The following is a 143,027-nucleotide window of genomic DNA, read 5'->3' as shown; positions in this document are numbered from 1 at the left end:
TGTGCATATGCATGTATGAGACACATTGACACACACACACACATGATGCATACGAAATGCTCATACATGACCCCCACACACAGTATAATGCTCTTTCAGACATATGAGGCACATTCACATACAGGCACACAAACAACACAGCACAACGTGTTACAAATACGTCGTTTACAGCAGCCATGTTTCAGTCATCAGTCACCTGCAGTGACTTCAGAGCCTGTTTAACCTCCTCCACCTCCTTCTCCCTCTGCTGGATCTGACTGGGGATATCTCCCTTCAACTTCACCAGCTGCTTCTGTGGACGCATGCACATCCCATACCTTTAGAGAACATTTACGCAAAGTACAAAGACAACCATACGCAAAATATTGATCAAAGCCTTTAGATTCATCGCTATTCTCAATCTGTTCAATTCAATAAACCAAATAAGGTACCACATTTAAAGGGACACCAGGCAAGCCTGATGCTTTTTCTCTACGAAACTCCCCCTCGCTCGGTCTGAAGCTCTTTTCCTTTTCTTTGCATCTTCCGTCAAGGGTTTTCGCTGCTTCTTCGCCGTCTCTGCCATTATACACACGTTTGCAACAATCGCTAGCGTTTCGTTAGCCTCCCTCTGTGCTGTGGATGCAGGATGGAAACTGAAACTGCTTCGGTCGTCGGGTACGATACACTGAACTTGCAAGCGGGATATTCTTCCTACAGGAAGTAGGGGCGGGCGAGAGAGTCTTCATTCGCCCTGTAATGAGTCATTTAACCATATACCGACTTACGAAGATGAGTAATTAACACGAAAACGTTGCCTGGTGTCCCTTTAATGATTGGCATAGTCTGAATGCACAACAAATTTGCTTGTTGACTAACTTTGTCCACCATTAGGTCCCAAAGTATGTGTGTGGTCGTATGTAAGAGAGACTGACCCAACCTGTTTCTCAGTCCGTTCGGCAGCAGCTGAGACAGTCTTATGCCCGTTGTGGTCGTCCATGGAACAGAGCATACAGATTAACTGCTGGTCTGTGCGACAAAACAACTCAATAATCCTGTCGTGCTGAGTGCAGATCCTGTCTTGTAGCTGCGAGGTGGCATTCACCAGCTTGTGCTTGCTTAGACGAGGCACTTCATAGTGAGGCTGGATGTGAACTTCACAATAGGAAAGCAGACATGAAAGACACGACTTGATGGCTTTATGTTTTATCCCAGTGCAGAAATCACACTCCACATCGCCTGGTTTGGCGTCAGAAGAAACTGTGACATTAGATCGGAGTTCTGTCTTCTTTAGTTTCTCTAACATATCAACCATCATTGTGTTTTTATAAAGAACAGGCCTTGGAGTGAAAGTCTCTCTGCACTGGGGGCAGCTGTAAACACCCTTCTGGTCTTCTTGATCCCAGCAGCCTGTAATGCAGTTCAGACAGAAACTGTGTCCACAAGGAATAGTCACCGGGTCCTTTAGTAGATCCAGACATATAGAACAGTTGAACTCATCCTGAAACATTGAAGCAGTCGCCATTTCTCCTTATAAACAAACACTTGCGATGGCTGCAAGCAAAGCTAAATAGGTTTCGTTTCATCAGAAGTGGGAGTTGGTTAGTGTTTGTTTCTTCCTGGTTCTGTGTGGACACAAACCTTAAAGGCACAGAGCAAGATGGCAGAATTCTACAGAAAAAAGTTCTACAAGATGGCAGAATTCTACAGAGAAGAGACATTTCAGATATGCAACACAGTCAAATAATCTGTTTGATTATAACAACAACAAGAATATAGACTCCTATATGATTTAATATAAATAATAATTACACACTTTTTGGAATATAACAACAGCAAGCAGTAAAATAGTCACATACTTCATTTTTTGAATACTTAATTTTCTAAGTTTTTTCCTTTTAATCAGATAATGTTTTGTTGCTATTATGGTGCTTGTGAGGGACAGAGGCGACCACCCCACGTTTAGGGAGGTGCACCACTGGATTAGGTGGTGTTGAGGTAAGGCAGGAGACAGCAGTTCCGTTCAAAAATATAATCATTTATTGTCCATAAACAAACAGGCAAATCCAGGAGCACAATTGGAGTCCAAACATGAAATGCAGGGTTCTTCAGTCTACAAACATATACCGTGCCATAAAACTAGATCTTAGACCGTGCGTACTCTCAAATCCATGCCAACGCTCAGATTTATAAAAACCGTCTTTGACGTGGAAAAGTGCTTATCTCCACGTCAGGTTCAAACTTGACGTACGACCATTTCCTTGTGGTAATGCCTGTGTACTGCAAGTAATCTGAGGTCTAACGGTGTGTTTCCGCACAACGAAATTTCGCGTCGCTCTCATTGAGGTTGAATGGAGACGAAATTCGCCCTAGTTGGCAGGCAGCCTGGAGACCATGGAGCAAATTTTCGCCTGAGATAGGGGACCAATCACAGAACAAGGGGGAAAGCAAGACGATGGTGAGCTATGCACAGACGCATTTGATAGACATCCGTGGCACCCAATAAACTGGGCATTCTGGGCATTTTTTTCAAATACGAGAAAATTAACGTTTGGTTCCCAGACCACATTTCATTGAGAAGTGGTGGCGCTAGCCAGGCTAGGCACTTGTATCAACACGAATTGTGGTTTATATGCCACACGAACTTAGTCAGAGCACATACACCACTAAATAGACCACTATATATGTTAGTTTAAGCACTCGATCTTTTTAGCTAGCTGACAGGCGAAATGCTAGTATTTTAGGACATTGGATTGCATTGTAAACCTAGCTAGACAGCTAGGCTACATGCTGCAACACAGGTATGAAATATATTATGTCTTATTGACCTTGTTGTTTCTATGAACATGAATTGTTGTTTATAGGCAACATAGTCTTAGTCGAGTCATAAAGACCCCTGGATATCTTCATTAAGTACTTAAACGTTTGAATTAGCTGATTAGCCTAATTAGCTCGCTTGCCACCACTGGCTAGACACTGCAGTCAAAAGGTTAGCGGTTTCGCCGTCACGCCCCCGAGGCGAAATTTCGCTGGCCGAAAATCGCGAGGTGTTTCGCTGTGTGGAAACACACCGTAAGTGCGATCAAAATTCCAAGACCAATGATCTCATGTCTTTCTTTGCCATATGCATGATCAATATCAGAAGATTTTTAAAGCGGAGTGTCTATTCGTACCCCTGGTACGAATAGCCTTGGCCACAAAACTGGGCTATTCACACCCTGTTACATAACAACAAAAACATGTTGCTCGCGTGCCCAAAAAACATGGCCGACATTCGTTTTTTCGTCAGCAGAAAGTGAAGAATTCTGAACGGTTTCAGTACTAATATCTGTTCAAATTAAAATTGAGATGGAAAAGTTGTGTTTTATTTTCATAATCTTTGTTCAGTGAACACATACAACCGTCAGTTTGTTAGCTAACAGAAATTTTGTGAATATGACGTTCCGGCCTATAAACTATAAGTTCACCTGCAAACCTCATCATTGTGTGGAAGCAGATAGTGCAGTGGTAACAGGCAAGGGCCGGCACGTGGGAGACCGAGGTTCGATTCCGATTGTGCGATGCGTTTTGACAAAGTGAGTGTGCTTTGTGTACTGTGTAGGGCAGTTACATGAGTGGCATCAGCTAGGCCTATACAATGTTTTCAATATATAATTTTACATAGGCTACAGCTTTTTTTTTTTTTTTTTGTGGGCAGCCGTGGCCCACTGGTTAGCACTCTGGAATTGTAACCAGAGGGTTGCCGGTTCGAGCCCCGACCAGTTGGCCGTGGCTGAAGTGCCCTTGAGCAAGGCACCTAACCCCTCACTGCTCCCCGAGCGCCGCCGTTGTAGCAGGTAGCTCACTGCGCTGGGATTAGTGTGTGCTTCACCTCACTGTGTGTTCACTGTGTGCTGAGTGTGTTTCACTAATTCACTGATTGGGTTAAATGCAGAGACCAAATTTCCCTCACGGGATCAAAAAAGTAAATATACTTATACTTTTAGGCCATTGATTTCATTAAAACATATGCTAATGATATTGATGAGGGGGTGTTTACAAGGCGGAGACCTAAAACCATCCGGCTGCGCACAAGTTGACGTTCATTTGTGATTTATAATGGGCACATCTGGAAGGGTGACGTACGCACGTTTTTTTGTGCGTACGTTCGTGTTCTCTGAATCACACGTACGATCATTTCAGAAATGATCTAAGGGCCCGTCCACACGGAGACGCTTTTTAGATTAAACGCAGAGGTTTTGCTTCGTCTTGGCCGAGCGTCCAAACGAATCCTGTAAACGCACTGCCCGAAACCGCACTTTTCTGAAACCTGGTCCCAGAGTGGAGAAATCTGAAACCGTAGCCCGTTTGAATTCATTTAGACAGCGAAACCGCACATCCTGCTTGCGTATCGATGATGTCATCGCCACACCTCAGCTGCCCTGGACTTGCACTTATAGTATTGCCTAACAATACTAGTTTTCATACATGACATTACCTACGATTACACTCCGTAAGATAAATATCACAACTGGTGCTGCGCAGCGCCGATAGCTTATGACTTGGTGGACTGAACACTTTTTTCCCGGTGTTTTTTTAATGCATTCTAGCTACTGTCAGTGACGCGAGAGAACTTAAGTTATTAGGAAAGTGCGGTGTAAGTTTAGGCTACATTAATTTGTGCGTAGTGCCAGTGTCATTCATTTATTTTACATGTCTTACAACATATATACATGCATTCAGTTGAGTGAAATCAGATATAAGCACACAAAGACGCTTAGAACTCACGTTAAGCCGATGGTAGCACACTGAATGCAAATGCGCGATTTGATGCAGGCAAACGTATTGACTGTTACTAACGAAGGTTTTATAGCAATATTATAAATGTGGCGACAGAATAGCCTAGAACTTGGGTAAGCCTTGCGTTTAGTAGCCTAATTGTGGTGATAGCCTAAACTAATGTGAATCACGGACTATCCTACAACCAAAGAAAGTAAAGGTGATTAGTAGGCCTACCTGCGTTAGCCAAATAAAGGACGGGACTGCACCCTTCACAAACCGTAAAATAAAGTTTATTAGTTTTACAGTTGACTACAGTTGACAGTTCCCCATCAGTCCACACAAACAATTCTGGTTTCCTTACACTAGCCATTTCGTCATAGCCTATTCTGTCTGTTTGTAAAGCACAAACTTTGGTCAATTTCTGTAAAGAAACAGTGCCACCTATAGGCCTGGGGTATGAAGTAACGTGTTGAGTCATGTTGAGATGGATCCGTTTGGACGCAAATATTCTTGATGCGGTTTCAGGGAAGACGGAGGGAAAAAAGATCGGTTTCGTATGTGTGGACTAGCCCTAAGATCAAATGAAGGATGGTTTCTACGCAACACTTTTATAAATGAGGCCCCAGGAACCTACTCTTTCTAGGCTCCCTGTTCAAACAAGGCGACCTTGTAACTTTGGACCTCACTTAATCCTTGCCTTGCAAGGTTAACTTTACACTTAAACAAACATTACACTCTACGACTTCCCTGATTTCTGGACCTCAAGCTCTTCTGTGTGTCTTCCTGGTTCTGCTGTTTCCTGTCTATCGTGTCTCTCTTGTGTGAAATAAGCCTGCCTTTTAAATAGACTAGGCAATTACCCCAATCAGTATGTTGGGCTAAACCATTGTAGAGGGATGAAGGTCTTATGCCCACACAGCTAAAATCTCCCAGTATAGACACATACATACACAGCAATAAAACAAACTGAGTGCAGGTGAGTGTGTTTCACTGCAGTCCACGTATGGCACAAGGCAGTTTTTCAAACGTTTGTCATAGGGGAAAAGGAGAGGACTACTTTTTCACAGTGCTATAATGTACTACATGTTGAATTATATTTGTAATCCTTCCTGGTTCTATGTGGTTAAGTTTAATACACTCTATCTAAGTCAGTTTCAGAAAACTATCGTGTCATAAAAAGAAAGAAAATGTGTCCACTGCCAGACCATAAAAAAAAAAACTTCCAAAGTAAGAAGCCATGGTTAGTTATGCAAAGCACTACCAAGACCACTAATTGACTGGAGAAGTATTCTGTTAGTGGGCCTCTACCTCAGTATGTGCTGTAAGTCATGTGATGACTGATCCCTAACCACCACACTACATCCTGTTTAGGGTTGGATGGATGAGTTGACTAAAATGGCTGCTGGGGCTAACAGGATGAGCCAACAGTATGGAATCTATTGTCACAATTACTCCTCAGTGTGATCAGATACATTAAATCACTATAGTGCATATTAAGAATTTGGGATTTTATTATTGTAAATGTAAATGCAAAATCACCATTACAAGGGACTGTTTTGCATTCAATAATTTTATTAGGAATGTTTCATAAAGCAAGTAGCCTGGAAAATCCAGACCCTGATAATCTAGAAAGATTAAGGGTCTGGCAAAAAGCAATGTAATGGCCCAACTCGAGGGGCGGCAACAAGCATGCATTTAAAAATCTCACTGCACGCAATTGGATAACACTAGACCATGTTTACTCTGAATGATTTCGGACTTCGATGCAACCGGATAACACTACGACCAATGTGTACTGTCCTCCAACGTTGCAGCGCTGTCTTTATCAGTTTAGCTGGTTCCCCGGAATGTTGGGGAAAAAGTAACGTGCATCATTGCTCTTTGCCAGAGTGTCTCGCAGAGACAATTCCATTGTGCTCTCGCGAGAACTCTGGATTTCCAGGGTATAAAGCAAGAGCAATAATATGGAAAGCCTATGCTTATTTGACTGATAAACACCAAGAATAGCAAATGGTTACATATACAGTAAAATGCATTCTTTTTTACCTTCCCTTGCAATACACATCACATGAAAATAAATTCAAGAGCAACTTAAACAAAATCAACTAAAAAAGACTAGAGATTTCTACAACTGTTTCACATTACATTAATAAATGAGGATGGTTTGTAACAAAAGGTACATAAAGTACTAGTAAAGCATTTGCCCAGGGATGCTGTGGTTTTGTCAAAAATAAATGTCATTGTAGAACACATGCAACTATACTGTAAGTGATTCTGATTTTTAATGTATTGCTAATACCAGTTCCAGCTCAGATGAACTTCCCTTCCAGCCAGAGTGGTCAGGGAAGTTAACAGTCATCGAATCTGTCCCTGTCAAATCTGAAAGGATCAATGAGTCATTGGAATTGCACATTATCTACTTCCTCTGCATTAAGATAACATATGGAATGTTAAAACGGAAGCCTTGTGGGGCCAACTATGATGCTGATAATGGAACTCTCTTGAAAGGGTCCATAAGGGCCTTACCTGATACCACACCCACACCACCAACACGCAACACCCATGTGACAACTGTGGCTGTACCCACATGTGCTTGTGAAAGAGCCGACATATGAACAATTCTTCATAATAGTCTCAGGAGTCTTCAGTTTGACCATGTCTCCCTTTATGAAGCCTGTGACTAAAAAAGGAACAGAGACATTCATGTGTGAATAAGGTCTGATTAACAGAGACCTTCTCTGCTGCTGTCTCCTGCTACTGGGACGTTGCTAATCCGCATGTCAAACAAGTTCCTCATCACCTGCAGTTACCTACAGTTACAAGCCATACCATGCTAAGCCATCCTGACCATACTATCTCTTCAGATACCTACAACTGAAGACACAAATTAATTTCAAGTGTAAACAGCCCCTGAGGGGCTAAACTGGATTGTTTTTGCTCATATCCTCCTCCTGCCAATACGTCAACCAACCATGGATTACTTGCTCGTCTTTTTTTATAGTGCCTCTTGGGACCAGGAGGGCCTTGCCCACACCTACCTTTAAGTACTTCCTGGTGGAACTCTTTTCTTTTCTCCCTTAGAGATGGGATAACTGCTTTCATTATTTCACTGAAGGAGAACCCTGATTCAAAAGTGACCTCAGGAAAATCCTCAGATGTAGAAGCGAGATGTAATTTGAAACTGCAGGAAAACAAAGGGACAGAAATTAGACCATAAGGATCACACTCCCAGGCCAAATCTGATGTTTTTGACTTGATTTTTTGACTTGATCGAATGGTGTTAAAATAGTGTGAACAGTGAAAGTCACATGAAATCTGCCATTTTCAATTCTGATTTAGGCCACTTTCATATGTGGTTTGATGTTGGCAATACAACATGCAAACTGAACAATTATTGGAATTCATGCAACTTTAATTTTCTCGATTGACATTCATCAGAATTTTGCGCTGGTAGAATTCCAAACATTTCACTGGAGCACCAAAGAAGTTTGGAGCTCGCTCTATGATGCATGTTATCACTCTGTCAGTCAGTCATTTTTGGGGCAGCCGTGGCCTACTGGTTAGCGCTTCGGACTTGTAACCGGAGGGTTGCCGATTCGAACCCCGACCAGTAGGCACGGCTGAAGTGCCCTTGAGCAAGGCACCTAACCCCTCACTGCTCTCCGAGCGCCGCTGTTGTTGCAGGCAGCTCGCTGCGCCGGGACAAGTGTGTGCTTCACCTCACTGTGTGCTGTGTGTTTCACTAATTCACGGATTGGAATAAATGCAGAGACCAAATTTCCCTAATGGGATCAAAAGAGTATATATACTTATACTTAGTTGGGTTGGGTGCATGTTGTATGTGTGTTAGTTTGTTATTGCTTTGCACATACGGATCAGTTCAGGATCTATCACCAGTCCTCACTGGGGTAGGAATCTGACATTCGCTAAATTTAATTAAAAAAATGTGAACCACAGAAAAAAATGGATTTGAGCAACAAAAAAATAAAAAACAGAATTGAGCGGTGTGAACCTAGCCTTGTTGAGGACAGGGGGCGGTGGTAGCGTAGTGGTTAAGGAGCTGGGCTAGCCTATAGTAGCCTGTAGGGTGGTGGTAGCGTAGTGGTTAAGGAGCTGGGCTAGCCTATAGTAGCCTAAAAAGTTGTGGGTTCAATTCCCAGATCTCACCTGGGAAATCCTTGAGCGAGGCACTTTAACCCCAAGTTGCTCTGGGGACAATGGCTTTTGTAATATAATTGACAAATGTAAGTCCAGAAGAGAAGTGTCTGCTAAATTAATGAAATGTAAATGTAAAAAGGTGCCGTCAACATCTGGGACTTCCGACCAGTGGTCCATCCATTGCAGCTACCTGTAGGAAATCAACGGGGTCCTCTATTGGCTGAAGTTTCTCCATCTCAGCATCTCTGCTCTTCAGTTTGCTCCAGCTGCAGCTCCTGCAGCTGCTCCAGGAGTCCTTCAGCTCGACTCACCTCTGCCCTCTCCTGAGCTCTGATCGACTTCATCACCTCAGAGTGCTTTTGCTCCATGAAGCTGATCAGCTCAATGAACATCCTCTCAGTGTTCTTAACAGCTTCCTGTGCAGAGGCCTGATGGGGGATACAGAGACTTGTGTCAGCTAATTTCCAGTTATTTTCAAGGGGGGATGGGAGAATGCCTGCTTGAGGATGAATGTTTGTTCATCCACTCCTCCCGCACAGTTCGGGACTACTTCAAGAATCTCCATAGAGTGCTGCTGTTCACTGAGTGTTTGACTAGGATCCTTATCACTGAATTACACATTTTTGAAACTGGGAAAGTCTTTCAGCTAAAACTCTTATCTTTTTTCTGACCCATGGGTTATATGTAAGTGTGTCATGTCATCCTGGATGAGATTTTGAACTGCTTTGCAATTGTCTATTAAAGGCAATCTTTGTAAACATGTCTGAGTGCAGTTTGTGGAAAGATCCTCATTACTCTAGCCTGACGAGCCAGACCCACATTAAAATGTAGGGTCTGGGCACTCACCGTTCGCAGTGCTCAGTCCGAGGGGCGGGATAATCGGTTGTCTTTCAAATTCCCTCTGCACGCAATAGGACAGCGCTATGAGTCCCATGCATTTCCCACCAGCCGAGCTAGATGACTAGTTCAAACTTTTGCCAACTTAATAAAAGCTTAACTCGTGTCACACTGTTCGCCAACAGCAACATCCATCTTATTTGTTTTCAAGTAGCAGGGAATTCAAGCCAAACCGTTGCAACTCTGCCATCAATCATTATGTTAAGTCCACCTAACGACTCTATACACGATTTGATTGGCCTGATAGAAGTTTAATTTTTCGAGCTCACAAGCCAACGGAGAGTTGCTAGACTAGCCCTGGCAGCAAATGTAATTTGCTGCCGCTAGGGTGCGTCTAGATTTCTAGGCTATCATTACTCAGTTCACAGAGCACTCCTTGGGGTAAGTGCTATTGTTCCTCGTAATACTATTGCTGTCCTTAGTTGGGCAAAGGGGGATTCTGTGAAGTAGTTGTCCTGTCATTCTGACAGAATAGACAGATCAGGCATAGTCAGAGTGTAACAGCTTGTTCTTTACGACTCGAGAGTTATATCTCTAGTGGGTTTCTCTGAAAAGGTGAATGTTAACTATATTTGGGTGTTAAATCGAGGGGGACTATCGAGCCCTGTGGTCAGGCATTTTGGCCCGGAAAGGAAATAAATGTGTGCGTGCAAAGTTTAGGACGAGGACAAGAATCTCCGCCATAGAGTGCTGCTGTTCACTGGGCGCTTGACTAGTATAATCATTCTACCTTAATTTCCCGACTAAGCCACCGCTTATACATTGATTTTGCAAAATTTCTTCAGCTACATGTATGAGGTTAATACACAGGGGCAGTTAATATGGCATTAATATGGTTTTGTTTCTTTGTGTTTTAATGTGTTAGACTATTACCTTTTTTATGTGTTTTTATTGTTATTTTTTAAACACTTTTGCCCTTTTATGCTTTTATGTAATACAATACAAATCCATTTTTTTCTTGTGTGTTTTACGTTTTCTCTTTTTTAAACTTCACTTTGACTATCATCTATGCTTTTATTTGCTATTCCTGTTTCCTTGTGTTTATGTAATGCCCATTGAATGACCTTTGTGTATGAAATGCGCTATATAAATAGTTATTTTGACTTGACTTGACTCCTAATTTTCTTTACCATAGTATAATGATTAAACAGCTCTGGCAAACAAATAAACACACTGCTAAACATTTAGCCATGTTGAACAATAAACAGTTAATGAGCCATGTTGAAAAGTAAATAAACAAACTGCAAATAAGTGGTTGAACAGTAATGACCTTTAGAGTTAGCAGGGCCTGATGGACCTCTTGCAGCTCCTTCATTCTCTGCTGAATCTGTGTTTGGTTCTCCACCTTCATCCCTATAGCAACTCTGTCTATGGATAGAGGCACACAGACCAACACAATGTACTGTAGGTTATTGTGTTCTGCATTCATCATTTGGGTTATGGTCAATACAACTATCCAGAGGCATCAACCCTAAACTTTAATATTACTTTTCATTTATTCTCTGAATAAAGGTGTGTGTGTGGGGGGGGACTTACCTGCTTCTCGGTCCGTTCTGCGGTAGCTGGGACAGTTTTATGTCCACTGTGGTCGTCCATGGAACACATCATACAGATTAACTGCTGGTCTGTACGACAAAACACCTCAATGATCCTGTTGTGCTGAGAGCAGATCTTCTCCTGTAGCTGTGAGGTGGTATTCACCAGTTTGTGCTTGCTAAAACGAGGCACTTCATAGTGAGGCTGAATATGAACCTCACAATAGAAACCAGACATGTTAGACAGGACTTGATGGCTTTATGTTTTCTCCCAGTGCAGAAATCACACTCCACATCGCCTGGTCCGGCATAGGTAGGAGCCTTAGCCTCAGACTGCAGTTCCGACTTCTTCAGCTTCTCTATAACTTCAGTCAGCATTGTGTTTCTGCGCAGAACAGGCCTTGGAGTGAAGGTCTCCCTGCACTGGGGGCAGCTGTAAACACCCTTCTGGTCTTCTTGATCCCAGCAGCCTGTAATGCAGTTCAAACAGAAACTGTGTCCACAGGGAACAGTTACCGGGTCCTTCAGTAGATCCAGGCATATAGAACAACTGAACTCATCCTGAGACACTGAAGCACTCGCCATTTCTCCTTAGAAACACACACTTGTGCTGGCTACAAGCAAAGCTAAATAGGTTTCGTTTCACCAGAAGTGGGAGTTAGTGTTTCATCCTTGCTCTGTGTGGGCACAAACCTTAAAGGTACAGAGCTAAATAGCAGAAGTCTACAGAGAAAAGATACATTTTTGAAATGAATCACAGTAAAAACAAAAATCAGCATACATCAGTAGAAACATTTTGGAATTCCTTTGAATATAACAACAAAAATAATACAGTGTTTCCATTTAATCATCTAGTGTTTTGTTGCTATTATGGTGCAAATTATTATTTAGCAAATGATGTCTGTGATTTTCCCTAGTTCTATGTAGTTGTTTGTTTTATCCAAGACCATTTCAGAAAGCTATTGTGTCATAAAAAGAAAAAAAATCCCTTGCCAGACCTTCAAAGCAACTGAATTAAAACAAGTATAAGCAAACATCCAAATAATAATTCAAGTAGAATTCTGATAACTTGCCTTCAAGCACCCGTATAGCCGGGTATAAGAACTACGACAAGATTTTTAGGCTAAGCTCTGATGAATATGCTTCTTCTTCTGATATGCCTTTGGGTAGTCATGAGTAGAATGGAAAATCTTTTTTTTTTTTTTCAAAAAAACTTCCCAAGTAAGAAGCCATGGTTAGTCCTGTAAGTCATGTGATGACTGATCCCTAATCACCACACTACATCCAGTTTAGAGTTGAAAGGATGAGTTCACTCAAATGACACAGGATGCGCCAACAGTATGGAATCTATTGTCACGATTACTCCTCCATGTGATCTGACACAATAAAATCACTATAAATGTAAATGTAAAATCACCATTACAAGGGAAAATTTAGTGTTCAATAATTTATTAGGAATGTTTCATAAAGCAAGGAGATGTCCGTTTAGAGTTATATTGAAAGCTTTTGCTTACTTGACTGGTAAACACCAACAATAGCACTTAATAAACACTGGAACTAATAAATCTGTTACATATAAATGTATTATTTTTTACCTTCCCTTACAATACACATCACATAAAAATAAATTCCAGAGTCTTACTGATTTAGAAGCAAAGAGTCCACAAATACAACTCCATGACTAAGGTACAAGGACAATTAATTTCAACATTACAAATGTTAACAAACTGCAAAAATGGCATGCACTAAGACTATATTCAGATTGTTGTACTTTAAGGGATGTAAGAGCAACACAATCAACTAAAAATTCTACAATGGTTTTACATTACATTAATAAATGAGGTACCAGTACCAGTAAGTAAAGCATTTACCAGGGATACTGTGGTTTGGTCAAAAATAAATGTCACTGTAAGTACACGTGATAAGGGTTTCTGAATTTTAATGTATTGCTAAAACCAGTTCCAACTTAGATGATAACCCCTTCCAGCCAGAGTGATCAGGGAAGTTAACAGTCAAACAAGTCCCTGTCAAAGCTGAAAGGATCAATGTGTCATTGGAAATGCACATTATTATAATATGTACACTTGGTAATGTTAACATTTTAAATAGTCACCACTTAATCATTTCCATCCATTATAGTGTAAAGTGATGTAAGGGTAAATATAAGGGCCTCACCTGATACCACACCCACACCACCAACAGTGATGTCATAACGGTGCTTGTACCCACAGGTGTTGTACGTAATGCGTGGACAAGTCTTGTTAATGGTCTCAGGAGTCTTCAGTTTGACCATGTCCCCCTTCATGAAGCCTGAGACTAGAAAAGGAGCAGAGACAGTCATGTGTGAATAATGTCTGACTGAATTCACACCAAGAACTATAACTATAACCATAATAATAACGATAAAAGCGTTCACACCGAACAACGATAAACAAAGTCTCTCCTTGTGTTAACGAATGTGACGGTTAAAATTTGATGGGTTCTGATTGGCTATTAGCTTTTTATCGTTCTAAAAATCGCTCTGAAAGTGATCCCCGACGATATCGTTCTTAATGTCCTTATCGTTATAGCTTACTGTATGTGTGAACGTCGTCATTCATAATAATGAGAACGATATTTGTTTATAGTTATCGTTGTCGTTCTTGGTGTGAATGGGCCTTAACAGAGACCTTATCTGCTGCTCTAGTTAGTTAGTTAGTTTGTTTTATTAGTTGTCCCCTTAGGGAAATTCTTTTTCATATTTTTCCATACCGCTTTTCATCCTGCATGGTCCCAAGCACAGAATGACACATACATGGTCACAGACATAGGAATGACACATACAGACATACACCTTACATACATCATAGGCATTTGACACAGACTTTTACATAAATTATTGGGGGTTTCATGGGAAAAACATACATTATTGCACTGCATATATTTATCTGTGGGGCTTTGTGTTGTTGAGTGTTTGGATTCCTAAGGGGATTAGGCTTCTGCTGAAGCGGGCTTTATTGCACCTTATCCTTCTTAAATGGTTAAAGTATGTGAAAGGTGCCTTCTCAAGAAAAGTGCCTTCTAGAGCCAAGCTTAGGTCTGGCCTTATGGGCCTATGATGCATCCTTCTGAAGACACCTACCTTCATGTATTTCCTGGAGGAACTCTATTGTTTTCTCCCTCAGATATGGGGAAACTTCTTTCAATATTTTACTGAAGGAGAACTCTGGTTCAAAAGTGACCTTGGGAAAATCCTCAGATGTAGAAGCGAGATGTAATTTGAAACTCTGCAGGAAAACAAAGGGACAAGTAATAGACCATGAGGACTTCAAGGTTAGGTTCACACTCCCAGGCCAAATCCTATTTTTTTACTCGATGTGACACATATCTAATGGTGAAAAAAGTGAACCAAAAAAAAGCTAAAACAGCTAAAAACAGTGCAAGTCACATGAAATCTGACATTTTCAATTCTGATTTAGGCCACTTTCATATGTGGTTTGATGTTTTGCAATAGAACATGCAAACTGGACAGTAGAGATGCACCAATATGGAATTTTAGGGCCGATAACGAAATTAGGGCTTTAAAAAATATCGGCGCAAATTATTGCCTGAAATTCTGTTATCGGAACAATAATATTTTATTTTTTTCACTTATCAGCCAATAACATATTGGCCACCGATATTTTGTGCATCCCTATTGGACAGTTATTGGAATTCATGCAACTTTCACGTCCTTGATTGACATTCATCAGAATTCTGGTGTAACATTTCACTGGAGCACCAAAGAGGTTTGGAGCTCATTCTATGATGTGTGTTATCCCATCACTAAGTCAGTTGGGTTTGGTCCATGCTGTGCGTTAGTTTGTTTGTTGTTGCTTTACACATGCGAGTCAGTTAAGGATATATCACCAGTCCTCACTGGGGTAGGAATCTGATATTGGCTAAATTGACTAAAACAATGTGAACCACAGAAAAAAAATGGATTTGAGCAACAACAAAAAAAACGAATTGAGCGGTGTGAACCTAGCCTTATTGAGGATAGGGGCTGGTGGTAGCATAGTGGTTAAGGAGCTGGGCTAGCATGTAGTAGCCTGAAAAGTTGTGGGTTCAATACACAGCTTTCACCATTGTGCCCCTTGAGCAAGGCACTTAACCCCAAGTTGCTCCAGGGATAATATAATTGACAAAGGTGCCATCAACATCTGGGACTTTCAACCAGTGGTCCATCTATTACAAATACCTGTAGGAAATCAACAGGGTCCTCTATTGGCTGAAGTTTCTCCATCTCAGCATCTCGGCTCTTCAGTTTAGTGATCTCCAGCTCCAGCTGCTCCAGGAGTCCTTCAGCTCGACTCACCTCTGCCCTCTCCTGAGCTCTGATCGACTCGGTCACCTCAGAGCGCTTTTGCTCCATGAAGCTGATCAGCTCAGTGAAGATCCTATCAGTCTCCTCAACAGCTGCCTGTGCGGAGACCTGTTAACAAGACATAAAGACTCATTGCATGTCAATTCAAAGCATTTCCTCAAATGCTTAGTGACGACAAAGTCCTTTTAGGCAAGTCCCTCCACTCGGTGGCCATATTGTAATGCTTTTTGGGCACTTATCGGGCATCTATTTCGGGCAGAACTGCGCATGCGCAAGGCTTCATGAATCACAAACCTCGCTCCAGCTGCAAGGTCACTACACATGACTGGCACGATGCATTCACAACACACCACATGATTGGCACAATGCATTCACAACACACCACATGATTGGCACAATGTATTAACATGTGAATTTTTGTCGGCGAAAGGGGCGGAATGTGTAGACAACGGCCGTGTTTGTGTTACGAACTAACCCCATGCATTTCTAAGGGAGTGCGGTGTCTCCTCATTAGAAAGTCAAATGTAAATCAGGTTTATAGGCCAAGTGTACTTGCGTATACAAGGAATTTGCTCTCTGCATTTATCCCATCATTGAATTAGTGAACACACAGAGTACACAGTGAACACACAGTGAGGTGAAGCACACATTAAAGGAGAGTGTGAACGTACTGTATGTCTCCTAGCTCATCTCGGCTTGTCCCCTTCCAGTAACTGAAATTGATGTATTTCCACTGAATTATTTTTGGAATCTGATCCCTTATCATACCTGTGTTGTCCTTTAACCTGGAGCAGTGAGCTGCCTTGCTACAGTGGCGATCGGGGAGCAGTGAGGGGTTAGGTGCCTTGCTCAAGGACATTTCAGCCGTGGATGTGGACATGAGAGAGCAGTAAACAGAGTTCCCACTCTAAGAGAAATGTAAAATTCCATGACTTTTCCCTGAGTTTCCCTGACAAAAAACTGAATTTCCATGACCTACTATATATAATGAAAAGTATACCAACCAAAGATTTGAGAACTGTTGCGTAGCGTTCAAGAATCAGATGAATAAATGGGCATTGAACAGGGTTCATACTCTAAGTCAAATATAACATTCCATGACTTTTCCCTGACAAAAAAAAACGAATTTCCATGACTTATTAAATAAGGACTGTTACAATGTACTCACCGCTGATTTCAGAGCAGTCGTGTAGCATTCAAGAATCTTTAACTTTTTTGGAGCGGGTATTGATTAAACAAAGTTAGGCTACTCAAGCAAGCAGCAATGCTAATATCCAGACATACATGCATGGAAATATTTGTATTCATATATTTTGTTAAGTACATTTTAAACAGTTACAACAATATTCCCTGATATTCCATGACTTTGACCCTAAAATTATAAAATTCCCTGACTTTCCATGTCTGGAATAGATTTTCCAAAATTCCATGATATTCTAGAAATTCCATGACCCGTGGGAACCCTGATTGAATAAAAAAGTTGGACTAACCACAACTACTCAAGCAAGCAGTAAAGCTAATAATCATATATACACCAATTCTGAGTGGAAATATTTATTTGCATTAATGTATTTTGGCAAGTAGGCTACATATTAAACTGCTAGAACAAATTCCATGATATTCCATGACCCCAAAATGATAATATTCCCTGACTTTCCATGTCTGGAATCAGGGGCGCAGGAGGGGACGTGGGGGATGTGTCCCACGCAGTGCTGAAGAGACAGCCGTCGTCCCCCTCACTTTTGATAAGGAAAAAAAGCCTTATATACGCTAAATAAATAATAACCTATAGGGTTTGCGCTAACTATGTAAAACTCCCCATTAACAGCATCACATCACTAACCACAGCCATCTACAGTACTGTAAGACTGCACAATCTCATATTCACTCTGTTGGATATCTGAAGCCAGTTTGTCTACTAACAACCATCATTAGAGATGCTTTTCGTTTGGAGCGGCATACTGGTAGGCCATCAAAAGCATAACATTTTCGGTTTGGTTTGGGATCTAATTTACTTTTGGACTGTTTGATTATATTGCTAAATGTTGGGACTGATGGGCACTGAACTCTGGGAGATATTTGACGGTTCACTGTTATGTTTCATGCAGTTGAAAAAGTGTCGGGATTTCCACCGCTGTTTATTGCGAGACAAGGTAGCCATTCATTGAATAGGGGTTGTGCTGTAATAGAAACCTTTTTGCGTAGCCAAGTAGCCTAAATTGAGTTATTGTTTAATTATGCATGATTTAGTAGGCTACTTTTTATTAAATTCGTAGGCTGGAATGCCTTGAGTCACGCAACAATTAAATGTAGTAGCAAAGATCCTTGATTACTAGCTCCGCTTGAACCCTCTCTGGTAGTAGGCTTCAGCCTCTGGCAATTAGCTCGAAAGGGGCGGCAAGACAATGAGCTTGAGAACGTGTGTTGGAGACCCATGGTAGGAAAACGACTTTATTAATCCAACCAACAATATAATAAAATATTAAGAAGAGGTGTTATTTCATTGACTTAAATCGAAGCAATGTCTTCTAGTGCTGGTGGACTGATGGCAATTGCTGGTATGGTATAGGCAAATATGGGAACCTGCCTTTATTTGTCCGGCCAGGGCTCGAATTACGTGGGAGCAAGAGGGAGCCGAGCTCCCATAGAGTGACGACTGGCACCCATGAAAGCAACAAAGTCAAAAACCTGAGGGGGTCTCTCATATCTGAAGGTGTCTGGCATTGTAATTTAATCTTAAACAACCGCTCATTATCCATCCCTGTGCGATGTCTTACCATTAAAGACGTTAAATTAAAATATAGGCTACTACGGGACCTACACTACGCTCTTGAACGCAGCATGACACTTCACCACCACACCACTAGACTATATGAGCAAATCGTATCGATTTGACAGCACTCGCAAATCTGAAGAAGTCACCCTGCTTTGATGTGAGTGTTTTGTCTATTTGCATAGGCGTTCATTGGGCTAGCCTACTTGGTTTGATACGTGCTGAAAAGTCCTGTTTGCTGTTGAACTTGCGCTTTACCTATTCTATGTTGATTGACAAAGCCATACATTATGGCCCATAATGCAGCCTATTGTGTTGTTGTCTGATGATCTAGCTATCCTCTGCCATTCAGAGCTCCGGAAAGTTCCCATTTTGAAACACCTGTTAGCAATCTCTGATGTCGGAATATTCAATGGCTACCCGACAATATCTCAGTGCAAACTCCAAAATTGTTCGTATTAATTTTCCACGGTTCAACACATTAGCCTAGAACATAGTTTGGCTGGCTTTATTCATTTCTGCCAGTTAGTGCTTTTTCCCCTGTGTATAAGTTACACTACATGCATTATTGTGTTTGACACTGAGGATAGCCTATCTGAGACGGTGGTCTGGTTTAAATGAGTTACGTTGTGAAACTGAGAATGGCACAGACTAAATCGTTTAGTCTATTTCTTTGTATTGTGAAATTTAATTGAGATGTGGACTATTATAATCAATAATATGTTGAAATTAATTAAAAGTAATCAATTTCTATGAAAAATCTATGTCTGTTGTATGCTTGTGTCAAGGTAAAGCCTAGGCCTACCGTGCGCATATACTGCGCAAAAGCGCCACTTGCGCCTATGCTATTTCATTGTATCGCCTTGTTAGGCTATGCGCGGGGTGTGTCTCTCTATCTCAAACTTTTTATGAGATAGAGAGACCCCCTTAAAGACAAAAAGATAATTCGAGCCCTGTGTCCGGCTATAAATAGAATCAATCCCGGGCATAATTTGAGGATTTATGGTAGCCTATCTCCTGCTCAACATGACATTAGCTGTTATGTTTATTGATAACAAACTCAACTAGCCTACTGATCAACTCGTTTTCACTAGCCTAACTATAAAATACAAGTATATAGGCCTACCCAAAGTTTTTGTTCTAAGACATTTATTTCAAACATAATTTCAAGACACAAATTGGATACTTCAGTTACCTTGGTGCATAAATCCCAGAGAGTAGGCGACCACACCCCAGAGTGATGGGCCTGAACTACGCGTTCAGTGTGGGGTATAAACAAGCTGAGAATTTACCGGTGTCACGTCTGGCTGTCACAGACATGGGGAGCTCTTTAAAGCTTGGGATAATGTGGTACAGTTACTACAGTAACAGTATATTATTTTACTTCTTATGTAATATATATTTTTTTTTTTTCAATTTTATAAATGCTTTGTTTAAATGCTGTTGGAACAAATAGTTGATTATAAAGGCAACTTTCTGTTGCAATTTTCTGTGTGTTCTAGACTGGTAACTTGTTAAGCCAACATGTTCTAACATTGCATAAATATTAACTGCAGAGACATAGTGGAGAGTTGATTTGGTTTATACCAGACAATTTAGGTACTGTAGGCCTAACTAGGCTATTTGATCATGTAGTCTATGTTTGGATCATAGGCATGATGATTCATTCATGGCTTCATAAAATATCAACATCATGTTGCTTTTAGAGTATTCTACCATTGGCCCAAGTAGTGTAAAATAAATCTAAAAAAATTAGTAGAATTGCACATAGCACATAGCAAGAAGCTGGTCTGAGGGCAGATCTGGCATTGTGCTCATCTCACAGTTTTGACAATTTTAATCAAACAATATTTTGAAAACAATCAATGGTATTATCTTAATATTCTGGCAAGTTTAACATATGATGGTCGAAAGTGGGCCAGAGGTGGCGATCCGATATCTGGAAATCTGATTTCACTATGGGTTTGTTTTCACAATTTGGCCCCCCTCACTTTCAAAATATCTCCTGCGCCCCTGTCTGGAATAGACTTTCCAAAATTCTATGATATTCCAGAAATTCCATGACCCCTGAGAACCATGACTCAACCACTTCCCCCGCCCACATTTTTCCTACTGGTTCTATTCCAAGTCCGAACCCCAGTATGCCACTGCTGCCCTTGGTTGAGCTCCGCTCTCCCATGCACACATCCATGGCTGAAATGCCCTATAAGCCCTCATTGCTCCCCGAGCGCCGCAAGGTTGTTTGTTATTGTGTTTCCTTGCCTTCCTACTATGTAAAGCAACCTTGGGTTTGAGAAAGGCGCTATATAAAATAAACCTATTATTATTATTATTATTATTATTATTAATCTCACTCTGTGTTCACCGTTTGCTCTGTGCGTTCACTAATTCACTGATGGGATATGCAGAGACCAAATTCCTTGTATACGCAAGAAGGCCTAGGCCTACTTGGCCTACCTGATTTACTCTGGTTAAGAGCATTCTTACACTGGAGATGTTAGCAAAAACAGACACCAGACACCAGGCATCCGCGTACTCCGTCTCGCCTGTAGGATGCAGCCCAGAACAAGAAAAAATTCCGTGTCTGGCACAGTGTTCACCTGCAGTGACTCCAGAGCCTGTTTCACTTCCTCCACCTCCTCCTCCTTCTGCTGAATTAGACACCGGTTGTCCTCCTTCATCTCTAACAACGTTTTCTGTGGGTAGATTTACACAATGTATAAAATAGCTTAGGCAAAAAATTCCCATTAGCAAAACACAAATTTGACTTTCAGAAACAGTTCCTTACAGACCATCTTTAGCAAGCGAAAGCGACATTCCTGAGCTGTAACTTGCTGTTAAACTTTAACGAAGTTATAAGGCTGTTTTGTACACGAAAATACTGTTTGTTTTGTTTTGTTGCCAAGCACATGTTTAATCTGACTGAAAGGGTGAAACAGAGAACACTAACCTGCTTTTCAGTTCGTTCTGCTATCGCGGAGACGGTTTTATGCCCGTCGTGATCATCCATTGAGCAGAGCAAACAGATCAGCTCCTCATCTGTGCGGCAAAATACTTCAATGATTTTGTAATGTTGGGAGCATATCCTCTGTTGTATCTTTGTGACATTCACTAATATGTGCTTTTTTAAGCAGGCCACTTCATAGTGAGGCTGGATGTGAACTTCACAGTAAGATCCCATGCACGTAAGACACGACTTGCTGGCTTTCTCTTTTGTCTCAGTGCAAAAATCGCACTCCACATCATTTGCTCCAGTACAGCATACAACCTTATCGTCAGAATGGATTTCAGTTTTCTTCAGCTTCTCTACCACTTCGGTCAGCATTGTGTTTCTACCCAGTACAGGCCTTGGGGTGAAAGGCTCCCTGCACTGGGGGCAGCTGTAAACACCCTTCTGGTCTTCTTGATCCCAGCAGCCAGTAATGCAGGTCAAACAGAAACTGTGTCCACAGGGAACAGTCACTGGGTCCTTCAGTAGATCCAGACAGATTGGACAGCTGAACTCGTCCTGAAATACCGAAGCGCTGGCCATTTCACCTGCTCATAGACACACGTGTAGGCAGCTGGTTACAAAAGTCAGTAAGGTTTCGTTTCATCAAAAGTGGGAGTGTGTTTATTCTTCGTGGACGCAACTCTTAAAGGCACAGATCAAAAGATAGTCCAGATAGTCTAATAATGCAATGATATTATAATAGGCCTACAAATCTGCTCAACACAAAAATCTAGGTTAGTCTGATTTTATCTTCACATCTCACCCACAGCCTAGTGGTTCTCAAAGTGTGGAGGGGGAATAGCGACATGACAGGTGGGGCATGAAGCCGGGTTTTGTTTTGTTGACAGGTGGATTTTTTTTTTTTTTAAATCTTTATAATCTTTTTGCCTATTGAAGATTGTAGATGATGTATGTAAATGTAAATGAAACAGCCACAAACAAACTAGAAACAGTCCAATATATACATTAAATTATAATTATTATGGCTATTAATTCTGACTATGGGTCACCTATGAAGTAGATCTGGTAAAAAAAAGTTTAATCACCATTCCATATCAATGCTTGTAACTATAGCAGAGCCGGACAGTAACGGAGTACATTTACTTGAGTACAGTACTTGAGTACAATTTTGAGGGATCTGTACTTTACTCAAGTAGGCCTATCATTTTTGGCGAGTACTCTAATGAGTAATGACTTTACTCAAGTACATTTGAGAGGCAAATATTGTACTCTTTACTCCACTACATTTCTATCCATAACTGTGAGTACCCGTTACTACTTCTAAAAAAAAGGAAAAAATAAAAATCTCGGAAACCCTCAATTTGTTGTTTCCCTCTCAAACGTGATTGGATTGTGCAGGTGCAACTGATCGGGACAGCCTATCAGCAATCACCTTCAGCTTTCCGCCAAAGTCAACTCCATGGTCAGACCATGGACGAAACAATGGATGAAGACGCAGCAGGTCCATCCCGAGAATGTGCCAACCTGTGGCCCCACCTCGCCAGACTATTTAAATTTTCTGAACAAGTTAATGATAGTTTTCGTTTTGAGTGTTTTAATTACAAAATAGTATTTTGTATTTGAAATATGTATTTCAAATAGGAGTAATCCAGCACAACTGAAAAGCCCCACACAGGCAGCTGAGGCAGGCAGGCCAATGGAGTTTTTTTATATTTGGAAACGAGCAGAAGGTTCAGCAGATTAAAGGCCATCGAACTGGCGGGGAAAGTGGGAAGTATAGGGCCCCAATAATACGTAATCCACACATAAAAAATCCAAACAACTCCATAAGTAGAGTCATGTGTAATGAAGTGGAATAACACAGGGAAAAAGTATTGAACACGCTAAGAAAAAGCACTAAGGCAAGGAAAGGGAAGGAACGAGCTGGAATCTGTAAGTAGTTAGAGAGTAGTTATCCTTTCTATCTGTGCAAATTAATATAAGCTTGGTTAGTAGCCTACATATTGATGGGCTATAAAAAGGTTTTTCATTACCAAGGTGTCACACAAGAAACATTTCATGATGGATAAAAGCAAAAAGCTCTCCCAAGACCTTTGCAACCTTATTGTTGCAAAACATATCAATGAAACTGGTTACAGATGCATTTCAAAACTTCAGAATCTTCCAGTAAGCAGCATGGGAGCCATTATCTGCAAGTGGAAGGAACATCACTGCATCATCAACCGGCCATGCATAGGATCTCCTCGCAATATTTCTGACCAGGGAGTCAGAAGGATAGTCAATTCCAAGAGCCAAGGACCACTCAGAGAAAGCTCCAGAAAGACTTGAAGGCAGCCAATTCAATTCAATTCAATTAAACAGTTCTGGAAAAAACTAAAGATCAGGATTCACAAGAGGGACCCCTGGAATCTGTTTAGAACAATGGGCCAAAATCACACCTGATACTGCGACTAATACGTTTTGTCATACAGGAAATGTCTTGAAGCTGTCATTACAAACAAAGGCTTTTCCACAAAGTATTGAAGAAATTTCACTAGGCATGTTCAATACTTTTTTCCTGTGTCATTCCACTTTATTACACATAACTCTTATGTTTGGATTTTTTATATGTGTTGATATAATGTGTGGTGAAATTTTCAAATAGACTCACCGGAAGTTTAGGCTAATTACTGAAAAAACATTTAAGCGTTCAATACTTATTTCCACCTATATTTATTTTACCTGAATATTTTAACTTCCAAATTAAATGTCAAAATGAATGTCAGACGAAATTTAAAGTTTGACTGACTGGATTTTGAATACAACATAGTGAAAACTGTCTAAGGTCACTCACTCTCCCTTGCTAAAGAGCTAAATGGTTTAGTCCGCCTGCACGATTCATAAGGTAGTCTATCTTTTGTTTATTAAGGTGAGCATCGCTAGTAGGCCTAGTGGACCGCTAATTGTTGTTCTGCTGGTGCAATGCCTTTCTCCAAGAAAGCCAAGTCAGGTTACCAAAAACAAAGGCCAAAACAGGAAAAAGAGAGAGACATTAAAATGAGGGGAAACAACTGGTAATAAACTTATTTCCAAAGAAAGGTGAGCACAAACGTCAAAACACGAAATTCCATGGTGTTTGCTTGAATATCTCCGCAATCATTAGCGCTAAAACGAACTGAGACAACTCATTGAAATAGCGGAAAATACATACACATGTAATCTGATGCATCTCGTGATCCAGCTCCATCTCCATCACTTTCAGAAAGACTGCATGGCGCCAGCTTGATTCATGTCCTGTTGTAGGCTAGCCTACATGCTGTTCATTATCACTAGGCTAGTGGTTTAGGGCGCAATTTCTTTTCTCTCCCTTTCTGTTTTCGTTAGTCTTAACTTTTTTTTTTTACTCATGTAACAGATGGGATTTTTGATGTAGCGAAGTACAATACTTCACTCAAAATGTAATCAAGTAAAATTTAAAATACCGATTTTATAAACTACTTAAAAAATACAAAATACACAGAAAAACTACTCAATACAGTAACGTGAGTAAATGTATTTTGTTACTTTCCACCTCTGTAAATTGGACTCTAGATGGGTTGTGTGTGTGTGTGTAACATTGAACTATGCGGGGGGTGGGACAGGACTGAATTGGGGTGATTACCATGGTTGGCTGTGAGCCATTCTTTACAGCTGGCCAAAATAATTAAGTGATCAACGAACAACGAGGATTGGTGCAGCGACTGCATAAAAAGAAGCACCGTGGATCTGCACGGGACGAAGGACGCACCGATCACACTGATTTGAACGCCTGCCGCCGAGGTCGCGACACCCTTAACATCCGTCAGCAGAAGGAATTGGGAAGACCCCAAACAACGCTCTCAATCCCACACGTTACAGGAAAGTAGCCCTGCCTTTGCCTGTGTATGCGTGTGTGTTTGTGTTGACTGTCTACTGGCGTTAAGCGCGTCTCCCCTTTATTTCCCAGTCCGGAACGAGCTCGACCTTCCTCCCGTGACGACGGCCAGCCTGAAACTTCTCAACGCACCCGATTTTGCATTGTTAAGTCAAGGGCGCAGAGACACCACTAGAGGAATCCCCGACGGAGGTGCCTGGCCACGCATTTAAAGAGACAGCGCATTGGTGGACGTATCACTCCAGACTGTTTTCAAAGACGACTCCTCAATCCTGGGGGTTGGGCCACAAGTGGCACTGGACAGTAATATATTGTTTTCTCTTCACCCAGTTCAACTCCCCTTTATTAGTGTATTGTATGTGATTCATTGCAGGGTTTGGTCAAGTAGTGAAAGGCTGCCGCTGGTACAATACTAGCTTGATTGTGTTACCTACTGACAAATGTTCCTTTGTCACGTGTGTGCGAGTGTGTGGGGGATCTACATAATTTGTGTGCTGTGCTTGGTGTGTAGTGCTTAATATTGCCACTTGTAGTGTAGGCTCAGTTGGGGGGAAATGGTATCAGTGGCTCCACCCACAACCTGCTTACCCCAAGGTGTTTACGTACAATTGCCACTAGTCGCCAGCAGAGGGAGCCAACCCTTGACGTGTGTTAGTAGCGAGGCTCTAGCGAGTTTATATACTCTGCAGGTTGGCTACTCTTATAGTTTTTTTTCCGTAGCGTAGCAGCTTGTGTTAGCATTTCCTCTAGGTCACCATGTATGTGCTTGCGTGTCTATTTTTTTGTTACAAAAGGTTGCTGTGTCTTATTACCATTTTGTGAGTGGTTCTTGTGTATTGTAGCTTACCTCTTTAGCCTTCCTTGTTGGTTGCCTTAGGCAACCCCTAGTAGCGCCCATATATTCAGGGAGAGCCCCTGGCTAAAACGCACACCCCCCTTTTCGGTTGGTTCCCTCTGTACGGAGCCTAACCCCATTATAGCCCGAGATCTCCCTCCTCTAGAGGGTGCCAGAATGTGGTATTTACATATACTAGGCTATTGATTTGTTTTGTAGTTTCAGTTCTTTCATACTGGTCCTATACTCTAAACAGGCTGTGAACTTACATGGGCTATTGATTTATTCTGTGGCCCTTCATTTCTTTCATACTGGTCTTATACTGCAATTGGGTCGTGAACTTTACATAGGCTATTTATTGAACTGTGTTTTAAAACTTGATTGTTAATAAACTATATATTTTTATACTGCGTCGTTGTATTGTTGTGTGTTTCGAGGGGAGAACCGCCGGTAATCTGTTACCGTTACAGTAATGCAATATTTAGAAAATGTAGGCTACTCTTGTACTCTTAATACTCAAGTACTTTTAAAAACAAGTACTTCAGTACTTTTACTTAAGTAGACATCTGACTGTTGTACTTTTACTTGTACTTGAGTAAAATTTAGCAAAGGGTATCTGTACTTTTACTCAAGTAATGATGCTGTATACTCTGTCCGCCTCTGAACTATAGCAACTATAGTAGGACGAAGGTTGAGCCTGGAAGCAGGCTTCGCAACAATGGAATCAACTGTAAACAAGGTAACTGTCCACAGGTATCACTGTTAGGGCCAAATAAAGGTGTACAACAAACTGAACTGAACAAACTGAAGTCGGCTAAAGCATGACTACTGCCTATAGTGGCAACCAGGTGAAAAGTGGGATAACGGACTTCGAAGTGTAGGCCTACCGTTAAGCCGGGTTCACATTATGCGTTATGCACTGCGCTTGCCGCTAGGTTAGGCTATATGGTTGACGTAACGTCCCAAAGATTTGTCGCCAGGCTCAAAATAAAATATCTGTGATTTACAGCCCGCCGTGGTCAAAGTTCATTATGGTTAAATTTCGACCATGGCACGCACAAGATGCAAAATGCTGCTTGCTTTGCTCAGTGGCAGGCCAGTTGTTACTCGCGCAAGCCATTGAAAACTAGATGTACCGCAGAGCGGTACAAAATGACCACCACCCAGTCCAGCACATTTTTTCCACAAAAATAAATCCTATATGATTCTAACTGTCTCACTAAATTGCATTATCCACACTCAATTCCCACTGGTATCTGCTAGACAACAAGTACCAAAACATGATTTAGTTCATAGATTTCACATGTAAAATTAATTTTATACAACCCCACCCCCATCTTGCCTGTTCATAATTCTGAGAAATTCTTGGGTGCATGCGTGCGTGTACATGTTTATGTTTATGTGTGTGGGTGTGTGTGTGTGTGCGTGCTTGTGTTTGTGCATGTGCATGCATGCGTACATATGTCTACTGTGTAAGTATGTCATACGTAGGATTACTGTGAATGTATGTGTGTGCGTGTGTATCTGTTTATGCACATGTGTGCACATGGAATGGGTTAAGATGACCCTTGGAGGCAAACATACGGAAAAAATTGGTCATCCTAGGCCCTACGGTTCTCAAGATATTCACAGAAAACTGTTTCTGCCCTACCCTCCTTTCGGGGGGTCCAGTCCAGCGGGGGGGCTACAGATCAAAATAAAAAACGATGGTTCCATGCTATCCATGTGGGGTTACATGCCCACCAAGTTTCGTGTACCCCGGTCTTTCAGTGTCCCGGGAATCCTTGTTGGTGTACGGTCACTAAATGTACACATAAATTATTTTATTGTAAGGCCCCCCATGAACGAAAGTTCACGAAACTTGGCATGCATTCGGAGGGTGTCATAATGATCCTACACTTTCAATTTCGTGCAGTTTTGACCATGTCAGCCAGAGATATTGTGATGAAAACACCAAATTTTTTGCTTTTTAATTTTTAACTAGGTGGCGCTATACATGAAATAAGTGGTAATGGGATAGGTTGACATGTCCCCTTAAGACCAACATACAAAAAAACGGTGGACCTCCTAGGCCCTACGGTTCTCGAGATATTCACAGAAAACTGTCTCCGGCCGCCTACAGGCCAGTTGGGGTATAGTAACATAAATTAATTTATTGTGTAGCCCCCCATGAACGGAATTCCACAAAACTTGGCGTGCATTCAGAGGGTGTCATAATGATCCTACACTTCCAATTTCGTGCAGTTTTGACTATGTTAGGTCATAGATACCTGCGTTTACAACACCTCATTTTTACTTTTTTGGTGGACTCGCTGGTATTTGGACTTGGACTTGTCTCCGCCTCTGCCTCTGGTCTTGCCAAATATGGCTTTTGGTCTCGACCAAGTCCAGGTGTCTTTATTATGTTTATAATAATATTGGAGGGAAAGGGGAATGGCTATACTTACAAATCCTGGGTGTTGTCAAACTGTTTTTGCTTTTAGATCAACAAATAATAACCCAAAATGATTGTCTTGATACTATCATGCATAAGACTTTTTTTCTGTCCTGGACTCGGTCTTGACTCAGACTCGAACCTCTTTGGACTCTGTCTTGGTCTCAACAAGTCCTGGTCTTGGACTTGACAAAGGTGGTCTTGACTACAGCAGTAAGCGGAACACTGCAGACCACATAGAAACAGTGACAGCACCTGTGTTTTTATGAAAACAGTGCACCTCACGTTTTATAAGCGGCAAAGCGCTTCCTGTCTGATCGTACCCTAAAACTCTTAATTCCACACACTGGCTGGAGCAGTAGATTTTGAGACAGGAGCCACAGCTTGTATGCAATTTCATACAGACAGCCTGTAGGCGCGAGACTGCTCAAAATGTATCCACAGATCAATCTAAGACAGCTGGCTAGGTTGGCTGTCACTAATAACATACCCAACATCTCATCCCTGGTTAGAAATATGCAAGCTCATGACCATTAGTTTATCAAAAGAAAAGAACATGATAAGGAGTTGGCATGAATCTAATGGGTTTTTTGGTCATGTTTCCATGTATTGATTCACTGAAGTGTGTTTAAAAAAAAGAAAAGTATGTCATAACGTTTTTATTTTTTTATTTGAACTTAATTTTGAATCTTTAGGTGTGAGTGCTTGTGTGTGCGGGATGGGGTTGGGGGGCAGCGTCCATAGTTACATGTGAAGGGGGGGTTCTTAGGGGAAAAAGGTTGGGAATCACTGGTCTATACAGTAGCTCTTTTCTATTTAATTTTTTTTGCTGGAGATTCAAATGGAATGCTGCCACTCAGTTCGCTTTTGCCACTCAGTGATAATAACCAAGATGACTTATGCTGCCACATGTGTGCATATTGAACATTATATCTTCAGAATGTCTTGCCATGGAAGTAAATTACACATTCACAATCAGACATTTGTTGTGGTTTGGCAGTTTTGCCCCAACAATGTCCCGACCTGCTACAGCAACTTGCTTAGTCTTACAAGCGATGCCACCTGCTCACAGTGTGGCAGAAGTATTGTTCACCCTATGAAGACTTTACTGTATGTGCCAATAAAATGATTTTGGAAATGTTATTTGAAGGTAAAAATAACTCTTTAGGGCTACTTTAAGCTTGGATATTGATGAGTCAGCTCAATGCTCCCACCTTCCACAAGGATAGTTCAAGCATGAGAACTTTCCTTGTTGACAGACTTCTGTGTCAAATCAGATAAGATTGTTGCTGCAGTCTCTGATTTTGTTCTAATCTTTTCTATATCATGAATAGCTCCCAAAACATAACTAATTATGTTCATATCCTGTCTTCATATTATTTTCAGTCCTTGAAATTACTTCAGTTTTACAACCTGAAATTACACATTATCTGGGAAGCAATGTTTGGACAATCGTTGGACAAACTGTCTGCGGCCCCCATTGAATTTAAGCCACAGTAGCCTACACTGTGAAGACGGTAAAAGCATGGTGGTGCACAATTCATGTTGGGATGTTTCTCATACTGTTGGACCTATTTATTGCACATCAGAGATCATGGAAGTTTCAATACATCAAAATATTTGAAGAGGTCATGTTGTCTTATGCTGAAGAGGAAATGCCTTTGAAATGGGTGTTACAACAAGACACTCCAGTAAGCGAGCAAAGTCTTGGTTCCAGACTAACAAGATTGACGTTATGGAGTGGCCAGCCCGATCCCCAGACCTCAATCCTATAGAAAACGTGTGGGGTGACATCAAAAATGCTGTTTCTGAGGCAAAACCCATGCAAAGGAATTGTGGAATGTAGTTCAATCGTCCTGGGCTGTTCACAGGTGCGAGTAGTTGGTCGACTCCATGCAACACAGATGTGAAGCAATTTTCAGAAATAATGGTAATGCAACTAGATATTCAGCCTGGAAGGATACTTAAACCCTAACTATTTCCTTGTCTAGTTAGAGCAGCTGATGGATCTTTAGGTGAAGTCATGCTGTCTCTCCCTTGATGCGCATCATTGTAAATAAACTTTGTTCCTGATTTTTCATACTATTGGTCTGACTGGGTCTCTATTAAATCTATGGTATCAAAATTACCATCACATATAACAACATAAAGTGCATTATTTTGATTATGTCATACCTAGTAGCCACCCATTTCCCTGTAGTGCTATTGATACTAAACAATTTCTCAAATATTTTATTATTCCAGAACAACTTTAGAAAACAAATGGAGATAAGGGACAACAAATATCTTTAAAACTGTCCAAAAAGCAAGATCTGCCTCATGATGCTTTTGAATGCATGTAACAGTTTGCTTTAGAATTTAGCATGTGATGCATTAGAGGACCAGCTCGATCTCATAGTGCTCTGCCATCCACTGTTTCCACTCAGGAAAATCAACCAGTATGTATCCATGTGAGCTGAACGCTATGGGAACAGGGGAGAGATGTTCAACATGATTAGTACTAATCAGAGTCACAATCAAATACCAGGATTAAAGCATCACACTCAGACTGAAAACTTTCAAAAAATATCAAAAGAACACCATGAGGGCCTCACATGTTATCACTCCCACACTTTTGTGAGTGACGCCTCCCCATCCCCCATGCGTTGGCTTTTGAACAGAAGCCTTCACTCGGACTCTGTCCCCAATCCTGAGGACCAGCTTGATTTCAAAGGGATCTGCCTTCCACTGTTTCCACTCAGGAAAATCAACCAGTATGTATCCATGTGAGCTGAACGCTATGGGAACAGGGGAGAGATGTTCAACATGATTAGTACTAATCATAGTCACAATCAAATACCAGGATTCGGCAGCACACTCGTTCATGCCTGTGGCCTGGCTTAGCCAGACTCAAATTCTCATCAGAATTTGAGTCTGGCATCACACCCTTTGGACTTGATTATGGGGCGTTTCACCCTATAGGGGGGAAAATCCCCCTGCATTTGATTGGCCCAAACTCCTGTGATTCAGTCATAGAGACGTCTCAATAAACTGACTCTAGATTGAATTTCCCAAACTCAAATTTTAATGGCAGGGTCAATTCGGGCTAGCTTCCAATCATGCTTCAAAAGACTCTAGACAAATATCAAAAGAACGTGGAGGAGGAATGCACACCCAAATAGAGGTGCTGGCCAGGAAGTTATCAATTTAAAAAACAGAGCACACTCTGATCTTGATAAATGTACCCTACTGGTCAAACCTAGAAATTTCCATTCTACTCAATTATAGACAGAATACCAGCTGAGATCAGTTGCATTGTTTTTTTAATCAGGGCAGCAGTTTTCAGATTACATTATGTGCTTACATAATTGCAAAAGGGTTCTTTTAAAATAGTATCAGATTAGTAAACAGAATGTGCCTTTGGAACTTTGGATGAATGGTTGCTGATAATGGGCAATGTAGATATTGCATTAAAGATAAGCCATTTCTTTCTACAACAGTTGAGGACCCCTTTCCCTTCTATAGCTGATATTCTGTCAATAATGGAGTGGAATGGAAATTTCTAAGTGTCCCCTAAGTGACTGGGGTCGGTCATTAATACATTTATCAAGATATCAGAGTGTGTGGCTACTCTGTTTTTTTAAATATAAAACGAACACCATGAGGGCCTCACATGTTATCACACCCAAACTTTTGTGAGTGACGCCTCCCCATCCCCCATTCTTTGGCTGTTGAACAGAAGCTCTCACTTGGACTCGATCCCCAATCCTGAAACCTATGACAGGAAGAGAAGCAGAAGTTGTTACCACTGACCAGCTCAGAGAATTATCTGCTGAAATACTGATTGAACATTATTATTAATTATTGTTGTTGTTTTAATAACACCATTGTAGTGTACAGAGGTTTAATTAAGGAGCATGAGGCTCAGGCAGTGAGTGTAGTGTAGACTATTCTGTCCCGCTCCCGCATTAATGTGTCATTTTTAGTCCCACTCCCGTCCGCATCTGTAACATGATGTCCCGCTCCCGCCCGCTAAAGCCCGCATGCAGGAGGGATAGCCTATTCAGGGGAGAAGGAGAGGGAGAAGGTTAACTGGAGCACATAGAGATTGCAGTGCACAGCAATAGACAAACGTTTTGACACGGTGTCTTCGTCAGAGTCCATCCAGTGGGTGATGTTACACCTCGTAAACCTCTCTCCTTCTGTGGTGTCAACTGCCCTATCAAGTGCCTGGCGGTGATGAAAGTGTGTTGTGTGAACATCACATTCATAATTTATGAATTTATTTACACAGATGCCTCACCTGGATTGAACTTCGACATCATTTGTTTTATTTCCATGAGGGCTGGTCCCTTAATTTCAGTAAAGGACAAATGTGGCGTTGAAGTCACACTGGAGAGGAGTTCGAACTGAGGTGAAGTGAGGGAAAAGCTCTGGAGGGAAAGACAAACCACTAAACACATGTGCAGTATGTGTATAAGGAATCTGTAAAGATTCAGTTGCATATCTTAAAGACATAGTATCTTAACTATGCACAGGGCCATGTACAAGCATTAGTGCTGGTATCTGCAGTTGATGAACACCATAAATGCGTTTTTTAGACTATACAAATGTGAAATTTAGAAATCAGGGCTCCGACTCTTTTCAAGAGATAATTTTTCAACAATGAAAGCTAGAAGCTGACAGAAATCACTAATATTTTCCTCCATGAGGCATGCCTCATGGCCCCACAAAAGGCCAACCATTTCTAATGTAGCAAAGGGGCAGAGAAGTCAACCAACCTAGCCTTGAACCTTGGTCTCCAAAGTAAAAGTATACTCGTTTGATCCTGCAAGGGAAATTTGGTCTCTGCATTTATCCCAATCCATGAATTAGTGAAACACACTCAGCACACAGTGAACACAGCGAGGTGAAGCACACACTAATCCCAAAGCAGTGAGCTGCCTGCTAGCTCGGGGAGCAGCGAGGAGTTAGGTGCCTAGCTCAAGGGCACTTCAGCCCTGGATGTGGGCATGGGAGAGCAGTGCTCAACCACTTCCCCTGCCCACATTTTTCCTACTGGTCGGGGATCGAACCGGCAACCCTTCGGTTACAAACCCGAAGCCCTAACCAGTAGGCCACGGCTGCCCCTTGTAGTACAGTTGAGAGGTCAGAGGTCAGAGCCAGGCTGGGTGAATGCTCTGCCACTCCACTACACTCAACATAATGGAGTGCTGCCAATTCAAAAATATCCTGAACAATTGAGCCCTTTCAGATGGTTAATATTAGTCAACAGTTTTCCCGGTTAACCAGGACGTTGAGGGTTTCAACCACAAGATCACCCTTGGCCTTCACATAACAATTCTAATTGGTACTGAATCTGCAACCAATAATTTGTATTATGTATTCCATCATGAAGGCTTTCCCCCAAAAAAATCCATGATTATGTGGGCATGAAGAAATCATCATTATGATTTTCGCTTACAGGCCAACATTGTAGCTTATGATTTGAGGGTTGATGATTTTACCTGCAGAAAATCAATAGGATCCTCCTTCTGTAGAAGTTCCTCAATCTCAGCATTACTGCTCTTCAGTTTAGTGATCTCCAACTCCAGTTGCTCAAGCAGTCCTTCAGCTCGACTCACCTCTGCCCTCTCCTGAGCTCTGATCGACTCGGTCACCTCAGAGCGCTTTTGCTCCATGAAGCTGATCAGCTCAGTGAACATCCTCTCTGAGTCCTCAACAGCTTCTTGTGCAAAGGCCTGTTAACAAGACAGACAGAAATAGACAATCAGCTAGTTTTCTAGTAATTTTATAGTGCAGTCATTCTGGATCTTTTTTGAGATTGAGAACCACTCACTCATCCCATGAGGGTCATTCCGTGTCAAATCACCCACTGGCTGACAGTTGACCCTCTCCAAAAACAGGTGTTTGTAGACCAAATCTATGCATAGATCTTAAATAGTATATCTGTATAACTAATCGTTGGAAAACTACAGCCCTTTGAAACTTCAAGTCATTATAAGCATCGTGGTGAACAATCCTTTTTGTTCAACACACATTAGTGAAACTATGTGAATAGAAGTACATTTTCCTGTTGAATTAAAAAAATCCAATCGGATCAGACGTATCTTGTGTAATTTCCCCTCTGCAAAGCTCTGAAAATGGCTATAACATTCATTATGTGAAAAGACATCATCACCTCTGAGGGCTTCTCATTCAAAAAGTATGTGACACAAATTCATCAGATTTTTTTCCCACTTATATTTAGGATTATAAGGTCATGTCCATGCATTAACTTTGGTTGTTATCATTATCATATTGTCAGAGCATTTTTTTTTTTAAATTGGGCTTGATTTTCAAAAAGCCCGTTTTCATCTTCTCATTTCACCACGTGGACAGTTAACAGGATTCTTTGCTGCACATATCCAATCTAAACACACAGTTTATGGTTCATAGTTGAATTGCTTCAAATAATTATTGCAGCATGAACAACATACTACACATAAATAAATCTTATTTAGAGAAAATAAACTGACCAAGTAAATTATACACATGGACTGACTGGTCAGCATAATTGCCATCTTTGTAACGAGTTTTCTACACCAGACAGTTGGCTCCAGCCCAGGTTTCTGCTCCTCTCTAACCAGTCTATACCCTGGAAATCCAGAGTTCTCGCGAGAGCACAATGGAATTGTCTCTGCGAGACACTCTGGCAAAGAGCAATGATGCACGTTACTTTTTCCCCTTGCATTCCGGGGAACCAGCTAAACTGATGAAGACAGCGCTGCAACGTTGGAGGACAGTACACACTGGTCGTAGTGTTATTCGATTGTGTCGAGGTCCGAAATCATTCAGAGTAAACATGGTCTAGTGTTATCCAATTGCGTGCAGTGAGATTTTTAAATGCATGCTTGTTGCCGCCCCTCGAGTTGGGCCATTACATTGCTCTTTGCCAGACCCTTAATCTTTCTAGATTATCAGGGTCTGTATTTTCCAGGCTAATCAGTCTACAGCAGTGGTTCTCAAACTTTTTCTGTCACTACCCAGTTTGAAGGTGGGGAACTTTCGAGCCCCACCTGACCCCATCAACCTGGTAAAATGGTAACGTCAAAATACTATCATTACTATCAATACAACGTTATATTTGTTTTGTTTCTTTATATGTTCTTCCCATGTCTGTGTGGTTTTGTTTGTTTGGTGGGAGATGCTGTGAAGTTGAACCACAAGCATTTGCAAGGTGACTAAACAGCTTATATGCTATGTTGAAGTTAAACAGTATCATTTACCTTTAGAGTTTGCAGGGCCTGTTTGACCTCTTGCAGCTCCTTCTCTCTCTGCTGGATGTGTGTCTTGTTATTCATCTTTGTCCCATGCAACTTTGTCTATGGATAGATGCACACACACCAACACAAAGTAATTTGTCCATAAATATTTTATTTATAGCGTATTCCTAATTTGAGTCAGTTAATCATTCAATGATTTACACTAGCAGCACTGTTAATTTCTCCCCTTAATATTATAATATCAAAGGGAGAAATTAACAGTGCTGCTAGTGTGTGTAGCCTACCACAGTTGTTGGGTTGGCAGTTTACTCTAGCCTAGACTAGTTTATCACTGATTAAAGTAGGCTATCAATTCCTTGAATGTGTATACAAATAAGAATGCAAGAGTATACGTCAGGGTTCATTATTTTTAAAACTGTTTCTTGAGTTACTTAGCAAATGATAAGATGGTACATTTGTATCCTGTGAATAAAGAAAAAGCAAGAGAATTAACCTGATTTTCAGCCCATTCTGCTGCAGCTGAGACAGTTTTATGTCCATTGTGATCGTTCAATAAACACAGCATACAGATTAACTTCTTATCTGTACGGCAAAACACCTCAATGATCCTGTCATGTTGAGAGCAAATCTTCCCCTGTAGCTGTGAGATGGCGTTAACCAGCTTGTGCTTCTTCAGACAGGTAACTTCATAGTGAGGCTGGATGTGAACCTCACAGTAAGATCCCATGCATGTTAGACACGACTTGGTGGCTTTATGTTTTCTCCCAGTGCAAAAGTCACACTCCACATCGTCTGGTCCGGCGTAGAAAGGAGCCTTACCATCAGACTGCAGTTCGGTCTTCTTCAGTTTCTCTATAACTTCAGTCAGCATTGTGTTTCTGCGTAGAACAGGCCTTGGAGTGAAGGTCTCCCTGCACTGGGGGCAGCTGTAAACACCCTTCTGGTCTTCTTGATTCCAGCAGCCTGTAATGCAGTTCAAACAGAAACTGTGTCCACAGGAAACAGTCACCGGGTCCCTCAGCAAGTCCAGACAAACACAACAGTTGAACTCATCCTGAGACACAGGAATAAAGGCCATTTCTTCTTCACATACAGGCACACAAGCTACAAGCTAAATGGGCTGCTAAATGCTAATGTTTTGGTTTCATTTCACCAGAAGTGGGCGTCCGTGCTTCTTCTTCCCTTTTAATGGCATTTCGCAAACAACTTTTGGAAGCATTACCGCCACCTACCGAAATGGAGTGAGAGTCTGGATCTTTAATAATGATTTTAAAAAAAATAGGCTACTCTAAATTATTCTAATCAGACCAGTTTCCTCCAAACAATGGTGACTTTCCCCCACTCCCCCTAGCATCCAACCAGCAATATTGGGACCACCATCCCGGTAAGAGAAGTGAGAAACAAAAAAAAAACTCACTTTTAAATCTGTTTCTAACATTGTTCTTCTGCCTGCCAAACGTAGCTAGTATCTAACTCTTTCGCTAAGGAAGAGGGAAATTCATGTGCTTTATCGTTACTTTTTTCCACAGTTTGAAATAGCATAATGCACAACTTCTCCTGCAGAGAGAGAAATATAGCTAATAATTTCCTACGGTAATTCATGCATGTGTTTGCAATATTTTTAGAATGTATGTAGCCTAGGCTATTTCATCAGTCAATATTCCAGATATTAATGTAATATCTTGTCTTGGATTATTACAAATCATAACTTTTAACTTGATCTTTTTTCACAGTTTTTTCATTAGTCCTACTTCATCCAGTTTTCAGACATGGGTCAAAAACGACCCACATTTCCTATGCTTTTTCACATGGTTGCATATTCCTTTGCTATCTTTTGAAAATAATTTATGTATCATTGGATATTGCCGTTAATATTGCAGTTATTCAGCAAAAAATATTTTGATTACTTCATATAATTACAAACATTCATATAATTACAATATTTCATCTATCACTTTGTCACAAATTACATCATTGATAACCAATCACACGTATTGAACAATTAGTATGTCATCTATGCTGAGAACATAAATATGGCTCACAGTTTTCCTCACTCATTTTCAATTCTTAAAGGTCTAAGTCAATTACATGGTTTCTCAATATCCACAATGAAAATGCTGGATAAGACACTGATGAACACACAAGCATGAAGGCCCATCTCACTTGCCTTCTGAGATATAATCCACCCAAAGCTTCTAACTTGAATGGGCGTCTGTGTTTGTTTCTTCCTGGTTTTGTGTGAACTCAAACCTTAGGGGCACAGTGCAAGATAGTGTAGACTCTAAACATTCCCAGTACATACACTATTGTCATAAAGAGTCATGGACATGGAGATATTCCAGTGAACCGCATTTAACAATAGTCCTAAATAAGAATGTGCTCTATAATAGTCATCAGAATGAAGCAAAATCACTATTGGTAGGTTTGCAGCAAATTATAATGTATTCTGTTGACATTCTACTCTTAGGCTAAATTTTCACCAACTCAATAAGATGTAGATCAGTACCTTTTCACTTACACCAGTCTATTAAATCAGATAGCTTAGAATAGATCTTCTGTTAGAGCAGGAGATAATTGCTAGAGTAGGGAGTTATTTATAATTTGGCCGGATTGTTTCACTTCCCTATCCCACAACCCCCACCCCTGAAGCAGTTACGTGGGCCTGTCAATAGAAACAAGAAGTGGTGTTAGGTGTTAAGTGGAGGTGTTATAAGGCCCATAACCCCACTGCTTGCAACGCTGTTGTCACACTCATCTAGTATGACTATCGCAAGAAGATAACACACATTTTTCAACATCAGTTTTATTTTTTATTTTATGCATCGTTGCAATGGAAACTCAGCTTCCGCTTCAGAAACTGGCTGCCGGCAAGACCCCCAAACTCAAATCCTGGATTAAGGAGAATATCAAGAAGAAGGAATGCTGCTTCTACGTACAGACTGAGAGGTGGGTCCGTCTGGTCTAGAGGCTTTGATCTTTGTGTATGTTTTGGTGGAACAATGTCAGGGACTGGTACAGTTACATGTGTGTGTGTGTGGGTCAGTGACAGATAAGGGTCAGCCTGTTAAACTGTCAAATGGTGTAACCACAAAAACTGACATATTTCACACCTCCTAGAGTTCATGCAATTGCTCTTATGAAATTATAGTTTATTTATTAATATCCTATGAGAATATGTTTTATTATATGTATTTCTAAATTTAAATTATATGGGTTTTTCATTGTACTGAGCAAGACCATATGCTGTAAACATTTGTTTTATGTCTATTCTTTGACCATTTGAGTAAAAATGGTTTAAACACCCATTATTGCAGTGTAGTAGAGTTGTAAATGTTATAAAATCATTATCCATATTAACTTTTTTGTACAATATACTGGTTACTTACGCCAATTGACATTAATCGGTTTCACCAACTGACCATATAATGTCTACAGCAATAGGACAAGAAATTGACGCAGAAAATGGATATTTTAATATATATTCATGTAATTAATCATATTCCATATCAATAAACAATTTATAACATCAATGAAGAAACAGGATTAACTATGTTCCATTAACTTGATTTCAGCTCAGTTCTCATACAATTTTAGATACCCATTGTTTTTAAAGAGAGTGCGATAAAGTGTGTGTGTGAGAGAATAAGAGTGAGTGAAGAGTGGGTATGATCATTTCTTAACAACCATGAACAAACAGGATTGACTTGTGTTGTAATTTCAGTTACGTTCTCATACAATTTCCTTTTGTAAAATAACCATTAAGCCATTGTTTTCAAAGAGTGACTGAGTGAGTGTGTGTGTGTGAGAGAGAGAGAGAGTGTGTGGAGAGTATATTTTTTTCCATTTCTTTCATCACTAAACTGTTTTGATTACATTTTTAATAACTGACAACCATCAGTGTGAGTTCATGCCCTCTGATGAGATCTGAACAAATTATTTCACATGAACATAACAATAAATGAAACAGCGTCTCAGAAACTTAAGACTTGAAATATTCCTGACCAGATAAGTTGAGACTGTGGAAAAAACATTAACCTTTTAGGCTGTTTAGGATGAGGCCAGGTAAAAGACTTTCTTCCTGGCTAGCTGTTGCATGCAGCTTACCTCTACTTCATCCCAAACCACCTGAATGATCTGCCCCACATGGTTTGTCCTCATATCTGACAAGAGCAAACTTTCCCTGCTTACTTTCCTGATCTTACACGCTGTCAGATGTTGAGGTGGTGGCTGGTGGGTCCCGGAAATCGACTACAGATGGCCCATGACAGTTGCAGATATTGGGTCTTTTGCAAAAGCATGAAATTTCCCTGTACTGGATCACAGCTGGCTTTTCACAGGTCACCTGGTGAATCTTTAGTGTACCTTTCACAGTTGGAATGAAGGCCGGGACTTTCTCATCCTACCTTTCAATTTCTTATTCTGAGATCCAGTAGCAACACTGGAGACACTGGACTCCTCCTTCAGGAAGTTGAAGACATCTAGCCTAGAAATCTAGACTCACGCTATAGCGGCAGCAAATTACATTTGCTGCCAGGGCTAGTCTAGCAACTCTCCGTTGGCTTGTGAGCTCGAAAAATTAAACTTCTATCAGGCCAATCAAATCGTGTAAAAAGTCGTTAGGCGGGCTTGACATGAGTTAAGCTTTTATTAAAGTTGGCAAAAGTTTGAACTAGCCAACTAGCTCCGCTGGTGGAAAACGCATGGGACTCATAGCGCTGTCCTATTGCGTGCAGAGGGAATTTGAAAGACAACCGATTATCCCCTCGGACTGAGCACTGTGAACGGTGAGTGCCCAGACCCTACATTTTAATGTGGGTCTGGCCCGTCAGGCTAGAAGACATCCTCTGCGGTCTGCAAATCCTTCCCCCTCAGGACTGCTGTATCAGCAAGCCGCTTTACGGCCCCACCAACGCCATCAGGGGCGCCCTTTCCATGGGCCTTTTCACTAAAATTTCCACGAAACATTCTTGAATCCATAAAGAAAAGGCACTGTACTTAATACATTTTAAAAAAATCCTGTTCCTATACTGGTTAACAGGCCCATCACTCATTATATGAAGTGAAGAAGGTGGTGATTTGCACTTCAGGATGGCATCCTTCAGTACAGGCTCTAGGTGTGCCCACACAGCACGCTCATCATGGCGGAGTGAGGCAGAGATGGTGGCATAAGAATATGATGTCAGTGCTGTGTATACCACACAGGTATGGATGGTGGCCTGCTTCTGCTTCTGCTGCCACCGAAATGAAAAGCCTGAATTTCTGTATTTAACTTGCAACTGTAGTTTTCTGAGAAATCTACATGGATGCAGATTTCATCATCTTGTAGTGTCGATGGATCCAGTTGAATTGGTGTTTGGCCAGAGATTCAAGCTTCTTGTTGAGAAGACCAAGAAGGTCAGCAGTCTTCCCACTCTGTGTCACCTTGGCAAAGTTGTTGTAGGTTTTTCCCTCCTCTGTGTTGGTGATCCTCGACCACTGCTGTCAAGTTAGAATGTCTTCATCGAGAGGGCCCTCAAATTCCACCTCATTGTAGCAGCATTTCACACACATACGATACATGCATTGTTTACTGGATGTATCACATGCAATACCAGCCAGCAGATCTGAAATACTGTTTGTCTGTAGAATGCCTTTCTGGTACAATCTTTCAACACTGAGCTTGAAATTTTCATGATCAATGCATGCACATGAATTTCTGTCTGAATTTCTTTGGCTGGAGTAATGTAAAACGGACAGTATGTCACAAAATGTCTGTAGGTCCTATGACAGTCTGTGGTGTCTCAAGACAGTTCTATTGTAGCTGGCATGCATGTCTTTAAAGTGTAAGTTAAGTGTAAATTGACCCATAGTCCTGTTGTTCAAGCTCATCACATGCAGCCCATAGGGAGAATAATGAGACAATTTGGGACAACATGGGCCAAGTTATGGACAGGCAGCTTAAAGCAGACCCATGGGCCAAGTTATGGACAGGCAGCTTAAAGCAGACCCATGGGCCAAGTTATGGACAGGCAGCTTAAAGCAGACCCAGGGGGCAGTGGGGAGTTACTTTCAGTTTCAGTTTTGATGCCCCCATGGGTCTGCTTTAAGCTGCCTGTCCATAACTTGGCCCATGGGTCTGCTTTAAGCTGTCTGTCCATAACTTGGCCCATGGGTCTGCTTTAAGCTGTCTGTCCATAACTTGGCCTACGTTGTCCCAAATTATCTCAATCTTTTTCCGACGGGCTGCATGTGGTGAGCTTATACAACAGGGCTATGGGTCAGTTACTACTGGTTAGCACTTCGGACTTGTTACCGGAGGGTTGCCGGTTTAATCCCCGACCAGTAGGCACGGCTGAAGTGCCCTTGAGCAAGGCACCTAACCCCTCACTGCTCCACAGTGCCGCTGTTGTTGCAGGCAGCTCACTGCGCCGGGATTAGTGTGTGCTTCACCTCACTGTGTGTTCACTGTGTGTTTCACTAATTCACGGATTGGGATAAATGCAGAGACCAAATTTCCCTCATGGGATCAAAAGAGTATATACTTATACTTATACTTACTGTAATAGGGCCATAATAGGCCCATAGGGCCCTATTTTCCGACCTGGCTGAAAGCAGATTATTATCCCAGTGCAACATTTATACTTATCTTGCATGTCTCTTTTTTTGAGCAATGCGCTAAGGGGTGTGGCAATTAACAACATAAGGAGGGGTCTGGCGTATTGTCTAAAAATCGCTATTAGGACATTATTACTCAAATTTACTCAAAAACCTGTCTAATTTTGGCACAAGCTCAAGTGGTGCCATACATGGACGTAGATTTGCGTGGGGACTGAATGATGTGTCCACACCAATGTCAAATTACCAGAGGTGGAAAGTAACGAAATACATTTACTCACGTTACTGTATTGAGTAGTTTTTCTGTGTATTTTGTATTTTTTAAGTAGTTTATAAAATCGGTATTTTAAATTTTACTTGATTACTTTTTGAGTGAAGTATTGTACTTCGTTACATCAAAAATCCCATCCGTTACTTGAGTAAAAAAAAAAGTTAAGACTAACGAAAACAGAAAGGGAGAGAAAAAAATTGCGCCCTAAACCACTAGCCTAGTGATAATGATCAGCATGTAGCCTACAACAGGACATGAATCAAGCTGGCGCCATGCAGTCTTTCTGAAAGTGATGGAGCTGGATTACGAGATGCATCAGATTAGCCTATGAAAGTGTATTTTCCGCTATTCCAATGGGTTGTCTCAGTTCGTTTTTAGCACCAATGATTGAGATATTCAAGCAAACACCATGGGATTTCGTGTTTTGACGTTTGTGCTCACCTTTCTTTGGAAAGAAGTTTATTAGCAGTTGTTTCCCCTCATTTTGATGTCTCTCTTTTTCCTGTTTTGGCCTTTGTTTTTAGTAACCTGACTTGGCTTTCTTGGAGAAAGACATTGCACCAGCAGCACAACAATTAGCGGTCCACTACTAGCGATGCTCAACTAAATAAACAAAAGATAGACTACCTTATGAATCGTGCAGGCGGACTAAACCATTTAGCTCTTTAGCAAGGGAGAGTGAGAGTGACCTTAGACAGTTTTCACTATGTTTTGCATACAAAATCCAGTCAGTCAAACTTTACATTTCGTCTGACATTCATTTTTACATTTAATTTGGAAGTTAAAATATTCAGGTAAAATAAATATATGGTGGAAATAAGTATTGAACGCTTATTTTTTTTCCAGTAATTAGCCTAAACTTCCAGTGAGTCTATTCGAATTTTTCACCACACATTATATTAACACACATATAAAAAATCCAAACATAAGAGTTTTGTGTATTAAAGTGGAATGACACAGGAAAAAAGTATTGAACGTGCCTACTGAAATTTCTTCAATATTTTGTGGAAAAGCCTTTGTTTGTAAAGACAGCTTCAAGACATTTCCTGTATGACAAAACTTATTAGTCGCAGTATCAGGTGTGATTTTGGTCCATTGTTCTAAACAGATTCCAGAGGTCCCTCTTGTGAATCCTGATCTTTAGTTCCAGATTACTTCCAGAACTGTTTAATTGAATTTAATTGAATTGGCTGCTTTCAAGTCTTTCTGGAGCTTTCTCCGAGTGGTCCTTGGCTTTTGGAATTGACTATCCTTCTGACTCCCTGGTCAGAAATATTGCGAGGAGATCCTGTGCCGGTTGATGATGCAGTGATGTTTCTTCCACATGGAGATAATGGCTCCCATGCTGCTTACTGGAAGATTCTGAAGTTTTGAAATGCATCTGTAACCAGTTTCATTGATATGTTTTGCAACAATAAGGTTGCAAAGGTCTTGGGAGAGCTTTTTGCTTTTATCCATCATGAAATGTTTCTTGTGTGATACCTTGGTAATGAAAAAACTTTTTATAGCCCATCAATATGTAAGCTACTAACCAAGCTTATATTAATTTGTGCAGATAGAAAGGATAACTACTCTCTAACTACTTACAGATTCCAGCTCGTTCCTTCCCTTTCCTTGCCTTAGTGCTTTTTCTTAGCGTGTTCAATATTTTTTCCCTGTGTTATTCCACTTCATTACACATGACTCTACTTATGGAGTTGTTTGGATTTTTTATGTGTGGATTACCTGAGTTATTACTAATGCCTGATGAAAATGTTGTGCCCCCTGTATTCCACTTTTCAAGGGCCCTCTCCTCCATTGCCCCATACTTCCCACTTTCCCCCCCAGTTCGATGCCCTTTAATCTGCTGAACCTTCTGCTCGTTTCCAAATATAAAAAAAACTCTCTGCAACTCAACGTTGGCCTGCCTGCCTCAGCTGCCTGTGAGGGGCTTTTCAGTTGTGCTGGATTACTGTTCACTGCAAAGCGACCCAAGGATGAGTGCAACTAACTTTGAAAATCAACTACTGCTCAAACTTAAAGGAGAACTCTGGTGATTTTTCACATAGATCTCCATTTCTCAACATCCTTATCAGGCAAGTACCTCTACTCGGCGGCCATATTGCAACACTTTTTGGGCACTTACCGTGCATCTATTTCGGCAGAAATGCGTGTGCGTAAGGCTTCACGACACCAATCTTGCTCCAGCAGCGAGATCACAACAGATGATTGGCACGATGTCTTCACAGCACACCACATGATTGGCTCAATGTATTTTACAACACACCACATGATTGGCTCAATGTATTCACATGTCAACGTTTTGCCACGGAAGGGTTGTAATATGTGTAGACAACTGCCATATTGGCGTTACAAACTAACCCCATGCATTACTATGGAGGATTTTTTGAGTGCTGTATCTCCTCATTAGAAAGTCTCTGGTAAAACTGGTTGTTCTGGTACCCCCCCCCCAAAAAAAAAAAAAAAAAGTAACTAAGTAACTTTTACTTAAAGTACATTTTAAATGAACTACTTTTTACTTTTACTTGAGTACATTTTCAGATCGGTATTTTAACTTGTACTTGAGTAATATTTCATCAAGGTATTGGTACTTTTACTTGAGTACAATATTTTCATACTTTTTCCACCTCTGCAAATTACGACTGAAATGTCCCCACCAATATTCAGGTTGAAACGGAAAAAAAAACGCTCACATGCGATACACAAAGGGTTAAATAATTTCCCACTTCAGTACTGCCTCCCGAAATACGTGTTTGAGACAGGTCTGTTTTTTTATTGGCTTAGCTTCCTGTATGCTGTTGATTCAAAGTTTTAAATGGTGCTGGCTAGCTGCTATTTACTGTGATAAACAGTTCGCGAGGAAAATAACTTTGAATTTTCAAGAGATTTAATCATTATTCTCTACGCCCATCTCCACATTCATTCGTCTCGGTAGAATATCTCACAAACTCTTTAGGCAACACATGACAAACCATATATCATAAACAGCAGACCTTACCGAACACAAAGGTGTAATGCATTCCCGTGTATAATAAGCCGTACCAGAGTAATCCGGTTTTTAAATAAATTGTAGCAAAATTCAACATGGTCTCCAATTTTGGGCTTTTAAAACTGTGCTGTGCTTACATTGCCTAACTATCTGTAAATATTAGAATCAGAGAATATATTGCTCATGGTTAAGTGTTTGTCCATGTAGTCTTAATGATTTATTTTCACAAAATGCTAAGCATGTATGTATTTAAGTTTCTTAAAACTGAGCTGTGCTTAAAGAAGCCCTATGCAGGTCTGGTTATTCCTTCGCTGTCACGGCTGCCTTAATATAGAGGTGGAAAAACAAATTTCACATTGAAAAGTGATTTATTAGTTCATAGTTTCATAGAATTCCGTTCATGGGGGGCCATATCAGCTATACTGTACACACACACATAAACACACAGACTGTGCTGCTTTACTGCGCCACGTTCATTACATTATCTTACATTTTTCACGTAATGAAATTATACATTTAAAAAGTACTTATGATTTCCATCCCAACTGACATTAGAAGCACACGACCAAGTTCCCACTTTCCCCTCTCGGACCATAAAGACATATTTTTACAGTATATCTGGTATGGTTCTAATAATTATCAGTATTACTGGTGGTTGGGCGGGTGCCTGGATCATCACTGGGGGCACCCACACTGGGGTGATGAAGCATGTGGGGATGGCCGTGCGTGACTACACCCTCAGCAGCAATCCTGCCCGAGGGGAGATTGTGGTCATCGGAGTGGCCACCTGGGGCACCGTGCACAAACACCAGTCCCTCGTACACCCTGAGGTATGGACGAACAAGTGCTAATATGGCTATATGTAAGGATTCATAAACCGTCTGACAATTTCTGACCATTTTGCACCAGGGCCGGAATTCCGTGTCAAACCAGATTAGGTTGTTGTTGCACCATCTCAGATTTTGTTCAAACCTTGTCTATATCATCAATGGGTCCTAAAACCAAGGCCTGTGAAATATTTCTGTGCAAATCTTCTGTCTTCATATATTTTTCAGACTTCTTTCAGAATTCAGAATTCTTTCATTTTTACAGCTTGAAAAACATGTGCCATGTTTGGGCATTAATATCTTTTTTGGGCATTAATATCTTTTATGCCTTTAATCTGACAGGATAGTGGAGAATGACAGGAAGTGAGAGTCAGGGTGGGATCCAGAAAGGACCACGGGGCGGGAATCGAACCCGGGTCGCCGGTGTACGGTGCAGGTGCCCCGGCCAGTTGTGCCACGGCTGGGGCCATGGGCATTAATATCTTGACGATATTTTCCCTAGCCTCCTCAAATTTTCTAGGGTGGAAGACCAACTCATAAAAAGCATGTGTAAACAATTTAAAGTCTGTACTGAAAGTCTCTGAACTTTCGAAAGGGCCCTAGATATCAGAAAAATGTGCATTAAGTGATATTGAGGGTATTAAAAATCAGTTACTATTTCCTCTTCAAATACATCAGTTTATTACTGTAATGTTTTCCAACAATTTGAAGTCTCCACATCAAAAGACCATGACAATAAAAAGGATAAAACAAGGCGAGTTTGTATTTTTGTGTCATTTTTAAGCAACTGGTATGTGGGGTAGCTAGTAGGACCATAAACATCTATTTGGAAATAGCTAAGTATATGGACATTTAATGTGTAATTAATGTCCATTCACAGAATAAATGCATGTAGTTACCTTTACGTAGTTACGTAGTTATGTTTTGGGAACACCAAAATAAACATTTAGCAGCATAGCATTTTGCTCCTTTCATAATGGTGGTATGTTCCCAAAACACCTGTAACTACATGCATTTATTCTGTGAATGGGACTTGGTACAATATTTGTACTTTACACACTAAATGTCCATATTATTATTACATTTCCACATAGATTTTTATGGTCCTACTACCCCACATACCATTTCAGTTGTATGAAAATGACACAATACAAACACGCCTTGTTTTATCCTTATTATTGTCATGGCCTTTTATTTTGGAGACTACACACTTTGGGACAACATTTAACAAAGGATTATATTTCCAGAGAAAATACTGATTGATTACAGGTGTGTCACAATATAGGAGTTTTGAGACCCTCAATATCACTTTTTGCATGTTTTTGCAAAGATAAGATTCATATAAGATATGAATGTCCAAACATGGCCTCCGAGATAAGGCCTTTCAGAGAGTGTAAACAATCAAGTGCAAAAAGACTATGAAAACAACATGTTTAGGTTTTAGTAATCAAACCTAAACATTGTGTAGACAAACTGTGAAGAAGTTGGCGCTGCAATTTTCCTGGATTGTGTCTGATTTGATACAGAATGACTCACCAGTATTTATATATTGGTGTGTGCTGTAGATGCAGTGTATAAATGCCCTACATAGGCATACTGTATGTATATAGTATGTACATACATTAAACACACACTGTAAACTTTATATATCACATTTGTACTATACTGTTACACTTCATGCCACACACATCCATCTGTCTCACTGTCTATCTGTCTGTATCTGTCTCACTGTCTATCTGTCTGCCTGCTTCTCTATTTGTTTGTTTGTTTATTGCTCGTCTCTCTCCTCTTCTCTCCAGGGCTGTTTTCCTGCCCACTACACACTGGACGAGCGGAGCCAGGGCCGGCTCTCCTGCCTGGACAGCAACCACTCACACTTCCTGCTGGTGGACGACGGAACGCATGGCCACTACGGCGTGGAGAATCGCCTGCGCAGCCGCCTGGAGAAGCACCTGGAAAACCGAGGTCAGCTGTCTGACACACACGCTCACTGTATGACCATATACAGTAGTTTGAAGTATTTACTTATGACTTACTTATTGGAATGTATTAATAACTTAATGTTAAAGTTCATTTTAAAGTTACGTAACTTAATGCATTTGGTTAACACTATTCTCCAAAGTGATTGACAATACATAACATCTCCCAAATATGCTAAGGCAAATGGTTGCAATCTCTGCTTGGTGTGTGTGTGTGTGTGTGTGTGTGTGCATCTCGTGCCTCTTCCAGAAAGTGATGTGAAGATCCCTGTTGTGTGTGTGGTGTTGGACGGAGGACTGGACACTCTGAATGTAAGAGCTTCTGTTTAACATTTTTGCATATGGAGTTAATTTACCTTGTAGGGGCATCTAGCATATTGTTGTGAGTCCATGTCTGTGTCCTTCTGTGACCATCTTCAATTGAATGAGTTCCTATTTAAGCAATGTATTTTTTAATTAAATTCATTCTAATGTGTAATGTGAGTAGTTTTAAGTATTAAGTTATGTTAATCACTTTTTATTTTGATTGAGTGTCAGGGTTTAAAGGGTGTCCATCTCTGTATCCTAACAGACCATCTACAGTGCCATGCGGAACGGCACCCCATGTGTGGTTCTGGAAGGCTCGGGCCGGTTGGCAGACGTGATTGCTAACGCGGCCAGGAAGCCCGAATCACAGGTCACCCCGGCTCTGATCCAGAGGCACATGAAAAGTTTTTTCGGACAGGAGTACGAAAGCTGCAAAGACAAAGTCAACGAGTGGGTCAAAAAGGTACATCAGAGGAGTCTAGTGTCATAGGGGGGGTCATATCTGTTTTATTGGTGGTCATCTAGTTATTGCTGCATGATGATTCAGATTCTTGCGTGTTTGTTATTGGTGGATGTTCAGTTGTTGAATTATGATGATGCATCATAACATTGGTGGATGTTCAGTTGTTGAATTATGATGATGCATCATAACATTGGTGGATGTTCAGTTGTTGAATTATGATGATGCATCATAACACTCAAGCATGTTCATAAGTATCATGGTACATCATGGCCGTCTCTAGAATGGGGCTACTGTAGGTAAATGTGTCTTGTGCCCAACCTAATATGTGGCCGACTGACTGAAATTGCGTCCAAATTCACACCCCTCCTTCTCAGTTGTATTGCTCGCGGAGTCCTCATCACAAGTTGCTGTGGTAGATGTTACTTGCATGCTGCACACCCATTACTCTAGGTGAAATATCTCACAAACTCTTCACTAGTATATCAAAATAAACAGAAGACCTTACCCAGTAAACAATGAAACATGATTTCGCGGTATTACATCCTGTAGGCTTCATAGGCTGTTAGGAGAGATTTTGTCGTAACATGAGATCACATTTATGATTTGGATTCAAACTCAGAGCCTTGGAATTGTCTACTTCAGTTAAGCGATGGAAACACTTTACACATACTACATGTATGTGTAAGTACACACACCTAACACCTAACTGTCTCACAGATCCAGGACATCATCAGGATGCCACATCTGACCGTGTTCAGCATGGACAAGGACAAGAACAGTGACGTGGACGTGGCCATCCTCCAGACCATCCTGAAACAGGGTATCTGCATGTTTTTGAGGAACAAATTTAATGACTTTTAAGACCTTTTTAAGACGTCTAATGGTAAAAAATAATACCAATTGTAGAAATAGTCATTGTTGTGGGATAAGCAGGTAAAATTAAACAACTGCCAAACCTGAAGTGTTTGGAGTACACCTTATGTTGAAAATGTTTAGAAAAACAGACAGACATATTATATTTTTTATAGTTGACTTCTTAATGACAGGGATTGTAACTGACCAAGGCGGCCAGCCCACAGTTTGGGATGTGAGCTTGGTGTTGTAGGTGGAAAAGGAGGTGCAGGAGAGGTTGTTGGAGTTTTTAAACGGTTCAACTCTATTTAATAAATAACAAAACAGCATAACAGCAAATAAGTTCAGTGTTCCAGTCATAAGCAATCCAGACTTACATAGAACATAAAGCCAAATCTCACAACAGGAATGCTGCTCTCTCTTTCGCTCTCTAGGGGAACTGAGCTACCCCTCTTAAATAACCCCATCAATTGTCCTAAATTAGCCCAAATTGGGATATTGGCTCAAACCACCCAAATAGGTAACCACTTTAATATTAACTATTCACTATTAACAATATAATATATATAGTATATAGAGCAGTAAGGAGGGAGAGAGAGAGAGACTATGAGCCACTCCTAGTAGCCTGACTACGCCACCCTGGGCTTAGTACCCAGGGACTTCGTTAAGAGAATTGCTAGGGAAGGTTTGACACAGGTCCGAAAGCACCAAGCAGACAATGTGAATTCTAGTCAAATCATAAAAGTTTATTAAATAACCAAGGGGGGGATTCCTGCAATAATACCTGAAACGAGTCAGAGGTTATGAAAGTGTATGAAAATACATGAAAATACAAAAATATTTATTATTGTTATCTATTATTATAATACAGCATGGACAGGTGATTTCTAAAGTGGGGCCAAGGCTAAAAAGATACAGCAGATGGGGGCTTACCTGAGGGAGACATACTAACTGGAGGTGTGTTCTAAGTTCCAGCCATCACACGTGCATACACACTGCAAGAAAGTGACTTACCAGTGACACAGCAGCCCACCGCAAGCAACAATGACACCACAAATGTGCAGCTACAGGGTCCCACCACCAGGTGACTAGCCTCCCTCAAAGAGGGCCCCACATCTGCCAAACAAACATTGTAGATTATACAGGCACACCAGGACAAAAGAAATACAAACACACGCAAATGACAGCCAGCACCAGACAGGCACTATAAGCAGTTACAAGAATGAAGCATATGCCACTTATGCCCCGTTCCTCTTTACTAATGCAGCAAGCAACATGCAGGCTGACATAAACGGCAAATAAACCCAAAGAACACAGGCAGACAAAGAAACAAAATTATACAGACAAGCAAACATAGACACTAAGTTAATGCCCACAAAAAGAAACAAAACAAACACAACTCGAACTTACTCGAAAACGGCACACAATTAGGCTACCCCAAAATAAACTAACTACAGACAAGACAGCAGCACGACCCATGCTATGCACCCCGTGTAGATGGAAAGGGCCGTGCTACCTGGACAGGACAGAAAAGACATTGAACATAAAGCCTTCTACTGGAGCCTAGAAAGTTACCTATTAAAGCAAGCATTGTATATGTTCGTAACTACGATAAGTGCACAAAGCGCCGTATGAAGAGCACTCACCCACGTTCAGCTACAGGCATACAAGAGAAAATGTTACAACTCAAAACAGAAAATAAACTACGAGAGATTAAGACAAACATAGGTGCATACCTGTAGAATGAATAAGGGATGGTGTCTAAAACACGGGCAGCAGGAGTAGACTAGCCGGTGACTGCGAAGCTACAGGTGAAGACAAACATTGATTAAACCATGTTAACAGCAAACGGGAGTATTGCAACATACCTGATGACTGAATCCGATACGCTAGGGGGTTCAACAGGCAGAGCTTACAACGCTTCTTTGTACCTGGGTGGTTTTATACTGTCCGGCCATTAATCAGTGCGAACAAACTCCGGTGTGTAACTAATCACCACGGCCCCCTAGTTAGCGGGAGCAGGCCAGTGTGGGATATGTAGGGAAAACAGGGAGACATAGGGAAAAGACAGGGAAACAAGGTGAACTGGCTACAATCTACCCCCTTGTTCTTTAACGTCGCCCCGACGATAAACAGGCCAACTGGAAAATGGATGACAGCTTAAGATCTAAGAGGAACTCTGATTACTCAAGACACAGGTCAAGGAGAGCTTGCAATCACATTACTCGGCCTCTATACACCACGGGGGAGGTGATGGATGTTGGAGTGATGCCCTGCCGTGCCCCGGCAGTCCTCCTAAGGGTAGTCTCATTGCGGTCAGAGTTGTTCTCGCCTTGAGATGTCGACAACACAGGGGGAGGGGTCAGGACTGGAGGTGGCAGGTCCACCGGCACCTGTGCAGGTGGAACAGGACGCCTACCATCCATAGGATCAAGGCTCAAAGAGCATGGTTCCAGGTCAATCTGGAATGGGACAGGAGCTACAGCCTCTGTGGTGGAGGGGTATACCGAAGAGGGTGCAGTTGGGCCCTCTCCTACAGGTGGAGGGGGGGCTCAGTCACTTGAACCCACAGACCTTCTCCAGAATCTTCTTCTGGATGTGGCCTTGGCTGGAGCGGTTGCTCTTATTGGGGGGTATTGCGGGGCTCCATCCTAAGTTGAGGCTTCAGCATGATGCGGTGGACGTGCCGGACCTTGCTTGGGTAATCGACGGGTGCGATTGTGTACACAGCCCCGCCAACTTTAGGTGCCTTAAATACCTGGTATACAGTTGAACACCAGAGGTCCTGGATCTTGTGGTGTCCCCTCATCCCGTGGTCCCGAAGGTACACATACTGGCCCTCCGGTATTGGGTCTTCTTTCACCTGCTGGTCATGGCGCCCTTTCCGTCGAGCAGCAGCGCTGGCCTGGAGCAACCTGGAGCCTGACTTGATGTTCCCGGACCCAATCATGCACCGTACCAACCTCTGGTGCCCATACTCTGCCCAGCAAAAAGTCAACTGGCAACTGAGGGTCCTGGCCAAACATAAGAAAGAAGGGGGACTCCTCTGTCGACTGGTGTGGTGTGGTGTTATAACAAAAGACCAGTTGGGGAAGACAGGAGGCCCAGTCCCTCTTCCTGGAGTCTGGCAACGTGCGCAGCAAATTGTGCATGGTTCGGTTAAACCGCTCACATTGCCGGCTGGGTGATAGGGAGTGGTACGGGATTTGGTAATTCCATACATGTTGCAAAGCTGCTGGATAAGGGCGCCTTCAAAACTGCGCCCCTGGTCAGAATGAAGGCGACTTGGCACACCAAACTTAAAGAACTACTCGTTCACCAAGACCTGGGCCACCGTAGAAGCACGCTGGTCTCGTGTTGGTACTGCTAAGGTGTACTTGGTGAAGGCATCGGTAAGAACCAAGACGTTCTCCACCCCAAGACAGTGAAGTCAACCGCCAGGATCTCGTTTGGGCGTGATGCTAACAGATGACCCGTATAAGTTGGAGCTCCCCGACTAGAGTCCTTGGCCACTTGACAGCGACTGCACTCTTGGCACCATCGCTTTACCTCCGCAGACATGCCAGGCCAAAAGCACCGCCGACGAACCAGCTCCAATGTTCGTTCCACCCCTTGATGGCCGTGGTCTTGATGGAGCTGGGTCATTACTTCTGGTCTCAGGGAGTTGGGCAGAATGACTTGGAGAATCTCCTCTCCCCCATCTGGGCGGAGGATCTTGCGATACAGCAACCCATGCTCCTCGACCAACCGGTCCCATTGGCGCAGGAGGGCTAAGGCAGAGGTTGACAGTTGCCGACGCTCTGTGTGATTAGGCCGCCTCTTCTGCTTCCAGAGCCTGAGTACCGGGTGAATGTCAGGGTCCGCCATCTGCAAGGCACAAAGCTCTGATGTGGAGTGAGAGGGAAAAACAGACATAACAGTGTGGCTGAACTGAGTGGGCGGTGGTAAGGATACTACCTGCTGCAGGTGAGTAGGTACGGAAGTCCAGGGAACCACCACATCTCGCCCACTTGGGCCCACTTCCAAGTGTTGCCTGGAAAGGGCATCTGCATTTGTGTTGCTCTTGCCTGAGCGATATCGGAGCTCATAATCGAATAAGGCGAGCTGAGCTGCCCACCGCTCTCTGTCACAAACACACTCACACACATACACACTGGTATCCCAGGTGTGTTCAGTGAGTGCCATTGCGAGAATGACCAGCGATCCCAGACACTTCTGATCCGAATCTCACCATCTTGGGGCGAAACCACATGTCTACACATGGCAGTGCAGGCGGACGACAAGAGCTTTGTGGCACACTCAGGGGTTCAGGTAGGTTTTCTGTCCTGTCGATGTGTGTGTGTGGGTCGCTCTCTCTCTCTCTCTCTCTCTCTCATTGAAGGATATCATGTGACCTTTACTTTAAGAAAGTAGGGCTTGTGTCTGTGGCCTGTTGGTCTGACATAAGGTCGTATTTCTGCCTCAGGCTCTTCTCACCCAGATCTGGTTTGGAAAGCTGGCTGTGGATACCCCTTTTTGGAAGATCCTCCTCTGCATGCTGTTCTTCCCACTCATTTACACTGACTTCATAACCTATAGGCAGAGTCAGCATCATGGGAGGGCCTTACGGGGCCAGGCCCGTCCAAAAAGGTCACTCACTGTGTCCCCCTAGCTGAGTTCTCTCCCTGACATAAAGATTTTTTTTTTTTTAATTAAATCCATATTCAATGTTGATGTTGAACACCTATTCAAAATAAAACATGAATAACTAATAAAAGCAGACCTGCCAACCTGTAGGCATTTGCGTAGCAACCACACATTTTCACATCAAAGTACGCCAGTACGATTTATTACTTACAATTATGCAAAAATGTAGTAGACATCCAACTTCTCCGGAAATCTCCCTTGAGCGTGTGAATTAGAATCTCCTTCAAATCTATTTCATGCGAGGCTAAGATACAGAGAGAAAGAAAAAATTGTGCTATTTTTTCTTTTGCCCTCGGTCAGTTAAATAAAAGACTTGATGAGGTGAGCTTAACATGAAATCACATTCATAGTTGTGAAATCACATTCATAGCATTTTTTTTTTCTCGGCTTGAGGTGCTACTCAAAACATGTCTTTAAGGTTGGCAGGTCTGTAAAAGTGAGGTCCCCCCCCCCAATGCTCATGATCAAAAATAAAAATACAACCCGAAACTCTGTTTATGAACTGATAAAACCTTTCTGTTTCTAGATTTGACAAGGACACTGAGAGGGAGGCCATGATGAATGAGAAGACAGCAAGCTTGGCCGATATCTGGTGAGAACAAGACGAGCCACAGAGCTCAGAGTTGAATCAAATGCACTCGGGAACTCACCTATGCTAATATATGCTGGGACTTATCAGTTATTTGCTTTGTGCTGTTTGCTACTGGAGACCGTTAGTCTGTAACAACTTTACTGAGAGACCTCTGCCCCTCCAGCGATCCTCAGGACAGTGACGAGCTGAAGCCGCTGAGCTGCCGAGCCAGACTGGGGAGCTTCTACGCAGCCCCACAGGTGAAGTTCTTCTGGAACATCGCCTCCTACTTTGGGTTCCTGTTCCTGTTCTCCATCGTGCTGATGATCGACTTCCAGTCCACGCCGTCATGGAGGGAGTGGCTGCTCTACGTCTGGGTGACCTCTTTAGTGTTTGAGGAGGTCAGACAGGTAAGACGTAACCAAGTTGTTTCTTTCTCTCATGTTATTTCTTGCTCCTCTTTATCAATAAATACAACAGCCAATATTGTGAATTATTATTTTTCCTGTATACTGAGTCCTGCTGATTTCTTGCTTTTATCTACTTTGTCAATCTTCCTACGTGCGCTTTAGCTTTTCGATGATCCGGATGGATTTGGGTTTCGAAAGAATGCCAGGATGTATATGAATGACCGGTGGAACATTCTAGACATGGCTTCCATCCTGCTCTTCATCGCTGGTCTTGCCTGCAGGTTGGATTCGAGTCTCAGAATGTTGATCATTCAGTAATATTACTTTTAAAAGTCACTACCCAGAATCCTTTGCTCTCCCCTGCAGGTGGATCAGCAGTGCATTTTATGCGGGAAAGGTCATCTTCTGCATTGATTTCATCATCTTCTCTCTGCGACTCATGGCCATCTTTACCATCAGCAGGACCCTGGGCCCGAAAATCATCATTGTCAAACGGATGGTGGGTATCAGAACTGGCTTGAAACATGCAAGACATCCCATTTTACTTTCTTTTGTCTCTGTGAGCGACAGCAGATGGCTCATGTGTGCTGGTTTGTCCCTCTCTCCAGATGATGGACCTATTCTTCTTCATGATCATGCTCAGTATCTGGGTGGTGGCCTACGGGGTGGCTAAACAGGGCATTCTGATCCACAACGAGGAGAGACTGGACTGGATCTTCAGAGGAGCTGTGTATGAGCCCTACCTCATCATATTCGGCAATTTCCCAACCAATATTGACAGTGAGTCATATTCAGATGTTATTTAAACACAGTTAAGGGGAAGGTTGCAAACAGTGTATGCAAAGGAATATAAAGAATATACATAGCTAGGCTGTTCATTTCTATAACAATATTCATCCAGCGAAATTACTACACATGTCGATTTTTATTTTTTTACAAATGTTTTTTACAAATGTTAATACGATACATGTACAAAATGTACCCTAACCATCTAGAAGCTGAGTTTGACATGCCCACCTGCACTGTGAATGGCACTGACCCGATGCTACCAAAATGCCCTATGCTCAATGCCAACCAAATACCAGCGATTCCCGAGTGGCTGACCATCATCATGCTGTGTGTTTACCTTCTCTTTGCCAATATCCTGCTCCTCAACCTCCTCATTGCCATCTTCAAGTGAGTTCACTCTTCTCATCATAAACATCTGCTCCCCACTTCTTGACCTGTCACCTGAACCACAGTGCACACACACACACTACACACTTTCTCTGTTGGCAGGCTCTGCGCAGCCTGTGATATTATTTCCTTGGGAGATTTAATTAAAACATTTAATTAAAACATTTAATTAAAACGTTGTATTGATAGATGTAATGATTGATATTTCTGTAAGTCAAGTCAAGTCAAGTCACGTTTATTTATAAAGCACTTTAAAAACAACAACAGCTGACCAAAGTGCTGGACAGGCAAATTAGTACGACTTGGTAGACAACAAAAAAGACAACAAAAAGTGAGGATAACAATATTTACAGGCAAACAAACAAATAAATAAATACATAAGACAATCAGACTGTGTTAAACGCCAGGGCATAAAAATGGGTTTTTAGGTGAGATTTAAAAACACTCAAGGAGGGAGCCAGGCGTATATGTTGGGGCAGCTCGTTCCAGAGCTTTGGTGCAATCACCGCAAAAGCCCGGTCCCCTCTGCTCTTTAGCCTAGAACGAGGCACAACCAGACGGAGTTGGTCAGCAGACCTAGAAGCCCTAGAGGATGTCTGCACCTTCAGGAGATCTGCTATGTACAGTAGGGCCAGACCATGTAAAGATTTAAAAACAAATAAAAGAACTTTAAAATGTATTCTAAAACGGACAGGGAGCCAGTGAAGGGCTGCAAGCACTGGTGTAATATGCTCACACCTTCGTGTTTTGGTTAGAAGGCGGGCTGCAGCGTTCTGAACAAGTTGAAGGCGGGACAAAGAGACGGCTAATGCCCACATATAGGGCCTTGCAGTAATCCAGGCGGGAAGAAATAAAAGCATGAATAGCCATCTCAAAGTTTTTGAGGGATAAGAAAGACTTAACCTTGGATAAAAGCCTTAACTGGAAGAAGCTAGATCTTACTACTGTGTTTATCTGTTTCTCCATTTTTTCTCCAAGTAAATTCTCCATGTAAGTAAATTCCATGCCTCGCTGCCCATCTCCAGGGGTGTTACTTTGTCTTCAGTATTGAGTTCAAAACATTCGGGCTTAGCCTAAAACTCAGTAGGGGTTCGTTGTTACCCCCAGGAACATTTCGTAAATACTGTCAAGTAAATGTGAAATTTCGGCACACTTTCTGTCAGAGAATAGGGGCTACATTATGACTAAAACACACATGCACGATCAATTACCTCATCTATTATCCGGACATCTGCATGAAAACATTTAACCCACGAGGGAAATGGACATGGCCATAATTTGCCCAAAACACTTTGCTATGTTTATGAACAAAAATGGTATTTCCTGTGGACATCATAGTCTTAAAAAACAGAGATTTAGGGCTATCCGACCAGCTTTCCAGCCTAGTGCATTAGCTAACAGTGCATGGAGACAGTCAGGTTCTGCTACTGCCATGCTCACACACAGGTGTGCTTGAGCCAGGTGTGTGTAGTGTTAGTAGTATTTACGATGATTTACAGCGGTCATATTTTGTAAAGGTCTGCCAGGGAAAGTTCTGCTTTCATAAATGGCGTGCTGTCTCACAAAAGCATAGAATTACTGCTTAACTAGCTGGCTACGATTAAGCATTCTCCTTCACCTACGTATGAGCCTAGCCAAGTCAGTGGCACGCTGAGGCCCTTCTCATCTGCTGATACAGCAACAGGAGAGTCTTCCACTGCTATCCTGCTCCTCATTGCCTTGATCAATAGCGGAGTGATAATCAGGAGAGTCGGGAGAATTCACGAATTCCCGGTGGCGTTTTGGGGCTCTAAGCTAAAAAGCACATGATATTGCTGTTTGAATATTTTTCTTTGCTGTATCTTCTGAGTAGCCTGCCCTGTGCGACTGAAGTTCCTTTCGTTTTCAGAATGTTCATTATATCCATAACCTTAAGTATTTCTTCAGTGATTAGCAAGCTAATGGAACTTTGGAGCTTTGACTGTTTCTGCTTCAACAGCTACACATTTCAGGAGGTGCAGGACAACACCGACAAAATCTGGAAGTTCCAGAGGTACGACCTGATTAAGGAGTATCACAGTCGCCCAGCTCTGCCCCCTCCCTTCATCCTCCTCAGCCACCTCCTCCTCCTGTTCAGGCGCTTTGTCATGCGCCAGCACCCCCAGAAGCACAAGCAGTTCAGTGAGTGCAACGCTCACCTGATAACTTTATCAGCCAATCAGATGCTTTTATGCACAGCTACGTATAGTGATGTACTTCAGCTAAAACAAACAAGAAAAACGTTATTTTGGCAAGTCAGGCTAATTTATCTCATTACTTTTAACTTGTGGCTCAAGAACTCGCTTTTTTATGACCCAACCCACTATGGAAGTAATTTTTCTACTTGAATTTAGCACCTATGTATACCTAAAATCAAGTTACCAATGGTTTTGGTGTAGACGTACAGTGAGGCTCATAATATAATTTGAACCCATGCTAAAGTTGACTAAAAAGAGGAATATAAAATCATCTTTTGGAAATTGATCCAAAGTAAGAAAATTAGGAAATATCCATATGCCCAACTTTAGCATGGGTTCAAATACTTCAAATCACTGTAGATGCCAAATTCAGGTTAGTAGAGTACTTGTGTCTGTTTCTGTGTAGGGAAACGTTTGTCTAAAACTGACGAGGAGGAGTTGATGTCATGGGAGGCCATCATGAAGGATAAGTACTTGGCCACCCAGCTCCAGAAGACGAGTGAGAGCATGGAGCACCGCATCCTGGCCATGGCTGACCGGTAAGGCTCCCACAGAACCAAGAGGTGAAATGCTCTCTGGACAAGCGCAACAGAGATAGTGCTATTCTTCTGGCATAACTCATGTATCGGAACATCACCTATTACCGACCGTCCCCTATTTCCGCCCTCTTACCTGTATGTGTCACTTAATATCCATTTCTATACAAACCAAGACGGCGGATTCCTAAAGAAAGGCAAACACCCACACCATAGGTGTATCTAAATTAGCTATGTACAAAAAATGACATTTTACTGTGACTCAAAGAGCTGTAAACAGTGTTGTAAGGCTGCGTGTACAAATCCGCTTGGAGCTCCAGTGGAATTTTGATTTGCGACGAGAATTCTCGGTTTAACCATTGATGTGCTGTGTGGAAGGGTGGAAATAGGTCCCACCAGCCCACCACTAAACTCTGAGCGTGGTAAACAAAATCGGATATTTCAGGCAGTAAAAGCCCCGGTGAGAACCAAACCAGATTTTGTTCAAATCTACACACCTAAAAACTATATAGCTATATATATATATATAACTGTCAATATCTAATCAGCATGGCAGCTATTTGAACACACACGGCATAACACCAGAGTTTAAAAGACGTATTTCGAAAAAGCTAAAAAACTGCATGTTTTCCTTAAATGTTGATGAAGCCACCAACACGAACATGGACAAAGTCCTCAATGTCCTCGTTCGTTTTTTTTGATGAAGATGAGAATGCAGTAAAAACACAACACCTGGCGAGCAGGAAAATTAATATAGCCAATGCCTCAGCACTTATGCTAGAATTAAAAGATGTCCTGCAGTCCTATGGTTTGGGGCTGCCACAGGATGACCCACCACCCACATAAAAAAAAAAGTTCAGGCTCAGGATTTTTTTTTACTTTAATCCCTGGGCGTAACGACGCCCCTGCTTTTAAGATATTCTAATTAGTCATATTTGATAAATGATTCATGGCACTTGGTCAAAACATCAAACACCAGACAGGTGTGTGTGTGTGTGTGTGTGTGCGTGCACATCGTTTCAGGGAAAGGAGAATGAGAAAGTGTGTATGGGTGCGTTTGTAAGCCTGTATGTCTATCTGTCTGTCTAACAACATGTGACAAATCTGACAGACATTACAGAAGGACCTACTTGATGACAGCATTTTAATGTGTACTAACTTTGTACAAGAACACTAGGATAACTAACTCGGTCTTTTAGTAAACACCCAGTGGCCCTCAGGTGAATTGTTGTGGCTTGCTCCACAGGGTGGCCTCCATGTCAGAACTGCTGGAGAGAGAGCATGACCGGGGCACCACGGCAAAGCGGCTGGTTCAGCTGGAGGAACAGGTTCAGAGCAGTTGATTCTCTTCCCTTTTCCTTAGAATAAATAAACAAGCAAACAAAAGGGTTAAATAAATAATGTACATGTATGTACCCAGAGGCATGAATTGTGCACTTCCATTTTCCCCCCTCAACTTTCCAATGTTCCTTGTATTGCAGGTCTCCCAGTCCGCTAAAGCATTGCAATGGATCATGGACACCCTAAAAGCCCAAGGTTACCAATCCAAAGAGGAGCCTCCTACCATGTGTGAGTGAGGTGGCTTTAGACTGCCTCCCCCCCCCCCCACACACACACATACACACACACACACACACTCTGCCCCACCCCAAATTTAGGCCTGATATTCATATGTTATATTTGGAACTACTGTAAGTGTCAGTCAAATTCACACCAAACACACACACACACACACACACACACACACACACTGTAACAGGAGTGATTTCTAGAACTCGTTTAAATTTATTCTGTTTATTGTTTATTGAATATGGCTAGATGTTACGATAGTGAAGCAAGGGAAAACAGAGGCTTCTTATGTCTTTTACTCCATTAAGTGTTTATGTTGAAATCCAAAATGGACATTTTACTTCATCAGTTGCTCAAAAAACCAACTAACATCTATTTTTATGTGCTGAGGTTAAGAAGACATCGTTTTTTTCCCCCATAGTATAAGTACCGGTATAAGTATATATACTCTTTTGATCCCGTGAGGGAAATTTGGTCTCTGCATTTATCCCAATCCGTGAATTAGTGAAACACACAGGACACAGTGAACACACAGTGAGGTGAAGCACACACTAATCCCGGCACAGTGAGCTGCCTGCAACAACAGCGGCACTCGGGGAGCAGTGAGGGGTTAGGTGCCTTGCTCAAGGGCACTTCAGCCGTGCCTACTGGTCGGGGTTCGAACCGGCAACCCTCCGGTTACAAGTCCGAAGTGCTAACCAGTAGGCCCCGGCTGCCCTTAACCCTCCCTTCTCACTGTTTCGCACTGACAAATGAACATGCTTTGAATCGTGTTACCCGCGAGAGTGGGAGAGAGACTTTAGACATACGCACGCTCCCATGTTCAAACAGACTTACGCTCATTGCATTGTTATTTGAATGTGTACGGACTGCTTGTTGACACAGGGGTGTTGTATTTAAAAGGAAGGATGGCGCGGGGCTATGCGCCATTAACACATTCACGTTGATTTGTTTGTAATACCCCATCCCCCAGACCACAGCTTATGTCTGTTTCTACATTAAAACCTAAAGTTATTAATGCTGGCAATCAGCAAACCTATTGTGAGCGAATAAAAACAGTTTACTGAAGCCGACCAATATTTGTCATCATTTGTGTCTATCAAATATCTAAGTGTCAAAAAAGTATATATAGCCTACCTACAGATATTTCAAGTTGTCACTCATGTTATCTCCCAGGTCAAAAAGTTGTATACTTTAGTTTAGTATGTTAGAAATATGATTAAAGTACATTAAGTATAAAACAAGTATGCTTAAATGTACTGACTTTAAAGTATGTTTAATGTGTACTTTTAAAAATGTATACTACAAAATGGATGTTATAACTTCAACTGCAGTGTACTAAAACTACTAATACTAATTCTGCAATACTGAAAGTGGTATTTTATGTACTTTTAAAAAGTGTACTTTGTTGTTAGTGTATTTTAAATTGTATAGAACTTGTTTTAAGTGTATTAAATTACAAATACTTAGAGTGGTAATTAAATGTACTAATTGGAAGTACAGTTACTGACAAAAGTGTAGTCACCCCTTTAGAAATAGGCCTATAGCATCACCTGGCCATGGCTATGCTTCACTTCACTAAACATGGTGCACCTTTCATGCTCCAGACATAACCACTGGTCAGGAGGCCCACAAAGTTCTAGTTTTATTCCGTTGCTCCATAGAATTAACGGCCAAACCTATTGTAACTCATGTATATGGTTTTGGTTCATTATTCAGTTTTTTTCATGTTTATAGAACAGTAGTATGTTTGGATGAGGTATACCCTTTCAAACTGTTCCTAGAGGATTTACGAAAGTCGACTTTACGACTTTGTCCCCACGTTAACATTGTTTTCTGTACCTCCGGAAATGCCTTAGGAATGCACATGTTTGATTCTGCAGTTGAAAGGGTCTATATTAGGCCTAAGAATATACATGCCCCCCCCCCCCCCCAATAAACACAGTAATATATAACATATCAAAGTAATTTGATAGTAAGCAGTCATTTCTTTCTTTGGAAATACAGTAATTTCTGTCTTTGGCAAAATCTGTACATGTTGCACATACACATGCACATCTGTACATGTTGTTCATACATTGATCATATTACATAGCCATATTTATTTTGCTCTTATAAGGTAACTGCTAATACACTGCACATACTTAATTTAATTTATAGTCTAAACCACCTTCTGAAAACAACTGTATACTACTGTCTACACTGCACTATATATTTTGTCCTGTCTATGCACCACCTACTTTGTATATCACTTTTCTGCACCTCTGGTTAGACACAAACTGCATTTCATTGTCTCTGTAATTGTACTCTGCACAATGACAATAAAGTTGAATCTAATCTAATTTAATGACTATCTATTTAAAAGAATGGGCCAATATCACACCTGAACACTATTATATTATATGCGCATTCCCGTTAACTTTGTGAGGGCTTAGGGCTGTCCCACTGTAAAGTGCTTGAGGGCTTGCTCGCTCCTTTTCTGAAGCCTTACAAGTCAGCATATGGACACTTTCCTCAACAATTCATAGTGTTGTGACGTGAAACACAGGGTTACCTAAAGGGAGGCTGGAAGCTTGAAAAACATCAGTAAACAACTGCCATAAAACGGAAACGTGTCCGCAACACATTTTTTTGTGCTGTCAATTTAATGATAGGTCACAGCAGGTGCTGTCCCATTCTTGGGGTTCATCTCATTTCTTCATTTGTCCATCCTCCTTTTCCTCCTTCTCTCCTAAGGCCTCTTTCTTCTACATTTTTTGAAGGAAACAAAGAAAGGAATGTGAGGAGGATGAGGAAATCAAGGAAAGACAGATAGGAGAAATGAGATGAGATGTCCTGCTCACTCAGAGATGTCAATTACTGATGATTTGGCTATGCATCACCGCTTAGGCTAGAACAGGGGTCGGCAACCCGCGGCTCTTTGATCCCTCTGATGCGGCTCAGCTTTTGAAAATAATTAATGAGTATTTAATTAAAATGTATTTTAGTTAGTTCATTTTCAAAATGTAATATTGTAGGTCTATCTGAGTAATTTAGCCTATATAACTTTCCACCTCACTTGACTCCGTAACCGTAGCCTGCACAATATTGTTACATTCGCGGTTTGTTGCCAAGTCAATATCAAACAAAATCACCGATTTCCCTCCATTTCAGTCAACGAGAACACTTTGTTATTGTTGATGTGTGCGCTTGCTGTAGGCTAGATAAGGAAAATGTCAAAAAGGAAACGTCAGCGACCACAGCTTGCGAGCGCGAACACAAGCGGGCTGAAATGGGAAAGTTTCCATCCGAAGACTGATTCTGAAAACGCGAAATGAACTGCCCGTTATATCACACACTGCAACGAGTTAGTAGTATTGCGGTGTTAACCCTGTTCGGTTCCACTTGCATGTGAGAAATCTCTCACATATGAAAAATATAAAGACAAACCTGCGCTCACGTTTAAGGGCAATTTCGCGCAAAACTGTCACATCCATAACGCCAACACAATGCCATGGTATTTAGTTGCCGTTATGGATATGACAGTTTTGAGTGGAGTTGCCCTTAAATGGTGACAACCTCAATTCTTGCATGAAACTTCACCTCACTGAATATGAGCCATGACTCCAAGGCCATCACCAAATCTAATATCTGGTATGCCTAATGTTCAATTTCGCCAATGACATGTCAACGAAAATTGAGTGTTGTTAACTATGATGTTAATGATACTTTGCATACCAAAGGACACTGGAAAAATAGGGGGTGGTGTTTAGCCTACAGTACATGGGAAGAATAAGGCCTATACTTCTGTCATTCCACTTTATATTTAAAGTTACTTGCACATTAGGCCTACTTTTAAAACGAGTAGAAAATGTATTTAAAAATCCTCTGTTGAATGAAAGTAACTGTACGTTAAATATCCAAACTTTTTTTTGTAACCGTCTTGATGTGGCTCTTCTGAGATAAAAAAAAAAGAAAAATTGGTAAAAGTGGCTCTCCAGGCAAAAAAGGTTGCCGACCCCTGGGCTAGAATAAACAGACTACCGTCACACCCAAATTGCAGAGAATTGACTTGAGAATGAACTTTGCCAAAGCCTACAAATATGACATGAACATGGAAATTCACTTACTGACCCTGATAATGAGGGAACGTTTGATTGTTCTCGATACATAAATGAATACTTAAATACAACACGTAAATAAAACAGGCATCAATTTTTTTTTTAAGTTGCATGGTAGTTCATGATAATTCCAGCACAAAGATATTTTCTTGGTTTATCTACTGTACTCATTGATTGTCGTTGACCTTGGCAGCTTATGGCCTCCTTACATCAAAAAACTTCGACACGATTTTGGGAAAGATTCTTGGTAGATTGGAGTCTTTTAACTAATGTCACCCATTCAACCTTTACTCAAAAGACTACAATCTTTAAAGAATCTTTCCCAAATCTTATCAAAGTTGTTTGGTGTAAGGAGGCCACTAGTTAGACCAATGATCACACAATTCCGACTGGAAACGCTTCCGCGTATGCTCCCGTTTCCTTACGTATCGGCTCTTCCACCCATATTGGAACGCTAGATACCGCATTGTGCTCCAGAACGTATGCAAATAGCGGCGCCATCTTCGTGGGAGCAACAATCACTGGAGGCCAATGGAGAAACAGACGTCTCTTATCAGAAATCAGACAGGTGTCTCTAATTGCCGGCAAGTTTTGTATAGACAGTAAAGGTGTTGCCCCCAGCAATATGGCGGCCACGTTTACGTGTGCCACCTAATAGAACTTGACGGACAATGTCTAGGTTCTATCTTTGCTTCCGCCTCTCTCGTCTCTCCTCATTCTCACCATAGATATATATAGAATGGCTAGATGTCTCGTCCGCGCTGCTTGCCAATGGAGGCCGCCGTTGGAGACTCCGCCATAAGACATCTAGCCATTCTATTCTCACCTCCTCTGGTTGACAAATGAGACATCTTCGATGACGCCGAGCTTTGAACAATATCCTGTCTACAATAATTACTCCTCAGTGTGACTCAGCAAAATAACCATTGCAAGGGAACATTCAGGATTGAAGACATTTATTAAGAATAAACAATCAAGCTAGAGCAAGGAGATGTCTATTTAAATTATCTCCTATTAAGCTTCCACATATTACACTGGTCAACAACAATATATAAATTAGCTCTCTTACAATACACATAAATCTTGACTTGAAATACAACTCCATGACCAAGGAACAAGGTCATTTCATTCATCACAAATGTTAAAGTTTCCTTTTACTATACAACTGCAAAACTGACATGCACTGTAGGATTAAATACAGGTTGCAAAACATTTAGCATTCTGCCCAGAAGGATATTGTGGTTTGGTTGGTCAAAAATAAATGTCTAAGTGATTCTGAATTTTAATTTATTGCGAATACCAGTTCCAGCCTAGATGAACTCCCCAACCAGCCAGGGTGGTCAGGGAAGATAACAGTCATGTAATCTCTCCCTATCAAATCTGAAAGGATCAATCAGTTATTGGAATTGCACAGTATTATAATATTTTAAGATTTGTAATAATGTTATGGCAAAATATTCTCATGGAAAATTAATGATAATTTATTCAATTTTAAATAGTCACCACTGAATGATTTCCATCTATTATAGCATGAAGTGATGAATCTATAAATGGCCTTACCTGAGACCACACCCACACCACCAACAGTGATTTTATATGTGTGGCTGCTGTACCCACAGAGAAGGGTCTTGGAAATGGTCTCAGGAGTCTTCAGTTTGACCATGTCTCCCTTTATGAAGCCTGTGACTAGAAAAGGAGCGGAGACAGTCATGTGTGAATAATGTCTGACTAACGGAGACCTTCCCTGCTGCTAGCTGCCTCCTGCTACTTGGACACTGCTAATCCACCTGGTCCTCATCGCCTGCAGTTACTGTATAAAACAAGATTATTTATTCTGTTCATCATGCTTATTCAAGCCTCTGTTGAATCTGTCTAATTTCAGTATGATGTATTTCTGGAATTTGCTTGTGATCTTGACCTGTGATCTTTGACCTTTACCTGACAAGTCCAGGGATCTGGTTTTTATCTGAGACAGTTTGTACTTTTGGCCTGTCATTTCTGTACATCCACCCTCAGTCTCCGCTTCTAGGTCCAAGTTTACCTCTGGACTCCTTGTTTGGTAACACATACTTACTAAGAAAAACAACCTACCTTTGAATACTGCCTGGTGGAACCGTTTTGTCTTGTCTCTCAGAGATGGGGACACTGATTTCATCACTTCACTGAAGGAGAACTGTGGCTTAAAAGTGACCTTGGGAAGGGTCTTAGTCACAGATGAGGAAGTGAAGTGTGATTGGAAACTCTACAGGGAAACAAAGGGACAGGTCAGAGAACTTAAGGACACCGATGAAGATGTTCTATCGAGAACTCTGCAAATACTTTGACACATCAACATTGTTAGGTTAGGTGCACCTAACCTCTGTCAAAGGTCTGCAAGCCCCTGCTTTTACAAGAGTTTTTGTTATGATAGCAAGTGTAAGTAGGAGCCATTTTATTCTGGTGAGCCCGTACATCAGGGATTCTGCTGAGGAAACATTGAATTATGTAGCGTTGAGAGTCTCCATATAGACAGAGTGCTGGTTACATTACCTGGAGGAAATCAATGGGGTCCTCTATTGGCTGAAGTTTCTCCATCTCCGCATCTCTGCTCTTCAGTTTAGTGATCTCCAACTCCAGCTGGTCCAGGAGTCCTTCAGCTCGACTCACCTCTGCCCTCTCCTGAGCTCTGATCGACTCGGTCACCTCAGAGCGCTTTTGCTCCATGAAGCTGATCAACTCAGTGAAGATCCCATCAGTCTCCTCAACAGCTTCCTGTGTGGTGGCCTGATAGGAGATTCAAATCTGATGTTCAACCTGCAAAATATTCTAGCCAGGCCATGCCCACCTAGATCTCCTTTAAGGAGGATGTGAATGAGTCTGGTTTCAACCAGGCTAAAAGAAAGATTCAAAGAAAAATTATGCATATTCAAAGAATTGAAAATGCTTATCCATTATCGGATGAGTGATCATTGTCCATCATTTCTGCACAGAACATCAGAACCAAAAAAGCCAAAAAATAAAGAAAATAACAGAAAAATGGAAATTAATTCTAAAGGCCCCCCAAGTCTTCCCCCACAGACGTCAGCCATACTTTGGGGTTGTTGGGGGAAAGAAAAAAAGACATCAGTCACCTGCAGAGACTTCACAGCCTGTTTGACCTCCTCCACCTCCTTCTCTTTCTGCTGGAGTTGCTTCTGGTTATACCCCTTCATCTGCAATAATGTTTTCTGTGTGGATAGATGTACACAGAACAGTTACAAGAAATTACAATTACAAGCACAGCCAATGGTAGAATAGTGACGGAAAAACCTATACAGGTGTACAATAAACCATACAGTTTGTTTGTTTGTTTGTTTGTTTGATTGAGAGAGAGAGAGAGAGAGAGAGAGAGAGAGAGAGAGAGAGAGAGAGAGAGAGAGAGAGAGAGAGAGAGAGAGAGAGAGAGGAGAGAGAGAGAGAGAGAGAGAGAGAGAGAGAGAGAGAGGAGAGAGAGAGAGAGAGAGAGAGGAGAGAGAGAGAGAGAGAGAGAGGAGAGAGAGAGAGAGAGAGAGAGAGAGAGAGAGAGACCTGCTTCTCGGTTTGTTCTGCCAGAGCTGATACAGTCTCATGTCCGTTATGGTCATCCATCAAACACAGCAGACAGATTAACTTCTGATCTTTGCGACAAAACACCTCAATAATCCGGTCATGCTGAGAGCAGATCTTCTCATGTAGCTGCGAGGTGGCATTCACCACCTTGTGCTTGCTTAGACGAGGCACTTCATAGTGAGGCTGAATATGAACTTCACAATAGGAAACCAGACATGTTAGACATGACTTGATGGCTTTATGTTTCCTCCCAGTGCAGAAATCACACTCCACATCACCTGGGCCGGCGTAGAAAGGAGTCTTAGCATCAGACTGCAGTTCAGTCTTCTTCAGCTTCTCTATAACTTCAGTCAGCATTGTGTTTCTGCGTAGAACAGGCCTTGGAGTGAAGGTCTCCCTGCACTGGGGGCAGCTGTAAACACCCTTCTGGTCTTCTTGATTACAGCAGCCTGTAATACAGTTCAAACAGAAACTGTGTCCACAGGGAACAGTCACTGGGTCCTTCATCAGATCAAGACAAATTGAACAGCTTAACTCTTCCAACACTGAAGCACTGGCCATTTTCCCCTTTCTCACACACGTGCTGCTAGCCTGGAAGCCGGCCCTCGAATTTGAGGGCAGGAAATTCAGTCTTGAGTCAGTCCATTGGGCGGGCTTTGTATGATGATGGACAGGTAAGCAGTGTAGCAGTCATCTATGTCACCTGAGCATGCTTTAGTTGATTTTCCTGAATGCTACTGGAGAAGCAACATGATTTGTTTCCGCTATGGCATCTTTTTAATAAGATATTGACAACACAATGACTTTAACAGATGAACAGAAACAGCGGTTAAGGCATTTGACATCCTCTAATTTTGTGGGCGGGATAAATTCGGGTTGGCTTTCAGACTAGGTTGAAACACGCCCCATAATGAAATCCAAATGACGTCTAATCTGATGCAAATTCTTTTCACCTGATGTGGGGGTGTGTTTAGGATTCTACCTGTTTTTTATGGACATAACTCTTAAAGGCACAGCGCAAAATTCATGCATTGCCTACTCTTGCTCCCTTACTTGTAGGTGATTAGAGAGGAATATACACTCACCTAGGTATGATAACGAGGCTTCTTGGGTATAAATTGTGTGGGGTAATATGTGCCTGACCCAAAGGTCAGAGGTCAAGCTTTTATCAGCTACAGGAGGAGAAGGCAAGGAACAACTGGGAACAATCAAGACTAGAACACTAACTGACCGAGAGGAGCAGGTTAGGAGCTGTCTGGGGTGCAGTAGTGTTCTATGTGCAGATCAGGTCTACCTGCTTAGTCTATGAGTATGTACAGATAGTGATTATAAAATATGTACTTATAAGCCTCTAAAACTGTAACTGGGGAATATCGCAATACTCTTTCAGTAAATATTGAAACAATAGAGTGATTCAATGAAATGTGTGCAGTGTCAAATGTTTTGAGCAAATTGTCACATGACCAGAGCTGTTTACTTCCTGGTTGCACCTTGAGAAGAGGATGACTGCCTCACAGCTCCCAAATAAAAGGTTTTTAAAGTATGTTAAAATAAACATAGGAAAAATGTTTTTTGTACACATGGTCTTTAAGGTGTCTAGTTATGATATATACATTTATAATTATTCAAATGTCTTTGGTGTGTTTGCAGAATGAGTAAACATGTAGACGGTCACAATAGGGACCGGTGGGATAGAATGTTGTATCTAGATGCACACATACTTCTACACCTACAAACACACACACACATACACATACTCATACATACACACACGCAGAGACATACACACACACATACACACTTAATGATGTTTTATAAACAAAGTTCGGGTGGAGCCTTCGGGATGATTGACAGCAATTAACTCACCCACTGCCGCCGCAGGGTAGGCCTATTTAAGCCGACCTCCTTTTCCATACGTCACACGCTCCGACGTTCGCGAAATCATTCAGTCTGCGTATTGTTCGCATTGACAAGACAGCTCTCATGGAACTGGAAATCCACCCAGCGCCAGCAAGGCGTTGACCCTACCCACTGGACAGTGCCTCGCATCCGCAGCACTCTCCATTCCCGCGGCATCGCGTTCCGTATGTCGGATAGGAAGTTCCATCTCCTCCGCCTTCTAACGCAGTCGGATAACCCGGTCTTTTCGCCCTCCCGCTCCCTCACTTTGTTTTCCTCCCCAGACCGGGAAGCAAGCTGCTCCTTCTGGCATCCCGACGCGGTTCCTTCCGCCGGCCATTCAGCCGGACGAAGCACACACCACCAGCCACCTCGCGAACCGGGCACGCCGACAGCACTTTCCGGCACCACACACTTCAGAGCGTATCATTCCGCTGCTTCAGCCACAGCCACGTCAGCGGCTCAGGCCCATTCCCGCCGCATCTCCGCCGTATTTCCGGGTCCAACCCCACTTCTCCAGACGGCCCCGGTAGCGACAGCGTCGCTACTCCCCCCCCCACTCCTTCTTTCCCTCCCCCATCCACCTCCCCTAGCCAGGACTCGGTCCAGGCCTGCCCCACCTCCAGTCGTTCCGACGACTGCTCCCTCCCTCCCCTTTCCATTCCGGGAGCCACGTCTGTACAGCACGCCTCAACTCACGAAGCGTCAGCTCGAAGAGTCACCTCACTAGCTCCCCATCTCTCTTATGAGTTAGCGAGCACCTGGTCTCAGTCGGCGCCGATAGCGACAGCGTCGCTACTCCCCCCTAACCCTCTTTCCTTCCCCGTCCCACTTCCCGCGACCCTGTCCCAGGTTGCTCCCCTTCCGGTCGCGTCAGCGACCGCTCCCTCCCTCCCCCCTTTTCTCCCTTCCCATCTCTTCCCCGGCTCCGCGCTAGACCAGCCCGCAGCAGCGGGTCATCAGCACTCAGCGAGTGCTTCGGACCACGACGTCCAGTTCCGGCAGCAAAACTATTCTTTAGCCACAGCACAGGCCCTGCCACCGCCTCCTCACGCTGCAGCATTCGAACCACCACCCGTCACAGCGTCCACCAGGAACCTCATCTTGTCAGGTGCAGACGTAGACCTTTCTACCATTCTTCCCTCCCTTCCTATTCCCTCTCATAACCGGGATCTAGTTTGCGGCGAACTGGTTTTTCTCTAAAAAATTCTGGCCCAGCGTCAAAAACCCTGTCATTTCCCGAGTTCACCGTAGCTTTTGCCAACTACACAGAAGTCGTCTGTTTCGTGTTCTCCAGTCGACGCAAATGACTAAGCTAAATGACTACCTGGCCATCATCGCCGGCCTAGCCGTATCCTACGGTGGAGCTCATTTTCATACGTAGGCTACCACCGGCTGTTTTCAGCAAAATGCGCTGCCAGAGTCGGCCTCTGGAACTAAAACCCCTACTGGGGCGCGCTCGATATGGAGCTCCATAACCGCGTTTTCCTAGGACTTAAGCCATCTCGTCCCCTCTGCAATAGCCCCAGTCACGGCGCGGTCGAGTGTCCACTAGTCAACTCATTCCCCAGGGCCGCCCTTTCATCTCGCATCTCCTAAACTGCGCTCAGCAACCCCATCTCTCGAAGACGTCATATCTCTAGATGCCCAGTGTCTGGCCGATATCAAACTCTGGAGGATGTTTTAGACGAATGGAATGGTCTGTGCATGTTCTACGACGACTGCCAATCATCTCCAGAAGAGCTCCAGTTGTACACCGACGCAGCCCCCTCAACAGGCTTCGGAGGCTTTTTCAAAGGGCGCTGGTTTGCATCCCCGTGGCCACTAGAGTTCAGAGAGCTAACAACTGGAAATGAATCGTCAGCCGTGTTCGAACTCTACCCCGTAGCCATCACGGCCCTACCTGGGGGAATGAGTGGATCTCCAAGAGTGTGATAATCCACAACGACAACGAAGCCGTAGTGCACGTCATAAATAACTCGAGCTCAAAATCGCCTGCGCTTTCCCCTCTTATTAGGCGTCTAATCTGGATAGCAGCCAGCTACCAGCTTATTATAAGAGCCGCGCACGTCCCCGGTTGCCACAATGGAATTGCTGACTCTCTCTCTCGTCTTAAATTCCAGAGATTCAGAAGCTCGGCTCCAGAGGCGGACCCGTACCCTACTCCACTCCCCAGCCTTTCGGAGACCATCTTCCCATAAACCACCCCCTCAGCTATCTTCAGCCCATCACGGCCGACCTAGCCCTTCAAGCCCTCGCACCCAGGACCATGCAGTCCTACTGGACTGCTTGGTCGTGCTTCAAACAGTTCCACGCAAAGCACTCACTACCATTTCCCAGTTTCGATGCAGTCACCATATCATCATTTATCACCTACGCCCACACTTCACTCGGGATCAAAGTTTCTTCCATTAGAGTCTACCTAGCTGGCATTCATTTCTTCTACAAACGCCCCCACGGCTCCGAATGCCCCTTCTCCGACACCAGGATAGGCTTGTTAATTAAAGGTATCCGTAGGCAACATCCAGTCCCCCAAGACTCCCGCCTTCCCATTACCTCAAGCATTCTCGCCACCTGCCTCGCTACCCTTCGCAAAGGGTTCATGTCACCGCATTCCGATTCCACCATCTCCGTTATGTTTCTACTGGCCTTTTTGGGCTGCTGAGATGTAGCGAGTTTACATGCCCTTCGTCTCTCTTCATTCCCGATGTCCACCCGTGCATCGCAGATCTAGAGCAGCTAGACCAAGACACCATTCGATTTACCATCAAACAGAGTAAAACCGATCAGTCCCGAAAAGGACACTCCATATCCATTTAACTCCGCCTCAGATCTTCAGCCTTTCCAATACCTATCTCACTACATCTCATATCGGTCAGCTCAAGCTTCGTCTACTAGCCCGCCCTTCGTGTCAGACGAAGGGCTACCCATCACTCGCCACAGATTCCAGACACTCTTAAAAACCATTCCAGTCAAATCTGGTTTTCCCGCGGATCGCTACTCCGCACACTCCTTCAGGATAGGAGCTGCCACAACAGCTGCGCTCAACGGCTTATCGGAGCAACAAATTAAAATACTGGGCCGTTGGTCCTCGGATGCCTACCAGTCTTACATCCGCTCCAATCTAGCGGATTTACGACTCGCTCAGCAAGCACTTATGTAGTTGGTAGCGGCCTTTCTCTGTGATCTTTTGGGGTGCAAGCGGTCATCGCTCTATCGCGATATCCGCTCCAGGCACTCCAGGACCACGGACAGCTACCTTGCCAAACACGCACTTCTCCCATACATTCTAGTCTAGCTGAAGCAATCATATAGAAGGGCGAACTAGTGAAATGTGTGTTTTATAAACTAAGTTCGGGTGGAGCCTTCGGGATGATTGACAGCAATTAACTCACCCACTGCCGCCGCAGGGTAGGCCTATTTAAGCCGACCTCCTTTTCCATACGTCACACGCTCCGACGTTCGCGAAATCATCCCCCCTCCTCCCCCTACTCCTCCATTTCACCAATTGCCCTGTTACTCATCCTCCTTACGCAGGGGGGTGCAAGCGGTCATCGCTCTATCGCGATATCCACTCCAGGCACTCCAGGACCACGGACAGCTACCTTGCCAAACACGCACTTCTCCCATACATTCTAGTCTAGCTGAAGCAATCATATAGAAGGGCGAACTAGTGAACACACACATACACACAGATATACACACTCACACACACACACACACACAGACATACACTCACACACATACACATATTCAGACACACACACTCACAGACATACACACTCACACACATATTCACACAGATATACACATACACACACACACACACACATACACATATTCATACACATACATACATACACAACGACATACAAACTCACACACACATACACATATTCATACACATACATACATACACAACGACATACAAACTCACACACACAGATATACACACTCACACACACACACACACACACGCATACACACAGACATACACACTCACACACACACAAAATACACACACACACACAGATATACACTCACACACACAGATATACACACTCAGACACACACACACACTCTGTGACGGGTGCATACCCATCGTCACGGTAGCGAGGCGCTACCTTTATCATGTAAGCTAGGGATGGGCAAAGCGAGGCTTTATGAAACACTGAAACGTTCGAAGCAATCGTGCCGAATTGTTCCGAAGCTTTGAAACAATTCCGACACCTCAGAGCTGTTTAGGGTGAAACAAATCTGTCAAATGCTTCGTATTAGAGATGCAGTCTTTAAAGTTCGTGGCTCGCTGTGTTACCTGTGTTCAGTCTTTGTCAAAAGCTAAGCAGCATGCCCTTAGTCAATTACTGGATGGGAGACCACATGAAGTCACAATAAAGATAATCTTATTGCTGCCACTATGTGTTCTCTAAATCACTTTCTTCTCATAAAAACTCTCGATTTCTGACCATTCTGAGAGTTTAGTTGAAACTGTGTGGTTAATGGTGAAGTAAGAAAACATCAACAGATACTATCTGAAACAATACCTTACAAATCAAACGGGGATCGAACCACATTTGAGTAGCCTGGGCTACCGTGCAAAAAACACCCTCACTAACCACTACACCATCATGGTTATTGCTTAAGAGAAAGTTCACTTAACTTTGGTCACATGACATGGGGATTTTGAACGATGTTTCGAAGCAGTGGTCACATGACATGGCTGTTTTGAACCACGTTTCGAAGCAGTGTTTCGAAACACTTGTGCTTCGAAGCCTCGACACTGATTCGAGACGTCGGTTTCGAAAGTCACACCCCTATCCATTGGAGTGTTGCTTCAGAAGGCTGGGCCTAATCAAAAAATGCTTGCATATGATTGAATAAGCCACTTGTCCGTCATCTGTTGATGTGCTACTTCAACCACTCACATCGAAGCCAACCCGTGATGCTGATAACAGTCTCACAGTCGCTTCTACGCAATGTCACATCTATAAAACTCCCGCCCTGCATCCTGATTGGCTCTAGCATAAAATCTGGTGCAGAAATCACTCTCAATGGAAGAGGTCCCAGATGGATGTGAGTGAAGCTAGGCGGAGCTAAGCGGAACGAAATTCATCTGGCGAGAGTCAGGTTAGTAAGTGACAGGACATGAGTCCTATTTGCTCTATGGTGACTTGGTAAAGTCTGACGTTATTGCCGGCTACAATTATTGTATTGTTTTTTGACTATCATGTCAATTTTTTTGTTTCATTTATTGAAAGTATTTTTTTTCTATTTTTTCTTTTCTTTTGTTTATATTTTTTATTAACCTAATTGCAGAATATTGGCCTTATTTGGGAAAAAATAAAAATCCCATCATCAAACCTACTCCTCTGCGTCCTCCTGAGTGTGACAACTTGCTCAAGACTGCACTTCCTCACTTTACCCTTCAACACAATCACACACACACAGACACAAACACATACACACACACAGACATACACACTCAAGGGGACTTCACATTGCAGGCGGCATGTGCTTTGCCTGCTGCTCTCACACACCCACCTGCAGATACACACATACACACACTATACACACACACATACACAGACATACACACTCAAGGGGACTTCACATTGCAGGCGGCATGTGCTTTGCCTGCTGCTCTCACACCCACCTGCAGATACACACACACATATACACACACATACATACACACACAGACAAACACACACATTCACACACATACATATATATATATATATAACTCTCACAACTACATGCAGACACACACTCGCACGCACAGACATACACATTCGGGGTTCTATTTTAACGAGCCAAAGCTCCTGGTAAATAAATAATGTTAACATATTTTTCATATTTATTATTGCCATTGGTCTCAGTGTTCATATCAGTTTGAAAAGTCCTGTCAGAATACCTTTATTTTAACAAAAACTTATTTACTATTTGAGCAACCTTTAATTGAGTATACACATATTATCCATACAATTGTGACCGGTAATAAAACTCACTTTTTCATCTACTTTTCTACATTAAAACATGGTTTAACTGTTGCCAAGATGTATATATTGTAATATATTTCAAATAAACATTTTATTTTCCAATTATTGTCTTTATTTTCCAATTATTGTCTTCATCACAGTCATACATGTGTTTAAAGATCTTTACTAAGTTCAAATAGCTGAAAAAATATGGCAAATACATTTTAAAAGGCCTAACCATGTGGCTGGAAAACATACACAGGCATTTTCGGCATGTTTATCTTGTTCTTCAAATTAAAGCTCATAAAATCTCAGGTCATGATCAGTACAACACTCCATGGGATGCATTAGACCAGCTCCAGCTCAGAGGGGTCAACACCCCAGTTATTCTGCACAGGAAAGTCGACCCTGATGCAGTCTGAATCCAGAGCTATGAGAACAGAAGAGAGTACTTTGTCAGTGATGTTAAACTACATCAGAGTTACTCATAGTAACATTCATTCATGAGAATTTTGGACAAAAATCTATATTAACACCAGAAGAGTCTCACATTTGACTACACCCACACTTTGGTGAGTGAAGTTTCCCCAGGCGTGCTTTAGCTGTTTAACAGAAGCCTTCACTCGGACTTTGTCCCCAATCCTGAAACCTGTGACAGGAGAAGGAGCAGAAGTCGTTACTCTGTTTTCTCTACCACTCCAGTGCCAATGGATTAGATGGACATGTTGCATAATTGAAGCAAAACATGTTTGCAACAAGTATGTTGGAAGGTTGTTTTCATTTATTTCATGCTGCACAGATTACAGGTCACTTTCTCTTCGTTTATTGTAGTAGTGGAACTGCACTATTCCTTGTCCTACACTGCCACCTACTGGTTACAAAAGGCAGCAACCTGAGTAATTAACACAAGGCTACAATGTCTTGGAATATTGAATATTGTTGTTGTATACAATAGATAGAGAGTATTGTTGCTGACCATGTCCGTGTCTCCAGCTAACCTATCTTCTGATGGCTACTTCCAGCAGGATAACGCGCCTTGTCATGAAGCTTCAATCATCTCACAGTAGTTTCTTGAACATGATAATGGGTCCTTTTTTAACAGTCTGAAGTCAATGGTTTATATAGGCTACATTTAGGGTTTGTCCAGTCCAAAATTGCTATCTTGACCGTGAAATAAGATCACCAGACGCCTGGTGCATTGTTCAAAAGGGTTGTGCGTATGTTTCGTAATCAGTCATGGGTGTGTTTAACCAATGAGAGTGACATCTTTCATTCCCTTTAAGAGCAATCAGTACATCTGAAGGAATCTGCTTGCATACGAGACCGTGTATACAACACCAGGATTCCACTAAACCTTGCTTTACTAAAACTAGCAGAGTGGCCTACATGCATCTTATTTGAACTTGGAGGCAAACTGAAACTAACTTCACCATGATCTCAGCAACGACAAAACAGTTTTACACCCAGTTATTTGCTCCCCTTTGACTGACAAGGAGTTACAATCAAAAACATAGCCTTACACTCATGTTCATGAGCCTCCATTCATGCACCAAGCGTGTAGCTACCTGGGTGCATGAATGATAGATGTGGAACCTAGATATTGGCTGCAGCAACTCGAGCTAGGTAAAACCAATACCGTTTTTTTTCATACCCACAGCACTCGAGAAACAGAGATCTATGTGAAAAATCACTGTAATTCTCCTGTAAGGTACCCAATAAAGTGCCCAGTGCACGATATTAACTTATTCTAAAACTGAAAATTCCGGTCCTTGATTGTGATCGATGCCGTAAATTTCAGCATAAACATACACCTTGACCTCATTTTGTTCCATATTACTGCGTAAGACTTGAGAAAGGCCACAGGCTGAAACGTTGTTTGCATTAAACTACTGGCATATGAGCTGCGAGACTGTGCGTCTCCTCTGTTCATCATATTACTGTACTACCATAACTTGATACAAAAGTTAAAGTATAAAAACGTCATTTTCCATTGTTGTGCCTTTATTTTATGAAATCTTGCCAGATATGTTAGCCTGGCGGGCCATCCTATATCATTGAAATGTATAGTCTGGAAACGAACCATTCACCTCGCTTAATCCAAGGGGCGGGCAGAGAATTGTCTTTCAAACTGCCTAGGCATGCAATAGGCCAGCGCTACGACCATATCCGTATCCGGTCGGCAAAACGGCAAATACATCCTTCTTCGAAAGGAATTACTTAAGTGCATTGTGTTGTTCAACTTTCAAAGAAAAGTCCAACTCCTCCAAAGTTGACGCCAACGCCAATTCAAACAACCGCTCTTCATTCGCCATAGCCACCTTCCTTGTTGTTCACAGTCGCAGGACTGTCATTATCCTGTTAAGCCCGCCTTAAGACGCTCTAACAAAATAGAGCGCTGTGATTGGATGAAGTCCACGGCGTCAGCCAATAGAAATCCCTATGGTTTGATACTAGACGTACAGGCTGAGCAAATTAATTTGTAGTACAGTGGGTCCCCGTTAAGTTTGGACGGGTTCCTTCAGGAATCACGATCCCCATTTTCTCAGCAGAAATGGCACAAACTGCAGTTGACACAAACAACCACAAGGTGTCACTTTGGAGTTCTGCCAATACTATTTTTGATGCGACTTGACTTACTGTTTCCATGATGCAGTTTCCAAGTCAGTAGAACAATCAGAGAAAGCTGAGCCATTACCAAACATATATGATAATACAATAGCGTGAGTTTATATATCTTATACCCTATTTGACACGGTTAGGCCTACTTATAGATTTGATAGTGTAACGATAAGAGCATAAGAGACTTTCAGCGGGGGCACGGAAACTTAATTTGATCACGGTAGTTTAAGCTTACACTTGACAAAACATTCTAATATGAAAATGTAGATGCAATTGTTGTAAGATGGTGCAGCTCCTTTAAGAAAGCACCGTGCAAAAAAGTAGACGTGCTGGAGCGAGTCATATTCAAAATGCAAAAAATAACACCGCAGATAAAACCAATTATCCTCATTCATTGCAACCGCAGCATGCCTGCTTGCCGACGTTTAAACAAAAAAGATATCAAAGCACCTTTTGCGTTTGAATGTAACACGAAAAAATGTTTAAACAGCTGGACAAATGATTTAGCTAATTGATTATAGCCTGTACACCAGCAATTGTTGAACATTTGGAAAAAGATCGCTCAGCTGTTGCCACAGTCACAGGCAATGTAGAAACAACATGAGAGCAGTACACACTTCCCCGAATGTGGATGTTACACTGTCATAATCTACCACCAGCCTTTTGGCAAGTTGAAAAATAGATGACTTCTGTGAAATCTCTGCTTTAAAGCAAGACCTAAATGAGAGGAGTTGTGTTGGGTGCAATGTCCATGTCGGTGCAATGTCCATGCTATAATGGTCTGACAAACGTAGGCTACTGCCTTTTCAAGCAGTTCATCATCACCTGCGAGTTGAAGGATCATAGGACGTAAAGACTCAACCACATAACAAGTTTTCCGCATGCTTGCACATCTTTGGGAGAGCTGACTGATTATGATGTCCAGAGTTGCATTAAATACCTGCACTTTGAAGTATCTCTCTGCATCGGTTAAGCGTTCATCTTCCGATAGTTCGTCAAAGTGACGCTTCACTCTCCGTGCTCTAACATTTTCAAATGTACTCTGAACCCCCATTTATTTGCGAGTGTCTGCGCTGTAGCCTTGGCCTGGCCAAAGGCACGCAGGTAGTCAGAAAGGACCGGTATAGAATTTTCCAGCAATTGCATTGCGGGGTGGCGACGGAGGTCACAGGCCCTGGTGCGACTGCACTTGCTGCACCTACTAGGCCTAGTTACGCCACTGCGTGGAGCGCTAATGTGTCTACTGTAAATCATTCATGTGTGAAAGTCATTAGGCTGGAAGCGCTAATGTGTCTAAGCTCATTAGTCTACTTTCAATATAGGCCTACTGTACAGCCTGAGAGGGGGAACATAACCTATAGCCTAGGCTACTGTAGAGTAGGCCTACAGTAGGCTACTGTAGGCTAAACAATCAGTTGTGAAAGTCTGCAACGAAAGTTTCCTAATGGAAGCGCTAACGTGTCTATTGAGCTCATTAGCCTACTTTCAATAGGCCTATTGTACAGCCTGAGAGGGGGAACATAGCCTACTGTAGAGTAAACAATCAGTTTACTTAGTTACATTTGTTTAGTTAAATCCAGTTTTCTACTCTATCTCCATGATATGCTTAGCCTATAGAAAGACGAAGTCGGGAAAGTGCTTCAGAGAAAACGTATTTATTTAAATAATGAACAGTCTACATTCTACATTCTACAGTCTAAATTTAAAGCACGTTGAATCCCTGGGAAGATCTGCGTGTTGTGCGGAGGAATTCGTTGATCTTATTGATGCAGTCCTTCAGTTCACTCCTCCCCATAGCAGGGAACTTTCGCTGTAGTGTTGAGACCACAAAGTTTTTCACATTTTGCGGCAGTGCTCGCTTGCCCTTCGCTCCATCCCAGTTGGTGGTTTTGCTCCAGGCTTTATAGTGTACTGTGACGATGGACCTGAAGAGCAGGCATCCGTATCTGCCCACTTGGCCGTAGCTCTGTTGGTGAATCTTAGCGTGGTCTTCGGGACCAACATCACGCAAGGTCACGTCTGCGTGTTGACTAGGAACTTGGATGCTGTCGTTGAGTGTGACGGAGAGGGCCAATGGAGACATCTGCAAGGAGGACGTTTCTGGAGCTGGTGTCGAGGTGCACCTGGGGATTGGTCTCTCAGGCGTCGAATAACTTCTCTGCTCACGTAGCGTCGCCTGAAGTTCTCCGATTCCAGCTCTCATCTCCTGTAAAATGTCTCTGTGGATCTCCAAGTGGCTGCCTCTCGGAGTTGAAGCTCTCGTCTGGGGTGTTTGACCTCCGCTTTCAACCGATCGTTCTCGGCGTCTCTCTCGGCTACTCGAGCTTTCTCTGCTCTCTCGGCTACTCGAGCTTTCTCTGCAAAATGTGTGAAAGTCATTAGGCTGGAAGCGTGTCAGTGACTAGTGCGAGAAGCGGGTTCTGTGTTGTAGGCTATGCATTTTTCCGACACTTGGCTGCAAGCTCCCCTCCCCCACCCCCTTCTTTCACAAGCAGTGCAGCTTTCTGAAGCGGTGCCTTTTGAAGCTAATGTAACAAATACCACCAATATTGTTGTGTGGCAATAAAAGTATCCAGGGTTTGCGCAAGTAGCCTAAATATATAAATAAATTAAGGACATACAATCCTTAACGTGAAAAAGCTTAACGTAGCTTAATGTCCCAAACAACAAGTCGTTTTATGCGCTCATTATAAAGAAAGTTTAACGTGTCCCAAAACAACTGTCAATTAATCACCAAACGTCAAGAGGGTTGAGTCTGAATGACACCGAGTTTTAGACACTGTGTTTTTGAAGTTAAGAAATATTTTCGTAATAAAAATGGTCATTTAACCAATAAAGGCTGAAAAAATGTACAGTAAAACTAGGCTATACAGTACATGCAACCCAGCAGAAGACTATTATAGGCTATTGGCAAATCATTGAGCATCATTCACACATTGTATTCTGCACAGTCTCTACACGTGGAGCGCTAATGTATAGGCATACTGTAAATCATTCAAAATGTGTGAAAGTCATTAGGCTGGAAGTCTACTGTCAGTGACTAATGCGAGAGTTCTGTGTTGTAGGCTATGCATTTTTCCGACACTTGGCTGCAAGCTCCCCTCCCCCACCCCCTTCTTTCACAAGCAGTGCAGCTTTCTGAAGCGGTGCCTTTTGAAGCTAATGTAACAAATACCACCAATATTGTTGTGTGGCAATAAATATTGTATGTAGTAACTGTTTGGGGCTGTATTGTATGTAGTAACTGTTTGGGGCTTATTGCTGAAATAACTCACATGGTATTAAACTCAACACCATTTGCTCTAATTCCATTAGGACTGCTAACGTGTTCCTCATCACTGTAGGCTACTCGATTACAGTTACAGGCCATGTGCTGCCATCCACCATCCTTCAGATTCTCTTCAAATTATCACGCAACATTCAAGTTTTTGTCTGTTTTCATTTTAGTGACCTTGACCTTTATTGATCTTTATTGTTTATTTTGTGTTGTGTGATCTTTGTCATGCTGCTGTTTACTGCTGCCCCTGACATCCCTCCCAGGTTCCTGACTGTTCTGCCTCTTTTGTACATTAGCCTGTGCCTAACTGAACATTTTCAAAATGGCAACAACGTGACCGCATTTTAGCTAGTATTTAAAATTATAATTTAATTGGATAATCATTACCTGTAAATACATCATTGTGTTTTCCTTCATTACCTGTAAATACATTGTTGTGTTTTCGTTAGCTTTCCTTGCAACAACAATAACAATAATAACAACAACAACAACAATAATAATAATAATAATAATAATAATACCTTTATTTATTGCCAAGTGGAACTTTTCTGTTTTCTCTTTCAGAGATGGAGCAACTGGTTTTATCATTTCACTGAAGGAGAACTGTGGTTTAAAAGTGACCTGGGGAAGGGTCACATAAGGGTGGGTGAAGTGTGACTGGAAACCCTAAAGGGAAACAAAGGAAGAGATCAGAGATCACAAGGACGTCACCTCTGCTGTCTCCAAATAGAGTGATAAGATCCAGCAGGTGTGTCAGGTGGCATGTGCATCTAAACTCTGTAGGGAAAGCACTGCACATCACAGAGAGTGGAATGAGAGAGAAACCCTACTTCAAGAAAGTAGGCCTGGAAGCCCCTAGTTTTTGCTGTGATACGAGAGGTTGTTAATAATAATCCAAACAAGATCATATCTTAATAGTACCCATCTTATTATGGTGAGTCACGATACTTCCATGGCTTTGCTCTGCTGTAATAAAATTGAGCAAGCCACAGTTACCCAAAGAGCTAGTGTTACCTGTAGGAAATCAACAGGGTCCTCTATTGGCTGAAGTTTCTCCATCTCAGCATCTCTGCTCTTCAGTTTAGTGATCTCCAACTCCAGCTGCTCCAGGAGTCCTTCAGCTCGACTCACCTCTGCCCTCTCCTGAGCTCTGATCGACTTGGTCACCTCAGAGCGCTTTTGCTCCATGAAGCTGATCAGCTCAGTGAAGATCCTCTCTGAGTCCTCAACAGCTTTCTGTGTGGTGGTCTGATGGGAGATTCATATCAGATCATGTTCAATCTGCAAAGGATTACCCAGCCCACAGAAATCCAAAGATACATAATGGCTTCATCAAATACTGTACATGTCCATGATAGATATCATATACCATATAGGTATCATCTCTGCTCTGAAAATCGGAACCAAAAAAGCACACAAATGGGAGTCTTACTCCACAGACTGTACTGAGTAAGAGCAAAGTGTTTTAACATGTCACAGCAGCCATGTTTATCAGTCACCTGCAGAGACTTCAGAGCCTGTTTGACCTCTTCCATCTCCTTCTCCTTCTGATGGAGTTGCTTCTGGTAATCCCCCTTCATCTTCAACAATGTTTTCTGTGTGGATAGATGTACACTCAAGTCTATAATAGCTTCAGAGATCATTACCAAGAAATTAGTGAGTACTGGGTAGAGTACTTTAGTTATGTTTTGCTTTTGCATTGTTGATGTGATTTTGACCTGACCTGTCTTTGTCTTTTAGCTGCTGCAGAATGGGAACCTGTTATAAACAAGGCAGGCCTGTTTAACAGTAACTGATTTGTTACTTTTAATCTGCAAGTCCGATTTTAGTCCAGGACTAGGCTTAATCCACATATGGGGAACAGGCCCATGTTGTTTCTGATGGAGAGAAACAGACAGAGGATCACTAACCTGCTTCTCAGTCCGTTCTGCTGCTGCCGAGACGGTTTTATGTCCATTATGATCATCCATAGAACACAGCATACAGATCAACTTGTGATCCGTGCGACAAAACACCTCAATAATCCTGTCATGCTGAGAACAGATCTTCTCCTGTAGTTGTGAGGTGGCATTCACTAGTTTGTGCTTGCTTAGACGAGGCACTTCATAGTGAGGCTGGATGTGAACTTCACAATAGGAAAGAAGGCATGAAAGACATGACTTGGTGGCTTTACGTTTCCTCCCAGTGCAGAAATCACACTCCACATCGCCTGGTCCGGCGTAGGAAGGAGCCTTAGCATCAGAGTGCAGTTCGGTCTTCTTCAGCTTCTCTATAACTCCAGTCAGCATTGTGTTTCTGCGTAGAACAGGCCTTGGAGTGAAGGTCTCTCTGCACTGGGGGCAGCTGTAAACACCCTTCTGGTCTTCTTGATCCCAGCAGCCTGTAATGCAGTTCAAACAGAAACTGTGTCCACAGGGAACAGTCACTGGGTCCTTCAGTAAATCCAGGCAGATTGAACAGCTTAACTCTTCCAACACTGAAGCACTGGCCATTTTCCCCTCTCAGAGACACACACAACTCCTGCCTGCAAGGAACGTTAGAAAGGTTTCATTTCACCAGAAGAAGTGGGAGTCTGTTTAGTATTCTTCCTGGTTTTGTGTGGACACAACTCTTAAAGGCACAGCGCAACATTCCAGAAAGTCCAAAAATTCCCAGTACATGCAATCATGTAGACAACTCGTGTCATGAACAGACATGATTCCCCACTGCAGTAGCCTACATTCAAGTCAAGTCAACTCCTTTTAACAAGTAAACAAGAATGCAAATATTACAACAGTCTACAATGCATGCAACCTGTAGTATATAACACTCCTGCACCCTTGAGGGCCAAGTCCAAAGAACAGGGCTATAAACTCACATAGGTATGATAACAATGCTTCATGGGTATGGATTGTATAGGGCTATTTGTTCTTTATCAAAAGGTCAGAGGTCAAGCTGCGGGAGGAGTACACAAGGAACAATGAAGACTGAGCACTAACTGACCGAGAGGAGCAGGTTAGGAGCTGTCTGGGGTGCAGTAGTGTTCTATGTGCAGATCAGGTGGTCGACCTGCTCAGTCTATGAGTATAGTGATTATTTTTAATGGCTATAGTCTACTTGCCAGCAAGGTGAGCCCATACATGATGAATATACAAGCGTTTTATGTTAAATATATAGTATCGTCACCAGCATGTAGAAATGGCCAACAGTGTGAAGTACTGTAGTGTATTTCAAGTAAACATTGCGTTTTATTTTCCATGTTAAGTCAGGTTGTCTTCATCACAGTCATAATGGTGATTGATGCAGTCATTATTGTAGCAACTGTGCGTGAAAACATTAGGCTTCATTGTACATTATATACTGTAGATAGATAGATAGATAGATAGATAGATCATCTATCTATCAGTAGTGTTCAATGTGCATATCAGGTCTACCTGCTCAGTCTATGAGTATAGATAGTGATTATTTTTAATGGTTTAACTGTTGCGAAGAAGTACATTTTGTAATATATTTCAAATAAACATTTTATTTTCCAATTATTGTCTTTTCATCACGGTCATACATGTGTTTAAAGATCTTTAATGAGTGCAAATAGCTGAAAAAATATGCAAATACATTTTAAAAGGCCTAACCATGTGGCTGGAAAACATAACACAGGCATTTTCAGCATGTTTATCTTGTTCTTCAAATTAAAGCTCATAAAATCTCAGGTCATGATCAGTACAACTCCATGGGATGCATTAGACCAGCTCCATCTCAGAGGGGTCTGCCTTCCAATTAGAGCATTCAGGAAAGTTGACAAAGATGGACTCTGGATTCAGAGCTGTGAGAACAGAAGAGAGTACTGAGTCAGTGATGTTAAACTACATCAGAGTTACTCATAGTAACATTCATGCATGAGAATTTTGGACAAAAATCAATATTAACACCAGAAGAGTCTCACATTTGACTACACCCACACTTTTGTGAGTGACGGATGACCATGCATACTTTGGATTTTTAACAGAAGCCATCACTCGGACTTTGTCCCCAATCCTGAAACCTGTGACAGGAGAAGGAGCAGAAGTTGTTACTCTGTTTTCTCTACCGCTCCAGTGCCAATGGATTAGATGGACATGTTGCATAATTGAAGCAAAATATGATTGCAACATAAGTATGTTGGAAGGTTGGTCATTTATTTCATGAACTGCACTGATTACAGGTCACTTCCGCACATTACATGTTGCTTTCTTTTCTTCTTTTCCCTCTCACAGTCTCTTTTCTCTTCCTTTATTGTAGTAGTGGAACTGCACTATTCCTTGTCCTACACTGCCACCTACTGGTTACAAAAGGCAGCAACCTGAGTAATTACGTAAACACAAGGCTACAATGTCTTGGAATATGGAGTATTGTTGTTGTATACAATATATTGAGTATTGTTGCTGAACATGTCCGTGTCTCCAGCTAACCCATCTTCTGATGGCTACTTCCAGCAGGATAACGCGCCATGTAATGAAACTTCAATCATCTCACAGTAGTTTCTTGAACATGACAATGGGTCCTATTTTAACAGTCTGAAGTCAATGGTTTATATACATTTAGGGTATGTCCAGTTCAATAGTCGCTATCTTGACCGTGAAATAAGTTCGCCAGTCGCCAGATGCATTGTTCAAAAGGGTTGTTCTTATGTTTCGTAATCAGTCATAGGTGTGTTTAAGAGTGACATCTTTCATTCCCTTTAAGAGCAATCAGCACATCTGAAGGAATCTGCTTACGAGACCGTGTATACAACACCAGAATTCCACTATACCTTGCTTTACTAAAACTAGCAGAGTGGCCTACCTACATGCATCTTATTTGAACTTGGAGGCAAACTGAAACTAACTTCACCATGATCTCAGCAACGACAAAACAGTTTTACACCCAGTTATTTGCTTTCCCAATTGACTGACAAGGTGTTACAATCAAAAACATAGCCTTACACTCATGTTCATGAGCCTCCATTCATGCACCAAGCGTGTAGCTACCTGGGTGCATGAATGATAGATGTTGAACCTAGATGTTGGCTGCAGCAACTCAACTTTTTTCATACCCACAGTACTTGGATCAAACAGAGATCTATGTGAAAATCACTGTAATTCTCATGTAAGGTACCCAATAAAGTGTCCAGTACACGATATAAACGTATTCTAAAACTGAACGTTCCGGTCCTTGATTGTGATTGGCTGAATCATGATCGATGCCGTTGTAAATTTCAGCATAAACATACACCTTGACCTCATTTTGTTCCATATTACTGCGTAAGACTTGAGAAAGGCCACAGGCTGAAACGTTGTTTGCATTAAACTATTGGCATATGAGCTGCGAGAGTGTGCGGACTCCCTCTGTTCATCATATTACTGCGCTACCATAACTTGATACAAAAGTTAAAGTATAAATCGTCATTTTCCGTTGTTGTGCCTTTATTTTATGAAATCTTGCCAGATATGTAGTAACTGTTTTAGAAAAGCAATAAGCCACTCGTGTCCGTAGGTTACACTGAATTTAGAACAGCTAAGGGGCGTTGTTAGGCACGACACGCTAGCAGCTACGGCCTCTTGGGGCTTATTGCTGAAATAACTCACATGGTATTAAACTCAACACCATTTGCTCTAATTCCATTAGGACTGCTAACGTGTTCATCACTTGTAGGCTACTCGCCTACAGTTACAGGCCATGTGCGGTCATCCACCATCCTTCAGATTCTCTTCAAATTCTCACGCCACATTCAAGTTTTTGTGTGTTTTCATTTTAGTGACCTTGACCTTTATTGATCTTTAGTGCTTATTTTGTGCTGTGTGAACTTGTTGCTGCGTGTCATGTTGCTGTTTACTGCTGCCCCTGACAACCCTGCCAGGTTCCTGACTGTTTTGTACATTAGCCTGTGCCTGACTGAACATTTTCAAAATGGCAACAATGTGACAGCATTTTAGCTAGTATTTAAAATGATCATTTAATTAGATAATCATTACCTGTAAATACATTGCTGTATTTTCCTTAGCTTATGAGCCCTTTATACATGTGATTGGGCATTTTGCCCCACCATCTTGATACAGAATTCCAATAAGGACAAACTAAACCACTGGCTACACCCTGTAGATTTAAAGCCTGATCTGGTCTCCGCTAGTAGGTAGGTTCTAGGCCTTTGACATAACAAAAACAACAACAACAACAACTAGATGTACCGCAGAGCGGTACAAAATATGACCGCCGCCCAGTCCAGCACATGTTTTCCACAAAAATAAGTCACGCTGAAAGGCATATATGATTCTAACTGTCTCACTGAATTGCATTATGCGCACTCAATTCTCACTGGTATCTGCTAGACAACAAGTACCAAAACATGATTAGTTCATAGATTTCACATGTAAAATACATTTTATACAACTCCACCCCCATCTTTCCTGTTCATAATTCTGAGAAATTCTTGAATTGTGTGCATGTGTGCGTGTACATGTTTATGTTTATGTGTGTGTGTGGGTTGTGTGTTTGCCTTTGCTTATATGTCTACTGTGTGAGTATGTGTCATACGTAGGATTACTGTGAATGTATGTGTGTGCGTGTGTATCTGTTTATGCACATGTGTGCATATGGAATGGGTTTACATGACCCCTGGAGGCAAACATACGCAAAAAATGAGTCATCCTAGGCCCTACGGTTCTCAAGATATTCACAGAAAACTGTGTCTGCCCTACCCTCCTTTCGGGGGGTCCAGTCCAGCGGGGGGGGGGGGCTACAGATCAAAACGAAAAATGATGGCTCCATGCTATCCATGTGGGGTTACATGCCCACCAAGTTTCGTGTACCCCGGTCTTTCAGTGTCCCGGGAATCCTTGTTGGTGTACGGTCACTAAATGTACACATAAATTATTTTATTGTAACGCCCCCCATGAACGAAAGTCCACGAAACTTGGCATGCATTCGGAGGGTGTCATAATGATCCTACACTTTCAATTTTGTGCAGTTTTGACCTTGTCAGCCAGAGATATTGTGATGAAAACACCTAATGTTTTGCTTTTTAATTTTTAACTAGGTGGCCCCTTGAGATCAACATAAAAAAAAAAAGGTCCTCCTAAACCCTACGGTTTTCGAGATATTCACAGAAAACTGTGTCTGTCCTACCCTCCTTTCGGGGGGTCCAGTCCAGCGGGGGGGCTACAGATCAAAATGAAAAATGATGGTTCCATGCTATCCATGTGGGGTTACATGCCCACCAAGTTTTGTGTACCCCGGTCTTACAGTGTCCCGGGAATCCTTGACGGAAATTTGGACATGCAAAACACTGCGTGGCGGTCATAATAATAATAACTAGATGTACCGCATAGCGGTACAAAATATGACCGCCGCTCAGTCCTGTACATCCGTTCCGCGAAAATAAATCACACTTCAATTTGTCTCCATATTTTACTCCATCCCCCACTCTTGAAACTTTTGTGTATGCTTGTTTGGCATGCCTGAGTGTGTGTGTGCGGCTGCACAGAAAGTAGCCTACTGGTGCTGAAAAGGTGAATAGATTGTAGAATAGCCAAAGAAGATGTAGCATTGTTATAAAACCTTTAAAATCTCTAAACAATCACAAGTAGGGCAGTTCATCACAGTTCATCCATTGCAACTGGATTGATGAAAGATCACTTACACCTGTAGGCTACATTGTATTTGGGAAAAGCAAAAGGTATCAGCATAATGTTATTTATTTATTTATTATGTATTTATAAACAAAAACATCTCTGTCAGTTCCATGCCGTTTTCAACAGCTATCAAAAACAAAAGGTCATTTTTGGATGGATGGATTTTTTGTGAATGTTTCTTCTTCTACATAAGATTTTAGTCATCTTTAGTTCATGTAATACTTTATTGTCAATGCACAAATTAAGTAACAGTAGTCTGAAACGTTATTGTTAATGCACAAATTAAGTAACAGTAGCCTAGTCTGAAACGAAATGCTGTTTTACATCTAACCAGTGGTGCAAATAACTGACATGTCCAAATGGGCCTTGATGAAATGCGTCGCTAGACTGTTCATACACATTTTAACGGGCCAAAGTTGAAGAGCTTTTGTCCGTTATTGTTCGTGCAAATATAGGCTGATTCATGTTCCCTTGCATTGTGTAACTGAGGTCCATGGCTAGTCTGGCTTTCATCAGACCAAGCTCAATCTTTTAAGAAATCAAAAAATAAATAGCGGGCAGATCAGGCTGGGTTCACCCAGCCTAGTCCATAGGCACCCGATATTGTTTAATTTTCCGATTGAGATATACACGCTCTGGCTATTCTAAATGCAAAAATGCATCAGGGAGTTATAACAAAACGGTAACTAACAAACTAGATCCTAATAGAAAGCTGTTAGCTTCCCTAAGCTACAGGTAGGATTATAAGGTAGGCCTATTTACAACATAAATTGTCAATAGGCTATGCTGGCGACACAAATAAAATCTCCTTTGGAAACCAATGGCTTAGCCTACGCCTTACAGTATCAAGCGGACTTAAACTGTCATATCGTGGCGAAAAGTTGTAATAACATTCACGCAGCTCCATGAGTCAAGGAAAGCGCGAATGAAGTAGCCACTTCTAAATGGGACCCACTACACAGTAGCTTAAGGTGTGTTGCTAAAGCAGCCATAATGAAATGAAGGTGTCATTGTTTGGATCACACACACGTGCTTTTTAATTTCACAGACTACAACTACCAAGCTGTAATCAAAGCACATCGATTCCCCTCGCACACCCTGCACGCACTTAAAACAAAATAAACAGGCGTCTCAGTCTCACGCATGTATAGGCAAAACTGTATCAGACCGGTGTAGTGTAACGTTGGTAAATCTTCCATTGCACAGAATGATTTTGTAGCACGTGCAATAAATGACAGTCGAAAGATACAAACAGTGCTGCTATCAATTTGCTTGGTATAACCGCATTTATAGTTTTCTACAAATGCAATCAATCAAATGCCTCTATCACTCAACCAACGCTAACGGTAACATTACATAGGTCCTTGTTGATATTACAAGATTAATGTACCTGCAGTAAAAACCAAGCATGTCCGATAAACATCCTCAGATTTATTTCGGCTTCAAGAAGAAATGGGAATTACACTTCATGTGAACATCGTCCTATCCTTATTAGATGTTCGCTGCGGTAAATTACAGTCCTTGTAGGAAGCGTCCATTGTTTTTTCCAACCCACTTTTAACTTCCAACAAAATTACGTCTCACTGCAACGATGCGCCATCTAGTGGACAAACGACTACTTATCGCCAATACTGAAAATGCAGCCATGATGATGAATATTTATTTTGGCTTTCTTTTAATCCTACTGAATTTGTAATTATGTATCGGCCGTTCTAATACCAATAGTATGTGGGTGCCTGTGTGTGTGTGCATGTGTATATGTGTGCACCGCCATTTACAGGCCAATGAGTGTACAGTCACTAAATGTACACATAACCTAATTTTTTTAGACCCCCCCATGGATGAAATTCTACGAAACTTGGCATACCCCCAGAGAATGCCAGGTCAATCATACACATAAAATTTGGTGCAGTTCTGAACATCTTAACTGAAGATAGGGGCGATTAAAGCAGAATAATATTGCATTTTCATTTTTTACCGGGGGGTGGGGGTGCAAATCACAAATGAGTGATTATGAGCCAGGTTGATGTGGGCCCTTGAGACCAACATACCATAAAAGATTCTTCATCCTCAGTGCCACGGTTCAGGTAGTTATTTAGGAAAAACTGTTGTTTTTTTTTGCGGTTCGGGGGGCCCAGCACGGGGGGGGGTTTGAGGGTGGTGGTGGTCGGGGACGAAATTACATTTTTCCGTAAAAGTCTAGTGGGGCTACATACCCACCAAATTTCATGTACCCCGGTGGTTCGGTGTCCCGGGTATCAATGACCAAAAATTCAGGGAGTAGATGACGGGAAAAATTCTTGAATTGTGTGCATGTGTGCGTGTACAAATTTATGTTTATGTGTGTGGGTGTGTGTGTGTGTGTGTGTGTGTATGTGCGTGCTTGTGTGTTTGCCTGCGTATGTGTGTTTGTGCATGTGCATGCATGTGTACATATGTCTACTGTGTGAGTATGTGTGATACGTATGATTACTGTAAATGTATGTGTGTGCGTGTGTATCTGTTTATGCACATGTGTGCACATGGAATGGGTTAACATGACCCCTGGAGGCAAACATACGGAAAACATTGGTCATCCTAGGCCCTACAGTTCTCAAGATATTCACAGAGAACTGTGTCTGCCCTACCCTCCTTTCGGGGGGTCCAGTCCAGCAGGGGGGGGGCTACAGATCAAAACGAAGAATGACAGTTCCATACTATCCATGTGGGGGTACATGCCCACCAAGTTTTGTGTACCCCGGTCTTTCAGTGTCCCGGGAATCCTTGTTGGTGTACGTCACTAAATGTACACATAAATTATTTTATTGTAAGGCCCCCCATGAACGAAAGTACACAAAACTTGGCATGCATTCGGAGGGTGTCATAATGATCCTACACTTTTAATTTCGTGCAGTTTTGACCTTGTCAGCCAGAGATATTGTGATGAAAACACCTAATTTTTTGCTTTTTAATTTTTAACTAGGTGGCGCTATACATGAAATAAGTGGTAATGGGATGGGTTGACATGCCCCCTTAAGACCAACATACATAAAAAAGGTGGACCTCCTAGGCCCTACGGTTCTCAAGATATTCACAGAAAACTGTCTCCGGCCACCTACAGGCCAGTTGGTGTATAGTAACATAAATTAATTTATTGTGTGGCCCCCCATGAACGGAATTCCACCAAACTTGGCGTGCATACAGAGGGTGTCATAATGATCCTACACTTCCAATTTCGTGCAGTTTTGACTATGTTAGGTCACAGATACCTTCAATTACAACACCTCATTTTTACTTTTTTGTGTGTAACTAGGTGGCGCTATACATGAAATGAGTGGTTATGGAATGGGTTGACATGGCCCCTTGAGATCAACATACAAAAAAAAATGGTCCTCCTAAACCCTACGGATTTCGAGATATTCACAGAAAACTGTGTCTGCCCTACCCTCCTTTCGGGGGGTCCAGTCCAGCGGGGGGGCTACAGATCAAAACGAAAAACGATGGTTCCATGCTATCCATGTGGGGTTACATGCCCACCAAGTTTCGTGTACCCCGGTCTTTCAGTGTCCCGGGACTCATTGACGGAAATTTGGGCATGCGAAAAAGAAAAAAAAAAGAAAAAAAAAAAAAATCTGACTAAACCTATATGACCGCCGCTTCGCTGCGCGGCGGTCATAATAACTAGATGTACCGCAGAGCGGTACAAAATATGACCGCCGCCCAGTCCAGCACATTTTTTCCACAAAAAGAAATCACGCTGAAAGGCCTATATGATTCTAACTGTCTCACTAAATTGCATTATCCACAGTCAATTCTCACTGGTATCTGCTAGACAACAAGTACCAAAACATGATTAGTTCATAGATTTCACATGTAAAATTCATTTTATACAACCCCACCTCCATCTTGTCTGTTCATAATTCTGAGAAATTCTTGATTGTTTGTGTTATGTTTATGTTATGTGTGTGGGTGTGAGTGTGTGTGTGTGTGTGTGTGTGTGTGCGTGCTTGTGTGTGTGCCTGCGTATGTGCCTGTGCATGCAAGCGTACATATGTCTACTGTGTGAGTATGTGTCATACGTATGATTACTGTGAATGTATGTGTGTGTGTGTGTGTGTATCTGTTTGTGCACATGTGTGCACATGAAATGGGTTAACATGACCCCTGGAGGCAAACATACGGAAAAAAATGGTCATCCTAGGCCCTACAGTTCTCAAGATATTCACAGAGAACTGTGTCTGCCCTACCCTCCTTTCGGGGGGTCCAGTTCAGCGTGGGGGCTACAGATCAAAACGAAAAATGACGGTTCCATGCTATCCATGTGGGGGTACATGCCCACCAAGTTTTGTGTACCCCGGTCTTTCAGTGTCCCGGGAATCCTTGTTGGTGTACGTCACTAAATGTACACATAAATTATTTTATTGTAAGGCCCCCCATGAACGAAAGTACACAAAACTTGGCATGCATTCGGAGGGTGTCATAATGATCCTACACTTTTCATTTCGTGCAGTTTTGACCTTGTCAACCAGAGATATTGTGATGACAACACCTAATTTTTTGCTTTTTAATTTTTAACTAGGTGGCGCTATACATGAAATAAGTGGTAATGGGATGGGTTGACATGCCCCCTTAAGACCAACATACATAAAAAAGGTGGACCTCCTAGGCCCTATGGTTCTCGAGATATTCACAGAAAACTGTCTCCGGCCACCTACAGGCCAGTTGGGGTATAGTAACATAAATTAATTTATTGTGTGGCCCCCCATGAACGGAATTCCACAAAACTTGGCGTGCATACAGAGGGTGTCATAATGATCCTATACTTCCAATTTCGTGCAGTTTTGACTATGTTAGGTCACAGATACCTTCAATTACAACACCTCATTTTTACTTTTTTGTGTTTAACTAGGTGGCGCTATACATGAAATGAGTGGTTATGGAATTGGTTGACATGGCCCCTTGAGATCAACATACAAAAAAAAATGGTCCTCCTAAACCCTACGGTTTTCGAGATATTCACAGAAAACTGTGTCTGCCCTACCCTCCTTTCGGGGGGTCCAGTCCAGCGGGGGGGCTACAGATCAAAACGAAAAACAATGGTTCCATGCTATCCATGTGGGGTTACATGCCCACCAAGTTTCGTGTACCCCGGTCTTTCAGTGTCCCGGGAATCATTGATGGAAATTTGGGCATGCGAAAAAGAAAAAGAAAAAAAAAAAGAAAAGAAAAAAACAATCTGACTAAACCTATATTTAGCTTCGCTGCGCGGCGGTCATAATAATAGTAATATTATTAATATAATACCTTTATTTATTGCCAAGAGGAACTCTTTTGTTTTCTCTTTCAGAGATGGAACCACTGGTGTTATCATTTCACTGAAGGAGAACTGTGGTTTAAAAGTGACCTGGGGAAGGGTCTCAGCCACATATGGGTGGGAGAAGTGTGCCTGGAAACCCTAAAGGGAAACAAAGGAAGAGATCAGAAACCATAAGGAAGTTACCTCTGCTGTCTACAAATAGAGTGATAAGATCCAGCAGGTGTTTTAGATAAAGTGCATCTACACTGTGTATAGTAGGGAAAGTATATCACAGAGAGTGAAGTGAGAGAGGCCCACTTTAAGAGAGTAGGTCTGGAAGTCCCTACTTCAAGGTATCTGCTATGATACGAGCAGTTCTTAATAATACCCATCTATGGTGAGTCAGGGCAGTACCTCAAGGGCTCTGTTCTGCTGTAATATAGCTGACACGCTGTAATAAACTTGAGAAAGCCAATCTAATTTAAGTCTCCATAGTTGCCTAAAGAACTAGTAGTGTTACTTGGGGGCATCCGTGACCTACTGGTTAGAGAATCGGATTTGTGGCCGCTTCAATCCCTGACTGGAAGGGAAAATGTGAGTGAACTGCTCCCCAGGCGCCAGAGCAAGGGCTGCTCACTGCTCCAAATGTGTATGTGTGCTTCCAGTGTGTGTGCTCCTGGTGAGCTCACTGCTCCAAGTGTGTGTCCATGTATATACTACCCCCGTATGGGTAAAATTCAGAAGACACATTTCCTACAGGACAAATAAAGTAACTTAAGTTACCTGAATGAAATCAACGGGGTCCTCTGTTGGCTGAAGTTTCTCCATCTCAGCATCTCTGCTCTTCAGTTTAGTGATCTCCAACTCCAGCTGCTCCAGGAGTCCTTCAGCTCGACTCACCTCTGCCCTCTCCTGAGCTCTGATCGACTCGGTCACCTCAGAGCGCTTTTGCTCCATGAAGCTGATCAGCTCAGTGAAGATCCTCTTAGCGTCCTCAACAGCTGCCTGTGCAGAGGCCTGATGGAAGATCAGATCATGTTCAATCTGCAAAAGATTCTCCAGCCCACAGAAATCCAAAGATGCATAATAGATAATAGATACATCAAAGATACATATCAAAGTATATGTCCATGATAGATACGGTACATGTCTAGCCTGGCGAGCCAGACCCACATTAAAATGTAGGGTCTGGGCACTCACCGTTCGCAGTGCTCAGTCCGAGGGGCGGGATAATCAGTTGCCTTTCAAATTCCCTCTGCACGCAATAGGACGCAATAGGATATTTGTTTTCAAGTAGCAGGGAATTCAAGCCAAACCGTTGCAACTCTGCCATCAATCATTATGTTAAGACCACCAAACGACTCTATACACGATTTCAATGACCTGATTAAGTTTCGATTTCTGGAGCTCACAAGCCAACGGAGAGTTGCTAGACTAGCCCTGGCAGCAAATGTAATTTGCTGTAATTTGCTGCCGCTAGGGGCGCGTCTAGATTTCTAGGCTAGTACATGTCCATTTTCTGCACAGAAAATCGGAACCGAAAAAGCACACAAATGGGAGTCTTACTCCACAGACCGTACTGGGTAAGGGCAAAGTGTTTTACATGTCACAGCCATGGGCGTAGATTTAGGGTGGGACGCTCATGACTAGTCCTAACCAATATTTTAAGATGACAAAATTGTCCCCACCAATATTTTACCGAACTCATTTGTGCTGCTCATCATTCCGACAGCCAGCACGACAGTACAAGAAACGTCGTCATTTGATTGGCTGAAAAACCGAGGGGGAGGGGGAAGGGTTAATGAGATGGAGTAGATTCACTTCTGTATTGTGATATTCTGTATTGCCAACAGTCTGAAATAACAAAGGAAATCGCCATTAAGGCACTGGTATTTTACAGCAAAAGAATTCCAATTACAGTTAAGCATTAATAAAGAAATACAAATATAATTTAGAGTCGCATAAATTCATAGACATATTCAATCCTAAACTATGGTGCATTTCCATACTCAGTAACATAAATAAAATACTATATAACTATATATATATATATATATATATATGACTATATAATCTGGGCAAATTTAAGATATGCTTAGCTTCTGTTATCTGAGAAACAAAAATGGCATCTAGTGGTCAAACATTTATTTACGTTTAAACAATTGTTTTCGTCTGCACATATTTCTGGGAGATGGGGGGGGGGGGGATTGGATGTCCCCACCAAAGCTGAGACCAAACCTACGCCCTTGGTCACAGCAGCCATGTTTATCAGTCACCTGCACAGTCTCCAGAGCCTGTTTGATCTCCTCCATCTCCTTCTCCTTCTGACGGAGTTGCTTCTGGTTATTCCCCTTCATCTTCAACAATGATTTCTGTGTGGATAGATGTACACTCAAGTCTATAATAGCTTCAGAGATCATTACCAAGAAATTAGTGAGTACTGGGTAAAGTACTTTAGTTATGTTTTGCTTTTGCATTGTTGACGTGATTTTGACCTGACTCTATTGGGGTGTAATCTTTGTCTTTTAGCTGCTGCAGAACAGGAACCTGTTATAAACAAGGCAGGCCTGTTAAACAGTAACTGATTTGTTAGTTTTATTCTCCGCAAGTCCGATTTAAGTCCAAGACTGGGCTTAATCCACATATGGGAAACAGGCCCAAGTTGTTTCTGATGGAGACAAAGAGACAGTATCACTAACCTGCTTCTCAGTCCGTTCTGCTGCTGCTGAGACTGTTTTATGTCCATTATGATCATCCATAGAACACATCATACAGATCAACTTGTGATCCGTGCGACAAAACACCTCAATGATCCTGTCATGCTGAGAACAGATCTTCTCCTGTAGCTGTGAGGTGGCATTCACCAGTTTGTGCTTGCTAAAGCGAGGCACTTCATAGTGAGGCTGAATATGAACCTCACAATAGGAAACCAGACATGTTAGACACGACTTGATGGCTTTATGTTTTCTCCCAGTGCAGAAATCACACTCCACATCACCTGGTTTAGCATTAGAAGAAACTTTGATATCAGATTGGAGTTCGGGCTTCTTCAGCTTCTCTATAACTTCAGTCAGCATTGTGTTTCTGCGTAGAACAGGTCTTGGAGTGAAGGTCTGTCTGCACTGGGGGCAGCTGTAAACACCCTTCTGGTCTTCTTGATCCCAGCAGCCTGTAATGCAGTTCAAACAGAAACTGTGTCCACAGGAAACAGTCACCGGGTCCTTCATTAGATCCAGACATATAGAACAGCTTAACTCCTCCAACACTGAAGCACTAGCCATTTTCCCCTCTCAGAGACACCCACAACTCCTGCCTGCAAGGAACATTAGAAAGGTTTTGTTTCACCAGAAGAAGTGGGAGGGTGTTAAATATTCTTCCTAATTTTGTGTGGACACACCTTTTAAAGGCACAGCGCAACATTCCAGAAAGCCTAAAAATTCCCAGTACATGCAATCATGTAGACAACTCGTGTCATGAACATACATGGTGGTTCCCTATTGCAGTTCATTCAAGTCAAATCAACCCCATCTAACAAGCAAAATAAATTACAACAGACTATACAATGTATGCAACCTAAACAAAAATGCAAATATTACAACAGACTACAATGCATGCAACCTAAACAAAAATGCAAATATTACAACAGACTATACAATGCATACAACCTGCCTTAGTTATGGCTCCTGTAGTTTATAACACTCCTGCACCCTTAAGGGTCAAGTCCAAAGAACAGGGCTATAACCTCACATAGGTATGATAATAATGCTTCTTGGGTATGGATTGTGTAGGTTGATTTGTTCTTTACCAAAAGGTCAGCGGTCAAGATATGGGAGGAGCAGGTCAGAAACAATGAAGATTAAGAGCCGTATCATGACAGTCAAAAGTGCATCATCACTCGTCAAAAGCTTATTCAAATTTAGTAGGACGTGTCCAGTCCACATTGGGAGGGTTTTCGTTATCAAACGTCGAGCGCATGCATGGCGCAACAAGGTGTTCCTAGGTTTTTTAATCAGTCATGGGTGTGTTTGGGGCGTAACATCATTTAAACCAATGTGAATGACATCTGTCAGTCCCTTTAACGGCGCAAAGCGCAATGTCAAATAAATGCATCAGTATTTTGACATTTAACGGCGCATTTGAAGGAGGCTGCTTGCGAGACCGTATGGAATAGTCATTCCACTAAACCATGCTTTACTAAATCCTAGCATAGCCTTCACGCATTTGCACTCGTCTATTATTTGAACTCATTGGCAAAGTGAAACTAACTTCACCATGGAGTCAGTCAATGACAAGACAGTTATATGCAGTTACTTTCACTCTTGACTGACAATGGGTTACCATCAAAAACATAGGCTGGAAAAAGCAACACTTACCCTAATATTGCTCAAATGACTGAATAAAAAAACTAGGGCTGTCAAAATAACTGATTAATTTTGATTAATTAATTTGAGAAAAAATAACTGATTAAAAAAAATAGCGCAGATTAATCGATTCCGTATGACCGTTGACCCCGAGCCGTTCTAGTTAGTAACTATTACTGTAAAATGAAGGAGAGAGAAGAAAATGTGCTGCCTAGATCATTGATCGGAACATTTACTTTTAAAAAACAGCCTGATGGTGTTGACAAAAATAAAGTCCTCTGCAATGTCTGCAGCAAGGAATTTGCCTCGTTTTAAATGTCAGGGCCCTCGGAAGTCTACCAATGAAGTGTGGAGATACATTGAGCCTCGTAAATGGGTGTAAAACAGTGATTTATTTGCATGGCTAGCCCGATGCCGAAGCACCACTATTGAAAAAGCTGTTGGTAGCATCGGCTAACTAGCGCCAGATTTTGGAGTGCAGGGGACAAGCCGAGATGGGCTATGAGACATACGTTCACACTCGGTATCATGTTTCAATACCAGGGCTTGAAAACGAAATTATTTTTCAAACGTTCCGTTCCGAACGGTTCAGGTAGGCCTATGTTTAACGTTTTCGTTCTTGCATGCGTTCCGCCACCAACATATCGGTCCTGAACCGGTTCGGAACGCAAAATATCGTTCGTTCTTAAAGTTCCGGCAGTGTTTGGTGGGCCTATCAAGTCTATTTTTGTGGACTTTACCTTAGAATAGACATATCGTAGCTATGCCCAAAAATAATAAATCACAGGCGGCATCCAAAAACATTCAGATGGGCTATCCATCCCATAGCCTACAGACTTACTATAGGCCTAACCTATGCCTATAAATAATTTCTTATCAAAAATATTTCTGGATACGTGCTAAACTCCTTACCTGGTTGTAGCCTAAGTTTTATCCATATGGAGATCTTCAAAGGCTTGCGCTATAATTCCAACCCTGTTTATAAACGAACCTGTCTGTTGCTGACAAGGCCTATCTCAAATTTCCTGTTTAACTCTTCTACATAGAATAGGCTATAATTGCGCAAACATTTCAAATCCCGACTTTAAAACGACAAGGCGTGGACAGGCAAAATAGGCTATTACGCATAGGTTACAAACAATTTCCAAATCAGTTTCAGTAGCCTACGCTACGAGCTGGCCTAAGATCCGAAGTGGCAGACGGATAGGTTACATTACAACAGTAAGACAAAATATACACATTTGGACCAAAGGTCCATTTATTCGTTTTTTTTTTTTTTCAAACTGCAGAAACCAAATTATTAGGCTGTTCGCCTACAGTAGTTGGCTACATAGCGGCTTGTTATCTCACATTAACAGTGTAGATGCGGGCTTGTTTTTCGCACAACCGGAAATAGTCTCCCTGACATAGGATATGCTTTTGCTTTTGAAATTTTATAAAATATATAGAGAACGGAAAAAAAACGTTATTAACCGGTTTTGTGGATTTCAGAATAACGTTTCTGTTCCGGAACAGTTGAAGAGCATTTTGTTTTCGTTTCCGTTTCCGCTCCTCGTAAAATTCCGTAAAATTCCGTTCGTTTTCGGTTTTCGTTTTCGTTCCTTGAACCGGTTCGGAGCCCTGTTCAATACACTTTAGGTCAATAACACACCGGAATTCTCCTTTAAGTCAGGTTGTCATTTCATCACAGTCATAATGATGATTGATGCATGAAAACATCAGGCTTCATTGTACATATCTAAGGCCACCATAAACAAAAATCAGAAGGCATTAAACATGTTTAATGTAATTTCAAAGTTTTTTTAAATTATTTTTTTGGGCTTTTTATGCCTTTAATTTGATAGGACAATAATTTTAAAGTTTAAAGCCCTTGATCCGTAGATTATTTTAAAATGTTGTCACAACTATTGAGAATCAATGCCAACTGAAAACTGCACTTAGTGGCCAAGTTAAAGGAATTATCCGGAGTGAAATGCACTTTAGATCAATTTACGGATGATTGGGAGTACATACGTTGAGTTGACATCAAAATCATGTCATTCTGATGTGTTTTGAGAAAGTTCGATTTTACCGTTTTTAGTCAAAACTTGTTAGCCTGGAAGTGACCAGGGCAAGTCATTTCGCCACTACAAAACGCTATTTTTATACCTCTTCTACAGTTCCAAACAACATTACACTTACGTGGTAGTGAGTAGAGGGTCCCTAAAGCCAAACCGTAGTATCCCGAGGTCTTTATGTGGTCGGATAGAGAGTCTAGAATGAATTTCATCAAGCCAGTACCTTTCCGGAAATGTTGCTGCTGCAGCTGGCGTCTTTAGGGGAAAGTCCGTAGGAGTCGATTGCCGAGTGTGGAGTAACACGCTCTGGAAATTCACAATTTCGTCGCCGTTTTAAAAAAAAAAAAAAAAAACATAGTCCAGTCCATACAACTTCATTTCAATTTCGAAAGAAATACTGGACTATGTTTTTTTTTTTTTTTTAAAACGGTGACGAAATTGTGAATTTCCAGAGCGTGTTACTCCTACGGACTTTCCCCTAAAGACGCCAGCTGCAGCAGCAACATTTCCGGAAAGGTACTGGCTTGATGAAATTCATTCATTAGGGACCTTCTACTCACTACCACGTAAGTGTAATGTTGTTTGGAACTGTAGAAGAGTATAAAAATAGCGTTTTGTTGCGGCGAAATGACTTGCCCTGGTCACTTCCAGGCTAACGAGTTTTGACTAAAAACGGTAAAATCGAACTTTCTCAAAACACATCCGAATGACATGATTTTGATGTCAACTCAACGTATGTACTCCCAATCATCCGTAAATTGATCTAAAGTGTTTTTTACTCCGGATAATTCCTTTAATATAGGCATAAAAGAGGTTTTGGAGAGGTGTTGAATTCACAGGGAAATACTGTAATTCCACAGGTGTCCACACGAGGGAGTCAGAGAATTACAATTTTGTACCATATCAAAATGAATCATATAATAACTCCTCTTATAATAACAATAAACACAAATTCCCAGTGTGCATGACACATGATTCTGTGTGTGTATGTTTGACATTCTGATCAGATGATAATGACATCGGATGTGTTAGTCTGTTTATAATAGTCTGTTTGTGTGTGTGTGTGTGTGTGTGTGTGTGTGTGTGTGTGTGTGTGTGTGTGTGCATACACTGGCACCTCACTATCAGCTACCAGAGTCCTGTATCCTACCTGTCTGAGAGGTCAGAGTCCTGTATCCTACCTGTCTGAGTTCAGACAGAGACTTTCTAATGAGGAGACACAGCACTCAAAAAATATCCGATATAATGTGGTTAGTTTGTAACGCAAACAGTCATCTAAATATGTAAGTAGGAGCAGTGAGGGGTTAGGTGCATTGCTCAAGGGCACTTCAGCCGTGCCTACTGGTCGGGGTTTGAACCGGCAACCCTCCAGTAACAAGTCCGAAGCGCTAACCAGTAGGCCACGGCTGCCCCATGTCATGTCTGTCATAAAGTGAATGCACATAGACAAATATTAGGTCACATCTTCAGTAGACATAAGCAGTCGACAAAATAAATATTTCCGGCACACATGGAACACCATAACACAACGAACAGTCATATGCCGTTCCATGTGTATCATAAGTATTGCTTTTGGTCCTATAGCAGAGTCCAATGAACACTACATCCAGTTTAGGGTCGAATGGATGAGTTCACAAAAAAATACACAGGGTCTAACAGGATGAATTAGATCCATGGCTTCTGTTGTTCACTATTACTCCTGATTATCATCAAAATCAATAAAATTACCATTACAAGGAAATATTTAGGATTCAATAACTTTATTAGGAAAGTTCAATAATGCAAGAGCCAGGAGATGTCCATTTAAACTAATCATCAGAAAAGCTAACACCAACAACAGGCATTGAAACTAAGAAAACTGTTACATATTTGGTAAAACGCATTAGTTCTCTTACAAAACAAAGCAATTCAAAGAATAATGTGCAGTGAGTACTTGAAATGCAGCTCCCCCATCAAGGAACAAGGTATTTTAATTTCAACATTACAACTGTTAACAAGTTTCCTTTTACTATATAACTGTAAAGCTGACATGCACTACTGCAAGATTAAGATTAAGATTTGTGATTTTTGCAGCTGTTTTATAACATTAAATTAATAAATGGGTATGAATTGTAGTAAGAAGTACATTTAGGCATAAAGTACCAGCAATGCCTTTGCCATGATACTGTGATATGTTTAAGTACACATGAAAGTCATTCGCACACCTAGAACACCAGTTCTAGATCAGATGAATTCCAATTGACGCCGGGATAGTCAGGGAAGTAAACAATCATGTAATCTGTCCCTTCCATAGCTGAAAGGATCAATGCATCATTGGCATTTGCACAGTTACATAATATTTATGAGTTGTAAAAATGTTTTTTTTGCACAACAGCTCATGGAAAATGAATGACAATGTATTCAGTTTCAAAGAGTCACCACTGAGTAATTTCCATCCATTATAGTGTAAAGTGAAGTAAGTGTAAATCTATAAGGGCCTCACCTGATACCACACCCACACCTCCAATAGTGATGTTATACTGGTGGTTGTACTGATAACAACGGCCGTACTGCTGTACGTTACTGTATTCACAATTCTTGGAAATGGTCTGAGGAGTCTTCAGTTTGACTGTGTCCCCAACCATGAAGCCTGTGACTAGAAAAGGAGCAGAGACAGTCATGTGTGAATAATGTCTGACTAACAGAGACCTTCTCTGTTGCTCTAGTGCTGTCACTCCTGTTACTGAGATGCTGGCTTTCAACCTGCTCTATCCCCTGCACTCGCCTACAGCAACAAGCCATCCAACATTATTCTCTTCAAATGATCACGCCACATTCAAGCTTTTGTCTCTTTCCGTTTAAGTGACCTTGACCTTTATTAATTGTTTGTGTTTATTTTGTGCTGTGTGATATTTATCATCTTGTTGTTTACTGCTGCCCCTGATTTCTGACTGTTCTGCCTCTTTTGTACTACAGCCTGTGTCTGATTGCTCATAGGATCCTGCTTGCCTGTGCAACAAGGCCTGTCCAATAAGGACAAACTAAACCACTGACTACACCCTGTAGCTTTAATAATAATAATAATAATAATAATAATAATAATAATAATAATAATACCTTCATTTACTGCCAAGAGGAATTCTTTTGTTTTCTCTTTCAGAGATGGAGCCACTGGTTTTATCATTTCACTGAAGGAGAACTGTGGGATAAAAGTGACCTGGGGAAAGGCCTCAACCACATATGGGTGGGTGAATTGTGCCTGGAAACACTAAAGGGAAACAAAAGAAGAGATCAGAGACCATCAGGGGGGTATTTCAGAAAGGAGGTTTAACAAACACTGAGATAAAACAATCAACCCTGTGTTAGTTAACATAGAGTTGTGCGCGTTCACGGCGAACTTATAAAGGCATCATCTATTGAGAGTCGAAACCATAGTGAAACTGCCGAAATGAAGAGCGCCATATTTTTCGGAGGCGGAGTAGCAGGTGAAGACAGTAGGCCTACTTCAAGGGTTCTGTTCTGCTGTAAAAAGCTGACAAGCTGTAATTTCAGAAAGCCAATCCAATTTGAGTCTCCATAGTTAGTTCTCCATACTAAGAGCTAGTAGTGTTACTTGGGGGCTTTTGTGGCCTTGTGGTTAGGGGATCGGACTTGTGGCTGGTTTAATCTAACCTGACTCTCGCCAGATAAATTTCGTTCCGCTTAGCTCCGCCTAGCTTCACTCACATCCATCTGGGACCTCTTCCGTTGAGAGTGATTTCAGCACGAGATTGTATGGTAGAGCCAATCAGGACGCAGGACGGGAGTTTCATAGATGTGACATAGCGTAGAAGCAACTGTGAGACTGTTATCAGCGTCACGGGTTGGCTTCGATGTGAGTGGTTGAAGTAGCACGTCAATAGATGACGGACAAGTAGCTTATCCAATCATATGCAAGCATTTTTTGATTAGGCCCAGCCTTCTGAAGCAACACTTCAATGGATTGATCCCAGATGGATGAGTGGAGCTAGGCGGAACGAAATTCATCTGGCGAGAGTCAGGTTAGGTTTAATCCATGACTGGTAGGGAATATGTGAGTGGGGGGCACTCTCCCACATCCAAAGACGAGGTGCCCTAGGTACCTAATCCCCAACTGCTGCCCAGGCACCGGAGCAAAGGCTGCTCACTGCTCCAGGTGCTAGGTGTGTATGTGTGCTCCTAGTGTGTGTGCATGTATACACTACCCCCGGAAGACACATTTCCTACAGGTCAAATAAAGTAACTTAACTTACCTGAATGAAATCAATGGGGTCCTCTATTGGCTGAAGTTTCTCCATCTCAGCATCTCGGCTCTTCAGTTTAGTGATCTCCAACTCCAGCTGCTCAAGGAGTCCTTCAGCTCGACTCACCTCTGCCCTCTCCTGAGCTCTGATCGACTCGGTCACCTCAGAGCGCTTTTGCTCCATGAAGCTGATCAGCTCAGTGAAGATCCTCTCTGAGTCCTCAACAGCTTTCTGTGTGGTGGTCTGATGGGAGATTCATATCCGATCATGTTAAATCTGCAGGATTCCCCTGCCTTCAGAAATCCGAAGATACATCATGGCTACAACAAGGATACATAAAGATCCAGAGATACAGTACATGTCCATGCTGAATGCATGTCCATAGGAAAAAAGACAGGCGTACTGGGGTGTGTGAGTGTGGGGAGTAGGTGCAAAACCTGTTACAGCAGCCATGTTTATGTCACCTGCAGAGACTTCAGAGCTTGTTTCACATTCTCCACCTCAGACCTTTTCTCCTGGATTTTCTTCTGATTATCCTCATTCATCTGCAATGATGTTTTCTGTGTGGATAGATGTTCACAGTCAATATCCTAGCTTTAGAGACCATTTACAAGAAATATAGACCCAGGTGTAAGGGTCCTGTCGTGTTTTGTTTTCCCTGTTTAGTGTTTTCCTTCATGTCTGCTCCTCTTGTTTACTTCCTGTGTCCTGTTCCATGTGTTTGTTTGTTTTGCCATGTGTTTCTGTTCCCTGTGCCCGTGTCTCCGCCCCTCACCTGATCCGCGTTAGTATGTTAATTATGGTTTCCACCTGTCTTGTTTTACCTTGTTCATTGTCCACCTGTGCCCTGTTACCCCTGTGTATTTAAACCCTCTGTCTCCCCCTCAGTCTTCGTCGGTTATTAGTCTATGTGGTTTGTGTTTAAAATAAAGATTCTTGCAACTCTGAAGATTGCCTTGCCGTACTTTGCCCTACGTTTGGGTCAAGCCCTTGCAACCGCGACACCACGTAGAATAGAATTTTAAAAACCTACATGCAGCACCCATTATTATTATTATTATTATTATTATTGTGGATGGAATCCACTATCTTAATCTGCTGGCTTCTTCTATTTCAGATTTTCTTAAGTTTATACTTTTTGAGAAATAGGGGATTAAAAATGGTAAAAAGCTCACTTTTTTCCCCCCATAGACTTGAATGGCTGTGTAATAATGGCCTAAAGCCAGCTGCGCTCGTTAAGCTCCCAGAGTAGTTCCCGGGCTAATTAGAACACTGGCACAGGTGTCACCTGTGAATTCCACTGTTTCAGCTTCTAATGCATACAATCTGGTGCTCCCTAAAACTACACATTCTGTTTAAGTGTTTCCTGTGTGTCAAAATAAGTCACAGCCATATCTCATGCTTTGCGCATTATATCTCCAGAACGGTTTGACGTATATGCTTCAAATTTGGTATAAGTGTTTGTATGGACTCAAAGATGAAGTGAGTTGATGTTGGAGGTTGGAGGTCAAAGGTCAAGTCAATGAACACTCTGAGTGCGATATCTCAAGAATGCCTTGACATACATGCCTGAAATTTGGTATGAGTATTTGTATGTATTCAAAGATGAAGTGAATTGATGGAGGTCAAATGTCAAGGTGAAAAACACCTTGAGTGTTATACCTCAAGAACGCCTTGACACACAAGGTCTTTTGGTACGAGGGTTTGTATGAACTCAAAGATTAAGTGATTTAATGTTTCTTTTTTTTCAAGGAATTTCCCCACCAACATTAAGCCAGCAGATTTCCATCCACTATTGTAATTCCTCTGGCATTACATTCTAGTTATTATTATTATTATTATTATTATTAGCACAAAAAAAAAAACAGTATAAAAAATAATCTGTTGGTGATTTATTGTAATCTCACAATGACAAAAATGAGAATCCATCCAAATTTATTTTGAGAGAAAAAAATCTCCTAAATGGATAGTTTTAACAAAAACACGTCGCTCACAATTATTAGCACCCCCGCTTGTAGTACTTTCTTAAGCCTCCCTTTGCAAATAAAACGGCTTGTAATATTCTCACATGACTCCCCATAAAGTTGGAGAGTACAAAGTAAGGGATTTATATGGAAGCGTATTGCTGCCACACTAAAATAAATAAAAATGCTCAGTATTATCTAATTACGTGAAGTTTCTTGTTATAACAATATCATTTTCACATTTTAACAAGATATGTATCACGTAATTACATGAAATTATCACATTATTTCATGATAATGATATTTTCACGTTATAACGTGAAAATGTTATTTCAAGATATGATTTTTTTTCACGTTTTTACAAGATATTTATCATGTTTTTACATGAAATTATCACGTTATTATAACTAGTCGTGTCTATGAACTTGCACCCTGACTGCTATTACAGAGTGCTTCTTGACGAGTGTTTTTGTGCATGTGTGTATGTGTGTGTAGGCTGTGTGTGTGGTCAATTCCCAGCTGACTGAGGAGCAGCGAAGAGGGATGTGTGTGTATCGGCAGAGAGCTGCTGAAAAGGAGGCCGATAGAGAGGTTCTGTGCCGGATAGCCTACTCACACCATAGACTGTATATATATGGCTCACACAGCCTGATAGTTCTGCTTTATCTTCTTATCAACCCAATAAATAAAACTTTTGCTAACTTGACGCAAGAGGGAGAAAGGGCTTTGATAAATATGCGAATCTTCACGCAGTGTGGGTGAATGTATAGAGCGCTCTGGCTCGGTAGCCTGTCAGGTCATCGCTGTCATTTCTAAGGTTGTGGGGAAGGGACGCAGAGAGTGAGTAGTGAAGCGCTGCAGTCGCACAGTGCAGGCTGCTGGAGAGCACAGTGCAGGCTGCTGGAGAGCACAGCAAAGAAAATATTTAAACAGCAATAGCATGCGCTTTTTTGAGATCACACTACAGTAATCAGCCCGGCCCCACCGGGAATCCTCCCGACTCTCCCGATTGCCACTCCGCTAGCCTACTGCACACAGGTGCAGACTATTCTGGACAATGCTTGGGTGTTCGCATAGGCTATAGGCCTATAAATACTGTGGGGATGTGGGGATTTCTGGTTTATGTGCCCACCTGCACTGGCAACCAGTGTGGCTTGTGTGACTGCAAGCGTGGTCACATGGGGCAGGTCACATGACTAACGGAAGTTATAAAGTTTGGTTTGTTGAGAGCTCACATTCTCTTGCTGCTTCCACCACTTGCTCTTTGTGACTGTTAAGGTCCCCTGTCATGCAGGTAATGAATATGATGTTCCATGCAGTGTGTGTGTGTGTTTGTAGAACTCACTTCTCATGACTTGTTTTAACTTATCAGGGTGAATGCTAGAACCATGTGTTTCACTCTTCATGGAGGACACTGAGGTGACTGCCTGATTTTAAGATTTATGAGTGCTGGGCTACAGACACTGATGCTCTGGTAATTTGTTTTATATTTATGATCTTAGTTGTTTGTTTACATTGGTAGTTATAAATCAATTAACTATGTTTCTTTAAATCTGTAACACTGGAATGTTCCTTTCTTCCTGTGTCACTGTGCTGTGGGGAGTAGTGAACGCTCTTGCAAAGTAGGCTTATATTTACTACATATGTCCATTGTGTAATTGTGCTGTGGAATGTACATGGTAACTAATATGTACCATTTCTTTTAAAAGGGACCAGGCCAGCCACTGTTTTACTGTTAGTTTTTGGGTTTGTTTGTTTGCTTTCATTTTGTTTGTCTTTTTGTTTGTTTGCATTGTCTCTCTATAACTGCTTGTGCTGGGAGCTGGCTGTTCCTCTTTTGTCCTATCATAGGCTGTCTTTGTACAAGGCCGGATCCGCAACTCAGTACTGCTCCTTTCGGGTTGGGTGCCACATGGAGGGAGATATTTTCTCGGTGTGTACTGGTAAACAACACAGTGTGGTATTTTGTAGTGGCATCCTGTAGTGGTATTTACTTCTTGTGTTTGCAGTGCTTACCGTGTTGCATTCTTTTGTGGTGCTGGGTTTGCTGTCTCTCTCTCTCCCTCTCTCACCAGGGCCCCTCTCCAAGACGGGAGCTGTGTGTGCTGACCCGACCTTATTAGCCTGAGGAGTCTCAGCCAGTTATCCCATGCAGTCTTTCTTACTTACATTCTGGATTGTATTTATACTATTTGTAATAAATTTGAGTATTTCGCATATGCCTTTTTGTTAACTGTTCCTTTGTGGGGAAGGCCGAGAACCAGCCACGTTAGAGAGCTTATAGGTTTCTCCCGCCTGGGTTTAGGGGGTGGCGTAGTCAGAGTAGGTATTCTGCATGTCAGGTACCACAATATCATCCACCATGTTCAATAACGAGAATGTCTTGCGAGCTTAAAATAGAATTTGATTGAGTCGTGTAAACGAGCATATCCTATTCTTGCCTCTCATTTAGTTTAATTTCATTATCTTGAATAACGTGATAATTTCATGTAATAACGTGATATATATATCTTGTAAAAAGTTAAAAATATCATATCTTGAAATAACATATTTTCACGTTATAATGTGAAAATATCAGTATCATGAAATAACATGATAATTTCATGTAATAACGTGATAAATATCTTGTTAAAACGATATTGTTATAACAAGAAACTTTTCACGTAATTACATAATACTGAGCCTTTTTATTTATTTTAGTGTGGCAGCAATACGCTTCCGTAGATTTAAGACCATTCGTCTTTACAAAATCTCAATAGATCGTCCAGATTCCTAGGTCCACACTTGTGCATTCTCCTCTTTGACTCACCCCACTGTTTTTCTATGGAGTTTAGATCAGAGGACTGAGATGGCAATGGCCGAAGCTTGATTTTGTGTTCAGAAAACCATATTTGATTTGATCTTGACATTTGTTTTGGTTCACTGACCTGATGAATGATCCAATCATGACCAATGTTTAGTGTCTTGGCAGAGATTGACAGATTTCTTTGAACAGGTTTTTCTTGGTGTTCATTATACCATGCACCTTAATTAGGTTCCCAAGGCCTTTAGGCATAAAAAAACAGCCCCATAATAGCACAGCCCCTCCACCATAATTCTCATTAGGCATGGGGTTCTTTTCAGTAAAGTCATTCTTCTATGTCTAGAAACACCTAAAGTGTTTCTAGACAAAGAGCTCAATTTTCATTTCATCGACCACACTTCCAGACAAAGTCACTGTACCATTCGGTAACTCCTGCCGTTTACATTGATAATTAAATGACTAGACAGGCTTTTACCTGGCATGCCCTCTAAATAATCTATTAACAGTGATGTCACTTTTGAAGATTTTTTGGGGGACTTGATGACACCAACATGATACCTTTTTCTGTAACTCTCCAACAGTGGTTCTTATGGATTTTTTTGCCTCTTACAATCCTCCATATTGTACATGGGGGCAAGATAACCATGGGTCTTTGTCACATTTCCTATTGATTAGAATCTTTTAAATAAAAGGCAGCCGTGGTCTACTGGTTAGCGCTTCGGACTCGTAACCGGAGGGTTGCCGGTTTGAACCCCGACCAGTAGGCACGGCTGAAGGCAAGGCACGGCACCTAACCCCTCACTGCTCCCCGAAACATGGCCCATGGTTTTTTATTTTGGGGGGGGGTTGCCAGACAAAAAGTTTAAAAACCACTGATGTAGACAACTCTGTTGTGTCATAAACAGACATGGTTCCCCACTACAGGACACCCATTTAACAAGTGAACAAGAATAATAAGTATTACATCAGTTTAAACAATGCATGCAACCTGCCAGACGGCTCCTTTAGAGTGTAACAAATAGCCTACTCCTACTCCCTTGAGGGTCAAACACTATAGACTCACCTAGATTTGTGGGTATGGAATGTGGGGGGTTATTTGTTCCTTACCAAAAGGTCAAAGCTCAAGCTTCTATCAGTTAAAGGATAATTCCGGTATTTAGCACTTTGAGTCCCATTTCTGGTTTGTTTTGGATGAACTAGAGTGGTGGACACCGAAATTTTGACGATTGGTCCTGTCTCGACTTTTCTGACTCGTTTTGAATCGCCTTTACTGCTTCAGAGTGGCTGCCTACAGGCATGCACAAACATGTCCTTAAAACAACCCTTAGCGTTTGTTTTCAAACTGTGCAACTCACTGAGTGGTTAATGGTGTTCGTTGATTATTAAAATCAAATATATCGGCGCAATGTATGATTTCCAGCCGTGTTATTTGCTATTGTGGAATCATTTTTTCAGACACCTCACAACCGCGTATAAACTTCCGCTCAATATTTGAGCCTGAAGCATAGACAGTGGCACAGTAATATCAACGTGCAATGAGTCTTCCAACAGAAATCAATTATTTTACAAAATGCCAAATAAAACATGACAGAAACTGTATTTCGCTATGCTACTTGTTTTGGAACATTAACAAACACCACTAACCACTTGGTGAGTTGCACAGCCCGCCACTAAATGAAAATGGGATGCTTTTTAGCCAAAGTGTTAATGTAGGCTAGCCCACATTAGGATTGGGGGCTGGGACAGAATGCTCACAATTGGTGTTGAATCCAGAGGAGAATTGCGTAGTTCCACAGGTGTCCACACGAGGGAGTTTGAGAATTATAATTCTGTACCACCCCCATTCTGTGCATAGAAATATACACACACTATAAGATTCTGTCGAGGTGTGTGTGCGTGTGTGAGTGAGTGAGACACATTATCACTGGATGATAATAGTACTAAAGTTCACTAGCTCCAAATATTTAAACAGAACTTGCACCTCACCCTGAGCCACCTGAGAGGTCCTATCTTACCTGTCTGAGAGGATATAGTCCTGTATCCTACCGGCCTGTGAAGTCAGAGTCCTGTATCCTACCTGCCTGAGAGAACAGAGTCCTGTATCCTACCTGTCTGAGATAAAACAGAGCCCTGTAGACTACCTGGCTGTCACCTTGACACACAGCCAGGTAAGAGGTTGGTGGTTAACAAAGGTGCCAACAACCACAGCAACAATAGCCTGGCAATTAGTGTGACATGGTTGTACAGAGGAGGGTAAGGAGGAGCTGTGTGTGTGTGTGTGTGTAGGACCGGAGACACGTACTGACAGACATATGGCCCTGCACTTAATGAGTGTTCAGTAAGCAACTTCATCTCAGGCGTGAGACGCCAGGCCCTCTCTCTTACACACGCCAGGATCAGTTTACCTAATGGAGATTTAGGTCAATTACTTGGCAAGTGTTCCTCTTCCTTCTCTGTCGGTACATTTCCCATGTAGACCAGACATATAGGCATATCTTGTGCCATGTTTCGCCAAAGCTTCATTATAATTAAATTAAAAATATTTTAGAGCCTCATGTTTTTTTACCAACATCAAACACACAAGAATAAATAGAAAAAAAATGGAAGGATGGTTGGGCAGGAGCCATCATGGCATAGGAGTCAAGCACACACACAGGCGTGCACACACACACACCTATTATTCAGCATGGTTAGGTGCATACAAAACCATTATTGATTCTGGTGATCACAGAGTTTAATAGAACGCATTAATGATGTCAATTATTTATTAATAATTCAAGTTTTTTTATTAAGGCACACATCCTTCAGGGAGAAAACAAGTATATGGACATTATAGGTGTTAAGTCCCCCTCTTGTGTATGGCAAAAATTATATACTTTTATTAAATAAACTGAAATGAAATAAAATAATGACAATGAAATTGTAATACAAGTTATAAATAAATTATGTATCAGAGTACCAGATTAATCTTTGACACATTACCATTCCAGGCAGGAACTTCAAGGAAGTCTACGGTCACATCTGACTCTCTGATATCTGCAAAACAGTTTAGTGTGTAAACAGTTATATAAGAGCCATTTATGACTTGAGAGTAAATAGACAAGTATTCCATTTTTAAAAGGAACATGCAAACTTGCGATTCAGCATGCCAATTGGTGTCTATCAGTCAGGTGCTTACATCTTATCACCCCCTCACTTCTGACCGTGACGTAATCGAGGACTCTGCAGCCACTGTTCCCCATGCGGACATCTTCAGGGGCCTTCAATTTGACCCGGTCCCCCTTCATGAAGCCTGTGACTGGGAAAGGGAGGGAGGGAGAGATAGAGATAGATAATGCGATAGAGCTCTTTATTGCCATTGCACAGAGCATGAGTACAGGAAATACAGGTCTTCCTTTGTGCAATTTCAATCCTATTTTAACACTTAATTTAGTATGAACAACATTCAAGCTTGACTCCTTGTTCATAATAACAATTTAAAAAAAAAAAATCCTTGAGACCTTGCAAACCTACCATTGTGTATTGCTTGGTGGAACTCCTTAGTCTTCTCCTTCAGAGCTGGAGACACTAATTTCATCACTTCACAGAAGGAGAACCGTGGTTCAAAAGTCACCTTGGGAACAGTCTCTGCCACAGGTGGGGAGGAGATGAGTGACTGGAACCTCTACAGAAAACAAAAGGACAACAACCTGTATTGTCTTGCATATTTCAACCCCATGAATCTTCAGCCCTTCAAACTCATGAGATGGGTAGCAAGGAGGCCAGCATCATGGGTGCTAGTTGCAACTACCAACAAATCTCTTAAGGTGTCGAAAGAGAGGTTCCCTCAGTGCACAGCATCCACTAGCTAGCACCACACAGACCATAGGGGACACTGTAGACCACATTGTAGGTCATCTCGGCCGACAATAACTTCACAGTCATACATGTTGAAATGAAGACCAGGGGGCTAGTTTTGTTACCTGGAGGAAATCAATGGGGTCCTCTGTTGGCTGAAGTTTCTTCATCTCAGCATCTATGCTCTTCAGTTTAGTGATCTCCAACTCCAGCTGCTCCAGGAGTCCTTCAGATCGACTCACCTCTGCCCTCTCCTGGGCTCTGATTAACACCTTCCCCTCAAAACATTTTTGCTCCATGAAGCTGATTAGCTGAGTGAAAATCGTGTCCATGTCCTCAACAGCTGTCCGTGCAGAAGCCTGTTAATAAGACCATATCAGCTCAAAGGTATATGAAAAGAGACAAACTGAAACTAACAGAACTAATTAAACACATATCTGTTGGGGGGGCAGCCACTGTTCCATTGAAGTCTATGGCCATAGCTCAGAATTTCGGCACACATGCTAAAGTCGGGCATGGTTTCATGATCCTCTAACCCTTCTAACCATTGCAGGTACATTTTTAGCATTTTTGAGCATTCCAGTCTGGAGAAAAATCAACCTTATATCAGGTGTGCACCTGTTATTTATTCTGCTGCTGTTGGCTGGTTGCTTGCTGTCTCACAGGTGAAACACCAATCAATGACACGCCTCTTTATGCAGACAGGAATCAATCCCCATTTTGCGCCCATAGACATGAACTACAACGAGGTATCCTGCTCCAGGTTGTGCTCACTGTGGTCCTGACTCACTGTGGTCTGGTCATTAAAGATCCCATGGCACTATCACAAAGAGTAGGGGGTTCCCCGGTGTCCTGGCTAAATTCCCAACCTGGCTCATTCAATCTGGCCCCCTGATCATCCCCCACTGTAACTGGCTCATTCACTCCCTCAATCTCCACCTCAAGCTGGTGTGTGGTGAGTGCGTTCTGGTGCATAATCACTGCCGTGCATCACCCAGGTGGGTGCTACACGTCGGTGGTTAGTGAGGTCCCCCCCTTCCCTGTGTAGCGCTTTGAGTTTCGAGAAAAGCTTTATAAAAAAAATGTAACGTGTTGTTGAATCCAGTGGAAGCTAATTTACAAGGTGGCAACGTCCTTCTGAAATGGGCTAATACAGTTCAGTCACTAGTTCAGTCATGGTTGCTTTTCCATTCCTTAATTACGGTAGTTTGCTTTGGACAAAAGCATCTGCTAAATACTATAACCATAATCATATTCCTTCACACAAACACACTGGCATTTGTGGGTGTTTTTGGGCAGTAACCAGGTACGCCATGCTGTTGGAGGTGCAAACAATCGCTGCGTCCCCATTGAGATCACACAGTAAGGAGCTGGCTCAAGGGTTATAAAAGTAATTTAGTTAAAAGTAGCTATCCATGTGTGTTCACTTCCGATCATTTTGGTAACTGTAACACAGACTTTCTAATAAGACACAGCACTCTTACCCACATAGTTCAGTCATGGTTGCTATTAGGAGCAAAAACATCAAGTCTTACCCCACATAGTTCAGTCATGGTTGCTATTAGGAGCAAAAACAGCAAGTCTTCTAGAGAGGTGTACAACAACAAACAGCCATGTTTATCACCTGCAGAGAGACCAGAGCCTGTTTCACCTCCTCCATGTCCTTCTCCTTCTGCAGGACATGCCACTGGTTACACTCCTTCATCTGCAGTAACAAATTCTACGGATCGACAAGCACGTATAGCTTTAGTTAAAGATGGATAATGTCAGCATCGTCCGTGTTTTCATTAATGGTTTTCATTAAGGTGCCATTGACATGGGCCTTTGATGGAGGGAGGAGAGGAAGTGCACTGTGAATTTGAAATAACCGACCTGCTTATGAGTTTGCTCTGCAACAGCAGAAACCGTTTCATGTCCATTGTGGTTTTCCATCAAACACAACAGACAGATTAACTTCTGATCTGTGCGACAAAACACCTCAATGATCCTGTTGTGCCGAGAGCAGATCTTCTCCTGTAGATGCAAAGTGGCATTGACCAGCTGATGTCTGCTTAGTCCAGGCACCTCATAGTGAGGCTGAATATGAACTTCACAATAGGAAACCATGCACGTTAGACACGACTTGATGGCTTTATGTTTTCTCCCAGTGCAGAAATCACACTCCACATCGTCTGGTCCAGTGTAGCAAGAAGCCTTAGCAACAGTTAGATCAGCCGCCTTCAGTTTCTCCATAACATTAGCCATTATTGTGTTTCTGCGTAGTACAGGCCTTGGAGTGAAGGTCTCTCTGCACTGGGGGCAGCTGTAAACACCCTTCTGGTCTTCTTGATTCCAGCAGCCTTTAATGCAGTTCAAACAGAAACTGTGTCCACAGGGAACAGTCACTGGGTCTGTCAGTAGATCCAAACAGATAGAGCAGCTTAACTCCTGAGACACTGCAACACTGGCCATTTCAAACACTGACATGTGCAAGCTAAACCTAAAAGACACAAGTCAATGACCTAAGCTACCCCTCTCACATTTATAGGCCCCTTAATGTGTCACCACAAAATTCTAAATGATGATTGGCTACCTTCAAGTCTGAGGCGGGATATTGAAGTTGAATCACAAACTTTTTTGGCTGAAGAGGAAAGGGTAGTCAAACTTAATTAATTGGCTGAAGAGGAAAGGGTAGTCAAACTTAATTAATTGGCTGAAAAGGAAAGGGTAGTCTAACTTAATTAATTGGCTGAAGAGGAAAGGGTAGTCTAACTTAATTGGCTGAATCAAACTTAATCAGGACTGTCAGGACTTTTCAAGTTCACAGTCTAATGTTGCAGATTCATTCCAATAATAAAAAATAATGTGTCAGAATTATTCATGTAAATGTATTTTGGCGACTTTGTTGTTAAAGCTGTAAAAGCATTAGGCTAATAAATGAGGTTATTCTTATATTATCATGATATCTATATCATTTATATGATATCATCATATCATATAAATATGCCTCATTTAACCCTTGAATCCAAACTGCCTGTCAAAAAGTCCATTGACACTGTTTTTTTTTTTCATTGTTATTTTTGATGGGGTTTTTTTCTAGACATTCTGGTTCCAGATAGTTTTATCAGAAGTAAGGTTTGACCTTGTGTCTCCCTAATCTATTTACACCATTGCAGGCCTTAGGCCTATCCCAGGAACAAAGAATTAACAAGTGTCTTTGTTTGTCTCTTCCTGACCTCTTCCCAGACTGAACTGCGAGTAGTTTGTCACAATGCATATTTAATCTGACACGAATATGAGATAGGCAGGATTGGCACCAGGCAGGTTTTTGTGGGGCTCAGGTTCGTCCGACACACACACACACACACACACCTCTAAGATAAGGCTACGATGCAAGGGCATAGGATGGCGATGCTAAACGATTTCGAAACTCCCACAGAAAGAAACTTTAAGCCAGAGTATGCTGCTTCATGAGGGTATTTTCTGATGTTTTCAATATGGTCTTTGCGTAATAAAAAACCTTCTTGTGAATACATTGAAATTCGCGTAATTAACAATAATTAGGCACTCCACTGTTGGGTTAAATATGTAACGATGGAATAAGAAAATATTCCCACGGCAAGCTATGGAATTTGGATCACATGTCAGCGTCACCAAAGGAGGGAGAGGGAAGGGAAGGAGAGCAACTCCACGCGCGCTTGGAAGGGGAGCTGCCTTTTGGCCGCGCGGTGTATCGTTGCTAGGAAGCAGCGAGGCTACCAGACAGTGAAAGATCAAGAGGTTGTCGCATGGGTTCCTTTATTTAGAGGTCCTGTTTTGCGAGGCCGACGTCAGCCTCAGGTATGTCATGACTGCAAGGGCCTTTTGTTCTGAAATGCTTTGTAGTGATCGCTGTGGTCGTGCTCTTGAAGTTAAGAGCAATGTTAGTTAACATTAGCCACAGCTCTGGCAACTGATGGCTTGCTTGTAATGCACATGCGAGACGTTAGCTAGCGAGCTAACTGGCATCTATGATCTACCGCTAGCACTACCTGTCTTAAAGGTTATGCTTTTGCAAAAGTTCAGACCTATGTGCGATGACCCAGTAACGTTAGCAGTATTAAAGTTACACAATTAGAATGCTAGTGGTAGATCGGCACATTTGTTCACGAGAATATATTGACCTGACAAACCATGGGAACGTTTAGAATTAGCCAAATGATTAAGCAGAATGCACAAGAATCTGGACAGTGTTTGCTGCTAACAGGAATAACGTTAACGTTACCTGACTCTGCTAATGTTAACGTTAGATGGCTAACTGGGATCTTACATGTTTTACATTGAAGTTAAATTACTTTTTCATGCTGTAGAATTGAGCGATACACCTAGCTAACCAAATGGCAGTGCGTACAGGTCTGAATTTCCATATCCATAAAGTTATCATAGTTCTCTTTGGGGAAGTTTTAACGTTAGCATTTAACGTTAGATGGGGTCAGCTAGATGGGTTCATAGCTAATTTAACTTAAAAGACAAACAAACAAATGACCTAAATCAGTGTGCCATCTAGTTGGCTATCTTGGCGTAGTTGGACACTCATGGGTACGCCACATGGGTGATGGCTGTTCAAAGGTAATAGCTGTTCAGCTAAGCAATGGACTCGGCTATGCTTAGCTATGATACCCTCGCCACTAGTAACGTTAACGTTTGCTGTCGTGTTGACACAGCAGTTCATTATTAGCCAGTGTGGCTAATGCTAGCTGTATAAGTTGGCCGGTGCAGTAAGGGTATTTGGCAGAATAACGTGAGAACTGAGCTAACTTTACCTCAGGATAAAGGGTGGTTAATCCGTTGGCAGTGGAATTTGTGCTTGCCTTGGCAGACTGTTTGCCCAGAAAGGTACGAATTAACGTTACGACAAATTACACATTGATGGCCAACGTTAACTTACCAAAGCCACCCCTCGGATAGAAGTTAGCAACCGCAACACCCGCGGTTTTTTTTTTTTCGGGAGCCATAACTATCATCCAAGTCATCCACCAAAATGAGATCCACTGACCGTAAACAAGGCAGGAGTTGAGGGGGAAAGTATCTGTTAAATGTTTTCTGTTAAATGCTGGATTTGCCTTTAATCTTAAGAAGTTCACCATTACTACCAAGCTCAATCTGAACGGCTAGCGTTATATTAAGGTTACATTTTCGTAACGTTAGTCTTGAGAATGTCTAGGCTATTTGTAAGTTTGAATACTTGCGATGTTTGCTACTTTTCTGTGGTTTTATATGTGGTTGACCACTTTTTTTTTTTCTTTACCTCTTAGGTGAAGACGGGTCTCCTCCCTCTGCTTTCAAGTTGTCATTTATGTGGGCGCCAACGTTAGTGCCATCTAGGTGTGCCATGGCCATTCATGGCCACCCATGGAGCTGAAGACCCCAGGAGACCACTCCGGCGCAGTCGCAGACTCTCCCTCCCCCAGCCCAGTCTGACCATCCACGCCCAGCCCGCGGTGGTGCATGCCCCCTCTGCCCGTGCTCTGCCCGCCTGCCCCCTCCATAAGAACCTCCAAGCCCAGCCTGCAGCCCTGACCCCCATCCCAGGGCTCTCCCAGTTGAGGGCGCCCCATGATCTGCACCCTTCGTGTCTCTCAGGTATCCCCCCGAGCTGCGCTCCTCCGTCCTCGCCCGGTCCTGTGGTCGCGCCCCGACCCCTCTGCACGCGCAGTGCCAGCGCAGGTGCCCGCCGCTGCTCCCCCCGCAGTGCCAGGTATGCGAGCGTCGCACCCACAGGTGTGTCCAAGGGCCCGGTCTCGCTCCAGTCTAGTGCCTCCTCATCTCCCTCCTCCTCATCTTCTTCCTCATCCTCTTCCTCCTCCTCCTCTTCCGCTTCATCTCTCCTCCTCTCGTCGCAGTGCCAGGGTCTGTGCCTGCTGGAAGCCCATCGTCCTCTCTGCCAGCTGGACCCTCTGAGGTTTGGATCAGGCCTGCTGGGCAAACGGGCCTCCTCCCCACAGCTCTCCATCTACCCGACCTGCCCCTCCCCGCCGAAGGCGTCCGCGTCGGCCTCTCACCGCGGGGTAGTTGTTGTGGTGAACGCAGCCAACAAGACCAACATGCCCACCAACCAGTCCTCCCCGTGGAGTGGCGCCCAGCTCAGGGAAAAGGGCAGTATGGTGAACGGACTGACGGCGCAGCTCCCCAATAGTGCTGCAGTGCCTTCCTCCCATACTCACTCCCGCACGGTGCACAGCGATCCCTCACAGAAGCTGTGCTGTTGCCCTCCGTCAAACTGCTGTAAGGGAGATGGGCGGACAGAGGGGAAGGTCGCGACCTCGCCTGCCAGTGTGCCTTCGCAGGAGAAGAACGGAAACGTACCTCTTGGCCATGACCACGTTCAGGGCGAGGGTCCTCTTCCTCCTCCTTCTAGGCCCGTGACCTTGCGGGCCCAGAAGGTCAGGTCAGAGGTCAAGCTGACGGCGGCCGTGCGCAAGCTCGTGAGGACCAGCAGCGCGCAACTCGGCCGGACGCTCAACGGCTATGGCGCCACCGCCCGGTCGACCGGCGCCTTAGCAACCGCGGGCGTGGCGTCCAGGAAGTCTCCGCTCCGCAGCCTTACCCAAAACGAGGGGGGTCCCAGTGGCGCTGTGGCACCACCCGCTGAGAACCCTAGCAGCGCCCCCTCTGCGTCCTCGCCCTCCTCTGCCCACCACTGTGCCATTCCAGGGAAGACGGCTCCTCCTGGGTCGCCCCTCCATGCGGCGCCCTCTGTTTACTCCGTCACCTCTGACCTCTCCGCCATACGCCTGACCAGGAAGGGCGGTGCCCAGGCTCCTCCTGACATCGACTGCCCCAGGCCGAGATCCCCGATGGGGCAGGGCGCTGCAGGGGGTCCGCCTGAGCTCGATCCCAACGGGTGAGCAGTTCGCCATCCCCCCCACCTTCCACACTACACTGATACTATAAGGCCCTGCAGATGGGAATCAGCTAGCAGCTAGATCTGTCACAAAACGTCTCTTCCCTTTCTGTGATTATTGCAATTTGCTGAAAGAAATAAGCTTAATTATAATATATACAGTAAGTATAATATTTATAATACATTATAAATATAACAATATCAATTGTATATATTAGTGTATATTGGTGTATAATGTAATAATACACTATGTGAATGTTCCAGGTTCATTTTAAGGTATCTATAGTCCTGATATGGCTGGGTAAGAAAAAACATTTGAGTGGATGTTAAGTTGTTACTCTGTGAGTCTTTGACTGTCTGTGGTAGTTTTCTTAATAGACCTTGGAGCACCAGTGTGTTGCTATCCTGCTGGGCATTTTGTTCGCTTCGTATGACTTTGCAAACACATTGAGTTCACGCAAAGGTTGTTGCACTACGGATATGTCTGCAAATGTTTACTCAGAAATTATAGCAGCTTAAAACTTCCTAAATGTCTAGAGCAGCTTAGAGCATTAAGGAAATGACTCTCACACACACACACACACACACATGAAAACAAATAGGCCATATTATTCTGCCCTGGAATGTACCAGATCACAGTGTTCTGTTCGGAGGATGTCGCCTCTAATCACAAGCACTTGATCTGTCAGAGATAAACTAAGGCGCGCCAGTCACTCTGCCCTGCTGCGGTCTCAGCATAGCTGATGTTATATAGAGCCATTCCAAGAAAACATCCACCCTCTTGGGTCACTCAGTCATGAAGGACTGACCATGTGTCTACATGTTTTGAAATGTGACACTTGGTTTGTTTTTGGGAACTGTGTGTGAATGAGTGAGAGAGAGAGAGAGATAGACCCCCTATATGAGTGAAGTGTGTTTGTGTGTGAGAGAGGGAGAGAGAGAGAATCTTAAGAGACGTGTCTTGTCAGCCGTGTCATGTAAGTGTGTGGATCTGTAGGTAATAAATCTTAACCCAGCCTCCCACCACAGGGCATTTTTACTGCACCCTGGAAACCGTAAGCAACAGGAATGTAGTTTAGTCAAGCCCACAATGTCTTGTTTCACCACTGAAGTCTGGTTCGACCTGTCAGGTGGTCAGAATCGGCCCTCTAATAGCTGCCGTGTTTTGTTCATTTGTTTGTTATGGACCCTTTCAAGAGTTCCATTATCAGCATCATAGTTGGCCCCACAAGACTTCCTTTTTAACATTCCATATGTTATCTTAATGCAGAGGAAGTAGATTGGGGCCCAAATAGAACGTTCAAGCATTGTTTTTGTTTTTATTGTTGAAAGGGTCTATAGTTGTAGTTCTTAGTTTTCTCAATGATCTTGGCAACATAATAGTATTTTGAACTGTCTGTCAGCATAACGCACACAATGGTATAGACACACACACACACACACACACACACACACACACACACACACACACATTGTATGGGAGTCCTTTAATCAGTCCTTCAACATATGACGCACAGTTGTCAGTGTGTTTTATCGATCTGCTTAGAGCACATAGTTATCAGAAGACTCCTCATTTTGCTAAAGGTCTGCGTGTTGTCCTGATTTGATCTGTTGTGGTTTTGGTAGCCAGGAGACCGTTTCCATGCTGCAAGATGGGGAGGAGGAGGAGGAGGACCTTGCTGATGAGCTGGAGAATGACTGCAGTGGGGATGACAACGGTAAGGATTCCACAACACATCCACAATTTGAAAAGTGTACAAAAGGCACACACATCCCGGGCAAGTAGCCAAAGTGTTTGGTGGTGGACAAAAGCCACAGTAATTACAATAAAGTCTGCACACCAGGCTTCCAAATACATATTTTTTTACCCCCTGAATTTCCCCTTGGGGATCAATAAAGTATCTATCTATCTATCTATCTATCTATCCATCCCTTGGGGATCAATAAAGTATCTATCTATCTATCTAATGATGTGATGTTTCGGGGAAAGCCCCTTCCTCAGACATGACGTGACCTGACATCCACACCCCTACACTCCAGTCACTAAGCTGTGACATTATGGCTCTGCCAAAACTGCTTTACCCCATCAGGGAAACGTAGACCCGTACAGGCAGGCTACCCCAGACACGTAACAGAAGCGCTCAATTCTCGGAGCGTTAAACATCTGGCTACACCAAACATGATGGAGGATGATTTGAAAAAATCTAAAACTATTACTCTCCGCAGACAGAGCAATTGCCAACCCAGTGCACCCCTACTTGGATCCCCGCCTCAAACTGGGTTGTGTTCGGTCCTTGAATTTTAGAAAATTTGACATTAAATAAGGTGTTGAAACCCTGTACTGCTTCCTCATTAGTGAACCTTACTCCCTGTTCCCTACACCCTTAGCCCTCATCACTATGGCCTCATCAATGATTCAGTTAACATAAGACCCTAAGCCCTACACCCTCTATTACATCCTTATCAGCTAGCCTTAGGCTCTAAGCTCAACACCCTGCCTCTTATTATGTCCCTATCAATACAAGTTAAACCCTTAAGCCCTAAACACCCTTCTTCTGTACTTTCGCATTACTACACTCTGAAACCTACTGCACAACCTTCACAATCCCCTCATTCCATACTTAACTCTGCCACTAGGGCTGGCTATTGCCTGCAACCTCACAATGTGATGTGTATCACAATACATCATCCACCAGTGCAATTGGCTCATTCACTCCCTCACTCTCCACCTCAAGCTAGTGTGTGGTGAGCGTTCTGGCGCATAATGGCTGCCGTGCATCACCCAGGTGGGTGCTGCACATTGGTTGTGGTTAGTGAGGTTCCACCTTCACTATGAAGCGCTTTGAGAAGAGCACTATATGCAACGTGTTTTTGCAACCTCACAATGTGATACATGTGATGTTCAAAACATCTGTTCTGTATAATTTTATATAACACGGGTCAAAATGAGCAAGTGCCAATCAGCCTTTTTCACGGCAACCATTTTGACATGAAATGGTAGGGTAGTTCCACTTTCTGTACCTGTAATCACAGGTGTTACTATATTAACATTAACATTAATTGTCAGATTCAGCCACGCTACAAGACAGCCAACAAAAATTAAAGCGGTATACCACCAAACCGCAGGAATTTGATCGCGGGAACAAAATCTACTGTCCTAGCGCTAGCTGCGACTGCACTGTTTTCTCCCATGCTGTGTGATCCTGTCATGCTCTTCACTGTGGTGTTACTGGGCTCTTTAACACAGTGATGTTTAATGCAGATATATACTACAGTGTAATAATACAATAATTCAAATGGGTTATTTATATTGATCGATTATTTTCATGATTTGTTCACGTTAAAACATCAGTTAAAGTGACTGCCTTACTCTTTAATACTGTGACCTTTAATGCTGTGTTGTTGCGGTGATCTTGCTGTTTTAGATGGATCAGACTCCTGCTCCATGAACACTGATGGTGCATTGGACAGCCCCGAGGAAGCTCTGAGGTAAGCAGGGGTTTGGACTACTAATACATTTCCACAGGGTGACTGATATCAGTGTGTAGTAACGTGTAATATTGTAGTCTTATGAGTACACAGTCATGTAACATCTGTCTGGAGTTGACGGTTGAGAAATGTGGATCAAAGGTTGGAGTCTGTCTGTCTGTCTCTGTATGACTGAAGATGTTACAATTTTAGCAGTTAACCCTTTATGAAGTTTAAATGTCAAAGCCAACCAAAAAGAGGGGTTTTCCTTTTAAAAAGTGTTAAGGGTTTGCCTAGCCCCCAGAGCAGTCTCATGCATTCAGTTGTGGGCCCGTTTTAAGGTTTGAAGATGGATAATTATACAACCTTAAAGTTTCTGAATTTCATGCACAGAAATGATACTTGCTTTAAATCCTACTATCCTTGTTAGCTTCTTGAGCCTTTATCACATTGGTGCTGCTGTCTGACCTTGTGAGAACGCACTCACACGCACTCACACGCACTCACACACACACACACACACACACACCATGCATGAGTTACATATGGCCTTGGTAATGTTGTGACTAAGGAGCAGGGTTTGCATGCAGTAGCCTGAAAAGTCATGAGTTCAAGCAAGGCACTTAACCCCAAGTTACTCCAGCCTGGTCCTGCAATTAATTAACATCTGAGAAATATAGAAATACCAAATAAAGAAAGATAATGATACCCATGTGGAGGAACCAAACAGTCTCACAAGCAACCTGTTGAACCAAGTAGGATCACTTGTTGAGGCATCATGATGCAACCACAACAAACTGTGTGCCGAGAGGGGTGTGCCACATTTATTTATTTAAAAAAAAAAAAAAAAATTGCCCAATATTTATAATACTTAAGCTAACCTGCCAATATTATACGTTTTAACCCCAGAGATTTTTGCCAGTGTAGGGGCGGGTTAGGGCTGGGACAACGCGTCGACACAAAAAATACGTCGACGCAAAATATGAGCGTCGATTCGTCAAGCATAACATGTGCTGCTAAATATTTTTAATTTTACACCTTCAGTGTTTTCCATACGTTGACTAATCTGTGGCTGGGCACAGATAGTGCTACTATTTAAATTAAAGATAAGATAATTTCATTGAGCTGCACTTTTTACTCACACAGCCTTTCCTCGCCCCGCCCGCTCTTGTAAGCCCGCTGCTCCTCCTCTGCATGTGATTTAACAAATTATTCACGATTGTTGAAGGATTGTTGTTGCCACATAGAAGCACTGCATAGAACACAGTGGGCTAAATTGCTATAAAATCCGCTTAGCATCGTGACCATGCTGCGCAAATTTGTTCAAAACTACAGCATTAAAGTTAAGGCAAACTCTGCTAAGGTCTTATCACAACATAGTACATTGAGGAGACTAAACTAAGTTAGGTTACAGTATGCAATCGAGCAGTATTTCAAAGCTAACGTTAGAATACTGTTTGGATGTCAAGTTTAGCATGCTTACTTGCAGCTGCTTGTATTCGTTAATCAGGCTCATTTTATTGACTCTGAATGTTTGCAAAATCCTGATGTAAATGGAAAAGTGTTTTCCAAGACTCAAGTGCTTGTCCAAAGGAGAAGTACGAACCGTTATTTGAACTAACTACGTTATGAATTGCATCCACACATCAGCAGCCTTTTAACTGTGTTAATATTAATTGCAAGGATTCCCACACGATCGTCTTAAAATGACAGGCACTCAATTAGACATACACTACTGAACTTTATTGAATGCTACCTCTGACTAAGAATGCATTACTTTGCACTTGTATAGTCTTTTATTTTGGAATCTTAAGAGCAATAAACATATATTACAATGTTAAAGAATTCCCTTTTTTCCATAACCACTCATTTCATGCATAGCGCCACCTAGTTAAACACAAAAAAGTAAAAATTAGGTGTTGTAATCGCAGGTATCTGTGACCTAACATAGTCAAAACTGCACGAAATTGGAAGTGTAGGATCATTATGACACCCTCTGAATGCACGCCAAGTTTCGTGGAATTCCGTTCATGGGGGGCCACACAATAAATTAATTTATGTTACTATACACCAACTGGCCTGTAGGTGGCCGGAGACAGTTTTCTGTGAATATCTCGAGAACCGTAGGGCCTAGGAGGTCCACCTTTTTTTTTGTATGTTGGTCTTAAGGGGGCATGTCAACCCATCCCATTACCACTTATTTCATGTATAGCGCCACCTAGTTAAAAATTAAAAAGCAAAAAATGAGGTGTTTTCATCACAATATCTCTGGCTGACATGGTCAAAACTGCACAAAATTGAAAGTGTAGGATCATTATGACACCCTCCGAATGCATGCCAAGTTTTGTGAACTTTCGTTCATGGGGGGCCTTACAATAAAATAATTTATGTGTACATTTAGTGACCGTACACCAACAAGGATTCCCGGGACACTGAAAGACCGGGGTACACGAAATTTGGTGGGCATGTAACCCCGCATGGAACCATCGTTTTTCGTTTTGATCTGTAGCCCCCCCGCTGTACTGGACCCCCCGAAAGGAGGGTAGGGCAGACACAGTTTTCTGTGAATATCTTGAGAACCGTAGGGCCTAGGATGACCAATTTTTTCCGTATGTTTGCCTCCAGGGGTCATGTTAACCCATTCCATGTGCACACATGTGCATAAACAGATACACACGCACACACATACATTCACAGTAATCATACGTATGACACATACTCACACAGTAGACATATGTACGCATGCATGCACATGCACAAACACACATACGTATAAGTATATATACTTTTTTGATCCCGTGAGGGAAATTTGGTCTCTGCATTTAACCCAATCGGTGAATTAGTGAAACACAGACAGCACACAGTGAACACACAGTGAGGTGACGCACACACTAATCCCGGCGCAGTGAGCTGCCTGCTACAACGGCGGCGCTCGGGGAGCAGTGAGGGGTTAAGTGCCTTGCTCAAGGGCCTTGCCTTGCTTGTTCAGCCGCGGCCCACTGGTCAGGGCTCGAACCGGCAACCCTCCGGTTACAAGTCCAGAGTGCTAACCAGTGGGCCACGGCTGCATACGCAGGCAAACACACAAGCACGCACACACACATACACACACACACCCACACAAATAAACATAAACGTGTACACGCACACATGCACACAATTCAAGAATTTCTCATAATTATGAACAGGCAAGATGGGGGTGGGGTTGTATAAAATGAATTTTACATGTGAAATCTATGAACTAATCATGTTTTGGTACTTGTTGTCTAGCAGATACCAGTGAGAATTGAGTGTGGATAATGCAATTTAGTGAGACAGTTAGAATCATATAGGCCTTTCAGCGTGATTTATTTTTGTGGAAAAAATGTGCTGGACTGGGCGGCGGTCATATTTTGTACCGCTCTGCGGTACATCTAGTTTATTTAGCAGACGCATTTAACTAAAGCTGTCATTTGGCCGTAGCCTATTCTGTGCTGCAACAATTTTGATTCTGATTCACATGCAAGTAGCCTACGGAGGGAAGGGGTAGATCCTGTGTGTGTGTGTGTGTGAGTGTGAGAGTGTTGAACAAGTTGGTTTTCTGCCCCTGCATGTAACTAATGGAAGAAGACTTAAATGAAATAGTAACAAAATAGAAACGTATGCCTAATATGTGATTATTATAACATGTTATAACTACAAATCTGGAACTATTATAACTACAAATCTGGAAGTTCAACAAATATACTGTGATTCTACTGTGATGCTGTCATTCATATCAATGTATGCACCGTCTAATGTCATCATAACATAGGCCTGGTCTCCAGGAAAGACCAGTTCATGTTTAATTTATCTAAAATAGTGTTGGTCATACTATAGACCTGATTTATTGCTTGTCTTTGTTGAATGATACAGAAGATAAAGAGCTTATAAAATAATCACATATTAAATCGCAATGTTGGTATAAAACAAATCACAATTAGATTATTTTCCAAAATCGTTCAGACCTAGATGGAGAGATACTTTATTGATCCCCAAGGGGAAATTCAAGCCCTACCTAGATGATAAGATGTAGTGTAGTGTAAGAGAGGGCAGTGTAGTATATTGTTAAATGTAAAATAAAGTAGCCTAAGTAAGATTAAGTTTGGACACACACTCAAATACCCATACAAACACACCTTCCTCCTGCTATAACTAGACAATTCCATGCGTGCACACACATATATGCAAACACACACACACTCAAACACCATCTCCTCTGGACCATTCCAGTCTCTGACTACACCTGGCGCCCTCCTTCACACCTGTCAGGTGATGTTGCCGTGGCAATGGCAATAGCTGAAGAGGGCGTGCTTTGTTGCCAGGGCGTTCTGGCTGCTGCCACGTGTGAATAGCCGGAAAGCACAGAGCCCAGTAGAAAGCTCTTCCAATTGTGCCAGCGCAAAGCAGCCGTCGCATAAGCCACTGCTGTATGTGGTTGGGGGCGGGGGGTGGCATTGAGTCCAAAACCTCATTGTCACCTCCACCACCCGCACACACACACGCACACACACACGCACACACACACACATGCGCGCGCACACACACACACACACACACACACACACACACACACACATACATACTGCTCTGGTTCACCTGCTTCATTCCCTTTCCATTTATTTTCTATGAAGTTTTCTATTTGTTTGTTGGACTCAAAGCAGAGTGAGTGAGTGTGATTGAGAGAGAGAGAGAGAGCAGAGGATGACCCCAAAGGCAATGTGAGTCACTGTCAATGCACCCGAGTGGTTTAAAACCAGCTGGCAGACCAGGAGACACTTTTCTACATGACCGTCATGTGAGTTAAACCTGTGTGTGTGTGTCTGAGCAAGGCTGGAGGGGGGGGGGGGCATGTCTTGAATCTTTAACCATGCCAAATCAGTGAGCCGGTCCAAGAAATTCAAGTAGGAGTGTTTTGGCAAGAGGTTTGTGGTGTTGGTGTTGGATATTTTTCAAAAGTGTGTGCGTCTGTACTTGTACTTCAGATTACATACTTATTGGATGTAGTTATGTGTTGTGTCGATTAGAGTGTGTATGTGTGAGAGAGTGAGACTATAGCCTGTGTGGTTTGGTGTTGGCTCATTTTTGTTCTCTGTCCGTTGGAGTTGACTTGACATGGTCAGCCAGGTGTTAAGCCTCGGGAGTCATGGCAACCTTCAGCAATCCATCACATACTTGGTCTCTGAGTCCTCTACAAAGACAGGCAACAACTCCACCAGGATCATTTGATTCCTCCTTGCTGATAATGAGAACCTTTTGCTAATCTAATCTAGTTTGAGGCAGAGTGACCTGAACACGTTTTACGTGTGAGGCTCCCAGGAGGTAACCTGACCCTAGCCAGATGAATTCCATTCCGCTTAGCTCCGCCTAGCTTCACTCACATCCATCTGGGACCTCTTCCGTTGAGAGTAATTTCTGCACCAGATTTTATGGTAGAGCCAATCAGGACACAGGGCGGGAATTTCATAGATGGGACATAGCGTAGAAGCGACTGTGAGACTGTTATCAGCGTCACGGGTTGGCTTCGATGTGAGTGGTTGAAGTAGCACGTCAATAGATGACGGACAAGTGGCTTATCCAATCATATGCAAGCATTTTTTGATTAGGCCCAGCCTTCTGAAGCAACACTTCAATGGATTGATCCCAGATGGATGAGTGGAGCTAGGTGGAACGAAATTCATCTGGCGAGAGTCAGGTTACCCAGGAGGCAGCCCACAAGTGAACCAAAGCATCTGAGTCCTCCTTGTTGAGAAGGGGACCTGTGTGGAAAAACGTGCCTGCACGTATTCCTAATCCAGTGTAAATTTGGGCAGAGTAATCCCCATTAGTTGTGAGCTTTGACCAGTGGCCTTTGTGTTTCTGTGTTGGATTGTTGTCTTAGTAATTCCAGTAGAGTGGACGCAGAGGTGGCGTAATGGTGTGGTGTTCCATTCCGATGCTCTCCAGTACTTACTGTAGAACTGTGCTGTGGTGGTGGAATGGTGTGGTGTTCCATTCCGATGCTCTCCAGTACTTACTGTAGAACTGTGCTGTGGTGGTGGAATGGTGTGGTGTTCCATTCCGATGCTCTCCAGTACTTACTGTAGAACTGTGCTGTGGTGGTGGAATGGTGTGGTGTTCCATTCCGATGCTCTCCAGTACTTACTGTAGAACCAGAGAGGGTTAAAGCGGAGCGAGAGGCGCAAACGTTCGACAATTTCCGCGTTCGATTATTGCAAGGGGGAGGGGGGAAAATCCCCCTTTATGCAGACCAGAGTAAACCCTCGCTGTACTAATGTCAATGGAGACTTGTGGAATTTTACCAATAAATTGGTCATTATGTCTTTCTGGATTTGTTGAGGGTTTTTTGGAACATTTTGTCATAATCTGTAAGTGTTTGGGATCATTTCAAGCCTAAAAGTGTAATTTTTTAGTGTTCGGATTTGTAATAAAATAACTTAATATCAGACCATGCTGCTGCCAGTTACTGTCCCGTTGTTTGCATGCTAGCTAGCCTCTTAGCTAAGGTAACATTTTAAACGGAGAAGTGTAATTTCTTTGAAATGACAACTAGCTGAATAACATTACTGACATTAGTTAAAGTGGATAGTTTATACTCAAGCGAATTTGGAACAGTATATTAAGTTTAAGCGAAGTCCTTCAACTAGTCACTTGTTAGCGCATATCTGTATTGCCATAGCTACTCCCATCCACTTGTATGGCGTTTTAAGCTAGCGTTAGCTAGCTAGCTAGCTCGGTACACATGACTAATTAAATTATTTATATCATGTCCTAAAGAATGATTCATTGGTATCATACATGATTATAGACAATGATATTGTGAACACAATTATGTTTATCTGTTCTTATTGCTTATTAAGAGAGAAAGTTTATTTAGTGATGTAAGGTGACACTCCCACTTATGCAGACCGGAACTGTCCCATTTTGCTCCCATAGTAACGGATTACGTTGCTCTATCTTGCTAGTAATCAAGGATCTTTGGTAGAACTGTGCTGTGGTGGTGGAATGGTGTGGTGTTCCATTCCGATGCTCTCCAGTACTTACTGTAGAACTGTGCTGTGGTGGTGGAATGGTGTGGTGTTCCATTCCGATGCTCTCCAGTACTTACTGTAGAACTGTCTTGTGCTCTACAACTACAGTTGGTATTATGAGCCACTAACATTACAACATTACCGAATTGGAAGGCAGTCTTTAGTCATGGAGACACACACTCTCTTTTGTCTTTCTCTCTTTCCCTCTTTTTTCTTTCTTTCTTACCCTCGTCCTCGTTCTTTCTTTCTCTCCCTCCCTCCCTCTCTCTCTTTCTCGTTCTCTCTCTTACATACACTCCATCTCTCACACACACTATATCTCTCACTCTCTCTCTCTCTATTGTAAGCAGTTTGTACGTAGTGTCAAGATTTGTTATATTCCATGTACAGATTAAGACTGATGCACTTTCAACAGTGTGTGTGTGTGTGTGTGTGTGTGTGTGTGTGTGCGCGTGTTTCAGTGTGGAGGAGCCGATGTCCGTGGAGGATGAGCGGTTGGAGCGGCCAGCCCTGGTCCCGAGCCTGTTCCCTCTCATGCCCCCAACACTCTACTTCAGCACAGCCAACGAGAGAGGTACACACACACACACACACACACACACACACACTGTTCCCTCTCATGCCTCCAACACTCTACTTCAGCACAGCCAACGAGAGAGGTACACACACACACACACACACACTGTTCCCTCTCATGCCTCCAACACTCTACTTCAGCACAGCCAACGAGAGAGGCACACACACACACACACACACACACACACACACACTGTTCCCTCTCATGTCCCTAACAATCTACTTCAGCACAGGCAACGAGATTGGTACACACACGCAGAACTTGTTCCCTCTCATTCCCCAACTTTACTTCAGCACAGCCAACAAGAGAGGTGTGTACACACACACACACACACACACACACACACACACACACACACACACACACACACACACACGCCCTGTTCCCTCTCATAGATCCAACACTACTTCAGCACAGCCATCGAGAGATGTGTGCGTCTGCATGCATTTGCTGCCATCTAGTGGATTCAAGTTGTTTTGTAATATCACTGTTTGAGAGCTCATGCTGTGTGTGTGTGTGTGTGTGTGTGTGCGCGTGCGCATCATGCAGGTATATATTACTATTACTTGTGCTCACTTCTGCCAATTGGATACCATGTTACAGATAGCTACAAATTGTATTAACATGTGTCTGTTTTGCAGTATGTGTATGTTAACTTGAGCTTTTTTCTTTCCTAATGGTTGTGTTTGTGTGTGTGTGTGTGTGTGTGTGTGTGTTTGCAGTGGAACTGTTGCCTGCGGAGCAGAGGAAGCTGCTGAAGTGGAGGATGAGCTCCGTCACCCCCAATGTGGTCAAACACACCATCACCAGGTCCCACTTTAAAGTCACCAAGAGTGAGTCACACACACACACCATCACACACACACACCATCACCAGGTCCCACTTTAAAGTCACCAAGAGTGAGTCACTCACTCACACACACACACACACACACACACACACACCATCACACACACACACACACACCATCACCAGGTCCCACTTTAAAGTCACCCAGAGTGAAACACAGACACGAGCTTACACAATCACTTGGAGTGATTCACACATGTATACACACGCATGACTGTTACACCATTGACAGCTCTTATTTTAAAAATAATGATTTTCTTTCTCACACACATGCAAACTTCCAACCACAGACATGTTTCCTGGTCTCACTTAAGTCACCAGGACAAACACACCATTACTAGATCTCATTTCATTCACCCGGGGTCAGTAAAACACGCGCGCAAACAGTCACACAGATACTCAGATATACGCTAACACACACACACACACACACACACACACACGTACGCTCACACACATGTATGTACACTGACTCAGACACACTGAGAATGGTGCGTGCTGCATGATCAGACCATGTTCTGCGTTGTATATTTCAGAGAACGATGATTGGCTGGGCTGTTGGGGTCATCACATGAAGTCTCCAGGCTTCAAGGCCATCAGAGAGTACCAGAAGGTAAACGGACCCTGCATGGTGTAGTGCCGAGGCTCGACCACGCAAACCTCCAGTATCTCAGTATAGTGCCGAGGCTCGACCACGCAAACCTGCAGTATCTCAGTCTCAGTATAGGATGTGTGGGGGGGTGAAAACTCGTGGGTGCTACTCACTACACAGATACTGCACCTGCTTGCAGCTATCGCACTCCAGACCCTGAACCTGACTCTTATCTGGGTCACGGCGCCCGTGTAGAATCTCGGAACTGTTCACGGTAGAGGATACCTTGTCCGTTTAGCTGAGCGAACAGATTTTGTTTGTTTGTGGAATCTTGAACAGAAGTGCTGACCTGCCTTGCTCTGTCTGTTATTTGCCACACACGCTTTCACCTTTTCCTCTTACTCTTCTTGTTTATCTGCGCGCTCTCTCTCTCTCTCTCTCTCTCTCTCTCTCTCTCTCTCTCTCTCTCTCTCTCTCTCTCTCTCTCTCTCTCTCTCTCTCTCCTCTCTCTCTCTCTCTCTCTCTCTCTCTCTCTCTCTCTCTCCACTCAGTTGAATCACTTCCCAGGCTCCTTTCAGATCGGACGAAAGGACCGTCTGTGGCGGAACCTGTCCAAGATGCAGGCGCGCTTCGGCAAGCGGGAGTTCAACTTTTTCCCACGATCCTTTGTGCTCCCACAAGACATCAAGCTGCTGCGCAAGGCCTGGGAGGACGGAGGCGGACGCCAGAAATGGATCATCAAACCGGTGCGCACGACCCACGAGAACCAATCAATCAATACTCAATCAATGTGAACAGTACAGGGCTGAGCATGATTTGTGCTCAGCAGCAAATTACTCACCATCCCACCATGCTAAAGTATCATATAGGATGGATTTTCATGACTTTATACTGCTTTTTTTTTTTAAATTAATTATAGAAAATTGTTTTTCTGTCTATGTCCAGCCTGCATCTGCCAGAGGAATTGGGATCCAGGTTATTCACAAGTGGAATCAGATGCCTCGCAAGCGCCCCCTGCTGGTGCAAAAGTGAGTGTGCATGTCAGTGTAGTCAAGCAATCTTGAAAACCCTGGCAGCATGTGCAGCACGTCAAATCAACATAAGCGTGAAGCGTGTTGTTGGAAGCCATTTTTGTGCCAACCGCACGTGGTTCTTAGCTAGACATGGAGGAGATTGAAAATATAAAGAAGTGTGGTGATTTGACTCGCTCATACCCTGACTAGATATTTGAATATTTCGAGCGTTTCGAGCACAGCAGGTCTATGGCCTGTATGTAGTATCCCTGGCTGATGACTATGTCTGATTCTCAGGTACATTCACAAGCCTTACCTGATCAGCGGGAACAAGTTTGACCTGCGTATCTACGTGTACGTCACCTCCTACGACCCGCTCCGCGTCTACATCTTCAACGACGGCCTGGTGCGCTTTGCCAGCTGCAAGTAAGCGCACACACACACACACACACACACACACACACACACACACACACAGAATGGTAGTGCTCACTCACCTGCGTGTTTGTCTGACCAGGTACCAGTCCTCCATGAAGAGCCCGGGCAACAAGTTCATTTAGACTCCTACACACACACACACACACACACAGAATGGTAGTGCTCACTCACCTATGTGTTTGTCTGACCAGGTACTCATCCTCCATGAAGAGCCTGGGGAACAAGTTTATGCACCTCACCAACTACAGTGTCAACAAGAAGAACTCCGAGTACCAGAGCAACAGTGATGACAAGGCCTGCCAGGGGCATAAGTGGTGAGTGAGGGGGCCGCACACACGCACACACAGAGCCTATCTCACACACACACACACACAGAGCGTATCTCACACACACACACACACACACACACACACACAGAGCCTATCTCACACACACACACACACACACACACACAAAGCGCATCACACACACACACAACTGGGCAGCTAACATGACAGTCGTTGACAAAACACAACATATGAGCATTTTACAAGTGTGACCGGCTACAAGGACTTGCTAAGGACAGTGTGGCACAGGACTTGTGTGTGTGTAGCACAATTTTGTGCATGATATCTGTTGTTTGGTATTTTTAAGGTAAGAATGTATTTGCTTGATGGTGGTGGTGTTGTTGTTGATGTAGGGCTTTGAAAGCTTTGTGGCAGTACCTGGGCACTAAGGGAGTCAACACCACTCTCATCTGGGAGAAGATCAAAGATATAGTCATCAAAACCATCATTGCGTAAGCAACTCTCTCTTCACACACACACACACACACACACACACACACACACACACACACACACACACACTTCCCCTTCCTTCTTGCATAAGTTTTTCTTAGAAAAAAAATGGCCTTTATCACTTGGTTTCCGTATTTACGGTGTGGGTGTGTGCGTGTGCAGGTCGGAGTCGTACATCAACACCCTGGTGAAGATGCACCTGCGATCCCCCTACAGTTGTCATGAGCTGTTTGGCTTTGACATCATGCTGGATGAGAAGCTTAAGCCCTGGGTTCTCGAAGTCAACATCTCGCCAAGGTACACCCGCACAAACACACACACACACACACACACACACACACACACAGGCCATGTCATTCCATGTGAACTCAACACACATCGTAATTCAGATTTAAACCTTTTTTGGGTGGATGTCAGATGGTCCGAAACTGCACCCCATGGTGCTTCTCACACGGTGCGGTCACTCAAAGCTCTGTAAAGGATGCCAAGCGTAAGTGTCATCATGTCCTGTAGCATTTGCAGGGCTTACCAGTGGTGTAGTCTTGCTGTATGTGATGCGCTTCACATGCTCTCTAAATATGTATGCCAGATATGTGTTTTTGTTGTGTTATGATTGTATAAGCTAGGATAGGTATTAATATGCTTTTGTTACAGCATATCACAATATACCCACTACAACTAACAGTATACCCACTACAGTTAACTAGACTACACCACTGGGGTTTGCCGTTCTAAGGCACTGTGCCGGATGTCAGCCATGTGCCTGGCCTTTTAAGAATTGAAAATGGACAATTGTATATAACAGCTTTGAAAATGTGTGATGAATTGAAGCACAGAAATTTACAGAGATTTGGTATTTGTAGCTGTTGTGTGTTCATTAATGGTGTGTGTGTAGCTCTTGTGTGTCCTTTACTTGTGTGTGTAGCTCTTGTGTGTCCTTTAATTGTGTGTGTAGCTCTTGTGTGTTCTTTAATTGTGTGTGTAGCTCTTGTGTGTTCTTTAATTGTGTGTGTAGCTCTTGTGTGTTCATTAATTGTGTGTGTAGCTCTCTTCATTAACGTGTGTGTAGCTCTCTTCATTAATTGTGTGTGTAGCTCTCTTCATTAACGTGTGTGTAGCTCTCTTCATTAACGTGTGTGTAGCTCTCTTCATTAACGTGTGTGTAGCTCTCTTCATTAACGTGTGTGTAGCTCTCTTCATTAACGTGTGTGTGTTCCCCGCAGCCTGCACTCCAACACTGCTCTGGACGTGGCCATTAAGGGCCAGATCCGTGACGTGCTGAACCTCGCCGGCTTCGTGCTGCCGCAGAGAGACGAGCTGCTACCCACAGCCTCCAGCAGCGCCAGCAGCTCCACCAGCAGGTCAGTGTTAGCCCGAACGTGCCCCGGGACAGTGCAGTCCGACTGTGCCCCTGGACAGTGCAGCCCGACTGTGCCCCTGGACAGTGCAGCCCGAACGTGCCCCCGGACAGTGCAGCCCAAACGTGCCCCGGGACAGTGCAGCCCGAACGTGCCTCGTTTAGAACAAGCCCTGAGAACCTGCGCACACACACTGCCCATCATTTCCTGGTCAGGGGGCCATAGCACACCTCTGTCAGTGGGGCCCAAACACACCTCAAACTGGCACCTTGAAAATGCCCCGGTTTGTGTGGTCTGAACAGGTCCTGGTCAGTGTGTCCCAAACATGCCTCGATAGGTGCCGTCCGAACACTCCCCGGTGAGTGGGGCCCGAGCACACCCCGATATGGCAGCTTGAACATGCCCCAGTCAGTGTGGTCTGAACAATGCCTCTGTCAGTGCAGCCTAAATATGGCCAGCTCTTCCCTATAATTGACCTGTCGCTAAGCCCCGCCCCCCATTGTTACCGTGTGAAAACTCGGACAAACAAACCAGACTTGATTTAGAAATACATTGTGGACACTGGCAGCTGACAGTATATGAAAGCAGGCTTTGAGGACGTTTTGGTCAATAAAGGATTTACTTTCCTCCAGAAGCTATCAAAAGGGACTTAATTATGCTATGGAGGGGTGTATTCAAAACTTTAGAATACATACAAGGTGACAAGCACTTGTGGCGAGTAGCCGTGCAAATCACCGTGCAAAAACCACTGACGTTAATGCTAGCTAGCTAGCGGAAGATTAATACTAAGATATGTTGGGTTACGTTAATATTTGATGTTGTAAGAATATAGTAGTTGGTTAATAAGCATTTTCATCTTGGGATTTAACAGGAAACCTGTGCCCACATTGTTGGCTTAGGTCCTGCATAGTAGCCTACATTACGTCGAGCTGTTGCAAACGCGAGATACGTCCTGTAGGCTACTGTTGATGAAAATATACCCCGTTTTCTAGCCTCTCGGGGTACCGGCTATCAGTATTACATGTCCCCCATGCAAAACTTTTGACCATGGTTATCCGTCGGGGTTTTTTGAGTTAATAAACTCCATAAATAACCATTAATTTGTCATTTTATGCCTCCTCCCTGTTGTTTCCTATGGAGTTGTCCGAGCTGATGTCCGAGTCCCGGTTGAGGCTGGACTGTCATTGGCTCATCAGCGTTCTAAGGGTGGCGCTCTAGCGACAGGTCAATTGCCACAAAGGAGCTTGAATGTGCGTGGCCTGATACAGCGCAGCTCGAACACGCCCCAGTCTGTGTGGCCCGAACGTGCCCATCTGTCTGGAAGCCCAAACAGGCCAAGTTTTTTTTTTTTTTTTTTTTTTTTTTTTTTATCAAGCTTCCAACCGTCCTCTGCATGAACATGGTGAAGCTTATAAGCTTAGAAGTTTGTTTGCGTGTGTTAGTTTGTGTTTCGTTTGTGTGTGAGTGTGGTTATGGTGTTGGTTGTTTGTATGGGTGTGTGAGGATGTGTGTGAGCAAGAACTAGGTTGTGGTTGATTGTGTGTGAGTTGATGGGGGTATGTGTGATGTGAAACTGGGGTGCGTTCCCTTTTCCCTTTAGTGTCATTGCCAAATGTGATTCTGTAGATTTGAGTTGCACATGCACAAACATTTAAGTTTCATATTGTCACATTTTAATTTTGGAATGTTAAAAAATAAGAGCATATTTATTAGCTCTTACTAAAATGTGATCGAAACGCGACCGAATATCAACAACTTATTTCTGTATCGTTTACCATAACGGTCGACTCACATTTGGCAGTAGCACTAATGCTACCACAGAAGATGCAACTATGCTTTTGTTGAGTTGATGGTGGTGTGTGAGTTGATGGTGGTGTGTGAGTTGATGGTGGTGTGTGTGTGTGTGTGTGTGTGTGTGTGTGTGTCTGTCTGTGTGAGTTGATGGTGGTGTGTGTGTGTGTGAGTTGATGGTGGTGTGTGAGTTGATGGTGGTGTGTGAGTTGATGGTGTGTGTGTGTGTGTGAGTTGATGGTGGTGTGTGTGTGTGTGAGTGAGTTGATGGTGGTGTGTGTGCTGACATGTGTATTTGGCTTCTGTGTTGTAGTCTTTGTGCAGGAGGCCGAGAACGCTGCAAGCCAGAGCTGTCTACCGACGAGAAAGTCAAGAGAGCCTTCTACTTAAGTCAGCGCTTCGCCGACCAGGTAAAGAGACACACACACACACACACACACACATACACACAGGAACTTAGTTGTAGGAACAGTCCACTTCTAAATCAGTTCCACTAACTACTCTCCCCAAAACCGTTTTTTCATTTGCATAAGAACTGGTAGGAGTGTTTATGGCGTCATCACTTGCTACAGGGGTTTAAAATAGTTTAAAATGCGAGTAAATGAACTAACTAGCCTACTTTTTGACATTTTTTTTAATGACCCTCACTGTCGACTGTCGCTTCAAACAAATCCTGATGCTGCATACGTTTTGCTTTTTTTTTGCTGTGGAAAACAGCTGTGATGAAGCAAACAAGCATGCTGGTTAAAAGTAGCCTGACATTAGTCATCAGATTCCTTTGGAAAATGGATTTATTCAGGACAGCTCATCGATGTTTGATTTGTTTATTCCGTATATTTTGCTTACACAGGCAGCGCAGATTTTAAAGACGCCACGGTTTGACCAATGGGTTTGGCTCGTGAGTTCCTATGCAGGAAAGGGAAGAGACCCTGCCCTGAGATTGGAGCTGAAAGAGTTGCGGTCACGGGAACTTAATAATCCCCAAATCAGTGTGGTGCGAAACCGCCAAAAAAAGGGTTATAGGAATGGTATGTACTAGGAACTGCAAAAATCCCTCTGGTGCGAAACCGGCTAAACACACACACACACAAACACGCGCACAGATAGATAGAGAGAGAGAGAGAGAGAGAGAGAGAGACACACACACACACACACACACACACACAGAGAGAGAGAGAGACAGACAGGGTGTCTCACTTACCCACAGTGAAGTAAAGTATAGCAAAATACAAATATATTGGGTGCCTTGCCTTACTTGCCCACTAGATGTACTCAGTTGCAAGCTGTGGTGTGAGTATGGGGGTGACGTGGGAATATAAAGGAAATGCAGTTAGAAAAATAGAAAACACGGTTTGATTTCACAATGACAGTTTGGGCTCCCTACTAGGGGCTAATTTTGAAGCCGGTGTGAAACAGGATGTGTATGTACAATGAGTGGTCCTGGACCAGACACACACACACACACAACAAACTTAATTTTGCTTACTTCAGCTCAGTGTCAGCTTGTGGTCAGGTTGTTTTGTTGAAAGGGAAACCGCTGCCTAAGCTGAGCGATGGAGAGATGCTTATCACACGCACGCACACACACACAGGTCAGTCAGACACACACGCACGCACCCGCATGCGGTTAAAGCTCTGCTAAATGAATCCGTGAAGGAAGAACAGCATCAGCAACTACACTCTGAAAGCTGCACATTAATCCAAAGTATGTTTCAAACAGATTGATTCGGTTATGAAGGAACATGTGTGCATTCGTACTGTGCCTATTTATTATGTTCATATGGGGCGAAACCGACTAAACACACACACGCGTGCACACGTTAACATGTTCATAATGTGTAGTGTAGTGTAGTGGTTAAGGAGCTTGGCTAGCGTGCAGTAGCCTGAAAGTTGTCGGTTCAATTCCTGGCTTCCACCGTTGTGCCCTTGAGCAAGGCACTTAACCCTAAGTTGCTCCGGGGACAATGTGATCCCTTGTAATATAGCTGACATATGTAAGTCACTTTGGTCAAGAAGTGTCTGCTAAATGTAATGTAATGTAATGTAATGTTCAGAATGTGTGTAGATTTGAACGGTAACCTGCGCATGTGCTCCAGGATAAGGCCATGCACACAGCGCAGGTTCCTGTGTTTGTGCTGCACCGTTCTGCAGACGCTTTGTTGTCGTTCTCTAGGAAGTGTTGTATTCTTTGTCTGTGTTTGTCCTGGATGTCATGGTGAGGTCAAGCCCTCTTTAGTGTCGACCTCTGCATTTCTCTTTTTCCGCTTGCAACACTTGACACTCTTTAAGTGTGCGAGCATCCTGTGTGCACCACTCATCAGGGGGCCCAGCTCAGCATTTCTTCTTTCTCTCTCTTCTCTCCATCTCTCTCTCTCTTCTCTCCCTCTCCATCTCTCTTTCATCTATCTTCTCTCCCTTTCCTCTGCCCCCCCCCCCCCCCCCCCCCTTTCCGTTTCTCTCTGTAAAATCAAATCAGATAGTGCTTTATTAGCATGAATGAATAAAGTAATTTATGCCAAAGCTACAGGGTATAACATGTTAAAGGGGTCATGTTATGCAAAAGTCACTTTTTCTGTGCTTTTGTACTTCCATTTGGGTTTCTTATTCTTCTACAAACACCCCAGGTGCGAACCAAAACTGCAGTCTTTGTGGATTAATTGAGAGATCTTAATGTCAGAAACTATCCGATTCTGTGAGCTAGTCAGAAATCTCTCTTACTGAGACGTCACAATAAGGGAAATATGAATGTTACTACCCCAGAGCTATGTAGGCGCTGACTACCCACCTGAAAATTCCCACCCACTAGGTTAGGAACTTTGTGTCCATTTTGGTCATAGCCTATCGTTTCCAATAGTAGGCTAGGCTACACAAAATATCCAAACGTCTTTTACGCACCTGATATCATCCATATTTCAGGTGTGCAAACAGAAACTCCCCAGAACACATCTCGTTCTTGTTGACATATTTAAGCAATATGACATTAGTGGGAGCGGGGTTGGAAGCGACCCAGGCCATCCGGTAATAGGAAGCCAATTTCACAAATGCTTTTAAAATTTTGAATAGGCTACATCAACTTTACTGGGCAGATTACCGACCCAAATAAAGTTTTGTCCATTGTCATTTAACACTGTTAGTTCTTGTTACATCATACAGTACATGTAGGTGTCTGCTAAATACAAAAACCATAGCAATTCAGACGTTTCGGCTAAACTCCAATGACTTGACTATTAGGCTACTTTACTACGAAAATTTAAACAGAACCATCAATGACGTTTGTCACACATTCTTTATTATTCCTGCGTAACAAGTGGCATTTCATCACTGGCAGTTGGAGGCTTTCTGGTGGAGAATCCTCCATCACCCTGTACCGACACTGACTCGTATTCCCCATAGACA

General features: G+C 42.6%; 9 protein-coding genes, 2 long non-coding RNA genes and 1 pseudogene across 17 annotated transcripts in view; 4 read left to right on the top strand and 8 right to left on the bottom strand.

Annotated features, from left to right (window-relative positions):
• Positions 1–1,683, bottom strand: part of LOC121687736 (E3 ubiquitin/ISG15 ligase TRIM25-like) — a 4,591-nt gene extending 2,908 nt beyond the window's left edge. The window contains exons 1-2 of the mRNA XM_042066942.1: positions 920–1,683; positions 197–292 (exon numbers count right to left, since the gene is read on the bottom strand). Coding sequence (XP_041922876.1) covers positions 197–292; positions 920–1,504 — 681 coding nt within the window. The 5' untranslated portion in view covers positions 1,505–1,683. The remainder of the gene's footprint in view (positions 1–196; positions 293–919) is intronic.
• A 4,878-nt stretch (positions 1,684–6,561) lies between these two features.
• Positions 6,562–11,473, bottom strand: LOC121687904 (annotated as a pseudogene).
• Positions 11,474–12,762: 1,289 nt separating this feature from the next.
• Positions 12,763–22,052, bottom strand: LOC121687784 (E3 ubiquitin/ISG15 ligase TRIM25-like). Its single transcript, XM_042066945.1, has 6 exons — positions 21,399–22,052; positions 21,049–21,144; positions 15,550–15,783; positions 14,452–14,596; positions 13,506–13,646; positions 12,763–13,363 (listed from the first exon to the last, which is right to left on the bottom strand). The coding sequence occupies exons 1-6, from the start codon at positions 21,978–21,980 to the stop codon at positions 13,269–13,271; spliced, it is 1,293 nt and encodes a 430-aa protein (XP_041922879.1). The 5' UTR covers positions 21,981–22,052; the 3' UTR covers positions 12,763–13,268.
• A 7,776-nt stretch (positions 22,053–29,828) lies between these two features.
• LOC121687705 (E3 ubiquitin/ISG15 ligase TRIM25-like) lies at positions 29,829–36,976 on the bottom strand. Of its 4 annotated transcripts, XR_006024419.1 has the most exons (8): positions 36,300–36,974; positions 35,810–35,905; positions 34,049–34,282; positions 32,845–32,974; positions 32,215–32,316; positions 31,157–31,339; positions 30,886–31,024; positions 29,829–30,186 (listed from the first exon to the last, which is right to left on the bottom strand). XR_006024419.1 is itself a non-coding variant. In XM_042066941.1 (7 exons), exons 1-7 carry the CDS (start codon positions 36,882–36,884, stop codon positions 30,936–30,938), a joined length of 1,419 nt encoding a protein of 472 aa, XP_041922875.1. In that variant the 5' UTR covers positions 36,885–36,974; the 3' UTR covers positions 30,779–30,935. The 4 variants fall into 4 exon arrangements, 1 of the variants encoding a protein (XP_041922875.1); XM_042066941.1 differs by lacking the exon at positions 29,829–30,186 and having other exon boundaries at positions 30,779–31,024; XR_006024420.1 differs by lacking the exons at positions 29,829–30,186; positions 30,886–31,024 and having other exon boundaries at positions 31,292–31,339; positions 32,215–32,600; positions 36,300–36,976.
• A 1,660-nt stretch (positions 36,977–38,636) lies between these two features.
• Positions 38,637–61,259, top strand: LOC121697129 (transient receptor potential cation channel subfamily M member 2-like). The gene is made up of 18 exons (XM_042078456.1): positions 38,637–38,752; positions 46,304–46,490; positions 48,287–48,452; positions 48,717–48,778; positions 49,038–49,235; positions 49,953–50,055; positions 54,253–54,398; positions 54,553–54,716; positions 55,300–55,365; positions 55,529–55,754; positions 55,917–56,035; positions 56,121–56,253; positions 56,363–56,534; positions 56,750–56,930; positions 58,909–59,090; positions 59,553–59,685; positions 60,929–61,010; positions 61,164–61,259. Exons 1-18 carry the CDS (start codon positions 38,637–38,639, stop codon positions 61,257–61,259), a joined length of 2,532 nt encoding a protein of 843 aa, XP_041934390.1.
• A 5,031-nt stretch (positions 61,260–66,290) lies between these two features.
• Positions 66,291–69,732, bottom strand: LOC121687801 (E3 ubiquitin/ISG15 ligase TRIM25-like). Its single transcript, XM_042066946.1, has 6 exons — positions 68,898–69,732; positions 68,462–68,557; positions 67,881–68,114; positions 67,443–67,593; positions 66,912–67,037; positions 66,291–66,731 (listed from the first exon to the last, which is right to left on the bottom strand). The coding sequence occupies exons 1-6, from the start codon at positions 69,477–69,479 to the stop codon at positions 66,634–66,636; spliced, it is 1,287 nt and encodes a 428-aa protein (XP_041922880.1). The 5' UTR covers positions 69,480–69,732; the 3' UTR covers positions 66,291–66,633.
• On the bottom strand, positions 68,199–96,445 carry LOC121687893 (E3 ubiquitin/ISG15 ligase TRIM25-like). The gene is made up of 4 exons (XM_042067055.1): positions 96,375–96,445; positions 84,602–85,215; positions 84,191–84,286; positions 68,199–68,222 (listed from the first exon to the last, which is right to left on the bottom strand). The coding sequence occupies exons 2-4, from the start codon at positions 85,181–85,183 to the stop codon at positions 68,214–68,216; spliced, it is 687 nt and encodes a 228-aa protein (XP_041922989.1). The 5' UTR covers positions 85,184–85,215; positions 96,375–96,445; the 3' UTR covers positions 68,199–68,213.
• On the top strand, positions 83,365–96,096 carry LOC121687962. The gene is made up of 3 exons (XR_006024463.1): positions 83,365–83,498; positions 86,836–86,839; positions 95,923–96,096. It is a non-coding gene; the product is annotated as an uncharacterized LOC121687962 (long non-coding RNA).
• Positions 96,446–96,471: 26 nt separating the features above from the next.
• Positions 96,472–98,962, bottom strand: LOC121687900 (E3 ubiquitin/ISG15 ligase TRIM25-like). Its single transcript, XM_042067068.1, has 4 exons — positions 98,291–98,962; positions 98,087–98,138; positions 97,868–97,963; positions 96,472–96,608 (listed from the first exon to the last, which is right to left on the bottom strand). Exons 1-3 carry the CDS (start codon positions 98,870–98,872, stop codon positions 97,935–97,937), a joined length of 663 nt encoding a protein of 220 aa, XP_041923002.1. The 5' UTR covers positions 98,873–98,962; the 3' UTR covers positions 96,472–96,608; positions 97,868–97,934.
• A 10,811-nt stretch (positions 98,963–109,773) lies between these two features.
• On the top strand, positions 109,774–110,433 carry LOC121687966. The gene is made up of 2 exons (XR_006024464.1): positions 109,774–109,836; positions 109,924–110,433. It is a non-coding gene; the product is annotated as an uncharacterized LOC121687966 (long non-coding RNA).
• Positions 110,434–113,606: 3,173 nt separating this feature from the next.
• On the bottom strand, positions 113,607–119,916 carry LOC121687752 (E3 ubiquitin/ISG15 ligase TRIM25-like). The gene is made up of 7 exons (XM_042066943.1): positions 119,761–119,916; positions 116,727–117,244; positions 116,479–116,574; positions 114,980–115,213; positions 114,531–114,681; positions 114,196–114,315; positions 113,607–114,053 (listed from the first exon to the last, which is right to left on the bottom strand). The coding sequence occupies exons 1-7, from the start codon at positions 119,843–119,845 to the stop codon at positions 113,968–113,970; spliced, it is 1,290 nt and encodes a 429-aa protein (XP_041922877.1). The 5' UTR covers positions 119,846–119,916; the 3' UTR covers positions 113,607–113,967.
• Positions 118,496–143,027, top strand: part of ttll4 (tubulin tyrosine ligase-like family, member 4) — a 39,960-nt gene continuing 15,428 nt past the window's right edge. For all 4 annotated transcript variants that reach the window (XR_006024415.1, XR_006024414.1, XM_042066923.1 and 1 more), the window contains exons 1-15: positions 118,496–118,673; positions 120,128–121,716; positions 123,343–123,434; positions 125,142–125,205; positions 132,695–132,807; positions 133,533–133,643; positions 134,197–134,273; positions 134,804–134,998; positions 135,198–135,280; positions 135,563–135,691; positions 135,895–136,017; positions 136,383–136,481; positions 136,645–136,779; positions 137,706–137,843; positions 139,945–140,041. Coding sequence is in view for 2 of the 4 variants with exons in the window: in XM_042066923.1 (XP_041922857.1) it covers positions 120,215–121,716; positions 123,343–123,434; positions 125,142–125,205; positions 132,695–132,807; positions 133,533–133,643; positions 134,197–134,273; positions 134,804–134,998; positions 135,198–135,280; positions 135,563–135,691; positions 135,895–136,017; positions 136,383–136,481; positions 136,645–136,779; positions 137,706–137,843; positions 139,945–140,041 (2,958 nt within the window). In the remaining 2 variants the exon portion in view is untranslated. The remainder of the gene's footprint in view (positions 118,674–120,127; positions 121,717–123,342; positions 123,435–125,141; positions 125,206–132,694; positions 132,808–133,532; positions 133,644–134,196; positions 134,274–134,803; positions 134,999–135,197; positions 135,281–135,562; positions 135,692–135,894; positions 136,018–136,382; positions 136,482–136,644; positions 136,780–137,705; positions 137,844–139,944; positions 140,042–143,027) is intronic.

The sequence above is a fragment of the Alosa sapidissima genome, chromosome 2, assembly GCF_018492685.1.
Source record: "Alosa sapidissima isolate fAloSap1 chromosome 2, fAloSap1.pri, whole genome shotgun sequence".
NCBI classification, from domain to species: Eukaryota; Metazoa; Chordata; class Actinopteri; order Clupeiformes; family Clupeidae; genus Alosa; species Alosa sapidissima.
The sequence above is the reverse complement of the archived record's forward strand: the minus strand, read 5'-3'. Positions and strand labels throughout refer to the sequence as shown.

Excerpts from the sequence above, each read along its gene's own strand:
- LOC121687784 (XM_042066945.1), bottom strand. The coding sequence starts at position 21,980 with ATGGCCAGCGCTTCGGTATTTCAGGACGAGTTCAGCTGTCCAATCTGT. Across the intron at positions 21,145-21,398 it reads CAGAACGAACTGAAAAGCAG|AAAACGTTGTTAGAGATGAA; the intron begins GTTAGTGTTCTC and ends ATCTACCCACAG. Across the intron at positions 13,364-13,505 it reads TGGTGTGGGTGTGGTATCAG|CTTTGACAGGGACTTGTTTG; the intron begins GTGAGGCCCTTA and ends TGATCCTTTCAG.
- LOC121687900 (XM_042067068.1), bottom strand. The coding sequence starts at position 98,872 with ATGGCTAGTGCTTCAGTGTTGGAGGAGTTAAGCTGTTCTATATGTCTG. Across the intron at positions 98,139-98,290 it reads CAGAACGGACTGAGAAGCAG|GTTCCTGTTCTGCAGCAGCT; the intron begins GTTAGTGATACT and ends TGTTTATAACAG. Across the intron at positions 97,964-98,086 it reads TTACACCCCAATAGAGTCAG|AAATCATTGTTGAAGATGAA; the intron begins GTCAAAATCACG and ends CTATCCACACAG.
- LOC121687752 (XM_042066943.1), bottom strand. The coding sequence starts at position 119,845 with ATGACTTGGATGATAGTTATGGCTCCCGAAAAAAAAAAAACCGCGGGT. Across the intron at positions 115,214-116,478 it reads AGGCTCTGGTCTCTCTGCAG|GCTTCTGCACGGACAGCTGT; the intron begins GTGATAAACATG and ends TCTTATTAACAG. Across the intron at positions 114,682-114,979 it reads ACCCCATTGATTTCCTCCAG|AGGTTCCAGTCACTCATCTC; the intron begins GTAACAAAACTA and ends TGTTTTCTGTAG.
- LOC121697129 (XM_042078456.1), top strand. The coding sequence starts at position 38,637 with ATGGAAACTCAGCTTCCGCTTCAGAAACTGGCTGCCGGCAAGACCCCC. Across the intron at positions 54,717-55,299 it reads GGCCAGGCCCGTCCAAAAAG|ATTTGACAAGGACACTGAGA; the intron begins GTCACTCACTGT and ends TTCTGTTTCTAG. Across the intron at positions 55,755-55,916 it reads TGTTTGAGGAGGTCAGACAG|CTTTTCGATGATCCGGATGG; the intron begins GTAAGACGTAAC and ends CGTGCGCTTTAG.
- LOC121687801 (XM_042066946.1), bottom strand. The coding sequence starts at position 69,479 with ATGGCCAGTGCTTCAGTGTTGGAAGAGTTAAGCTGTTCAATTTGTCTT. Across the intron at positions 67,594-67,880 it reads ACCCCATTGATTTCCTCCAG|AGTTTCCAATCACACTTCAC; the intron begins GTAATGTAACCA and ends GTTTCCCTGTAG. Across the intron at positions 67,038-67,442 it reads CCACCAGGCAGTATTCAAAG|TCACAGGCTTCATAAAGGGA; the intron begins GTAGGTTGTTTT and ends CTCCTTTTCTAG.
- LOC121687705 (XM_042066941.1), bottom strand. The coding sequence starts at position 36,884 with ATGGCCTTTATTCCTGTGTCTCAGGATGAGTTCAACTGTTGTGTTTGT. Across the intron at positions 34,283-35,809 it reads AGGCCCTGCAAACTCTAAAG|GCCTTTGCACAAGAAGCTGT; the intron begins GTAAATGATACT and ends TCTTGTTAACAG. Across the intron at positions 32,317-32,844 it reads GATGTCGAAGTTCAATCCAG|GTTTCAGGATTGGGGATCGA; the intron begins GTGAGGCATCTG and ends TTCCTGTCATAG.
- LOC121687893 (XM_042067055.1), bottom strand. The coding sequence starts at position 85,183 with ATGGCCAGTGCTTCAGTGTTGGAAGAGTTAAGCTGTTCAATCTGCCTG. Across the intron at positions 84,287-84,601 it reads CAGAACGGACTGAGAAGCAG|AAAACATTGTTGAAGATGAA; the intron begins GTTAGTGATCCT and ends CTATCCACACAG.